Source organism: Oncorhynchus mykiss, chromosome 10 (genome assembly GCF_013265735.2).
Source record: "Oncorhynchus mykiss isolate Arlee chromosome 10, USDA_OmykA_1.1, whole genome shotgun sequence".
In the NCBI taxonomy this organism is placed as follows: Eukaryota; Metazoa; Chordata; class Actinopteri; order Salmoniformes; family Salmonidae; genus Oncorhynchus; species Oncorhynchus mykiss.
In genome coordinates this window covers 81,182,104-81,325,098 of record NC_048574.1, presented here as the reverse complement: position 1 = coordinate 81,325,098, position 142,995 = coordinate 81,182,104, and the positions used below count along the sequence as shown (strand labels likewise).

At 43.4% G+C, this 142,995-nt stretch overlaps 9 protein-coding genes across 17 annotated transcripts in view; 7 read left to right on the top strand and 2 right to left on the bottom strand.

The window, feature by feature from the left end:
• The window catches only part of LOC110510685, a 16,305-nt gene extending 4,022 nt beyond the window's left edge, over positions 1-12,283 (top strand). Inside the window, exons 3-17 of the mRNA XM_036934184.1 lie at positions 1-172; positions 256-429; positions 509-682; positions 946-1,119; positions 1,564-1,610; positions 1,747-2,296; positions 4,400-4,443; positions 4,927-4,964; positions 5,458-5,522; positions 5,655-5,869; positions 6,058-6,314; positions 6,472-6,600; positions 10,721-10,847; positions 10,923-10,952; positions 11,852-12,283. The exon at positions 1-172 is cut by the window's left edge and continues 1,752 nt beyond it. Of these exons, the coding sequence (XP_036790079.1) occupies positions 1-172; positions 256-429; positions 509-682; positions 946-1,119; positions 1,564-1,610; positions 1,747-2,296; positions 4,400-4,443; positions 4,927-4,964; positions 5,458-5,522; positions 5,655-5,869; positions 6,058-6,314; positions 6,472-6,600; positions 10,721-10,847; positions 10,923-10,952; positions 11,852-12,186 (2,531 nt within the window). The 3' untranslated portion in view covers positions 12,187-12,283. The remainder of the gene's footprint in view (positions 173-255; positions 430-508; positions 683-945; positions 1,120-1,563; positions 1,611-1,746; positions 2,297-4,399; positions 4,444-4,926; positions 4,965-5,457; positions 5,523-5,654; positions 5,870-6,057; positions 6,315-6,471; positions 6,601-10,720; positions 10,848-10,922; positions 10,953-11,851) is intronic.
• A 4,962-nt stretch (positions 12,284-17,245) lies between these two features.
• On the top strand, positions 17,246-28,413 carry LOC118936808 (NACHT, LRR and PYD domains-containing protein 3-like). The gene is made up of 9 exons (XM_036934171.1): positions 17,246-17,277; positions 21,856-22,042; positions 23,818-23,984; positions 24,082-25,882; positions 25,966-26,139; positions 26,219-26,392; positions 26,561-26,734; positions 27,300-27,346; positions 27,483-28,413. The coding sequence occupies exons 2-9, from the start codon at positions 21,972-21,974 to the stop codon at positions 28,034-28,036; spliced, it is 3,162 nt and encodes a 1,053-aa protein (XP_036790066.1). The 5' UTR covers positions 17,246-17,277; positions 21,856-21,971; the 3' UTR covers positions 28,037-28,413.
• A 1,990-nt stretch (positions 28,414-30,403) lies between these two features.
• Positions 30,404-39,229, top strand: LOC118936810 (NACHT, LRR and PYD domains-containing protein 1 homolog). 2 transcript variants are annotated; one of them, XM_036934176.1, is made up of 9 exons: positions 30,404-30,448; positions 30,933-30,970; positions 31,558-31,622; positions 31,755-31,969; positions 32,158-32,414; positions 32,572-32,700; positions 37,824-37,950; positions 38,026-38,055; positions 38,851-39,185. In XM_036934176.1, the coding sequence occupies exons 3-9, from the start codon at positions 31,615-31,617 to the stop codon at positions 39,183-39,185; spliced, it is 1,101 nt and encodes a 366-aa protein (XP_036790071.1). In that variant the 5' UTR covers positions 30,404-30,448; positions 30,933-30,970; positions 31,558-31,614. The 2 variants fall into 2 exon arrangements, with proteins under 2 accessions (XP_036790071.1, XP_036790070.1); XM_036934175.1 differs by lacking the exons at positions 30,404-30,448; positions 30,933-30,970 and having other exon boundaries at positions 31,436-31,622; positions 38,851-39,229.
• An 11,890-nt stretch (positions 39,230-51,119) lies between these two features.
• On the top strand, positions 51,120-130,498 carry LOC110530955 (protein NLRC3-like). The gene is made up of 7 exons (XM_036934172.1): positions 51,120-51,419; positions 51,517-53,335; positions 124,379-124,552; positions 126,705-126,878; positions 127,137-127,310; positions 129,645-129,691; positions 129,810-130,498. The coding sequence occupies exons 1-7, from the start codon at positions 51,299-51,301 to the stop codon at positions 130,370-130,372; spliced, it is 3,072 nt and encodes a 1,023-aa protein (XP_036790067.1). The 5' UTR covers positions 51,120-51,298; the 3' UTR covers positions 130,373-130,498.
• LOC110515418 (NACHT, LRR and PYD domains-containing protein 1 homolog) lies at positions 62,062-69,555 on the top strand. Of its 2 annotated transcripts, none has more exons than XM_036934181.1 (10): positions 62,062-62,341; positions 62,467-62,504; positions 64,661-64,725; positions 64,858-65,072; positions 65,256-65,512; positions 66,281-66,415; positions 66,550-66,679; positions 66,781-66,810; positions 68,837-69,119; positions 69,492-69,555. In XM_036934181.1, the coding sequence occupies exons 1-10, from the start codon at positions 62,329-62,331 to the stop codon at positions 69,496-69,498; spliced, it is 1,173 nt and encodes a 390-aa protein (XP_036790076.1). In that variant the 5' UTR covers positions 62,062-62,328; the 3' UTR covers positions 69,499-69,555. The 2 variants fall into 2 exon arrangements, with proteins under 2 accessions (XP_036790076.1, XP_036790075.1); XM_036934180.1 differs by having other exon boundaries at positions 62,069-62,341; positions 66,547-66,679.
• LOC118936811 (NACHT, LRR and PYD domains-containing protein 1 homolog) lies at positions 77,748-83,465 on the bottom strand. Of its 2 annotated transcripts, none has more exons than XM_036934178.1 (8): positions 83,210-83,465; positions 82,863-83,077; positions 82,414-82,670; positions 81,581-81,715; positions 81,317-81,446; positions 81,186-81,215; positions 79,230-79,512; positions 77,748-78,452 (listed from the first exon to the last, which is right to left on the bottom strand). In XM_036934178.1, the coding sequence occupies exons 1-8, from the start codon at positions 83,356-83,358 to the stop codon at positions 78,446-78,448; spliced, it is 1,206 nt and encodes a 401-aa protein (XP_036790073.1). In that variant the 5' UTR covers positions 83,359-83,465; the 3' UTR covers positions 77,748-78,445. The 2 variants fall into 2 exon arrangements, with proteins under 2 accessions (XP_036790073.1, XP_036790072.1); XM_036934177.1 differs by having other exon boundaries at positions 81,317-81,449; positions 83,210-83,460.
• LOC110530284 (protein NLRC3-like) lies at positions 104,702-107,124 on the bottom strand. Its single transcript, XM_036934174.1, has 3 exons — positions 106,996-107,124; positions 106,604-106,770; positions 104,702-106,506 (listed from the first exon to the last, which is right to left on the bottom strand). The coding sequence occupies exons 1-3, from the start codon at positions 107,103-107,105 to the stop codon at positions 104,702-104,704; spliced, it is 2,082 nt and encodes a 693-aa protein (XP_036790069.1). The 5' UTR covers positions 107,106-107,124.
• A 3,463-nt stretch (positions 130,499-133,961) lies between the features above and the next one.
• On the top strand, positions 133,962-139,816 carry LOC118936814 (NACHT, LRR and PYD domains-containing protein 1 homolog). The gene is made up of 9 exons (XM_036934183.1): positions 133,962-133,992; positions 134,526-134,563; positions 135,290-135,354; positions 135,487-135,701; positions 135,888-136,147; positions 136,305-136,433; positions 136,544-136,676; positions 136,766-136,795; positions 139,460-139,816. Exons 3-9 carry the CDS (start codon positions 135,347-135,349, stop codon positions 139,759-139,761), a joined length of 1,077 nt encoding a protein of 358 aa, XP_036790078.1. The 5' UTR covers positions 133,962-133,992; positions 134,526-134,563; positions 135,290-135,346; the 3' UTR covers positions 139,762-139,816.
• Positions 139,817-141,929: 2,113 nt separating this feature from the next.
• LOC118936807 (calcium/calmodulin-dependent protein kinase type II delta chain) overlaps positions 141,930-142,995 on the top strand; it is a 108,248-nt gene continuing 107,182 nt past the window's right edge. For 2 of the 6 annotated variants that reach the window (XM_036934166.1, XM_036934164.1), the window contains exon 1: positions 141,930-142,504. In XM_036934166.1, the coding sequence (XP_036790061.1) occupies positions 142,443-142,504 (62 nt within the window). In that variant the 5' untranslated portion in view covers positions 141,930-142,442. The remainder of the gene's footprint in view (positions 142,505-142,995) is intronic. The other 4 variants (XM_036934163.1, XM_036934165.1, XM_036934167.1 and 1 more) reach the window with 4 other exon arrangements.

Genomic DNA, 142,995 nt, shown 5'->3' with positions numbered 1-142,995 from the left:
ATTCAGGAACTCTTTCAAAAACAAGACTAAAACCTGACCAATGTTCAGCCCTGGCCTACCTGTTACTGATGTCAGAGGAGGTGCTGGAGGAGTTTGACCTGAAAACATACAACACATCAGAGAAAGGTTATCAGAGGTTGCTGTCGGTAGTGAGAACCTGCAAGAGAGCACTGTAAGTTCTGTTATTGAGTTGATGTATACAGTATCATTATAATGAAGGATTTGTATATCTAACAGATTATCTCCTCTCTCCAGACTGGAAAGCTGTAAACTCACATATAAATCCTGTGAGACTCTGACCTCAGCTCTGCAGACACCAAACTCCCCCCTGAGAGAACTGGACCTCAGCTACAATGCCCTGGGAGACAGAGGAGTGGAGCTGCTCTGTGTTGGACTAACCAGTCCACTCTGCAACATAAAGACACTAGTGTGAGTTTAATATCTTCAGTATGAGTTATTATGTGGATGTTTTAAAGATGTGTTAATCATGTGTTCTTCTGCCCTCTAGTCTAGGTCAGTGTGGTCTGACAGAGGGTTGCTGTTCAGATCTGGCCTCAGTCCTGAGTTCACCCAACTCACAACTGAAACAACTGGAGCTGAGAGACAATGACCTGCAGGACTCAGGAGTTACACTGCTGTCTGCTGGACTGGTGGATCCAGACTGTAAACTACACACACTGGGGTAAGTACAGCTGTTTCAGTCAGGTTGGTACTGAGCTGAGTTACACTGCTGTCTGCTGTACTGGAGGATCCAGACTGTAAACTACACACACTGGGGTGAGTACAGCTGTTTCAGTCAGGTGGGTAATGAGCTTATTAAAACAAATTATCAGAAAATCTTATTTTTTATCACATTGTTTGTGTCATGGACAAATGTATTGGTGTCCTACAAGATGATTGACACCAGTACATCAACCTAGACAGCTGTTGTGTGTCTCTCTGTAGGCTGTCTGGCTGTCTGGTCACAGAGGAGGGCTGTGCTGCTCTGTCTTCAGCTCTGAGGTCAAACCCCTCCCACCTGAAAGAGCTGGACCTGAGCTACAATCACCCAGGAGACTCTGCAGGGGGACTGCTTTCAACTGCTCTGGTGGATCCCACATATAAACTGATGAAGCTGAAGTAAGTCAGAATAGATGTCCTAATAGTGTGAGCAGTGGTTGTGTCATACTGTATGTAGTGTATTAGGGTCAGTAACATGAGGACATGATGGTAGAATTAAGGGGACGTTTACCCAGCAGGCTGACCAATCCAACACAGCATACATCATCACCACATGAATACTCTTCTTCTGCATCTCTGATATCCTGTTGGAATTTTACTCTGTTCTGTATGCAGTAGGTAGCATAGAATACCTGTATGTCTCTAGTACAAATTGTACTCTGTTCTGTACGCAGTAGGTAGGATAGAATACCTGTATGTCTCTAGTAATGAATTGTACTCTGTTCTGTATGCAGTAGGTAGGATAGTAATGAACTGGGATAGTGCACCAGAACACAACAATATGGTTTAAATGTTGACTGCTTTATTAGGTCTTTGTCAGTCAATAACCTGTTTCTCCTACAGTGTGGATCATGTTGGAGAGTGCAGGCTGAAATCAGGGCTGAGGAAATGTAAGTCTCTTCAATCCTAATTAACGGTATATTCAGAACTATAGTAACATAGTAACTAATCAATACTTGTTCTGTACCTACAAAACAACATTTTATGTGAAGATGTGGTTTGATTAAACTCTCCTTTCATCTACAGATGCCTGTCATCTCACCCTGGACCCAGATACAGCACACCCACACCTGAGACTGTCTGAGGGGAACAGGAAGGTGACACGGGTGTTGAAGGAGCAGCATTATGAAGACCATCCAGACAGATTTGATTGTCATTGCCAAGTTGTATGCAGTGAAGTCATTTCTGGATGTCGTTATTACTGGGAGGTGGACAGGGATGGTGACATGGCTGACATTGGTGTGGTGTACAAAGGAATGAAGAGGAAGGGACGGGAGGATGACAGTTGGATTGGACTCAATAGGAAGTCCTGGTGTTTATACTGCTATGATAGTGCTTATGAATTTATCCATGCTGGAGTCAGCAGATCCATCTCTGGTCGTTATTCTCACAGAGTTGGAGTATATCTGGACTGGCCAGCTGGTACTTTGTCCTTCTATAGTGTGTCCTCCTCTGGTACACTGACACACCTTCACACAGAACACACCACATTCACTGAACCCCTCTATCCTGGATTTGGGGTTTACTCCTCCTCCTCAGTGACCCTGTGTCAGATAGATGACCAACACATTCAGAGGTGAGTCATAGCAATGTTTCATCATTTGTTTTCCCCTGGAATCATTTCTACAGTTAGATTAGTAGTAGTGGTGTTTTTTACTGTGTTCTCTTGGACCAACAGACAGTTAGATGTGGCACAAGCTCAGTGTTTTATGAGGGGGACGTATGTGTGTGGAGGTTGATACCTGGTGACTTCACATCTCTAGGGTGGTATGTAACTCGTGATACCTGGTGACTTCACATCTCTAGGGGGGGTGTAACTCATGATACCTGGTGACTTCACATCTCTAGGGGGGAATGTAACTCATGATACCTGGTGACTTCACATCTCTAGGGGGAATGTAACTCATGATACCTGGTGACATAATCTCTAGGGGGGAATGTAACTCATGATACCTGGTGACTTCACATCTCTAGGGGGGATGTAACTCATGATACCTGGTGACGTCATCTCTAGGGGGGTATGTAACTCATGATACCTGGTGACTTCATTTCTAGGTGGGAATGTAACTCATGATACCTGGTGACTTCACATCTATAAGCAATGTCCACCTGAGGGATCCTGAGTGTCGCAGACCAGGGTTTGATCCCGGGCTGTATCGCAACCGGCCGTGAGGGCGGCGCACAATTGGCCTAGCGTTGTCTGGGTTAGGGGAGGGTCTGGGGTAGGGGAGGGTTTGGCTGGGGTAGGGGAGGGTCTGAGGTATGGGAGGGTTTGGCTGGTGTAGGGGAGGTTCTGGGGTAGGGGAGGATCTGGCTGGGGTAGGGGAGGTTCTGGGGTAGGGGAGGGTGTGGCTGGGGTGGGGGAGGCTCTGGGGTAGGGGAGGGTCTGGGGTAGGGGAGGGTCTGGCTGGTGTAGGGGAGGCTCTGGCTGGGGTAGGGTAGGTTCTGGGGTAGGGGAGGGTCTGGGGTAGGGGATGCTCTGGCTGGGGTAGGGGAGGGTCTGGGATAGGGGAGGTTCTGGGGTAGGGGAGGGTCTGGGGTAGGGGAGGTTCTGGGGTAGGGGAGGGTCTGGCTGGGATAGGTGAGGTTCTGGGGTAGGGGAGGGTCTGGGGTAGGGTAGGTTCTGAGGTAGGGGAGGGTCTGGGGTAGGGGATGCTCTGGCTGGGGTAGGGGAGGGTCTGGGATAGGGGAGGTTCTGGGGTAGGGGAGGGTCTGGGGTAGGGGAGGTTCTGGGGTAGGGTAGGGTCTGGCTGGGATAGGTGAGGCTCTGGGGTAGGTGAGGCTCTGGGGTAGGGGATGTTCCGGGGTAGGGGAAGGTCTGGGGTAGGGGAGGTTCTGGGGTAGGGGAGGTTCTGGGGTAGGGGAGGGTCTGGGGTAGGGGAGGTTCTGGGGTAGGGGAGGGTCTGGGGTACGGGAGGTTCTGGGGTAGGGGAGGGTCTGGGGTAGGGGAGGTTCTGGCTGTTGTAGGCCGCCATTTTCAATAAGATATTTTTGTTATTGTTCTTATCTTATTGACTTGCCTAGTTAAATAATAAAATAATAATATAACTAAATATAATATATTTAGTTGAATCAGTCTATCCTTCTGCTTTACCAACACCAGAGACCATGGTGGAGAGAGTTGGACCAAGCCTGGACCTGAGAAAACCAGAGACCATGGTGGAGAGAGTTGGACCAAGCCTGGACCTGAGGACACCAGAGACCATGGTGGAGAGAGTTGGACCAAGCCTGGACCTGAGAACACCAGAGACCATGGTGGAGAGAGTTGTATCAAGTCTGGACCTGAGAACACCAGATACCATGGTGGAGAGAGTTGGACCAAGCCTGGACCTGAGGACACCAGAGACCATGGTGGAGAGAGTTGGACCAAGCCTGGACCTGAGAACACCAGAGACCATGGTGGAGAGAGTTGTATCAAGTCTGGACCTGAGAACACCAGATACCATGGTGGAGAGAGTTGGAACAAGCCTGGACCTGAGGACACCAGAGACCATGGTGGAGAGAGTTGGAACAAGCCTGGACCTGAGGACACCAGAGACCATGGTGGAGAGAGTTGGACCAAGCCTGGACCTGAGGACACCAGAGACCATGGTGGAGAGAGTTGGATCAAGCCTGAACCTGAGGACACCAGAGACCATGGTGGAGAGTGTTGTATCAAGCCTGGACCTGAGAACACCAGAGACCATGGTGGAGAGTGTTGTATCAAGTCTGGACCTGAGAAATGTGAGTAAACTAATTTAATTGTTTTAAAATCCAAATACGATGAAAACAATCATTACACTTGATTCCCAGGCAAGGAACACAATCATGATATATTTGGTCAAAACAAACTTAAAGGTATTGTCAGCGATATGACGTAGATGCACAAAGTAAATGGCATTGTGGGCCGATTTCCGCAACAACTAAGAGCTTTGTAACACGATGCTAAACTTCTTGGCTGACACTCTGTTAGAGAGTGAAGAGATCATCCTAGGATCTAGCAGAAATCAGACCCCAACATCTACAAAACACGGACCAGAACGATGTTGTTTCCTGCTTCCACAAACATTAATTAATATAACACTTATGTCAGATTATGGTATACTAATGAGTGTACATTCTGAGACTGTTGCTTAGTTTTATTCATTTTATTACAAGTCTATTTAATAATTATTAATTCATTATTACATGAGATTGTCCATTTTAAATAACTACTTTTGACTTCAGGGATTCCTCAGAGCTGTAAGACTTGTGACCATGTTGAGGTAAGTCATAATGTCAATTCTTACTTTTACATACCTGCAGTCTCAAAACCAGGTGTGTACTGACCAACCATTCATACTGGGATATAGACAGTCCTGTGTTCTGCTTTAGTAATATAAACACAGTCTCACAGCCAGGTGTGTACTGATCAACCATTCATGCTGGGATATAGACAGTCCTGTGTTGTGCTTGGAGGCATGCAGGATTTTAGCTGTTGTCATATTTTGTCATTAGACAGTTCAATTGATAAATCACCAGCATTTCATGTAACATTGATTAAATACATTAGTTATAGTGTCACGTTTTTATCAAGGTGGGTGGAATCAGGCGCAGAGAGCAGGTTTCAGTGATTCGACAGTTCATTCTCCGGAGCACAAAAAACACGGTCAACCCAACACACAGGGTGAATAATCCAAACACAGGATCAAAAGAGACAGGAGAATAAAACACAAGTACTAATACATATGTATTACTGACATGCTTGTCCTTGTTCAGGACTCCACACACTGGCATCAGATTGAACCCTTGACTTCCACTGTCCAGGGAGTGACAATGTTCAGGTAAAATAACTACTTTTAACATTTCATTCCACTTGCTATTGTATTTCCCCATTACCTTTGGGAATAGTCTTCTAATCCAACCTCTCCATTTGACCATTGACCCTCTCTACCACATCTTGTTGTTGCTCTCAGACACAGGACACCCAAAGGGAGTTATGAGTGCACAGTGTCTGGGCTCCGCTGGCTGTGTGAGAGAGATGTAATTCTGAAGTATCACTTCAGGAACTGGGAACCCTACAGTCAACTTCTGAAAGACATGCAGTACACACAAGGTGGTCCATTGCTGGACATCACTATGGAGTTAGGTGAACTGGAGGAAGTTCATCTGCCACACTTTGTCTGTTTAGGTAAAACCATGTAGAAATATTATTCAGAAAGACATTTCCATGTAACTGAGTTTCACTTCCTAAATTAATGAATGAACTATTCTGGGAGTTTGAGTTTACTGTGATCTGGTACTGCATATTCTTTGTATTTTAGTTGGATGAATAATACAATATTTGTCGTTCTGTCTCCTTTTTATGGTGTTGTTCAGGGACCAACCCTTCCCTGAGGAATGAGATGAAGATTCTTCATGTAGAGGAACATGGAGTGTCTTTAGAGGAAGTGCATGATGTCACCAGATTCCATGCTAAGATTCTCCATCCCAAGTTCTCAGCTATCTCTGTTATACTGAGATTACTGTCTTGGAACATAGATGTCCACTGTGAGCTGATGCTCTATCTGACAGTGATAAAGGAAAAACTAATTCAACGCCTATACCTGTTTCCCAGTGACCCCGGCCAGATACAGGTGAGGTACCATTATTATAGAGATGACCTTAAACTGTACCACTGGATAGTTATGTTGACACTCATTAAATGAAGATAAGTGTGTTGCTAGTTTTCTGAATAATGTTTGAATTAGACTATACATTGACTGGCTGGGCATTCCGTGCCTCGTTTCGCAGGCTGTGGAACAACAGGAAATAAAGTTTCAAGGGTCTAAAAGGATTCCCATCACAAGACCAGAGCGGTCCTTCAAACTGAATAGTTCCTTCAGACTGAACATTCCCTGTTCAACCTCCATCACTCCACCGGTACAGTTTTAGTAGACTAAGAACATGAATCTGACATTTAAGTCACATATCTCTCTCTCTCTCTGTCTCTGTTCATGCTGGCAGTGTTTGGTGCATGCTGGGTATTGTATGAGCGAGTGTGAGTGTTGTCTGGAGTTAGATCGCCTGTGGTTACTTTTCTGGGTGGTTTCCTTTTTGCCGCTGATTCAGGTTTTTTTCAGTGGTAGAATTAGATATATTTTATTTCTTGTTGAATTGTTTTGGTTGGCATGGCGACCCACATGGGGATGTCACTGGAGATGGGGATGGCAGTGGAGGAGATGCCCGGTACTAGTGATGTGGCACAGGAGGGGGTTCAGGTGGGGCTAGTCTCCCAGGCAGTGGAGGAGATGCCCGGTACTAGTGATGTGGCACAGGAGGGGGTTCAGGTGGAGCTAGTCTCCCAGGCAGTGGAGGAGATGCCCGGTACTAGTGATGTGGCACAGGAGGGGGTTCAGGTGGGGCTAGTCTCCCAGGCAGTGGAGGAGATGCCCGGTACTAGTGATGTGATACAGGAGGGGGTTCAGGTGGGGCTAGTCTCCCAGGTAGTGGAGGAGTTGCCCGGTACTAGTGATGTGGTACAGGAGGGGGTTCAGGTGGGGCTAGTCTCCCAGGTAGTGGAGGAGATGCCCGGTACTAGTGATGTGGTACAGGAGGGGGTTCAGGTGGAGCTAGTCTCCCAGGTAGTGGAGGAGATGCCCGGTACTAGTGTTGTGGTACAGGAGGGGGTTCAGGTGGGGCTAGTCTCCCAGGTAGTGGAGGAGATGCCCGGTACTAGTGATGTGGTACAGGATGGGGTTCAGGTGGGGCTAGTCTCCCAGGTAGTGGAGGAGATGCCCGGTACTAGTGATGTGGTACAGGAGGGGGTTCAGGTGGGGCTAGTCTCCCAGGCAGTGGAGGAGATGCCCGGTACTAGTGATGTGATACAGGAGGGGGTTCAGGTGGGGCTAGTCTCCCAGGTAGTGGAGGAGATGCCCGGTACTAGTGATGTGGTACAGGAGGGGGTTCAGGTGGGGCTAGTCTCCCAGGTAGTGGAGGAGATGCCCGGTACTAGTGATGTGGTACAGGAGGGGGTTCAGGTGGAGCTAGTCTCCCAGGTAGTGGAGGAGATGCCCGGTACTAGTGATGTGGTACAGGAGGGGGTTCAGGTGGAGCTAGTCTCCCAGGTAGTGGAGGAGATGCCCGGTACTAGTGTTGTGGTACAGGAGGGGGTTCAGGTGGGGCTAGTCTCCCAGGTAGTGGAGGAGATGCCCGGTACTAGTGATGTGGTACAAGTGGGGAGTGTTGAGAGGGATGTGGCAGAGGGGAGTCACGTGTCTGTGGCCTCAGTTGAGGAGGATATGGACATTTCTGATATGATAGCAGCTGGCGATGACTCAGTGGACAATCTAGGTAAATGGGTTTCTGGACCAGACTTTGGGGAAATCTGTTAAATTGGCTTGGGTATTAGAGGTAATAAAACAGAAACGGCTTCATGTAGTTTTTCAACAGGAGATACATGATGAGGCCAATGAGGTGGACTTGGGAATATGTTGGGAGGGGCAGCTTTTACACATGTTCTGCTGTTTGGGGTTTTAGGCTGGGTTTCCGTTCAGCACTTTGGGATATCAGCTGATGTACGAAGGGCTTTATAAATACATTTGATTTGATATACTCAGTCATGGTACTACTTTCAGTGCTGGGACGGCAATTTTGTTTTCCTCAGGCTTAAGGGTGACTGGTATCTAGAGATTGTCAAGGGTTGGGTTTTAGTGGTCAATGTTTTTTTTGTAATGTTTCTGCTCCTGATGAGGGTACAGAGCCTATTGCTGTATTTGATCAAGTAATGGAAACCTTAAGACAGCGTGGCTTCTTGTCTGTCTGGTCTACTAACTGAGTTTGAGCTTTCTGATGTGTGGAGTGTAAAGAATGCAAAAGTTAGTCAGTAAACATGGTTAAAAATTCATGAAGGTGGTGTCGGTGCAGCAAGGTTAGACAGGTTGTATGTATCTGATCACTTCTGTAGTAGTTAATGAAGGTGGTGTCGCTGCAGCAAGGTTAGACAGGTTGTATGTATCTGAGCTCTACTGTAGTATTTAATGAAGGTGGTGTCGGTGCAGCAAGGTTAGACAGGTTGTATTATCTGAGCTCTACTGTAGTAGTTAATGAAGGTGGTGTCGGTGCAGCAAGGTTAAACAGGTTGTATGTATCTGATCACTACTGCAGTAGGGTTGTAAGGTGACATTACTCCTGAGGGTTTTTCTGATCACCATATTGTTACTGTTGATATTCACTTGTCATGGTATTTCAACATGAAGATATTACATGACGCAATGTTTTGGGAAAGGTTTTTGGTGTTTTGGGAAAAATTGAGGGTTATTAATTTGAATTTTGAATCCTTGAGACAATGGTGGGTGGTTGGGAAGGCCCAAATACGTGTGTCTTGTCAACAGTATACTGCTCCGTCTAGTATTGAGTTAAAGAGACTATCAGGGCCCTTAAACAGGACATCACATCTATTGAATTGAAGTTGCTCACTCAGATGGACCCCGGAGCCCCTGGCATCAATGTTTTACAATCTGAGTTCTATAAGCACTGGGGTGCTACCCCAGCTGTCTATTGGGGGGGATTTTTATGAAGTGGTGTGTGAATCTTGTCATGAGTATTCTCTTCCTGTATCCTGTCAACGTGTTGTGCTTTCATTGTTGCAAAAGGGGGGGGATTTGGCCCTTTTAAAAAAAACTGCCAACTTGTTGCATTGCTGTGTGCAGAATTTTAAATGATATCTACGTGTCTCTCAAACAGGTATATAGAATGAAGAAGGCTTTTGATCGTGTGGACCACCATGTTTAAAACAATGAAAGCCTTTGGGTTTGGGGATGTTTTTTTTGTCTTGGATGAGTTTACTGTCTGCTGGGGCCTCGTGTATGGGGAGGGTGGGTTGAGCTGCCCCATCCCCATCCAAAGGGGCATCAGGCAGGGATGCCCAATTTCAGGACTGATATATTGTCTAAAGTTAAACTGTTACATTGGTGCCGTGACCCGGATCACTGGTTGCTGCGGAAAAGGAGGAGGTCAAAAGGGAGGTGAGTGTAACCGGTGTGAAATGGCTAGCTAGTTAGCGGTGGTGCGCGCTAATAGCATTTCAATCAGTGACGTCACTTGCTCTAAGACCTTGAAGTAGTGGTTCCCCTTGCTCTGCAAGGGCCACGGCTTTTGTGGGGCGATGGGTAACGATGCCAAGAGGGTGACTGTTGACGTGTGCAGAGCGTCCCTGGTTCGCGCCCAGGTTGGGGCGAGGGGATGGGTGTAAAGTCTAAACTGTTACACAAGGCCTGGTGGACATCTCTTCTTGGATCATGGCTTTCTGGCTTCATGCAGCCCAGAGACTGTTGTACTGTGACGGTTCTAGCTGGGTGGATACAGCCGACACATTGATGAGGAGAGCAGGCTGTTTGGCTTAGACAAGCAACTTTTCCTCTTAAAGCTGGAGGGGGGTGATTTGTCTGGCCTGACTCCATTCTATGAGTCTGTTATGCAGGCTTGGAGAGTTTCCTCTTGAAGCTGGAGGGGGGGTGATTTGTCTGGTCTGACTCCATTCTATAAGTCTGTTATACAGGCTTGGAGAGTTTTCACCATGTTGGGGATGGGTGTCCATTCTGTGCTGAGTCTAAAACTCTGACACATCTGTTCTTACAGTGTCCCAGGTTGGTCGAGATGATTGACCTGATCACTGGTTGGTTCTCAGCTCTGGGAGAGGTTTTTTCTTCCCAAATGTTTATATTTGGGACAAAGTACAGGTTTAGTAGAAGGGGTGTTGTTCTCTTACTTAACTTTGTGTCAGGGGCAGCTAAATTATCAATTTGATAGACATGAAAGAACAGTATTCGGGAACAGGGGACTGTGGACGTGGTGGGAATGCTGGAGGGGATGTTGGCAGCCAGACTGAGGGTTGAGTTTGCCTGTTACAAAATGGTTAACATTGATCTGTTTGAGTATATGGGGTATTTAGAGGCTGTTGTTTTTAGTTACTGTGGCGGAAGATTTGGTGTTGTGTTTTTAATTAATGTTTAACCATGTTTTTGTTTAACCTCTCTCGCTCTCTCTCCCTCCCTCCCCCCAGAGGATTCATCTCATACATAGAGACACCACACCAAGCTTTTTCAAGGTGGATATGGAAATTACAGGGATTGAGATGGAGTTAATCGGTGATGATGAGAGGATAGTATGGAAAGAAACTCTACAAAAATGTAGGAGAACATGTCAATCACAACTTTTTCTGACAGATACTATTTAGTGATATAACCAATGTATGTTTCTTTCAGATGAATTCATCACTGAAACCCATTCAACTAGTAAGTAAACATGAGAGATACAAACCAATGACTTGAGGGTCAGTCAACATGGTTTACTGTAGGACCCGGACTAGTCCTGATTATAAAAGACTGTCTTCAAGAACAATGACATCTCCTCCAGGACTTGATGTAGATTAGCCTGGTTCTGAATGACCCAATAACATCTCCTCCAGGACTTGATGTAGATTAGCCTGGTTCTGAATGTCCCAATGACATCTCCTCCAGGACGTGATGTAGATTAGCCTGGTTCTGAATGCCCCAATGACATCTCCTCCAGGACTTGATGGAGATTAGCCTGGTTCTGAATGCCCCAATAACATCTCCTCCAGGACTTGATGTAGATTATCCTGGTTCTGAATGCCCCAATGACATCTCCTCCAGGACTTGATGTAGATCAGCCTGGTTCTGAATGCCCCAATGACATCTCCTCCAGGAGTTGATGTAGATTAGCCTGGTTCTGAAAGCCCCAATGACATCTCCTCCAGGACTTGATGTAGATTAGCCTGGTTCTGAATGCCCCAATGACATCTCCTCCAGGACGTGATGTAGATTAGCCTGGTTCTGAATGCCCCAATGACATCTCCTCCAGGACGTGATGTAGATTAGCCTGGTTCTGAATGCCCCAATGACATCTCCTCCAGGACGTGATGTAGATTAGCCTGGTTCTGAATGCCCCAATGACATCTCCTTCAGGACGTGATGTAGATTAGCCTGGTTCTGAATGCCCCAGTCTGTTTTTCTATGTCTGTGAAACCGTCCCTAAATGTGAATATGTGATATGTTCAGGTCGTTATTGTAAAACAGAATGTTTTCTCAATACTTTTATTTTAGGAGTCTGCTTCTAAATGACTGAAATGTAAATGTACAAATGTAATTATTTTGTAACCTGACTCTCTCAGGTGCTGTGTTGGGGGCAGGAGGTCCGGCTGAAAGTAGTCTGACTGGTTCTGCAGAGCAGCAGCTGCGTTCTGTACGGACAGAGTTTGTGAAACGAGTATCAGGACCTGTCCTGGATGGTCTGCTGGACAGACTCCTGCAACACACAGTCATCAACCAGGAGGAAATGGAGTCAGTGAAGGTGATAGCTGAGAGGGCAGAGAAGGCACGTGACATCATCGACATGGTGTTGAGAAAAGGAACTGAGTCAAGTTACAGGATGATCAACTTATTTGGGGAACTGGACGCCTATCTTTGTTCACAGCTTCAGATCAACAGTGTTGGGGTACCAACATAATGGTAGAATGGGGACAGTATCAGTGTTGGGGTACCAACCCAATGGATAGTAACAGTGTTGGGGTACCAACCTAATGGTAGAATGGATAGTAACAGTGTTGGGGTACCAACCTAATGGTTGCATGGATAGTAACAGTGTTGGGGTACCAACCTAATGGTAGAATGGATAGTAACAGTGTTGGGGTACCAACCTAATGGTAGAATGGATAGTAACAGTGTTGGGGTACCAACCTAATGGTTGCATGGATACTAACAGTGTTGGGGTACCAACCTAATGGTAGAATGGATAGTAACAATGCTGGGGTATCAACCTAATGGTATAATGGATAGTAACAGTGTTGGGGTACCAACCTAATGGACAGTAACAGTGTTGGGGTATCAACCTAATGGTAGAATGGACAGTAACAGTGTTGGGGTACCAACCTAATGGTACCCCAACTATGCCACTTTACTCATCTCATATGTATATACTGTACTCGATCCATCTACTGCATCTTGCCTATGCCGTTCTGTAACCATCACTCATTCATATATCTTTATGTACATATTCTTTATCCCTTTACACTTGTGTGTATAAGGAAATAGTTGTGGAATTGTTAGGTTAGGTTATTACTTGTTGGTTATTACTGCATTGTCGGAACTAGAAGCACAATCATTTCGCTACACTCGCATTAACATCTGCTAACCATGTGTATGTGACAAATACATTTGATTTGATTTGGAATGGACAGTAACAGTGTTAGGGTATCAACCTAATGGTAGAATGGATAGTAACAGTGTTGGGGTGCCAACCTAATGGTAGAATGGACAGTAACAGTGTTGGGGTATCAACCTAATGGTAGAATGGATAGTAACAGTGTTGGGGTATCAACCTACTGGTAGAATGGGTAGTAACAGTGTTGGGGTATCAACCTAATGGTAGAATGGATAGTAACAGTGTTGGGGTATCAACCTAATGGTAGAATGGATAGTAACAGTGTTGGGGTATCAACCTAATGGTAGAATGGATAGTAACAGTGTTGGGGTATCAACCTAATGGTAGAATGGATAGTAACAGTGTTGGGGTACCAACCTAATGGTAGAATGGGTAGTAACAGTGTTGGGGTACCATCCTAATGGTAGAATGGATAGTAACAGTGTTGGGGTACCAACCTAATGGTAGAATGGATGGTAACAGTGTTGGGGTACCATCCTAATGGTAGAATGGATAGTAACAGTGTTGGGGTACCAACCTAATGGTAGAATGGATGGTAACAGTGTTGGGGTACCATCCTAATGGTAGAATGGATGGTAACAGTGTTGGGGTACCAACCTAATGGATAGTAACAGTGTTGGGGTACCATCCTAATGGTAGAATGGATGGTAACAGTGTTGGGGTACCATCCTAATGGTAGAATGGGTAGTAACAGTGTTGATCCTGATCCTAGACCATTTAAATATAATTTTTGGTTCCTAAAATGGTTCCATAGTGCTCTATTCTCTATGTAGTGCACTAGTATCGACCAGGGCCCTATTCCCTATGTAGTGCACTACTTTAGACCAGGACCCATAGGGCTCTATATAGGGAATAGTGCCCTGGTCTAAAGTAGTGCACTACATAGGGAATAGGACTCTGGTCTAAAGTAGTGCACTATATAGGGAATATGGCCCTGGTCTAAAGTAGTGCACTATATAGGGAATAGGGCTCTGGTCTAAAGTAGTGAGCTACATAGGGAATAGGGCCCTGGTCGATACTAGTGCACTACATAGGGAATAGGGCCCTGGTCTAAAGCAGTACCACTATATAGGGAATAGGGCCCTGGTCTAAAGTAGTACCACTATATAGGGAATAGGGCCCTGGTCTAAAGTAGTGCACTATATAGGGAATAGGGCTCTGGTCTAAAGTAGTGCACTACATAGGGAATAGGGTACCATTTAGGACTCATTCTTTAACTTGGTGAGTATTCCACCACACTTCTGTCTGTTCACCATTGGTTGGCTGGGAAGCCTGTAAACATTCATCTAATACACACACATTAAGAATGAGACACACACACACACACACACACACAGTAACGCAAAAACATCTACTGCCCCGTGTCCCTGAACAGGTAAATAATGTGCCAAACAAAAACCAGAACAGGTAACCATAACAACAGGGTGAAAAAAAACAAACTGTTCCGGTCGTTCTGCTTAGCTGATCAGTCCTTCATCTATCGCTAAGCAACGGTCACTAGGCTGACACTACAACCCAGAGCCATGGATACAGGAAACTGGCCCATGTCCAGCTGTAGCATACGGGTCCATACAAATAGGCTCTAATCTCAACTGGCACCCTCTTCCCTATGAAGTGCACTACTTTAGACCAGAGCTGTGAGGGAAGTAGTACATTATATAAGGAGGAGGGTGCCATTTGAGGGTATGATCATAGACTACAAAGTTTGTGTGATTGTCTCTGGTTTAGACGTGACAGTCTAGTGTGCAGAGATGAGTGGGAGAGGGGAGTCTAGAGCTGTTTTCGAATACCCATACTAACATACTGTATACTACATACTTAATGAGAAAATACTACATACTATTAGTTCATTTTAGTATACAGTATACTACATACTATTAGTTCATTTTAGTATACTGTATACTACATACTTAATGAGGATATACTACATACTATTAGTTCATTTTAGTATACTGTATACTACATACTTAATGATTATATACTACATACTATTAGTTAATTTTAGTATACTGTAACCGACCAGCTCGTTGCTTTCTCTACCGGAAGTTGATGCTGTTGCTATGCAACCTCTTGCTAGCTAGTTAGCGTAACAAATTACTAGTTAGACATTGTTCGACTTTGGGTGTGTTATTAAATTCAATCTGGAGTGCTGGACGCTCAGACAGAGGAGTAGGGTTGATTTGAGCTTTCTGGTGCTGCTGGAAACAATTTAATTACGTTTTTTTCCCCCGATGTTTACTGACACTGGTCATATTCAACGGGTGTTGAGCGCCTCGTAAATTCATTATTCTGCGCTCTGGTCTCTCAGGCGAGATGCTCTGAAATCGGAGTAGAGACAGAGAGAATTTACGAAAGCACAACGACTATACCATTTAGCTAAGCGAAGAATGACGGGAATAATCAAGTCAATAAACGTTGAGTAGTTAGTTGGCCTGTAGTTAATATACTGACACGTTTGATGTATAAGTAGCCAACTACTGTAGCGTTAGGTAGGTAGCTAACATACCGGTACATACAGCTGTAATGATATGATGTGTGGTTCGTAAGGACAGCGCAGCTAGCAAATTGTCAGCCAACATAACGTGTAAGGTAATTTATTTGAAAAGTAATTACTTTATTACATTGCTCAAAATGTTCTTAACATTTGTCATAATTAGTTAAAGCAATTAATTTGTATCCGCTGTCGTTGGACTTCAGCAACATACTTTCCACTATTTTCTTCAAATCTGAAAACGACGTGAAGCCCCGCCCATTTCATGAAGAATTGCATTATGGGCCCTAAAGTGCGGAAGTAGTGTCCTCTGCGTATAAACTTCATATTTTGGCAAATTTTGTACGATATCCGGAAACTTTTGGCATACTAAACTATATCATACTATGACCATTAAGCGTACTATATACTCAATTCACGTCACAAATAGTGTGGTTAGTATGGTTAGTATGAGTATTAGAAAACGAACTTCCATCTGAAATGACACCCTATTGGAGGAGATGAGGGGAGACTAAGATTACCATCTGAAATGACACCCTATTGGAGGAGATGAGGAGAGTCTAGGACTACCATCTGAAATGACACCCTATTGGAGGAGATGAGGAGAGTCTAGGATTACCATCTGAAATGCCACCCTATTGGAGGAGATGAGGGGGTCGAGGACTACCATCTGAAATGACACCCTATTGGAGGAGATGAGGGGAGTCGAAGATTACCATCTGAAATGACACCCTATTGGAGGAGATGAGGGGAGTCTAGGATTACCATCTGAAATGACACCCTATGGGAGGAGATTGTAAACATGTATTGTGATGTTATTGGAATGTACTTACTGTATTTGCATACTCACTGTGAATGTGTCTGGGAAACTGGCTCTGAGAATTTGGCATTCAACTTAAAACCACAGACATTTATTTGATGAATATACTATACAGTGTTGGCCTGTTAGAGATTCATGAGAGAGACTGATTATCAACACCACCACCTCAGTATATCAGTAGTTTTGTCAGTGAGAGCCTCACGTCTGGAACACATTGACCATTGACAGACATAAGGAGCTGTGTAACCTGTCACCCCTTTACCAATGACTTGAGAGTGTCTGAAGGACATATAAGGAGATGTGTAACCTGTCACTCCTTTACCAATGACTTGAGAGTGTCTGAAGGACATATAAGGAGCTGTGTGACCTGTCACTCCTTTATCAATGACTTGAGAGTGTCTGAAGGACATATAAGGAGCTGTTCGACCTACGTTGATCTACCTGCCCAGAAACTACAGTTAAATTAGCTAGCTGGCTAAATCTGTCACATTTACAGAAATTATGATTGATGTGAAGTATCTCTGTCAAATACATTTTCAATAAATGACAGGAAAAGGAATGGAATGTATTTGTCTGCGCATGTCTATCTCTGAATGTGTGTTGGTCTCTGTGTCTTTGATTAGTGTGATTAGTTCAATGTAACTTCACATTATAAATAGTCTATTTTTAACTTCATATGCTATACATTATAATCAATATTTTGGGGGGTTTATAGAATCATTGTCATTGTCTATCATTGTTACCATAAAAACACAGATATGAACGTCTTGCGTCCCTCTGCCGAACCTGGTTGTTGTCACACTGCCCTCTGCTGGTAGTACTGTAAAACATCACTCAAACAAATCCTAATATAAAATAATACAAAATGCACGTCTACCAGATAGAATATGAATTTATGGGCTGAATACTTGCATTAAGTGTATGAAAACGTTACATGACATAAATATGAATCTATAATATAATCGTATACATGTTGAACCAGCCCACTGTGTTGAAATAGGAAGTACATTTACAAGGAAGTAAATGAAGAAATGGACAATATCGGTAGAAGAAAAATGTTTCTAAGGTTTGTACTGTACCGTTCTTTTACAATTTTATGGAGAAAAGTGGTTCGGAGGAGTTAGGCCATCGCACAGAGGGGTAAGACATCCACAGAATTGTTAAATTATTACAATACTGATTTAAACTTTCAATAATAATTATTTTAGGCTTCCTTACATTGATGCTGATTCATATTGATCAGCCTAGTCAATATGAATCAATGTTATATTATAGTCTACAGGGCTATGAGGTAGGTAGGGTATGGGAGATTGACTGCACATGATCGTGATTATTATCTTTGCGCTCTTTCACTTCCCGGGGGAAGACGTGTATCACGTAAACTAGTTTCTTTGAAAAATAAAAGTAATTCTCGTCAATTCGTGCAAGTAAAAGTGACGTGCGGCAATGGGTATTGAAACCAAATGAAGGGCTCATGTGAAAAGTTTTTGCCGCGATCACAACAACTCGGAGCTCTGAAAAATACGATGTCAGCTCTCGAGAAAGAGGACGGTTCAAATCGATTTTTCCCAGTCAGATTTGGTTTTTTACCGAGAACCCTGTGGTTTTGAATGCGACATTAAGTTGATAAACTCAGAAAGGTGGTGATCTGCTTTGCTCACTAGTTACCACATCCACAAAGTAAGAAGGTCCGCCTAACCGACCAATCAGATGAGGGAGGGTGATGACGCATTAGCTTACCCGACCAATCATATGGTTGCGGGAAACGCTGCAATCTCCAAATGGGTAAATCTCGAGTTCAAGTTTTGAGGACCAAATAACGAAACACATTCAGGAACAAGAACTGGCAACGTCACTAAAATTCATACATCAGGAAAATACAAAAGTTTTGGCGAAAGAATTAAGTGGGCGTTTTTCTTTTTTTCAATAACTAGTATTTAAATGATTAGATCAACTGTTTGTTTTTTACGCACTACAAAGCCTTGACAAGAATGACGCGCTCGGCCCACTATTTATTGTTTCTGCAGTAAGGATTCACCCTCTTCAGAGAATTATTGTGTAACTTATCTGCAGGTAATCGTTGTTTTGAGCTCAAAAAGCACCTCGTAGCTGTATGTAAACCAGGGAGCGAAATGAACGGCTCTTTCACCGATGCAATTCGGTTACCGACGTTCACCAAAAAGATCCGTTCAAAAACAACCTGTCGTTATCGAACGACCCATCACTAGTTGAAACGGGAAATATTTGTATAAGGAAGTAGAGGAAGTAACGGACGTTATCGTCGAAGAAAAATGTTTCAGAGGTTTGTAGCTTTCTTTTACAATGTAATGTAGAAAAGTATTTTTGAGAAGTTAGTTCATCATAAAGAGAGAGATGATTTAGGGTTTAAGACATCCGCCAAGTTAATACAATATTGATTTAAACGTTCAAGAATGATTATTTTAGGCTTATTTACGTTGGTATTGATTCATAGTGATTAGCCTAATCAATAAGATCCAATGTGATGTGAGAAAGGCTACAGGGCTATGAGGTATGGTATTATTGTTATCGGTGATTGACAGCACATTAAGGTGATTATTATCTGAGGAAACTGGCTCACTTTCACTTCCCGAAAGAAGACATCGGAATTATGTATAGCTGTCAATAAGTAAAATAGTCTGTCTCGTCAAGTAAATGTGACGTTTAACAATGTGCATATAAACTATTTAAATGTAGGGCTAAATCACATGTCAACTTTAAAGCTTTCTGGTGACAGATGAGGAAGGCAGTGGTCTGTTTGACGAACTGCAGATGCGCTCGATATAACGTCACCGGCTCATCTATGCGCGTTGTGAACCACGGGTTGAATCGTCAGCACGCCTTTTCTCAGAATGAAATTCCCGGTGCGCCGGGCGAGATAAACTGATCGCACCTCAAGTGAACTCAAGCAGAACATGAGTCTCTTCACTAAACCAGGGATGTGCAACTGGCGGCCCGCAACCAATAATAATAAAAACATTGTTTTGGAACTCAGTCTGGATCTCAACTTCCTGTTGACCGTTAGAATAATAGAAAACACAGTGCAGTTAGTAAATGTGGTTGAGCATCAGCAGTCAGTCTATTAGCCCATGTTAGCTACATGTTTTTAGATTGGTAAATTAGTCTAGCGGCTAAACTTGTGGTAAGCATGGTTGAATTACCAACCGCGGTGGGTCCCATTGATCATCAGTTATCATATTAAAAACTGTTAACATTTGCCTCCACCTCATGGCAACATGTCCCCATGGCAACATGAGTAGAATTATCTGTAAAACTGAAAATGTTTTCTCCTGCCCCATGGGGGTGTATGGATGTGGGTATGCAGACCCACGAGACACTGAGGCCCCTCATGATGACTGACATTTTTTTGTGGCCCCCACCTTATCAATGTTCTCCATCCCTGCACTAAATGATAAGGAGAGGGAACTACCTGAATTTGTCCAATAGAAACTCTCGTTGTTGAAACATTTTGCTCTCCTACCACATTAATTATCCTAACCTGCCACGTTAATTATCCTAACCTACCACGTTAATAATCCTAACCTGCCACATTAGTCATCCTAACCTGCCACGTTAATTATCCTTAATCTGAGGTAATGGTTAGGCACAAGGTTAGCAGTGTGGTTAAGGTTAGGTTTAAAACCTGTTTGGGATAGGGGGCAGCATTTTCATGTTTGGATGAAAAGCGTGCACAGAGTAAACATCCTGCTACTCAGGCCCAGAAGCTAATATATGCATATTATTAGTTGTATTGGATAGAAAACACTCTGAAGTTTCTAAAACTGTTTGAATGATGTCTGTGAGTATAACAGAACTCATATGGCAGGCGAAAACCTGAGAAAAATCCAACCAGGAAGTTGGAAATCTGAGGTTGGTAGTTTTTCAACTCATTGCCTATCGAAAATACATGTTATATGTTATTGTTAGTATAAATACAATATAATATGGTCATAATAGTTTGTAGGCCATAATAGTTTTTAGGACAAACCGTTCAGACGCTACATAAGATTTTGTGAGAAAAACGATTTTCGGGATGTCTCGTGGTCTGACAAACACCGTTGAAGCTCTGCCATCTTCAACCGCAGATGCGGAAGGGCGATATCGACGGATTCATCGACGAAGCTATGGATGCAAGGACTGACCAGACATTATATCAACATTAAATTACAGTTTTAACCATGTTTTAAGGCTACGGTGATTGTTTACAAACATTGGGGTAAAACAAGCTTATATTTTGGGTTCTGATGCAGTACGACAGTTGAACTGAACTCATGAGGCATTTATAAGTTCTATTCTTCAAGAATGGATCAGTATTGTCACGAACCGGCTCAAAGCCCGTAACAAAAGGGAGACAACGTGGAGATAAGGAGTAACAAAACATATATTTATTAAATAAAGTAAACGAAGTTCAAGATACAATGGTAATGGTGTAATCAGTCATGTAAGTCAGTGTTTTGCATGAATGTGATAATGCAGGGTGTTGAAAGGTGCCAAAGCAAACAACCAAAAACCACCAAGATACACAACAAAATCCAAAAGGTGTCTGCATGGAGTCTCCTCCAAGAATGGGGAAGTGGTGTATTTGTCCTTGGACACACCGGGCCCAGGTGTTCCCCATGTAGCTGACGACCCTCCAAACTCCGCCCACCGGCATCCTAATAAGGAAACGAGAACAAAGAGAGAATACGGCAGACAGAGTGGGAGGGTCGTCACAGTATACAGTATATCATTAATTCATAAGTCCAAAAATGGATGTAGCAACTAAGGATTCTAGCTTTAAAGACCCAAAGCAGGCATGTTTATATCAATATCAAATCATTTCTGGTAAACAATTAATGAAGTACTTTGCTGTAATGGATTTCCCCCAAAAAATGGTCTGTTATGGAATCAGGGGATCCAACCAGGTAGACTAGCTGTTGTTATGTAGTCAGGGGATCCAACCAGGTAGACTAGCTGTTGTTATGGAATCAGGGGATCCAACCAGGTCGACTAGCTGTTGTTATGGAGTCAGCTAATGGGGATCCAACCAGGTAGACTAGCTGTTGTTATGGAATCAGGGGATCCAACCAGGTAGACTAGCTGTTGTTATGAAGTCAGGGAATCCAACCAGGTAGACTAGCTGTTGTTATGGAGTCAGGGGATCCAACCAGGTAGTCTAGCTGTTGTTATGAAGTCAGGAAATCCAACCAGGTAGACTAGCTGTTGTTATGGAATCAGGGGATCCAACCAGGTAGACTAGCTGTTGTTATGGAGTCAGGGGATCCAACCAGGTAGACTAGCTGTTGTTGTGGAATCAGCAAATGGGGATCCAAGTCAAATCAAATGAATAACATATTGGACTGTGTATCTTTAATAACATAGTGGACTGTGAATCTTTAATAACATAGTGGACTGTGTATCTTTAATAACATAGTGGACTGTGTATCTTTAATAACATAGTGGACTGTGTATCTTTAATAACATATTGGACTGTGTATCTTTAATAACATAGTGGACTGTGTATGTTGGATACAATATGAAGTCGCTGATTGAACTCTTTGACCACAGATAGTAAATGTGTTGTCATTGTTTATGGTTCTTCAACAATGTTCAGAAATATTGACTGTTCTGTTATTTCTTATTGTAGCTGAGTGAGTTTTGACTTACATCAAAATTAGTCTCTCTGGGGAGAGAGAGGAGGAGACCACTGCCTCTAAAATTAGTCTCTCTGGGGAGAGAGAGGAGGGGACCACTGCCTCTAAAATGAGTATCTTTGGGGAGAGAGAGGACGGGACCACTGCCTCTAAAATGACTCAAGACACCAGTTCAAAGTGGTAAGAGATTAAATGTAAAATATACATTTCTCTTAAAGATATAAAACTAAAGGGAAAAGTGTTCCCAACATTTTTGAGAATGACACAAATATTCGTTTTCACAAAGTCTGCTGCCTCAGTGTCTTTAGATATTTTTGTCAGATGTTACTATGGAATACTGAAGTATAATTACAAGCATTTCATAAGTGTCAAAGGCTTTTATTGACAATTACATGAAGTTGATGCAAAGAGTCAATATTTGCAGTGTTGACCCTTCTTTTTCAAGACCTCTGCATTCCGCCCTGGCATGCTGTCAATTAACTTCTGGGCCACATCCTGACTGATGGCAGCCCATTCTTGCATAATCAATGCTTCTAGTTTGTCAGAATTTATGGGGTTTTGTTTGTCCACCCACCTGTTGAGGATTGACCAAAAGTTCTCAATGGGATTAAGGTCTGGGGAGTTTCCTGGCCATGGACCCAAAATATTGATATTTTTTTCTTCCCCGAGCCACTTAGTTATCACTTTTGCCTTATGATAAGGCGCTCCATCATGCTGGAAAAGGCATGGTTCGTCACCAAACTGTTTCTGGATGGTTGGGAGAAGTTGTTCTCAGAGAATGTGTTGGTACCATTCTTTATTCATGGCTGTGTTCTTAGGCAAAATTGTGAATGAGCCCACTCCCTTAGCTGAGAAGCAACCCCACACATGAATGGTCTCAGGATGCTTTACTGTTTGCATGACACAGGACTGATGGTAGCGCTCACCTTGTCTTCTCCGGACAAGCTTTTTTCTGGATGCCCCAAACAATCGGAAAGGGGATTCATCAGAGAAAATGACTTTACCCCAGTCCTCAGCAGTCCAATCCCTGTACCTTTTGCAGAATATCAGTCTGGCCCTGACTTTTTTCCTGGAGAGAAGTGGCTTCTTTGCTGCCCTTCTTGACACCAGGCCATCCTCCAAAAGTCTTCACCTCACTGTGCGTGCAGATGCACTCACACCTGCCTACTGCCATTCCTGAGCAAACTCTGTACTGGTGGTGCCCCGATTCTACAGCTGAATCAACTTTAGGAGACGGTGCTTTCGCTTTCTGGAATTTGGGAGCCCTGAAGCCTTCATTCACAACAATTGAACCGCTCTCCTTGAAGCTCTTGATGATCCGATAAATGGTTGATTTAGTTGCGATCTTACTGGCAGCATTATCCTTGCCCGTGAATCCCTTTTATTGTGCTAAGCAATGATGACGGCACGTGTTTCCTTGCAGGTAACCGTGGTTGACAGAGGAAGAACAATGATTCCAAACACAACCCTCCTTTTGAAGCTTCCAGTCTGTTATTCGAACTCAATCAGCATGACAGAGTGATCTACAGCCTTATCCTCATCAACACTCGCACCTGTGTTAAGGAGAGAATCACTGACATGATGTCGGCTGGTCCTTTTGCGGCAGGGCTGAAATGCAGTGGAAATGTTTTTGGGGGATTCAGTTCATTTGCATGGCAAAGAGGGGCTTTGAAAATCATCTGATCACTCTTCATAACATTCTGGAGTATATGCAAATTTCTATCATACAAACTGAGGCAGCAGACTTTGTGAAAATTTATATTCATTCTCAAAACTTTTGGCCATGACTGTACATCATTCATTTAAAAGGCCAAAAATTTATTTAACAATTGCAGACTGTAGCTTTAAAAGAAACATCAGGACTTCTAGAAGTTCCACTATACAGTTGTTAAAATGAAGTAGATGAGGATTTGATGTGATATTGATGAGGTGTTCTGTCTCCCTGTTTTGTTCAGTGTCCAGAAGCCCAGAGCAGAGTCACCTACAACCAGCCTGCTATCAATGAAGAGTGATCAGCCACCTGCTTTCAGCCAGGAACCATTACCAGATGACAATAATGAAGTGGAGAGTTTGGACAGTGAGGATGCATTAAAGATCACACACAACCTTCTGGACAGAAGAAGTAAGACTGTGTTTCATACAATATCACAAAGAACGGTACAAAGGCCATTATAAAACACACCAACTTATGAGTCCCAACTCTCATTGTTTTCCCACAGGTCAAACTCTGCTGACAGTCCAACAAGACGTTAAGGCTAAACTGAAACACAAGTATCAACACATATCTGAAGGAATTGGACACCATGGAAATCAAAGTTTGTTCAAGGACATCTACACAGACCTCTACATCACAGAGGGTGGAAGTGGAGGGCTCAATAATGAACATGAGATTAGACAGATCGAGATGGCATCCAAGAAACTAACCACACAAGAGACACCAATCAAATGCAACGACATCTTCAAGCCTTTACCTGGACAAGACAAACCTATCAAAACTGTGCTGACCAAAGGAATCGCTGGCATTGGAAAAACAGTCTCTGTGCAGAAGGTCATCCTTGACTGGGCAGAAGGAAAAGCAAATCAGGACGTTCATTTCATGTTTCCTCTTCCTTTCCGTGATCTGAACCTGAAAAAGGACCAATACAGTCTGATGCAACTTCTTGCCCACTACTTCTCAGAGCTGAAAGAGATTGACAGCATTGAAGATGGTGAAACCAAAACTGTTTTCATTTTTGATGGTCTGGATGAGTGTCGACTTCCTCTAGACTTCAAAAACAATGAGAAATGCTGTGATGTCACGAAACCAACCTCAGTGGACGTGCTGCTGACAAACCTCATTAAGGGGAATCTGCTTCCTTCTGCTCTCCTCTGGATTACCTCAAGGCCTGCAGCAGCCAATCAGATCCCTCCTGAGTGTGTTGACCAGGTGACAGAGGTACGAGGGTTCAATGATCCACAGAAGGAGGAGTATTTCAGGAAGAAAATCACAGATCAGAACCTGGCCAATGAAATCATCAAGCACATGAAGACATCAAGGAGCCTCCACATCATGTGCCACATGCCAGTGTTCTGTTGGTTATCAGCCACTGTCCTTGAGATGATGCTGAAAGAGGCAGAGAAGGATGACATCCCCAAAACTCTGACCCAGATGTACTCACACTTCATTCTCATCCAAATCATTGTGAAGAACAAGAAGTACAACAAAGCCACAGAGACAAACCCCGAGGAACTGTCTCAGTCAGACAAAGAGATGATCCTGAAACTGGCAAAGCTGGCTTTCCAACAGCTGCAGAAGGGCAACCTGATCTTCTATGAGGAGGACCTGAGAGAGTGTGGCCTTGATGTCACAGAGGCATCAGAGTACTCAGCATTGTGTACAGAGATCTTTAAAGAAGAATCTGGGGTGTACCAAGACAAGGTCTACAGCTTTGTGCATCTGAGCATTCAGGAGTTTCTAGCAGCAGTGCATGCTTTAGAATCATGTCTGGACAAGAAGGAAAATGTTTTCTCCCCCACTAGTGATGATGAAGAGAAGGAGTCAATCCAGTTGTCGGACTTACACAGGAGAGCAGTGGACCAGGCCTTGAAGAGTAAGAATGGACACCTGGACCTGTTCCTCCGCTTCCTTCTGGGTCTTTCACTGGAGTCCAATCAGAATCTGTTACGAGGCCTTCTGACACAGACAGGAAGTACAACACAGACCAATGAGGAAACAGTTAACAGAACAGTCAGGTACCTTTCAGACAAGATCAACCAGGAATCCTCACCAGAAAGGATCATCAACTTGTTCCACTGTCTGAATGAACTTGGTGCCAATTCTCTTGTTGAAGACATGCAGACCTCCCTGCGTTCAGGAACTCTTTCTGAAACAGAGCTTGAACCTGACCAATGTTCAGCCCTGGCTTACCTGTTACTGATGTCAGAGGAGGTGCTGGAGGAGTTTGACATGAAGACATACAACACGTCAAAGGAAGGTTATCAGAGGTTGCTGCCGGTAGTGAGAACCTGCAAGAGAGCACTGTAAGTTCTGTTATTGAGTTGATGTTTACAGTATCATTATAATGAAGGACTTGTATATCTAACAGATGATCTCCTCTCTCCAGACTGCATGGCTGTAAACTCGCATATGAATCTTGTGAGACTCTGGCCTCAGCTCTGCAGACACCAACCTCCCCCCTGAGAGAACTGGACCTCAGCTACAATGACCTGGGAGACAGAGGAGTGAAGCTGCTCTGTATTGGACTAACCAGTCCACTCTGCAACATACAGACACTAGTGTGAATTAATTATCTTCAGTATGAGTTATTATGTGGATGTTTTAAACATGTGTTAATCTTGTGTTCTTCTGCCCTCTAGTCTAGGTCAGTGTGGTCTGACAGAGGGTTGCTGTTCAGATCTGGCCTCAGTCCTGAGTTCACCCAACTCACAACTGAACCAACTGGAGCTGAGAGACAATGACCTGCAGGACTCAGGAGTTACATTGCTGTCTGCTGGACTGGAGGATCCAGACTGTAAACTACACACACTTGGGTAAGTACAGCTGTTACATTCAGATCGGTACTGAGCTTAGTAAAACAAAAACTCTCAAAATCTGATGTTTCATCACAATATTTGTGTCATGTACAAATGAATTGGTGTCCTACAAGATGATTGACACCCGTACACCAACCTAGACAGCTGTTGTGTGTCTCTTTGTAGGCTGTCTGGCTGTCTGGTCTCAGAGGAGGGCTGTACTGCTCTGTCTTCAGCTCTGAGGTCAAACCCCTCCCACCTGAAAAAGCTGGACCTGAGCTACAATCACCCAGGAGACTCTGCAGGGGGACTGCTTTCAGCTGCTCTGGTGGATCCCACATTTAAACTGATGAAGCTGAAGTAAGTCAGAATAGATGTCCTAATAGTGTGAGCAGTGGTTGTGTCATACTGTATGTAGTGTAGTAGGGTCAGTAACATGAGGACATGATGGTAGAATTAAGGGGAAGTTTACTCAGCAGGCTGAGCACTCCAACACAGCATACATCATCACCACATGAATACTCTTCTTCTGCATCTCTGATATCCTGTTGGAATTGTACTCTGTTCTGTATGCAGTAGGTAGGATAGAATACCTGTATGTCTCTAGTAATGAATTGTACTCTGTTCTGTATGCAGTAGGTAGGTTATAATACCTGTATGTCTCTAGTAATGAATTGTACTCTGTTCTGTATGCAGTAGGTAGGTTATAATACCTGTATGTCTCTAGTAATGAATTGTACTCCGTTCTGTATGCAGTAGGTAGGATAGAATGCCTGTATGTCTCTAGTAATGAATTTTACTCTGTTCTGTATGCAGTAGGTAGGATAGTAATGAACTGGGATAGTGCACCAGAACACAACAATATGGTTTAAATGTTGACTGCTTTATTAGGTCTTTGTCAGTCAATAACCTGTTTCTCCTACAGTGTGGATCATGGTGGAGAGTGCTGGCTGAAATCAGGACTGAGGAAATGTAAGTCTCTTCAATCCTAATTAACTGCATATTCAGAACTATAGTAACATAGTAACCAATCAATACTTGTTCTGTACCTACAAAACAACATTTTATATGAAGATGTGGTTTGATTAAACTCTCATTTTGTCTACAGATGCCTGTCATCTCACTATGGACCCAAATACAGAAAACCCAAACCTGATACTGTCTGAGGGGAACAGAAAGGTGACACGGGTGGTGGAGAAGCAGCCTTATGAAGACCATCCAGACAGATTTGACTCTCTGTACCAAGTTCTCTGCAGAGAAGGCTTATCTGGAGGTCGTTATTACTGGGAGGTGGAGAGGGATGGTACCGGGGCTGACATTGGTGTGGTGTACAAAGGAATGAAGAGGAAGGGAAGGGAGGATGACAGTTGGATTGGATCCAATAGGGAATCCTGGTGTTTATACTGCTCTCATAGTGGTTATGAATTTAACCATACTGCATTCTGCAGATCCATCTCTGGTCCTGATTCTGACAGAGTTGGAGTGTATCTGGACTGGTCAGCTGGTACTTTGTCCTTCTATAGTGTGTCCTCCTCTGGTACACTGACACACCTTCACACAGAACACACCACATTCACTGAACCCCTCTATCCTGGGTTTGGGGTTTACTCCTCCTCCTCAGTGACCCTGTGTCAGATAGATGACCAACACATTCAGAGGTGAGTCATAGCAATGTTTCATCATTTGTTTCCTCTGGAATCATTCCTACAATTAGATTAGTAGTAGTGGTGTGTTTTAATGGGTTCTGTTGGACCTACAGACAGTTAGATTAGTGGTAGTGGTGTGTTTTAATGGGTTCTGTTGGACCTACAGACAGTTAGATTAGTAGTAGTGGTGTGTTTTAATGCGTTCTGTTGGACCCACAGACAGTTAGATTAGTGGTGTGTTTTAATGGGTTCTGTTGGACCTACAGACAGTTAGATTAGTGGTAGTGGTGTGTTTTAATGGGTTCTGTTGGACCCACAGACAGTTAGATTAGTGATGTGTTTACAGGTGAGGACTGAGGAGCAACATGATGATTTTGAAGCATTTATTTTATCTAGTCTCACATAGCACGTGACGTCACATCTCTAGGGGGGTATGTAACTCATGATATCTGGTGACTTCACATCTCTAGGGGGTATGTAACTCATGATATCTGGTGACGTCACATCTCTAGGGGGGTATGTAACTCATGATATCTGGTGACTTCACATCTCTAGGGGGGAATGTAACTCATGATACCTGGTGACTTCACATCTCTAGGGGGGAATGTAACTCATGATATCTGGTGACTTCACATCTCTAGGGGGGAATGTAACTCATGATATCTGGTGACTTCACATCTCTAGGGGGGAATGTAACTCATGATACCTGGTGACTTCATCTCTAGGGGGGAATGTAACTCATGATACCTGGTGACTTCATCTCTAGGGGGGAATGTAACTCATGATATCTGGTGACTTCACATCTCTAGGGGGGAATGTAACTCATGATACCTGGTGACGTCATCTCTAGGGGGGTATGTAACTCATGATACCTGGTGACTTCATCTCTAGGCGGGAATGTAACTCATGATACCTGGTGACTTCACATCTATAAGCAATGTCCACCTGAGGGATCCTGAGTGTCGCAGACCAGGGTTCGATCCCGGGCTGTATCGCAACCGGCCGTGAGGGCGGCGCACAATTGGCCTAGCGCTGTCCGGATTAGGGGAGGGTCTGGGGTAGGGGAGGGTTTGGCTGGTGTAGCGGAGGGTCTGAGGTATGGGAGGGTTTGGCTGGTGTAGGAGAGGTTCTGGGGTAGGGGAGGGTCTGGCTGGGGTAGGGGAGGTTCTGGAGGGGATGTTCCGGGGTAGGGGATGTTCCGGGGTAGGGGATGTTCCGGGGTAGGGGATGTTCCGGGGTAGGGGAGGTTCTGGGTTAGTGGAGGTTCTGGCTGGTGTATGCCGCCATTTTAAACAATATATTTTTCTTATTGTTCTCATCTTATTGACTTGCCTAGTTAAATAAAGGTTGAATAATACATTTAAAGAACTGTAACATCAGTATTGACTTTATGGAAGTTGACATGGTGGGTTATGTCACATTTAGGTAATGCATCCTACATAGGGAGCTGTCCAATCACCCTTTATACTCTTGTTGTATTGCTTATGAAGACTGTATGCGTAGTGGTGAGAGCGTTGGACTAGTAACCAGAAGGTTGCAAGTTCAAACCCCCTAGCTGACAAGGTACAAATCTGTGGTTCTGCCCCTGAACAGGCAGTTAACCCACTGTTCCTAGGCCGTCATTGAAAATAAGGATTTGTTCTTAACTGACTTGCCTGGTTAAATAAAGGTTTAATAAAAAAATGTAATGTATGCTTTATAAAGCCTTAATAAGTTGTATTTAGTTGAATCAGTCTATCCTTCTGCTTTACCAACACCAGAGACCATGGTGGAGAGAGTTGGACCAAGCCTGGACCTGAGAAAACCAGAGACCATGGTGGAGAGAGTTGGACCAAGCCTGGACGTGAGAACACCAGAGACCATGGTGGAGAGAGTTGGACCAAGCCTGGACCTGAGGACACCAGAGACCATGGTGGAGAGAGTTGGACCAAGCCTGGACCTGAGGACACCAGAGACCATGGTGGAGAGAGTTGGACCAAGCCTGGACCTGAGGACACCAGAGACCATGGTGGAAAGAGTTGGACCAAGCCTGGACCTGAGGACACCAGAGACCATGGTGGAGAGAGTTGGACCAAGCCTGGACCTGAGAACACCAGAGACCATGGTGGAGAGAGTTGGACCAAGCCTGGACCTGAGGACACCAGAGACCATGGTGGAGAGAGTTGGACCAAGCCTGGACCTGAGGACACCAGAGACCATGGTGGAGAGAGTTGGACCAAGCCTGGACCTGAGGACACCAGAGACCATGGTGGAGAGAGTTGGACCAAGCCTGGACCTGAGAACACCAGAGACCATGGTGGAGAGAGTTGGACCAAGCCTGGACCTGAGAACACCAGAGACCATCGTGGAGAGAGTTGGACCAAGCCTGGACCTGAGAACACCAGAGACCATGGTGGAGAGTGTTGTATCAAGTCTGGACCTGAGAAATGTGAGTAAACTAATTTAATTGTTTTAAAATCCAAATACGATGAAAGCAATCATTGCACTTGATTCCAAGGCAAGGAACACAATCATGGTTTATTTGGTCAAAACAAACTTAAAGGTATTGTCAGCGACATGACGTAGATGCACAAAGTAAACGGTATTGTGGGCCGATTTCCGCAAAACAACTAAGAGCGTTGTAACACGATGCTAAACTTCTTGGCTGACACTGTTAGAGAGTGAAGAGAACATCCTAGGATCTACCAGAAATCAGACCTCAACATCTACAAAACACGGACCAGAACGATGTTGTTTCCTGCTTACACAAACATTAATTAATATAACTCTAATGTCAGATTATGGTAGGCTAATGAGTGTACATTCTGATACTGTTGCTCACTTATATTCATTTTAGTTACAAGTCTATTTAATAATTATTAATTCATTATTACTTGAGATTGTCCATTTTAAATAACTACTTTTGACTTCAGGGATTCCTCAGAGCTGTAAGACTTGTGACCATGTTGAGGTAAGTCATAATGTCAATTCTTACTTTTACATACCTGCAGGAGTCAGGCACAGTCTCAAAGCCAGGTGTGTAGTGACCAACCATTCATACTGGGATATAGACAGTCCTGTGTTCTGCTTTAGTAATATAAACACAGTCTCACAGCCAGGTGTGTACTGACCAACAATTCATACTGGTATATAGACAGTCCTGTGTTCTGCTTTAGTAATATTAAAACAGTCTCACAGCCAGGTGTGTACTGACCAAGAATTCATACTGGTATATAGACAGTCCTGTGTTCTGCTTTAGTAATATAAACACATGCTTGGAGGCATGCAGGATTTTAGCTGTTGTCATATTTTGTCATTAGACAGTTTAATTGATAAATCACCATCATTCCATGTAACATTGAGTAAATACATTAGTTATAGATTAGTTACTTTGGTTAATGGGCCAGTTTCCCAGACACAGATTAAGTCTAGTCCTGGACCTTTAAGAACTTTCTATTGAAACTTCCATTGAGCATGCTTTTTAGTTCAGCACTAGACTCAATCTGTGTCCAAGAAACAGGCCCCATATGTATTACTGACATGCTTGTCCTTGTTCAGGACTCCACACACTGGCTTGAGATTGAACCCTTGACTTCCACTGTCCAGGGAGTGACAATGTTCAGGTAAAATAACTACTTTTAACATTTCATTCCACTTGCTATTGTATTTCCCCATTACCTTTGGGAATAGTCTTCTAATCCAACTTCTCCATTTGACCATTGACCCTCTCTACCATATCTTGTGGTTGGCCTCAGACACAGGACACCCAAAGGGAGTTATGAGTGCACAGTGTCTGGGCTCCGCTGGCTGTGTGAGAGAGATGTCATTCTGAAGTATCACTTCAGGAACTGGGAACCCTACAGTCAACTTCTGAAAGACATGCAGTACACACAAGGTGGTCCATTGCTGGACATCACTATGGAGTTAGGTGAACTGGAGGAAGTTCATCTGCCACACTGTGTCTGTTTAGGTAAAACCATATAGAAATAGTTTTCAGAAAGACATTTCCATGTAACTGAGTTTCACTTCTTAAATTAATTAATGAACTATTCTTGGAGTTTGCGTTTACTGTGATCTGGTACTACATATTCTTTGTGTTTTAGTTGGATGAATAACACAATATTTGTCGTTCTGTCTCCTTTTTATGGTGTTGTTCAGGGACCAACCCTTCCCTGAGGAATGAGATGAAGATTCTTCATGTAGAGGAACATGGAGTGTCTTTAGAGGAAGTGCATGAGGTCACCAGATTCCATGTTAAGATTCTCCATCCCAAGTTCTCACCTATTGCTCTGATACTGAGATTACTGTCTTGGAACATAGATGTCCACTGTGAGCTGATGCTCTATCTGACAGTGATAAAGGAAAAACTAATTCAACGCCTATACCTGTTTCCCAGTAACCCCGGCCAGATACAGGTGAGGTACCATTATTATAGAGATTACCTTAAACTGTACCACTGGTTAGTTATGTTGACACTCATTAAATGAAGATAAGTGTGTTGCTAGTTTTCTGAATAATGTTTGAGTAAGACTATACATTGACTGGCTGGGTATTCCATGCCTCGTTTCGCAGGCTGTGGAACAACAGGAAATAAAGTTTCAAGGGTCTAAAAGGATTCCCATCACAAGACCAGAGCGGTCCTTCAAACTGAATAGTTACTTCAGACTGAACATTCCCTGTTCAACCTCCATCACTCCACCGGTACAGTTTTAGTAGACTAAGAACATGAATCTGACATTTAAGTCACATATCTCTCTCTCTCTGTCTCTGTTCATGCTGGCAGTGTTTGGTGCATGCTGGGTATTGTATGAGCGAGTGTGAGTGTTGCCTGGAGTTAGATCGCCTGTGGTTACTTTTCTGGGTGGTTTCCTTTTTGCCACTGATTCAGGTTTTTTTCAGTGGTAGAATTAGATATATTGTATTTCTTGTTGAATTGTTTTGGTTGGGATGGCGACCCACATGGGGATGTCACTGGAAATGGGGATGGCAGTGGAGGAGATGCCCGGTACTAGTGATGTGGTACAGGAGGGGGTTCAGGTGGGGCTAGTCTCCCAGGTAGTGGAGGAGATGCCCGGTACTAGTGATGTGGTACAGGAGGGGGTTCAGGTGGGGCTAGTCTCCCAGGTAGTGGAGGAGATGCCCGGTACTAGTGATGTGATACAGGAGGGGGTTCAGGTGGGGCTAGTCTCCCAGGTAGTGGAGGAGATGCCCGGTACTAGTGATGTGGTACAGGAGGGGGTTCAGGTGGGGCTAGTCTCCCAGGTAGTGGAGAAGATGGTACTAGTGATGTGGTACAGGAGGGGGTTCAGGTGGAGCTAGTCTCCCAGGTAGTGGAGGAGATGCCCGGTACTAGTGATGTGGTACAGGAGGGGGTTCAGGTGGAGCTAGTCTCCCAGGTAGTGGAGGAGATGCCCGGTACTAGTGATGTGGTACAGGAGGGGGTTCAGGTGGAGCTAGTCTCCCAGGTAGTGGAGGAGATGCCCGGTACTAGTGATGTGGTACAGGAGGGGGTTCAGGTGGAGCTAGTCTCCCAGGTAGTGGAGATGCCCAGTACGGGTGATGTGGTACAGGAGGGGAGTGTTGAGAGGGATGTGGCAGAGGGGAGTCACGTGTCTGTGACCTCAGTTGAGGAGGATCAGGATAAGGATATGAACATTTCTGATATGATAGCAGCTGGCGATGACTCAATGGACAATCTAGGTAAATGCGTTTCTGGACCAGACTTTGGGGAAATCTGTTAAATTGGCTTGGGTATTAGAGGTAATAAAACAGAAATGGCTTCATTTAGTTTTTCAACAGGAGTTACATGATGAGGCCAATGAGGTGGACTTGGGAATATGGTGGGAGGGGCAGCTTTTACACATGTTTTGCTGTTTGGGGTTTTAGGCTGGGTTTCTGTTCAGCACTTTGGGATACCAGCTGATGTACGAAGGGCTTTATAAATACATTTGATTTGATATACTCAGTCATGGTACTACTTTCAGTGCTGGGACGGCAATTTTGTTTTCCTCAGGCTTAAGGGTGACTGGTATCTAGAGATTGTCAAGGGTTAGGTTTTAGTGGTCAATGTTTTTTTTGTAATGTTTCTGCTCCTGATGAGGGTACAGAGTCCATTGCTGTATTTCATCAAGTAATGGAAACCTTAAGACAGCGTGGCTTCTTGTCTGTCTGGTCTACTAACTGAGTTTGAGCCTTCTGATGTGTGGAGTGTAAAGAATGCAAAAGTTAGTCAGTAAACATGGTTAAAAATTAATGAAGGTGGTGTCGGTGCAGCAAGGTTAGACAGGTTGTATGTATCTGATCACTTCTGTAGTAGTTAATGAAGGTGGTCTCAGTGCAGCAAGGTTAGACAGGTTGTATGTATCTGAGCTCTACTGTAGTAGTTAATGAAGGTGGTGTCGGTGCAGCAAGGTTAGACAGGTTGTATGTATCTGATCACTACTGTAGTAGTTAATGAAGGTGGTCTCAGTGCAGCAAGGTTAGACAGGTTGTATGTATCTGATCACTACTGTAGTAGTTAATGAAGGTGGTCTCAGTGCAGCAAGGTTAGACAGGTTGTATGTATCTGAGCTCTACTGTAGTAGTTAATGAAGGTGGTGTCGGTGCAGCAAGGTTAGACAGGTTGTATGTATCTGAGCTCTACTGTAGTAGTTAATGAAGGTGGTGTCGGTGCAGCAAGGTTAGACAGGTTGTATGTATCTGAGCTCTACTGTAGTAGTTAATGAAGGTGGTGTCGGTGCAGCAAGGTTAGACAGGTTGTATGTATCTGATCACTACTGTAGTATTTAATGAAGGTGGTGTCGGTGCAGCAAGGTTAGACAGGTTGTATGTATCTGAGCTCTACTGTAGTAGTTAATGAAGGTGGTGTCGGTGCAGCAAGGTTAGACAGGTTGTATGTATCTGAGCTCTACTGTAGTATTTAATGAAGGTGGTGTTGGTGCAGCAAGGTTAGACAGGTTGTATGTATCTGAGCTCTACTGTAGTATTTAATGAAGGTGGTGTCGGTGCAGAAAGGTTAGACAGGTTGTATGTATCTGAGCTCTACTGTAGTAGTTAATGAAGGTGGTGTCGCTGCAGCAAGGTTAGACAGGTTGTATGTATCTGAGCTCTACTGTAGTAGTTAATGAAGGTGGTGTCAGGTTGTATGTATCTGAGCTCTACTGTAGTATTTAATGAAGGTGGTGTTGGTGCAGCAAGGTTAGACAGGTTGTATGTATCTGAGCTCTACTGTAGTATTTGAGGAAGGTGGTGTCGGTGCAGCAAGGTTAGACAGGTTGTATTATCTGAGCTCTACTGTAGTAGTTAATGAAGGTGGTCTCAGTGCAGCAAGGTTAGACAGGTTGTATGTATCTGAGCTCTACTGTAGTAGTTAATGAAGGTGGTGTCGGTGCAGCAAGGTTAGACAGGTTGTATGTATCTGAGCTCTACTGTAGTAGTTAATGAAGGTGGTGTTGGTGCAGCAAGGTTAGACAGGTTGTATGTATCTGAGCTCTACTGTAGTAGTTAATGAAGGTGGTGTCGGTGCAGCAAGGTTAGACAGGTTGTATGTATCTGATCACTACTGTAGTAGTTAATGAAGGTGGTGTCGGTGCAGCAAGGTTAGACAGGTTGTATGTATCTGAGTTCTACTGTAGTAGTTAATGAAGGTGGTGTCGGTGCAGCAAGGTTAAACAGGTTGTATTATCTGAGCTCTACTGTAGTATTTAATGAAGGTGGTGTCGGTGCAGCAAGGTTAGACAGGTTGTATTATCTGAGCTCTACTGTAGTAGTTAATGAAGGTGGTGTCGGTGCAGCAAGGTTAGACAGGTTGTATGTATCTGAGCTCTACTGTAGTAGTTAATGAAGGTGGTGTCGGTGCTGCAAGGTCAAACAGGTTGTATGTATCTGATCACTACTGCAGTACGGTTGTAAGGTGACATTACTCCTGAGGGTTTTTCTGATCACCATATTGTTACTGTTGATATTCACTTGTCATGTCCATGAAGGTTCACCTTATTGGTATTTCAACATGAAGATATTACATGACGCAATGTTTTGGGAAAGGTTTTTGGTGTTTTGGGAAAAATTGAGGGTTATTAATTTGAATTTAGAATCTTTGAGACAATGGTGGGTGGTTGGGAAGGCCCAAATACGTGTGTCTTGTCAACAGTATACTGCTCCGTCTAGTATTGAGTTAAAGAGACTATCAGGGCCCTTAAACAGGACATCACATCTATTGAATTGAAGTTGCTCACTCAGATGGACCCCGGAGCCCCTGGCATCAATGTTTTACAATCTGAGTTCTATAAGCACTGGGGTGCTACCCCAGCTGTCTATTGGGGGGGATTTTTATGAAGTGGTGTGTGAATCTTGTCATGAGTATTCTCTTCCTGTATCCTGTCAACGTGTTGTGCTTTCATTGTTGCAAAAGGGGGGGATTTGGCCCTTTTAAAAAAAACTGCCAACTTGTTGCATTGCTGTGTGCAGAATTTTAAATGATATCTACGTGTCTCTCAAACAGGTATATAGAATGAAGAAGGCTTTTGATCGTGTGGACCACCATGTTTAAAACAATGAAAGCCTTTGGGTTTGGGGATGTTTTTTTTGTCTTGGATGAGTTTACTGTCTGCTGGGGCCTCGTGTATGGGGAGGGTGGGTTGAGCTGCCCCATCCCCATCCAAAGGGGCATCAGGCAGGGATGCCCAATTTCAGGACTGATATATTGTCTAAAGTTAAACTGTTACATTGGTGCCGTGACCCGGATCACTGGTTGCTGCGGAAAAGGAGGAGGTCAAAAGGGAGGTGAGTGTAACCGGTGTGAAATGGCTAGCTAGTTAGCGGTGGTGCGCGCTAATAGCATTTCAATCAGTGACGTCACTTGCTCTGAGACCTTGAAGTAGTGGTTCCCCTTGCTCTGCAAGGGCCACGGCTTATGTGGGGCGATGGGTAACGATGCCAAGAGGGTGACTGTTGACGTGTGCAGAGCGTCCCTGGTTCGCGCCCAGGTTGGGGCGAGGGGATGGGTGTAAAGTCTAAACTGTTACACAAGGCCTGGTGGACATCTCTTCTTGGATCATGGCTTTCTGGCTTCATGCAGCCCAGAGACTGTTGTACTGTGACGGTTCTAGCTGGGTGGATACAGCCGACACATTGATGAGGAGAGCAGGCTGTTTTGCTTAGACAAGCAACTTTTCCTCTTAAAGATGGAGGGGGGTGATTTGTCTGGCCTGACTCCATTCTATGAGTCTGTTATGCAGGCTTGGAGAGTTTCCTCTTAAAGCTGGAGGGGGGGGGGGGGTGATTTGTCTGGTCTGACTCCATTCTATAAGTCTATTATACAGGCTTGGAGAGTTTTCACCATGTTGGGGAGGGGTGTCCATTCTGTGCTGAGTCTGAAACTCTGACACATCTGTTCTTACAGTGTCCCAGGTTGGTCGAGATGATTGACCTGATCACTGGTTGGTTCTCAGCTCTGGGAGAGGTTTTTTCTTCCCAAATGTTTATATTTGGGACAAAGTACAGGTTTAGTAGAAGGGGTGTTGTTCTCTTACTTAACTTTGTGTCAGGGGCAGCTAAATTATCAATTTGATAGACATGAAAGAACAGTATTCGGGAACAGGGGACTGTGGACGTGGTGGGAATGCTGGAGGGGATGTTGGCAGCCAGACTGAGGGTTGAGTTTGCCTGTTACAAAATGGTTAACATTGATCTGTTTGAGTATATGGGGTATTTAGAGGCTGTTGTTTTTAGTTACTGTGGCGGAAGATTTGGTGTTGTGTTTTTAATTAATGTTTAACCATGTTTTTGTTTAACCTCTCTCGCTCTCTCTCCCTCCCTCCCCCCAGAGGATTCATCTCATACATAGAGACACCACACCAAGCTTTTTCAAGGTGGATATGGAAATTACAGGGATTGAGATGGAGTTAATCGGTGATGATGAGAGGATAGTATGGAAAGAAACTGTACAAAAATGTAGGAGAACATGTCAATCACAACTTTTTCTGACAGATACTATTTAGTGATATAACCAATGTATGTTTATTTCAGATGAATTCATCACTGAAACCCATTCAACTAGTAAGTAAACATGAGAGATACAAACCAATGACTTGAGGGTCAGTCAACATGGTTTACTGTAGGACCTGGACTAGTCCTGATTATAAAAGACTGTCTTCAAGAACAATGACATCTCCTCCAGGACTTGATGTAGATTAGCCTGGTTCTGAATGCCCCAATAACATCTCCTCCAGGACTTGATGTAGATTAGCCTGGTTCTGAATGTCCCAATGACATCTCCTCCAGGACGTGATGTAGATTAGCCTGGTTCTGAATGCCCCAATGACATCTCCTCCAGGACTTGATGTAGATCAGCCTGGTTCTGAATGCCCCAATGACATCTCCTCCAGGAGTTGATGTAGATTAGCCTGGTTCTGAATGCCCCAATGACATCTCCTCCAGGACTTGATGTAGATTAGCCTGGTTCTGAATGCCCCAATGACATCTCCTCCAGGACGTGATGTAGATTAGCCTGGTTCTGAATGCCCCAATGACATCTCCTCCAGGACGTGATGTAGATTAGCCTGGTTCTGAATGCCCCAATGACATCTCCTCCAGGACTTGATGTAGATTAGCCTGGTTCTGAATGCCCCAATGACATCTCCTCCAGGACGTGATGTAGATTAGCCTGGTTCTGAATGCCCCAGTCTGTTTTTCTATGTCTGTGAAACCGTCCCTAAATGTGAATATGTGATATGTTCAGGTCGTTATTGTAAAACAGAATGTTTTCTCAATACTTTTATTTTAGGAGTCTGCTTCTAAATGACTGAAATGTAAATGTACAAATGTAATTATTTTGTAACCTGACTCTCTCAGGTGCTGTGTTGGGGTCAGGAGGTCCGGCTGAGAGCAGTCTGACTGGTTCTTCAGAGCAGCAGCTGCGTTCTGTACGGACAGAGTTTGTGAAACGAGTATCAGGACCTGTCCTGGATGGTCTGCTGGACAGACTCCTGCAACACACAGTCATCAACCAGGAGGAAATGGAGTCAGTGAAGGTGATAGCTGAGAGGGCAGAGAAGGCACGTGACATCATCGACATGGTGTTGAGAAAAGGAACTGAGTCGTGTTCCAGGATGATCAACCTTCTTGGGAAGCTGGACGCCTATCTTTGTTCACAGCTTCAGATCAACAGTGTTGGGGTACCAACATAATGGTAGAATGGGGACAGTAACAGTGTTGGGGTACCAACCCAATGGATAGTAACAGTGTTGGGGTACCAACCTAATGGTAGAATGGATAGTAACAGTGTTGGGGTACCAACCTAATGGTAGAATGGATAGTAACAGTGTTGGGGTACCAACCTAATGGTTGCATGGATAGTAACAGTTTTGGGGTACCAACCTAATGGTAGAATGGATAGTAACAATGCTGGGGTATCAACCTAATGGTATAATGGATAGTAACAGTGTTGGGGTACCAACCTAATGGACAGTAACAGTGTTGGGGTATCAACCTAATGGTAGAATGGACAGTAACAGTGTTGGGGTACCAACCTAATGGTACCCCAACTATGCCACTTTACTCATCTCATATGTATATACTGTACTCGATACCATCTACTGCATCTTGCCTATGCCGTTCTGTAACCATCACTCATTCATATATCTTTATGTACATATTCTTTATCCCTTTACACTTGTGTGTATAAGGAAATAGTTGTGGAATTGTTAGGTTAGGTTATTACTTGTTGGTTATTACTGCATTGTCGGAACTAGAAGCACAATCATTTCGCTACACTCGCATTAACAACATCTGCTAACCATGTGTATGTGACAAATACATTTGATTTGATTTGGAATGGACAGTAACAGTGTTAGGGTATCAACCTAATGGTAGAATGGATAGTAACAGTGTTGGGGTGCCAACCTAATGGTAGAATGGACAGTAACAGTGTTGGGGTATCAACCTAATGGTAGAATGGATAGTAACAGTGTTGGGGTATCAACCTACTGGTAGAATGGGTAGTAACAGTGTTGGGGTATCAACCTAATGGTAGAATGGATAGTAACAGTGTTGGGGTATCAACCTAATGGTAGAATGGATAGTAACAGTGTTGGGGTATCAACCTAATGGTAGAATGGATAGTAACACTGTTGGGGTATCAACCTAATGGTAGAATGGATAGTAACAGTGTTGGGGTACCAACCTAATGGTAGAATGGGTAGTAACAGTGTTGGGGTACCATCCTAATGGTAGAATGGATAGTAACAGTGTTGGGGTACCAACCTAATGGTAGAATGGATGGTAACAGTGTTGGGGTACCATCCTAATGGTAGAATGGGTAGTAACAGTGTTGATCCTGATCCTAGACCAATTAAATATAGTTTTTGGTTCCTAAAATGGTTCCATAGTGCTCTATTCTCTATGTAGTGCACTAGTATCGACCAGGGCCCTATTCCCTATGTAGTGCACTACTTTAGACCAGGGCCCATAGGGCTCTATATAGGGAATAGGGCCCTGGTCTAAAGTAGTGCACTATATAGGGAATAGGGCCCTGGTCTAAAGTAGTGCACTATATAGGGAATAGGGCCCTGGTCTAAAGTAGTGCACTACATAGGGAATAGGGCCCTGGTCTAAAGTAGTGCACTATATAGGGAATAGGGCCCTGGTCTAAAGCAGTACCACTATATAGGGAATAGGGCCCTGGTCTAAAGTAGTACCACTATATAGGGAATAGGGCCCTGGTCTAAAGTAGTACCACTATATATGGGGAATAGGGCCCTGGTCTAAAGTAGTGCACTATATAGGGAATAGGGCTCTGGTCTAAAGTAGTGCACTACATAGGGAATAGGGTACCATTTAGGACTCATTCTTTAACTTGGTGAGTATTCCACCACACTTCTGTCTATTCATTATTGGTTGGCTGGGAAGCCTGTAAACATTCATCTAATACACACACATTAAGAATGAGACACACACACACACACACACACACACACACACAGTAACGCAAAAACATCTACTGCCCCGTGTCCCTGAACAGGTAAATAATGTGCCAAACAAAAACCAGAACAGGTAACCATAACAACAGGGTGAAGAAAAACAAACTGTTCCGGTCGTTCTGCTTCGCTGATCAGTCCTCCGTCTATCGCTAAGCAACGGTCACTAGGCTGACACTACAACCCAGAGCCATGGATACAGGAAACTGGCCCATGTCCAGCTTTAGCATACGGGTCCATACAAATAGGCTCTAATCTCAACTGGCACCCTGTTCCCTATGAAGTGCACTACTTTAGACCAGAGCTGTGAGGGAAGTAGTACATTATATAAGGAGGAGGGTGCCATTTGAGGGTATGATCATAGACTACAAAGTTTGTGTGACTGTCTCTGGTTTAGACGTGACAGTCTAGTGTGCAGAGATGAGTGGGAGAGGGGAGTCTAGAGCTGTTTTCGAATACCCATACTAACATACTGTATACTACATACTTAATGAGAAAACTACATACTATTAGTTCATTTTAGTATACAGTATACTACATACTATTAGTTCATTTTAGTATACTGTATACTACATGTAACAGTATAATTTTAGACCGTCCCGCCGCCCATACCCGGGCGCGAACCAGGGACCTTCTGCACACATCAACAGTCACCCTCGAAGCGTCGTTACCCATCGCTCCACAAAAGCCGCGGCCCTTGCAGAACTACTACTTCAAGGTCTCAGAGCAAGTGACGTCACTGATTGAAACGCTACTTAGCGCCCACGCTAACTAAGCTAGCCGTTTCACATCCGTTACATACACACTAATGAGTATATACTACATACTATTAGTTCATTTTAGTATACTGTATACTACATACTTAATGAGGATATACTACATACTATTAGTTCATTTTAGTATACTGTATACTACATACTTAATGATTATATACTACATACTATTAGTTAATTTTAGTATACTGTAACCGACCAGCTCGTTGCTTTCTCTACCGGAAGTTGATGCTGTTGCTATGCAACCTCTTGCTAGCTAGTTAGCGTAACAAATTACTAGTTAGACATTGTTCGACTTTGGGTGTGTTATTAAATTAAATCTGGAGTGCTGGACGCTCAGACAGAGGAGTAGGGTTGATTTGAGCTTTCTGGTGCTGCTGGAAACAATTTAATTACGTTTTTTCCCCCCGATGTTTACTGACACTGGTCATATTCAACGGGTGTTGAGCGGCTCGTAAATTCATTATTCTGCGCTCTGGTCTCTCAGGCGAGATGCTCTGAAATCGGAGTAGAGACAGAGAGAATTTACGAAAACACAACGACTATACCATTTAGCTAAGCTAAGAATGACGGGAATAATCCAGTCAATAAACGTTGAGTAGTTAGTTAGCCTGTAGTTAATATACTGGCACGTTTGATGTATAAGTAGCCAACTACTGGAGCGTTAGGTAGGTAGCTAACATACCGGTACATACAGCTGTAATGATATGATGTGTGGTTCGTAAGGACAGCGTAGCTAGCAAATTATCAGCCAACATAACGTGTAAGGTAACTTATTTGAAAAGTAATTACTTTATTACATTGCTCAAAATGTTCTTAACATTTGTCAAAATTTGTTAAAGCAATTAATTTGTATCCGCTCTCGTTGGACTTCAGCAACATATTTTCCACTATTTTATTCAAATCTGAAAACGATGTGAAGCCCCGCCCACTTCATGAAGAATTGCATTATGGGCCCAAAGTATGGAATTAGTGTGTTCTGCTTGTAAATTTAATATTTTGGCGAATACGTACGAGATCCGGGAACTTTTGGCAAACTAAACTATATCATACTATGACCAATAAGCATACTATATACTCAAATCACGTCACAAATAGTACGGTTAGTGTGGTTAGTATGAGTATTAGAAAACGGACTTCCATCTGAAATGACACCCTATTGGAGGAGATGAGGGGAGTCTAAGATTACCATCTGTAATGACACCCTATTGGAGGAGATGAGGGGAGGCTAGGATTACCATCTGAAATGACACCCTATTGGAGGAGATGAGGAGAGTCTAGGACTACCATCTGAAATGACACCCTATTGGAGGAGATTGTATTGTATATATATTGTAAACATGTATTGTGATGTTATTGGAATGTACTTACTGTATTTGCATACTCACTGTGAATGTGTCTGGGAAACTGGCTCTAAGTATTTGGCATTCAACTTAAAACCACATAAATGTATTTGATGAATATATTGTACAGTGTTGGCCTGTTAGAGGTTCATGAGAGAGGCTGAATATCAACACAACCATCTCAGTCTATCAGCAGTTTTCTCAGTGAGAGCCTCATGTCTGGAACACATTGACCATTGAAGGACATATAAGGAGCTGTGTAACCTGTCACCCCTTTACCAATGACTTGAGTGGTTGAAGGACATATAAGGAGATGTGTGACCTGTCACTCCTTTACCAATGACTTGAGAGTGTCTGAAGGACATATAAGGAGCTGTGTGACCTGTCACTCCTTTACCAATGACTTGAGAGTGTCTGAAGGACATATAAGGAGCTGTGTGACCTGTCACTCCTTTACCAATTACTTGAGAGTGTCTGAAGGACATATAAGGAGCTGTTCGACCTACGTTGATCTACCTGCCCAGGAACTAGAGTTAAACTAGCTAGCTGGCTAAATCTGTCACATTTACAGAAATTATGACTGATGCGAAGTACCTCTGTCAAATACATTTTCAATAAATGACAGGAAAAGGAATGGAATGTATTTGTCTGTGCATGTCGATCTCTGAATGTGTGTTGGTCTCTGTGTGTGAATGTGTCTTTGATTAGTGTGATTAGTTCAATGTAACTTCACATTATAAATAGTCTATTTTTAACTTCAAATGCTATACATTATAAGCAATATTTTTGGGGGGTTTGCAGAATCATTGTCTGTCATTGGTTACCCATTCTATCATGTTACCATAACAACATAGATATGACCGTCTTGCGTCCCTCTGCCGAACCTGGTTGTTGTCACACTGCCCTCTGCTGGTAGCACTGTAAAACATCACTCAAACAAATCCTGATATAAAATAATACAAAATGCACTTTTACCAGATAGAATATGAATTCATGGGCTGAATTCTGGCATTAAGTGTATGAAAACGTTACATGACATAAATGTGAATATATAATATAATCGTATACATGTTGAACCAGCCCACTGTGTTGAAATAGGAAGTACATTTATAAGGAAGTGAAGGAAGAAATGGACAATATCAGTAGAAGAAAAATGTTTCTAAGGTTTGTACTGTACCGTTCTTTTACAATTTTATGGAGAAAAGTGGTTCGGAGGAGTTAGGCCATCGCACAGAGGGGTAAGACATCCACAGAATTGTTAAATTATTACAATACTGATTTAAACTTTCAATAATAATTATTTTAGGCTTCCTTACATTGATGCTGATTCATATTGATCAGCCTAGTCAATATGAATCAATGTTATATTATAGTCTACAGGGCTATGAGGTAGGTAGGGTATGGGAGATTGACTGCACATGATCGTGATTATTATCTTTGCGCTCTTTCACTTCCCGGGGGAAGACGTGTATCACGTAAACTAGTTTCTTTGAAAAATAAAAGTAATTCTCGTCAATTCGTGCAAGTAAAAGTGACGTGCGGCAATGGGTATTGAAACCAAATGAAGGGCTCATGTGAAAAGTTTTTGCCGCGATCACAACAACTCGGAGCTCTGAAAAATACGATGTCAGCTCTCGAGAAAGAGGACGGTTCAAATCGATTTTTCCCAGTCAGATTTGGTTTTTTACCGAGAACCCTGTGGTTTTGAATGCGACATTAAGTTGATAAACTCAGAAAGGTGGTGATCTGCTTTGCTCACTAGTTACCACATCCACAAAGTAAGAAGGTCCGCCTACCCGACCAATCAGATGAGGGAGGGTGATGACGCATTAGCTTACCCGACCAATCATATGGTTGCGGGAAACGCTGCAATCTCCAAATGGGTAAATCTCGAGTTCAAGTTTTGAGGACCAAATAACGAAACACATTCAGGAACAAGAACTGGCAACGTCACTAAAATTCATACATCAGGAAAATACAAAAGTTTTGGCGAAAGAATTAAGTGGGCGTTTTTCTTTTTTTCAATAACTAGTATTAAAATGATTAGATCAACTGTTTGTTTTTTACGCACTACAAAGCCTTGACAAGAATGACGCGCTCGGCCCACTATTTATTGTTTCTGCAGTAAGGATTCACCCTCTTCAGAGAATTATTGTGTAACTTATCTGCAGGTAATCGTTGTTTTGAGCTCAAAAAGCACCTCGTAGCTGTATGTAAACCAGGGAGCGAAATGAACGGCTCTTTCACCGATGCAATTCGGTTACCGACGTTCACCAAAAAGATCCGTTCAAAAACAACCTGTCGTTATCGAACGACCCATCACTAGTTGAAACGGGAAATATTTGTATAAGGAAGTAGAGGAAGTAACGGACGTTATCGTCGAAGAAAAATGTTTGAGAGGTTTGTAGCTTTCTTTTACAATGTAATGTAGAAAAGTATTTTTGAGAAGTTAGTTCATCATAAAGAGAGAGATGATTTAGGGTTTAGGACATCCGCCAAGTTAATACAATATTGATTTAAACGTTCAAGAATGATTATTTTAGGCTTATTTACGTTGGTATTGATTCATAGTGATTAGCCTAATCAGTAAGATCCAATGTGATGTGAGAAAGGCTACAGGGCTATGAGGTATGGTATTATTGTTATCGGTGATTGACAGCACATTAAGGTGATTATTATCTGAGGAAACTGGCTCACTTTCACTTCCCGAAAGAAGACATCGGAATTATGTATAGCTGTCAATAAGTAAAATAGTCTGCCTCGTCAAGTAAATGTGACGTTCAACAATGTGCGTAGGAACTATTTAAATGTAGGGCTAAATCACATGTCAACTTTAAAGCTTTCTGGTGACAGATGAGGAAGGCAGTGGTCTGTTTGACGAACTGCAGATGCGCTCGATATTACGTCACCCGCTCATCTATGCGCGTTTTGAATCATCAGCACGCCTTTTCTCAGAATGTAAACCCCGGTGCCGGGCGAGATAAACTGATCGCACCTCAAGTGAACTCAAGCAGAACATGAGTCTCTTCACTAAACCAGGGATGTGCAACTGGCGGCCCGCAACCAATAATAATAAAAACATTGTTTTGGAACTCAGTCTGGGTCTCAACTTCCTGTTGACCGTTAGAATAATAGAAAACACACAGTGCAGTTTGTAAATGTGGTTGAGCATCAGCAGTCAGTCTATTAGCCCATGTTAGCTACATGTTTTTAGATTGGTAAATTAGTCTAGCGGCTAAACTTGTAAGCATGGTTGAATTACCAACTGGGGTGGGTCCCATTGATCATCAGTTATCATATTAAAAACTGTTAACATTTGCCTCCACCTCATGGCAACATGTCCCCATGGCAACATGAGTAGAATTCTCTGTAAAACTGAAAATGTTTTCTCCTGACCCATGGGGGTGTATGGATGTGGGTATGCAGACCCACGAGACACTGAGGCCCCTCATGATGACTGACATTTTTTTGTGGCCCCCACCTTATCAATGTTCTCCATCCCTGCACTAAATGATAAGGAGAGGGAACTACCTGAATTTGTCCAATAGAAACTCTCGTTGTTGAAACATTTTGCTCTCCTACCACGTTAATTATCCTAACCTGCCACGTTAATTATCCTAACCTACCACGTTAATTATCCTAACCTACCACATTAATTATCCTAACCTGCCACATTAGTCATCCTAACCTGCCACGTTAATTATCCTTAATCTGAGGTAATGGTTAGGCACAAGGTTAGCAGTGTGGTTAAGGTCAGGTTTAAAACCTGTTTGGGATAGGGGGCAGCATTTTCATGTTTGGATGAAAAGCGTGCCCAGAGTAAACATCCTGCTACTCAGGCCCAGAAGCTAATATATGCAAATTATTAGTTGTATTGGATAGAAAACACTCTGAAGTTTCTAAAACTGTTTGAATGATGTCTGTGAGTATAACAGAACTCATATGGCAGGCGAAAACCTGAGAAAAATCCAACCAGGAAGTTGGAAATCTGAGGTTTGTAGTTTTTCAACTCATTGCCTATCGAATATACATGTTATATGTTATTGTTATTATAAATACAATATAATATGGTCATAATAGTTTGTAGGCCATAATAGTTTGTAGGTCATAATAGTTTATAGGTCATAATAGTTTGTAGGCCATAATAGTTTGTAGGACAAACCGTTCAGACGCTACATAAGATTTTGTGAGAAAAACGATTTTCGGGATGTCTCGTGGTCTGACAAACACCGTTGAAGCTCTGCCATCTTCAACCGCAGATGCGGAAGGGCGATATCGACGGATTCATAGACGAAGCTATGGATGCAAGGACTGACCAGACATTATATCAACATTAAATTACCGTTTTAACCATGTTTTAAGGCTACGGTGATTGTTTACAAACATTGGAGTAAAACACGCTTATATTTTGGGTTCTGATGCAGTACGACAGTTGAACTGAACTCATGAGGCATTTGTAAGTTCTATTCTTCAACAATGGATAAGTATTGTCACGAATTGGCTCAAAGCCCGTAACAAAAGGGAGACAACGTGGAGATAAGGAGTAAGAAAACATATACTTATTAAATAAAGTAAACGAAGTTCAAGATACAATGGTAATGGTGTAATCAGTCATGTAAGTCAGTGTTTTGCATGAATGTGATAATGCAGGGTGTTGAAAGGTGCCAAAGCAAACAACCAAAAACCACCAAGATACACAACAAAATCCAAAAGGTGTCTGCATGGAGTCTCCTCCAAGAATGGGGAAGTGGTGTATTTGTCCTTGGAGACAGTGGACCCAGGTGTGTCTGCATGGAGTCTCCTCCAAGAATGGGGAAGTGGTGTATTTGTCCTTGGACACACTGGACCCAGGTGTTTCCCATGTAGCTGATGACCCTCCAAACTCCGCCCACCGGCATCCTAATAAGGAAACGAGAACAAAGAGAGAATACGGCAGACAGAGTGGGAGGGTCGTCACAGTATACAGTATATCATTAATTCATAAGTCCAAAAATGGATGTAGCAACTAAAGATTCTAGCTTTAAAGACCCAAAGCAGGCATGTTTATATCAATATCAAATCATTTCTGGTAAACAATTAATGAAGTACTTTGCTGTAATGGATTTCCCCCCAAAAATGGTCTGTTATGGAATCAGGGGATCCAACCAGGTAGACTAGCTGTTGTTATGTAGTCAGGGGATCCAACCAGGTAGACTAGCTGTTGTTATGGAATCAGGGGATCCAACCAGGTCGACTAGCTGTTGTTATGGAGTCAGCTAATGGGGATCCAACCAGGTAGACTAGCTGTTGTTATGGAATCAGGGGATCCAATCAGGTAGACTAGCTGTTGTTATGGAGTCAGCTAATGGGGATCCAATCAGGTAGACTAGCTGTTGTTCTGGAATCAGCAAATGGGGATCCAAGTCAAATCAAATGAATAACATATTGGACTGTGTATGTTTAATAACATAGTGGACTGTGTATCTTTAATAACATAGTGGACTGTGTATCTTTAATAACATAGTGGACTGTGTATCTTTAATAACATAGTGGACTGTGTATCTTTAATAACATATTGGACTGTGTATCTTTAATAACATAGTGGACTGTGTATCTTTAATAACATAGTGGACTGTGTATCTTTAATAACATATTGGACTGTGTATCTTTAATAACATAGTGGACTGTGTATCTTTAATAACATATTGGACTGTGTATCTTTAATAACATATTGGACTGTGTATCTTTAATAACATAGTGGACTGTGTATCTTTAATAACATATTGGACTGTGTATCTTTAATAACATAGTGGACTGTGTATCTTTAATAACATAGTGGACTGTGTATCTTTAATAACATAGTGGACTGTGTATGTTGGATACAACATGAAGTCGCTGATTGAACTCTTTGACCACAGATAGTAAATGTGTTGTCATTGTTTATGGTTCTTCAACAATGTTCAGAAATATTGACTGTTCTGTTACTTCTTATTGTAGCTGAGTGAGTTTTGACTTACATCAAAATTAGTCTCTCTGGGGAGAGAGAGGAGGGGACCACTTCCTCTAAAATAAGTCTCACTGGTGAGAGAGAGGAGGAGACCACTGCCTCTAAAATAAGTCTCACTGGTGAGAGAGAGGAGGAGACCACTGCCTCTAAAATTAGTCTCTCTGGGGAGAGAGAGGAGGGGACTACTGCCTTTAAAATGAGTCTCTCTGGGGAGAGAGAGGAGGAGACCACTGCCTCTAAAATAAGTCTCACTGGTGAGAGAGAGGAGGAGACCACTGCCTCTAAAATTAGTCTCTCTGGGGAGAGAGAGGAGGGGACTACTGCCTTTAAAATGAGTCTCTCTGGGGAGAGAGAGGAGGAGACCACTGCCTCTAAAATGACTCAAGACACCAGTTCAAAGTGGTAAGAGATTAAATGTAAAATATACATTTCTCTTAAAGATATAAAACTAAAGGGAAAAGTGTTCCCAACATTTTTGAGAATGACACAAATATTCGTTTTCACAAAGTCTGCTGCCTCAGTGTCTTTAGATATTTTTGTCAGATGTTACTATGGAATACTGAAGTTTAATTACAAGCATTTCATAAGTGTCAAAGGCTTTTATTGACAATTACATGAAGTTGATGCAAAGAGTCAATATTTGCAGTGTTGACCCTTCTTTTTCAAGACCTCTGCATTCCGCCCTGGCATGCTGTCAATTAACTTCTGGGCCACATCCTGACTGATGGCAGCCCATTCTTGCATAATCAATGCTTGGAGTTTGTCAGAATTTGTGGGGTTTTGTTTGTCCACCCACCTGTTGAGGATTGACCAAAAGTTCTCAATGGGATTAAGGTCTGGGGAGTTTCCTGGCCATGGACCCAAAATATTGATATTTTTTTCTTCCCCGAGCCACTTAGTTATCACTTTTGCCTTATGATAAGGTGCTCCATCATGCTGGAAAAGGCATGGTTTGTCACCAAACTGTTTCTGGATGGTTGGGAGAAGTTGTTCTCAGAGAATGTGTTGGTACCATTCTTTATTCATGGCTGTGTTCTTAGGCAAAATTGTGAATGAGCCCACTCCCTTAGCTGAGAAGCAACCCCACACATGAATGGTCTCAGGATGCTTTACTGTTGGCATGACACAGGACTGATGGTAGCGCTCACCTTGTCTTCTCCGGACAAGCTTTTTTCTGGATGCCCCAAACAATCGGAAAGGGGATTCATCAGAGAAAATGACTTTACCCCAGTCCTCAGCAGTCCAATCCCTGTACCTTTTGCAGAATATCAGTCTGGCCCTGACTTTTTTCCTGGAGAGAAGTGGCTTCTTTGCTGCCCTTCTTGACACCAGGCCATCCTCCAAAAGTCTTCACCTCACTGTGCGTGCAGATGCACTCACACCTGCCTACTGCCATTCCTGAGCAAACTCTGTACTGGTGGTGCCCCGATTCTACAGCTGAATCAACTTTAGGAGACGGTGCTTTCGCTTTCTGGAATTTGGGAGCCCTGAAGCCTTCATTCACAACAATTGAACCGCTCTCCTTGAAGCTCTTGATGATCCGATAAATGGTTGATTTAGTTGCGATCTTACTGGCAGCATTATCCTTGCCCGTGAATCCCTTTTATTGTGCTAAGCAATGATGACGGCACGTGTTTCCTTGCAGGTAACCGTGGTTGACAGAGGAAGAACAATGATTCCAAACACAACCCTCCTTTTGAAGCTTCCAGTCTGTTATTCGAACTCAATCAGCATGACAGAGTGATCTACAGCCTTATCCTCATCAACACTCGCACCTGTGTTAAGGAGAGAATCACTGACATGATGTCGGCTGGTCCTTTTGCGGCAGGGCTGAAATGCAGTGGAAATGTTTTTGGGGGATTCAGTTCATTTGCATGGCAAAGAGGGGCTTTGAAAATCATCTGATCACTCTTCATAACATTCTGGAGTATATGCAAATTTCTATCATACAAACTGAGGCAGCAGACTTTGTGAAAATTTATATTCATTCTCAAAACTTTTGGCCATGACTGTACATCATTCATTTAAAAGGCCAAAAATGGATTTAACAATTGCAGACTGTAGCTTTAAAAGAAACATCAGGACTTCTAGAAGTTCCACTATACAGTTGTTAAAATGAAGTAGATGAGGATTTGATGTGATATTGATGAGGTGTTCTGTCTCCCTGTTTTGTTCAGTGTCCAGAAGCCCAGAGCAGAGTCCCCTACAACCAGCCTGCTATCAATGAAGAGTGATCAGCCACCTGCTTTCAGCCAGGAACCATTACCAGATGACAATAATGAAGTGGAGAGTTTGGACAGTGAGGATGTATTAAAGATCACACACAACCTTCTGGACAGAAGAAGTAAGACTGTGTTTTATACAATATCACAAAGAACGGTACAAAGGCCCTTATAAAACACACAAACTTATGAGTCCCAACTCTCATTGTTTTCCTACAGGTCAAACTCTGCTGATAGTCCAACAAGACATTAAGGCTAAACTGAAACACAAGTATCAACACATATCTGAAGGAATTGGACACCATGGAAATCAATGTTTGTTCAAAGACATCTACACAGACCTCTACATCACAGAGGGTGGAAGTGGAGGGCTCAATAATGAACATGAGGTTAGACAGATAGAGATGGCATCCAATAAACAAACCACACAAGAGACACCAATCAAATGCAATGACATCTTCAAGCCTTTACCTGGACAAGACAAACCTATCAGAACTGTGCTGACCAAAGGAATCGCTGGCATTGGAAAAACAGTCTCTGTGCAGAAGGTCATCCTTGACTGGGCAGAGGGAAAAGCAAATCAGGACGTTCATTTCATGCTTCCTCTTCCTTTCCGTGATCTGAACCTGAAAAAGGACCAATACAGTCTGATGCAACTTCTTGCCCACTACTTCTCAGAGCTGAAAGAGATTGACAGCATTGAAGATGGTGAAACCAAAACTGTTTTCATTTTTGATGGTCTGGTTGAGTGTCGACTTCCTCTAGACTTCAAAAACAATGAGAAGTGCTGTGATGTCACGAAGCCAACCTCAGTGGACGTGCTGCTGACAAACCTCATCAAGGGGAATTTGCTTCCCTCTGCTCTACTCTGGATAACTTCACGACCTGCAGCAGCCAATCAGATCCCTCCTGAGTGTGTTGACCAGATGACAGAGGTACGAGGGTTCAATGATCCACAGAAGAAGGAGTACTTCAGGAAGAAAATCACAGATCAGAAACTGGCCAATGAAATCATCAAACACATGAAGACATCAAGGAGCCTCCACATCATGTGCCACATGCCAGTCTTCTGTTGGATATCAGCCACTGTCCTTGAGATGATGCTGAAAGAGGCAGAGAAGGATGAAGTCCCCAAAACTCTGACCCAGATGTACTCACACTTCATTCTCATCCAAATCATTGCGAAGAACAAGAAGTACCACAAAGCCACAGAGACGAACCCAAAGGAAATGTCTCAGTCAGACAAAGCGATGATCCTGAAACTGGCAAAGCTGGCTTTCCAACAGCTGCTGAAGGGCAACCTGATCTTCTATGAGGAGGACCTGAGAGAGTGTGGCCTTGATGTCACAGAGGCATCAGAGTACTCAGCATTGTGTGCAGAGATCTTTAAAGAGGAATCTGGGCTGTACCAAGACAAGGTCTACAGCTTTGTGCATCTGAGCATTCAGGAGTTTCTAGCAGCAGTGCATGCTTTAGAATCATGTCTAGACAAGAAGGAAAATGTTTTCTCCCCCAAAGCAGTCCCTACTGATGATGAAGAAGAGGAGGAGGAGGAGTCAATCCAGTTGTCTGACTTACACAGGAGAGCAGTGGACCAGGCCTTGAAGAGTGAGAATGGACACCTGGACTTGTTCCTCCGCTTCCTTCTGGGTCTCTCACTGGAGTCCAATCAGAATCTGTTACGAGGCCTTCTGACACAGACAGGAAGTACAACACAGACCAATGAGGAAACAGTTAAAAGAACAGTCAGGTACCTTTCAGACAAGATCAACCAGGAATCCTCACCAGAAAGGATCATCAACTTGTTCCACTGTCTGAATGAACTTGGTGCCAACTCTCTAGTTGAAGACATGCAGACCTCCCTGCATTCAGGAACTCTTTCAGAAACAAGACTAAAACCTGACCAATGTTCAGCCCTGGCCTACCTGTTACTGATGTCAGAGGAGGTGCTGGAGGAGTTTGACCTGAAGACATACAACACATCAGAGAAAGGTTATCAGAGGTTGCTGCCGGTAGTGAGAACCTGCAAGAGAGCACTGTAAGTTATGTTATTGAGTTGATGTATACAGTATCATTATAATGAAGGATTTGTTTATCTAACAGATTATCTCCTCTCTCCAGACTAGCTGGCTGTGAACTCACATATGAATCCTGTGAGACTCTGACCTCAGCGCTGCAGACACCAAACTCTCCCGTAAGAGAACTGGACCTTAGCTACAATGACCTGGGAGACAGAGGAGTGGAGCTGCTCTGTGATGGACTAACCAGTCCACTCTGCAACATACAGACACTAGTGTGAGTTAAATATCTTCAGTATCCACTGTCTTTATAGAGTTTATATATTTGTAGTTATTATGTGTTAGGTTTTTTACATTAGTTATCATAACATTATGATAAATATGCAGAAACATACATACAATGTGATAAATATATCAAACTAAGGTTGAGAATATCTTGAGTGAGATAGTATGTTTTTAGCATTGGTGAATCATGTGCGCTTTTGTTATTGTCTTAATGTATCTCATTATTCTTAAAGCGTTGCATATTTAACAGTGTATCGACATTAGTGGTCAAACTATTATGATTTTTACGCCGATACCGAATATTGGAGGACCAAAAAAAGCAGAAACCGATTAATTGGACGATTTTGTATTTTTTATCACAAATTAGACACCTTGCTTTCCCTGGTGCCAATTCAATGTCATTGTCCCACACTGGTGCTCTGCTTTTCTCTGCTATCTGTAAAATTAATATAATCGTACACACACACACACACACACACACAGCTCTCTGAAGTGACAGGGATACTGAAGAGTCTGCTTAGGAGACACAAATACTCTCAACTGTTTGAATAATTAAACTAGAGTTGAAGTTACCTGTGATGAATGTTGAAAACAACTGTAATTTGTATATGCAGGAAATCCTATTTTAATAATGGACATGGTATGTATTGACTACCAAAGTGTGAGTCATAAATCCCATGACACCTTCCAGCAAAATCTGAAAAGCGGTTCTTTCATTTATATATTCCATAGGATATGTTTAGATTCACTTCAAATCAGGTCTGTGTTTCGTGTAGGTTTACACCACCTTGCCAATTTAATAACTGTGTAGATATCCATAGGACAAGGTAACTCTGATCAATATTGGCTAAATATTAACAAAGATTTTTTTTTAAATTGTAGAGTGGATTTCTGAAAATATGTTGACAAACGTTACCTTATCCTAGCGAGATTTACACGACTATCAAAACTCCGAGGCGTTTCAAGCCTTCACAAAACACAGACCGTATTTGAAGTAGATCAAGACATTCTCTATGGAACACACGAACGGTAAAATAATGAAGGAACCCCTTTCGAGTTCAGCCGCAAAGGAATTATGACGCCGCGACTATTTCTCTCTATACCATTTGTATTTCAAATACCTCTGACTATTGGATGTTCTGATAGGCACTTTAGTATCGCCAGCCTGATCTCAGGAGTTGATAGGCGTGAAGTCATAAACGGCGTCAAGCATTGCGAAGAGCTGCCGGGAAACGGAGTAAAGGGCTGTTTGAATGAATGCTTACGAGTCTGCTGCTGCCTACCACCGCTCAGTCAGACTGCTCTATCAAATGACTCAATTTCCCTAGTTAATATGTCCCACTAACATGAATTTCTTTCAACTAAATATGCAGGTTTAAAAAATATATATACTTCTGTGTATTGATTAAGAATGGCATTGATGTTTATGGTACATTTGTGCAACGATTGTGCTTTTTTCGGCAATGCGCTTTTGTTAAATCATCAGCCGTTTGGCGAAGTAGGCTGTGATTCGATGATAAATTATAAGGCACCGCATTGATTATATGCAACGCCTAACCTAGTAATATCATCAACCATGTGTAGTTAACTAGTGATCATGTGAAGATTGTTTTTTATGAGGTAAGTTTAATGCTAGCTAGCAACTTACCTTGGCTCCTTGCAGCAACAAGGTCCTTTTGATGCTGCACTTGTGTAACAGGTGGTCAGCCTGCCACGCAGTCTCCTCATGGATTGCAATTTAATCGGCCATAATCGGCATCCGAAAATGCTGATTACCGATTATGAAAACTTGATTAATCGGCCCTAATTAATCGGCCGACCTCTAATCGACATATCTCCTCTCTCCAGACTGGTTGACTGTAAAATCACACATGAATCCTGTGAGACTCTGACCTCAGCTCTGCAGACACCAAACTCCCCCTTGAGAGAACTGGACCTCAGCTACAATGACCTGGGAGACAGAGGAGTGGAGCTGCTCTGTGTTGGACTAACCAGTCCACTCTGCAACATACAGACACTAGTGTGAGTTAAATATCTCAAATCAAATCAAATGCATTTGTCACAAACACATGGTTAGCAGATGTTAATGCGAGTGTAGCGAAATGCTTGTGCTTCTAGTTCCGACAATGCAGTAATAACCAATGAATAATCTAACCTAACAATTCCAAAACTACTACCTTATACACACAAGTGTAAAGGGATAAAGAATATGTACATGAAGATATATGAATGAGTGATGGTACAGAACGGCATAGGCAAGATGCAGTAGATGGTATCGAGTACAGTATATACATATGAGATGAGTAATGTAGGGTATGTAAACATTATATTAAGTAGCATTGTTTAAAGTGGCTAGTGATATATTTTACATCAATTCCCATCAATTCCCATTATTAAAGTGGCTGGAGTTGAGTCAGTGTGTTGGCAGCAGCCACTCAATGTTAGTGGTGGCTGTTTAACAGTCTGATGGTCTTGAGATAGAAGCTGTTTTTCAGTCTCTCGGTCCCTGCTTTGATGCACCTGTACTGACCTCGCCTTCTGGATGATAGCGGGGTGAACAGGCAGTGGCTCGGGTGGTTGTTGTCCTTGATGATCTTAATGGCCTTCCTGTGACATCGGGTTGTGTAGGTGTCCTGGAGGGCAGGTAGTTTTCCCCCGGTGATGCGTTGTGCAGACCTCACTACCCTCTGGAGAGCCTTACGGTTGTGGGCGGAGCAGTTGCCGTACCAGGCGGTGATACAGCCCGCCAGGATGCTCTCGATTGTGCATCTGTAGAAGTTTGTGAGTGCTTTTGGTGACAAGCCGAATTTCTTCAGCTCCTGAGGTTGAAGAGGCGCTGCTACGCCTTCTTCACGACGCTGTCTGTGTGGGTGGACCAATTCAGTTTGTCCATGATGTGTACGCAGAGGAACTTAACTTACTACCCTCTCCAATACTGTCCCATTGATGTGGATAGGGGGGTGCTGCCTCTGCTGTTTCCTGAAGTCCACAATCATCTGCTTTGTTTTGTTGAGTGTGAGGTTATTGGGGAGATGTTGTTGCCTACCCTCACCACCTGGGATCGGCCCGTCAGGAAGTCCAGTACCGAGTTGCACAGGGCGGGGTCGAGACCCAGGGTCTCGAGCTTGATGACGAGTTTGGAGGGTACTATGGTGTTAAATGCTGAGCTGTAGTCGATGAACAGCATTCTCACATAGGTATTCCTCTTGTCCAGATGGGTTAGGGCAGTGTGCAGTGTGGTTGCGATTGCGTCGTCTGTGGACCTATTTGGGCGGTAAGCAAATTGAAGTGGGTCAACGGTGTCAGGTAGGGTGGAGGTGATATGGTCCTTGACTAGTCTCTCAAAGCACTTCATGATGACGGAAGTGAGTGCTACAGGGCGGTAGTCGTTTAGCTCAGTTACCTTAGCTTTCTTGGGAACAGGGAGAATGGTGGCCCTCTTGAAGCATGTGGGAACAGCAGACTGGGATAAGGATTGATTGAATATGTCCGTAATCTTCAGTATCCACTGTGTGTTTATATATTTTGTATATAGTAAGTATGTGTATGTTTTTAACATTGTTTAATAATTTCCTTCTGTTATTGTCTTAATGAATAACATTATTCTTAAATATTTGCATATTTAACAGTGTATCAACATATCTCCTCTCTCCAGACTGGTTGACTGTAAAATCACACATGAATCCTGTGAGACTCTGACCTCTGCTCTGCAGACACCAAACTCCCCCCTGAGAGAACTGGACCTCAGCTACAATGACCTGGGAGACAGAGGAGTGGAGATGCTCTGTGTTGGACTAACCAGTCCACTCTGCAACATACAGACACTAGTGTGAGTTAAATATCTTCAGTATGAGTTATTATGAGTGTTTGAACATTTGTTAATCCTGTGCTCTTCTGCCCCCTAGTCTAGGTCAGTGTGGTCTGACAGAGGGTTGCTGTTCAGATCTGGCCTCAGTCCTGAGTTCACCTATCTCACAACTGAAACAACTGGAGCTGAGAGACAATGACCTGCAGGACTCAGGAGTTACACTGCTGTCTGCTGGACTGGAGGATCCAGACTGTAAACTACACACATTGGGGTAAGTATAGCAGTTTCAATCAGGTCGGTACTGAGCTGAGTTACACTGCTGTCTGCTGGACTGGAGGATCCAGACTGTAAACTACACACACTGGGGTAAGTACAGCTGTTTCAGTCAGGTCGGTACTGGTCTGAGTTACATTGCTGTCTGCTGGACTGGAGGATCCAGACTGTAAACTACACACACTGGGGTAAGTACAGCTGTTTCAGTAAGGTCTGTACTGAGCTGAGTTACACTGCTGTCTGCTGGACTGGAGGATCCAGACTGTAAACTACACACACTGGGGTAAGTACAGCTGTTTCAGTCAGGTCGGTACTGGTCTGAGTTACACTGCTGTCTGCTGGACTGGAGGATCCAGACTGTAAACTACACACACTGGGGTAAGTACAGCCGTTTCAGTCAGGTTGGTACTGAGCTGAGTTAAACAAATAATCTAATATTTCATCACAATGTTTGTGTCATGGACAAATGTATGGGTGTCCTACAAGATGATTGACACCAGTACATCAACCTAGACCGCTGTTGTGTCTCTCTGTAGGCTGTCTGGCTGTCTGGTCACAGAGGAGGGCTGTGCTGCTCTGTCTTCAGCTCTGAGGTCAAACCCCTCCCACCTGAAAGAGCTGGACCTGAGCTACAATCACCCAGGAGACTCTGCAGAGGGCCTGCTTTCAACTGCTCTGGTGGATGCCACATATAAGCTGATGAAGCTGAAGTAAGTCAGAAAAAATGTCCCAATAATGTGAGCAGTGGTTGTGTCATATGTAGTGTAGTAGGGTCAGTAACATGAGGACATGATGGTAGAATTAAGGGGAAGTTTACCCAGCAGGCTGAGCACTCCAACACAGCATACATCATCACCACATGAATACTCTTCTTCTGCATCTCTGATATCCTGTTGGAATTGTACTCTGTTCTGTATGCAGTAGGTAGGATAGAATACCTGTATGTCTCTAGTAATGAACTGTACTCTGTTCTGTATGCAGTAGGTAGGATAGAATACCTGTATGTCTCTAGTAATGAATTGTACTCTGTTCTGTATGCAGTAGGTAGGATAGTAATGAACTGGGATAGTGCACCAGAACACAACAATATGTTTTAAATGTTGACTGCTTTATTAGGTCTTTGTCAGTCAATAACCTGTTTCTCCTACAGTGTGGATCATGGAGGAGAGTGCAGGTTGAAATCAGGGCTGAGGAAATGTAAGTCTCTTAAATCCTAATTAACTGTATATTCAGAACTATAGTAACTAATCAATACTGGTTCTGTTCCTACAATACAACATTTTATATGAAGATGTGGTTTGATTAAACTCTCCGTTTGTCTACAGATGCCTGTTATCTCACCCTGGACCCAAATACAGCACACCCAAACCTGATACTGTCTGAGGGGAACAGGAAGGTGACACAGGTGGTGGAGGACCAGCATTATGAAGACCATCCAGACAGATTGGATCATCCCCAAGTTCTCTGCAGAGAAGGCTTATCTGGAGGTCGTTATTACTGGGAGGTGGAGAGGGATGGTGACGGGGCTTTCATTGGTGTGGCGTACAAAGGAATGAAGAGGAAGGGAGGGAAGATTGACCGTAGGATTGGACTCAATAGGAAGTCCTGGTGTTTAGTCTGCTATGATAGTGCTTATAACTTTTACCATAATGGAGTCATCAGATACAGTCGACCAGATACTTGTCCTGATTCTGACCGAGTTGGAGTGTATCTGGACTGGCCAGCTGGTACTTTGTCCTTCTATAGTGTGTCCTCCTCTGGTACACTGACACACCTTCACACAGAACACACCACATTCACTGAACCCCTCTATCCTGGGTTTATAATGTACTCCTCCGACTACACCTCATTGACCCTGTGTCCGATAGATGACCAACACATTCAGAGGTGAGTCATAGCGATGATTTATCATTTGTTTTCCTCTGGAATCATTCCTACAATTAGATTAGTAGTAGTGGTGTGTATTAATGTGTTCTGTTGGACCTACAGACAGTTAGATTAGTAGTAGTGGTGTGTTTTAATGTGTTCTGTTGGACCTACATACAGTTAGATTAGTAGTATTGGTGTGTTGTGTTCTGTTGGACCTACAGACAGTTAGATTAGTAGTAGTGGTGTGTTTTAATGTGTTCTGTTGGACCTACAGACAGTTAGCTTAGTAGTAGTGGTGTGTTTTAATGTGTTCTGTTGGACCTACAGACAGTCAGATTAGTAGTAGTGGTGTGTATTAATGTGTTAGTAGATTCATGTCCTCTATTTAATTTCAGTCTGTTAAACATCCCCTCTGTACAGTCATTCTCTCTCTAACCACTACCTGGTACCTGGTGACATCACATCTCTAGGGGGAATGTAACTCATGATACCTGGTGACGTCACATCTCTAGGGGGGAATGTAACTCATGATACCTGGTGACATCACATCTCTAGGGGGAATGTAACTCATGATACCTGGTGACGTCACATCTCTAGGGGGGAATGTAACTCATGATACCTGGTGACATCATCTCTAGGGGGGAATGTAACTCATGATACCTGGTGACGTCACATCTCTAGGGGGGAATGTATCTCATGATACCTGGTGACATCACATCTCTAGGGGGTATGTAACTCATGATACCTGGTGACTTCACATCTCTAGGGGGGAATGTAACTCATGATACCTGTTGACATCATCTCTAGGGGGGGAATGTAACTCATGATACCTGGTGACGTCACATCTCTAGGGGGGTATGTAACTCATGATACCTGGTGACTTCACATCTCTAGGGGGGAATGTAACTCATGATACCTGTTGACATCATCTCTAGGGGGGAATGTAACTCATGATACCTGGTGACATCACATCTCTAGGGGGGAATGTAACTCATGATACCTGGTGACTTCATCTCTAGGGGGGTATGCAACTCATGATACCTGGTGACTTCACATCTCTAGGGGGGAATGTAACTCATGATACCTAGTGACTTCACATCTCTAGGGGGGAATGTAACTCATGATACCTGGTGACATCACATCTCTAGGGGGGTATGTAACTCATGATACCTGGTGACTTCACATCTCTAGGGGGGAGTGTATCTCATGATACCTGGTGACGTCACATCTCTAGGGGGGAATGTAACTCATGATACCTGGTGACTTCACATCTCTAGGGGGGTATGTAACTCATGATACCTGGTGACATCACATCTCTAGGGGGGTATGTAACTCATGATACCTGGTGACTTCATCTCTAGGGGGGGGTATGTAACTCATAATACCTGGTGACTTCATCTCTAGGGGGGTATGTAACTCATGATACCTGGTGACATCACATCTCTAGGGGGGTATGTAACTCATGATACCTGGTGACTTCATCTCTAGGGGGGGGTATGTAACTCATAATACCTGGTGACTTCATCTCTAGGGGGGTATGTTACTCATGATACCTGGTGACGTCACATCTCTAGGGGGTATGTAACTCATGATACCTAATGACTTCACATCTCTAAGGGGGTATGTAACTCATGATACCTGGTGACTTCACATCTCTAGGGGGGAATGTAACTCATGATACCTAGTGACTTCACATCTCTAGGGGGGTATGTAACTCATGATACCTGGTGACTTCATCTCTAGGGGGGAATGTAACTCATGATACCTGGTGACTTCACCTCACTAAGGGCTATGCAATGTCACCTGTAATGTCACCATTAGTATTGACTTCATGGAAGTTGACATAGTGGGTTATGTCACATTTAGGCAATGCACCCTACATAGGGAGCTAGTCTGTCAACATTTATACACCCTTTGTACTGCTTATGAAGACTGTATGTATGCTATATAAAGCCTGTGTAAGTTGTATTTAGTTTAATCACAGTCTATCCTTCTGCTTTACCAAATCCAGAGACCATGGTGGAGAGTATTGGATCAAGCCTGGACCTGAGGACACCAGAGACCATGGTGGAGAGAGTTGGATCAAGCCTAAACCTGAGGACACCAGAGACCATGGTGGAGAGAGTTGGATCAAGCCTAAACCTGAAGACACCAGAGACCATGGTGGAGAGAGTTGTATCAAGTCTGGACCTGGGGACACCAGAGACCATGGTGAAGAGTGTTGGACCAAGCCTGGACCTGAGAACACCAGAGACCATGGTGGAGAGTGTTGGATCAAGCCTGGACCTGAGAAATGTGAGTGTTATCTGATAATTGTTTATGACTCAAAATATTTTTAAAGCGTTCATTGCAGTTGATTCCCAGGCAAGGAACACAGTCATGATCTATTTGGTCCCCAAAAAATTAAAGGTAGAGTCAGCGATATGACGTAGATGCACAAAGTAAATCGCATAGTGGGTCAATTTTCTACAACAACTAAGAGCGTTGTAATACGATGCTAAACTTCTCTGCTGTTTTGGTCCCGTGGCTACCACACCGTAAGAGAGTGAAGAGAACCCACGCACATGGGCAGATACTGTGTGTGACTGTGTGAGAGAGAAGTCAGGCATCTTGCTCATCACAATATCTGTGGTGCTGCTCGTACATCATCATTTAGCTGACTCTACCTTTAAGCTCTCATCCTAGAATCTACCAGAAATCAGACCCCCAACATCTACAAAACATGGACCAGAACGATGTTGTTTCCTGCTTCTACAAACATTAATTAATATAACACTAATGTCAGATTATGGTATACTAAAGAGTGTACATTCTGTGACTGTTGCTCACTTATATTCATTTTTATTACAAGTCTAATTATAAATTCATTATTCCATGATATTGTCCATTTTAAATAACAACTACTTTTGACTTCAGGGATTCCTCAGAGCTGTAAGACTTGTGACCATGTTGAGGTAAGTCATAATGTCAATTCTTACTTTTACATACCTGCAGGAGTCAGGTACAGTCTCAAAGCCAGGTGTGTACTGACCAACCATTCATACTGGGATATAGACAGTCCTGTGTTCTGCTTTAGTAATATAAACACAGTCTCAAAGCCAGGTGTGTACTGACCAACCATTCATACTGGTACAGTGCCTTGCGAAAGTTTTCGGCCCCCTTGAACTTTGCGACCTTTTGCCACATTTCAGGCTTCAAACATAAAGATATAAAACTGTATTTTTTTGTGAAGAATCAACAACAAGTGGGACACAATCATGAAGTGGAACGACATTTATTGGATATTTCAAACTTTTTTAACAAATCAAAAACTGAAAAATTGGGCATGCAAAATTATTCAGCCCCCTTAAGTTAATACTTTGTAGCGCCACCTTTTGCTGCGATTACAGCTGTAAGTCGCTTGGGGTATGTCTCTATCAGTTTTGCACATCGAGAGACTGACATTTTTTCCCATTCCTCCTTGCAAAACAGCTCGAGCTCAGTGAGGTTGGATGGAGAGTATTTGTGAACAGCAGTTTTCAGTTCTTTCCACAGATTCTAGATAGGATTCAGGTCTGGACTTTGACTTGGCCATTCTAACACCTGGATATGTTTATTTTTGAACCATTCCATTGTAGATTTTGCTTTATGTTTTGGATCATTGTCTTGTTGGAAGACAAATCTCCGTCCCAGTCTCAGGTCTTTTGCAGACTCCATCAGGTCATTCTTCCAGAATGGTCCTGTATTTGGCTCCATCCATCTTCCCATCAATTTTAACCATCTTCCCTGTCCCTGCTGAAGAAAAGCAGGCTCAAACAATGATGCTGCCACCACCATGTTTGACAGTGGGGATGGTGTGTTCAGCTGTGTTGCTTTTACGCCAAACATAACGTTTTGCATTGTTGCCAAAAAGTTCAATTTTGGTTTCATCTGACCAGAGCACCTTCTTCCACATGTTTGGTGTGTCTCCCAGGTGGCTTGTGGCAAACTTTAAACGACACTTTTTATGGATATCTTTAAGAAATGGCTTTCTTCTTGCCACTCTTCCATAAAGGCCAGATTTGTGCAATATACGACTGATTGTTGTCCTATGGACAGAGTCTCCCACCTCAGCTGTAGATCTCTGCAGTTCATCCAGAGTGATCATGGGCCTCTTGGCTGCATCTCTGATCAGTCTTCTCCTTGTATGAGCTGAAAGTTTAGAGGGACGGCCAGGTCTTGGTAGATTTGCAGTGGTCTGATACTCCTTCCATTTCAATATTATTGCTTGCACAGTGCTCCTTGGGATGTTTAAAGCTTGGGAAATCTTTTTGTATCCAAATCCGGCTTTAAACTTCTTCACAGCAGTATCTCGGACCTGCCTGGTGTGTTCCTTGTTCTTCATGATGCTCTCTGCGCTTTTAACGGACCTCTGAGACTATCACAGTGCAGGTGCATTTCTACGGAGACTTGATTACACACAGGTGGATTGTATTTATCATCATTAGTCATTTAGGTCAACATTGGATCATTCAGAGATCCTCACTGATCTTCTGGAGAGAGTTTGCTGCACTGAAAGTAAAGGGGCTGAATAATTTTGCACGCCCAATTTTTCAGTTTTTGATTTGTTAAAAAAGTTTGAAATATCCAATAAATGTCGTTCCACTTCATGATTGTGTCCCACTTGTTGTTGATTCTTCACAAAAAAATACAGTTTTATATCTTTATGTTTGAAGCCTGAAATGTGGCAAAAGGTTGCAAAGTTCAAGGGGGCCGAATACTTTCGCAAGGGACTGTATATAGACAGTCCTGTGTTCTGCTTTAGTAATATAAACACAGTCTCAAAGCCAGGTGTGTACTGACCAACCATTCATCCTGGGATATAGACAGTCCTGTGTTCTGCTTGTAGTCATGCAGGATTTGTACCTGTTGTCATATTTAATCATTCAACAGTTTAATTGAATAAATACATTAGATTCGTTACTTTGGTTAATGGGCCAGTTTCCCGGACACAGATTAAGTCTAGTCCTGGACCTTAAAGAACTTTCTATTGAAACTTCCATTGAGCATGCTTTTTAGTCCAGCACTAGACTCAATCTGTGTCCAGGAAACAGGCCCCATATGTATTATTGACATGCTTGTCCTTGTTCAGGACTCCACACACTGGCTTCAGATTGAACCCTTGACTTCCACTGTCCAGGGAGTGACAATGTTCAGGTAAAATAACTACTTTTAACATTTCATTCCACTTGCTAGTGTATTTCACCATTATCTTTGGGAATAGTCTTCTAATCCAACCTCTCCATTTGACCATTGACCCTCTCTACCATATCTTGTTGTTGCCATAAGGCACAGGACACCCAAAGGGAGTTATGAGTGCACAGTGTCTGGGCTCCGCTGGCTGTGTGAGAGAGATGTCATACTGAAGTATCACTTCAGGAACTGGGAACCCTACAGTCAACTTCTGAAAGACATGCAGTACACACAAGGTGGTCCATTGCTGGACATCACTATGGAGTTAGGTGAACTGGAGGAAGTTAATCTGCCACACTTTGTCTGTTTAGGTAAAACCATATAGAAATAGTATTCAGAAAGACATTTCCATGTAACTGAGTTTCACTTCCTGAGTTAATTAACTATTCTGGGAGATTGAGTTTACTGTGATCTGGTACTGCATATTCTTTGTATTTTAGTTGGATGAATAATACAATATTTGTCTTTCTGTCTCCTGTGTTTGTGTTGTTCAGGGACCAACCCTTCCCTGAGGAATGAGATGAAGATTCTTCATGTAGAGGAACATGGAGTGTCTTTAGAGGAAGTGCATGAGGTCACCAGATTCCATGTTAAGATTCTCCATCCCAAGTTCTCAGCTATCTCTGTTATATGGAAATCACTGTCTCGTAAGAAAGATGTCCACTGTGACGTGGTCCTCTACATGGCAGTAAAAAAGTCAACAGTAATTTCAAGGCTGTACCTGCTCCTCAGGAACTCCAGTCAGAAAGAGGTGAGGCACTATCACTGAAGTGACAACAGTATGTTGAAACTTACTGAAGGAAAGCTGATAGTTTGTTGAAAATCTCTAGATTACAACGACAACATGCAGCTCTGTGAGAAATCTATTTCTGTCTCGTTCATTTGAAGAGCCAGTAGACGGCACTCTTCCCTCTGGTCGAAGGAGAACCCAATGCCCCTGGGCAGTGAAGGGGACATTGCCCTGCGTAGGGCGCTGTCTTTCAAATGGGACGTTAAACGGGTGTCCTCTCCATGGTCACTGAAGATCCCATGGCACTTATCGTAAGAGTGGGGATGTTAACCCCAGTGTCCTGACTCTCCATGGTCACTGAAGATCCCATGGCACTTATCGTAAGAGTGGGGATGTTAACCCCAGTGTCCTGACTCTCCATGGTCACTAAAGATCCCATGGCACTTATCGTAAGAGTGGGGATGTTAACCCCGGTGTCCTGGCTAAACTCCCAATCTGACCCTCATACCATCATGGCTACCTAATCATCCCCAGCTTCCAATTGGCTCATTTTCCCCCTCTCCTCTCCCCTGTAACTCTTCTCCAGGTCGTTGCTGTAAAAGAGAATCTCTTCTCAGTCAACTTACCTGGTACACCTTTAAAATAATATCCTGGTAAAATAGGGATAGTAAAACAAAAGCATACACATTTGTTGTTGTTGACAAAAAATGGAATGCTCAGTGAGCTGCATGTTGTGTGAATTACGAGACTACATTGTTCTGACTGACTACTACATTGCTCATTTTGTAGGCTGTTCAGGAACGGGAGAAAAATCAGGTGTCCAAAGGATTTTCAGAATTCGTCCTGTCAAGTCCAAACGGGTCCTTAAAGCTGAACAGTTGGTTTGCGTTCAAGAATCCCCGCTCCACTTCCATCAATCCAGAGGTGTAGTTTTATCAGGCTGAGGACATGAATCTGTCATATTGTATATGAATTACTAGAATATCATTCTATTTCACTATTTCTCTCTCTCTCTGTCTGTTGTCTCAATCGTTGCACCATATGGCCTCCTACAGAAGATTCAGCTGTTACCTGCAGACACCACACCAAGCTGTTGTCAGATGATAATGGGAAACACAGGGGTGGACATTGAGATGGAGTTAATCGGGGATGATCAGAGGACAGTATGGAAATCAGTGTTATCAAAAGGTAAGAAATACTATAGATGAACAGTATGTCAATCATCAATGTCCTTTTCTAACAGATGCTATTAAAATGCTTTATGATATTTTCTATTGTTTGTTTTTCAGATGTGTACAGCAACGACTCTCATCCAACATGTAGGTTTGTTTTTGTGGACGAGGTTTATAAAATGGCTTATAGAGCTAACATCTCTTCAAGTTGGGATGAAGGACACTGATGAAGGTCTTCATGAGTCGTGTTCAGTGGGGTGATGAAGGTCTTCATGAGTCGTGTTCAGTGGGGTGATGAAGGTCTTCATGAGTCGTGTTCAGTGGGGTGATGAAGGTCTTCATGAGTCGTGTTCAGTGGGGTGATGAAGGTCTTCATGAGTCGTGTTCAGTGGGGTGATGAAGGTCTTCATGAGTCGTGTTCAGTGGGGTGATGAAGGTCTTCATGAGTCGTGTTCAGTGGGGTGATGAAGGTCTTCATGAGTCGTGTTCAGTGGGGTGATGAAGGTCTTCATGAGTCGTGTTCAGTGAGGTGATGAAGGTCTTCATGAGTCGTGTTCAGTGGGGTGATGAAGGTCTTCATGAGTCGTGTTTAGTGGGGTGATGAAGGTCTTCATGAGTCGTGTTCAGTGGGGTGATGAAGGTCTTCATGAGTCGTGTTCAGTGGGGTGATGAAGGTCTTCATGAGTCGTGTTCAGTGGGGTGATGAAGGTCTTCATGAGTCGTGTTCAGTGGGGTGATGAAGGTCTTCATGAGTCGGGTGCAGTGGGGTGATGAAGGTCTTCATGAGTCGTGTTCAGTGGGGTGATGAAGGTCTTCATGAATCATGTTCAGTGGGGTGATGAAGGTCTTCATGAGTCGTGTTCAGTGGGGTGATGAAGGTCTTCATGAGTCGTGTTCAGTGGGGTGATGAAGGTCTTCATGAGTCGTGTTCAGTGGGGTGATGAAGGTCTTCATGAATCATGTTCAGTGGGGTGATGAAGGTCTTCATGAGTCGTGTTCAGTGGGGTGATGGAGGTCTTCATGAGTCGTGTTTAGTGGGGTGATGAAGGTCTTCATGAGTAATGTTCAGTGGGGTGATGGTCTTCATGAGTCATGTTCAGTGGGGTGATGAAGGTCTTCATGAGTCGTGTTCAGTGGGGTGATGAAGGTCTTCATGAGTCGTGTTCAGTCGGGTGATGAAGGTCTTCATGAATCATGTTCAATGGGGTGATGAGGGTCTTCATGAGTCGTGTTCAGTGGGTTGATGAAAGTCTTCATGAGTCGTGTTCAGTGGGGTGATGAAGGTCTTCATGAGTCGTGTTCAGTGGGGTGATGAAGGTCTTCATGAGTCGTGTTCAGTGGGGTGATGAAGGTCTTCATGAGTCGTGTTCAGTGGGGTGATGAAGGTCTTCATGAGTCGTGTTCAGTGGGGTGATGAAAGTCTTCATGAGTCGTGTTCAGTGGGTTAATGAAGGTCTTCATGAGTCGTGTTTAGTGGGGTGATGAAGGTCTTCATGAGTCGTGTTCAGTGGGGTGATGAAGGTCTTCATGAGTCATGTTCAGTAGGGTGATGAAGGTCTTCCTTCATGAGTCGTGTTCAGTGGGGTGATGAAGGTGTAATGATATAAATACTTACAAAGGCACTGTATATGAGGCCTTGTCTTTGTAGAAAGTTGAATCTGTGCTTGAAATGCGATACTTGACTGAGGGACCTTCCAGATGTTGTATGTATGGGGGACAGGTCCAATTTGACATTACAGAGTATTTTCAGTAGACTGTTGACAAAACATTACAATTAAATCCATTTTAATCCCACTATGTAACACAATAGAGATATCCAAGGGGTATGAACACTTTTGCCAGGCTCTGTATGTTATGTAGAATAGACAATCGTGTCAGCCAGGGTAGGCGTCAATTCCAAATAAATCAGTCAATTCAGGAAGTGAACTGAAATTCCAATTCAATAACTGGAAAAGGGCATCTACTTTTTACTGTCAGTGACTTCTCAATAAACCCAATAGGAATTTCATTTTTATTTTTTGACTGACTTCAATTGGAATTGCCTACAACCCTGGAGTCAGCTCTGTTCAAGAAATTACTATCAGAGGAATGGTAACCGGAGAGACTGCAAGATGTAGAAACAGCTGCTGTTAACCCTAAAACCATATTAATTTAATTGACCCCCCCCCTTCAGCATTAACACTCCTTGGGATTCCTGCAGAGGAGTTTCTTCAGAAACACAGGGCTGAACTCATTCAGGGAGTCAAAAACCCAAAGCCAATAGCAGATGTTCTGCGGTCAAAGAGCATGATTGGTGATGAAGAGTACTCCAGAATAACATCTGAAACAACTGAACAGGAGCGAATGAGAGAACTACTGAACGCAGTTCTCCCTAAAGGACCAGAAGTGATGGGAGCTTGTCTCAAAGCTCTCAGTGAACATGAACGCCATCTTGTTAAGTACTTGAGTGAATCTAGGTAAGACCGGTTTCTTTTTCTCCCTCCCTTGAATATGTGGAATGATTAAATATAGGTCAAATAACAACATAGCTACCCAGATCAAAGATAAAGTACTTTTCAGAATGGAAGCATGTTTTTGTGTTGCTGCCTGTAATAAATGTGTCTTATTATAGTTCTATCATAGGACCATCATCACATCATTATCTCAGGTGTATCATAGGACCATCATCAAATCATTATCTCAGGTGTATCATAGGACCATCATCACATCATTATCTCAGGTGTATCATAGGACCATCTCATCATTATCTCAGGTGTATCTCACTCCTCCTTCTTCTCCATACGTTTCTGATCTCCCTCTTCCCTTCTCCTCCATCCTCTGTCTTGTAGCACCTAATCTGAAGATGCTGAGGCCTGTCTCCTAGTCTGTGGACAAAGACACTTCTCCACCTAATCTGAAGATGCTGAGGCCTGTCTCCTAGTCTGTGGACAAAGACACTTCTCCACCTAATCTGAAGATACTGAGGCCTGTCTCCTAGTCTGTGGACAAAGACACTTCTCCACCTAATCTGAAGATACTGAGGCCTGTCTCCTAGTCTGTGGACAAAGACACTTAAATGATTTTAAGGGAAATGTTTGTTTGTGCTATTAATTTAACAAATGTCTGTGTTTTATTCATGTGCTGTTCTGTAAACTAATTTCTGTGTTCATGCAAGTGGCTGACTGTACAAATCCTCACTATCAGTCGCTGTAATTTGGCAGTAAGGCCAGACGTTGGTTTGAGAACGAGATATCTCAGTTTCAAGATCTCATCTTAGAGAGAAGAAGTCTCGTGAGGTGTTGGTCTGTCAAATGCTATGAACCAGTATTGGTCGGTCACATGAATGAAGCAAACAGTAATGATTCATTAATTATGCTAAATCATGCAAATGTAACTTGTCTGTGTATAGCTATATATAAGAAAACTGCTGGGGCTGCCCCAGGCATAGCCCCTGATTGACATGTGTACTATGGTGCATTGAGTTGGTTGGAACCTCTCCAGCTCACTGACAATAAATAATGATTCATTTAAGATTGACTTTGAGTGTCACTGTGTGAGGCTAGTCAAAGATACACACCACCACGTTGTCATCTTGACCTTCCTTAGATTCTTTATGGGATGAGGAAATGGACTCACTAAGGGGGATAGCTGAGAGGGCAGAGAAGGCACGTACGAAAGGTCCAACCACACAGCCTCCTGGACGTGTGGATCTTCTAGCAGGAGGGTCAGTTAGGTCCAACCACACAGCCTCTCTCCTTCTGCAGCCTCCTGGACGTGTGGATCTTCTAGCAGGAGGGTCAGTTAGGTCCAACCACACAGCCTCTCTCCTTCTGCAGCCTCCTGGACGTGTGGATCTTCTAACAGGAGGGTCAGTCAGTCCTCCACTAGGTACCTAGCTGGACCCCTATCTAGCAGGAGGGTCAGTTAGTCCTCCACTAGGTACCTAGCTGGACCCCTATCTAGCAGGAGGGTCAGTTAGTCCTCCACTAGGTACCTAGCTGGACCCGCTGTTAACCTGTCACTCCTTTACCAATGACTTGAGAGTGGCTGAAGGACATACAGTGCCTTGCGAAAGTATTCGGCCCCCTTGAACTTTGCGACCTTTTGCCACATTTCAGGCTTCAAACATAAATATATAAAACTGGGACACAATCATGAAGTGGAACGACATTTATTGGATATATCAAACTTTTTTAACAAATCAAAAACTGAAAAATTGGGCGTGCAAAATTATTCAGCCCCTTTAAGTTAATACTTTGTAGCGCCACCTTTTGCTGCGATTACAGCTGTAAGTCACTTGGGGTATGTCTCTACCAGTTTTGCACATCGAGAGACTGAATTTTTTTCCCATTCCTCCTTGCAAAACAGCTCGAGCTCAGTGAGGTTGGATGGAGAGCATTTGTGAACAGCAGTTTTCAGTTCTTTCCACAGATTCTCGATTGGATTCAGGTCTGGACTTTGACTTGGCCATTCTAACACCTGGATATGTTTATTTTTGAACCATTCCATTGTAGATTTTGCTTTATGTTTTGGATCATTGTCTTGTTGGAAGACAAATCTCCGTCCCAGTCTCAGGTCTTTTGCAGACTCCATCAGGTTTTCTTCCAGAATGGTCCTGTATTTGGCTCCATCCATCTTCCCATCAATTTTAACCATCTTCCCTGTCCCTGCTGAAGAAAAGCAGGCCCAAACCATGATGCTGCCACCACCATGTTTGACAGTGGGGATGGTGTGTTCAGGGTGATGAGCTGTGTTGCTTTTACGCCAAACATAACGTTTTGCATTGTTGCCAAAAAGTTCAATTTTGGTTTCATCTGAGCAGAGCACCTTCTTCCACATGTTTGGTGTGTCTCCCAGGTGGCTTGTGGCAAACTTTAAACGACACTTTTTATGGATATCTTTAAGAAATGGCTTTCTTCTTGCCACTCTTCCATAAAGGCCAGATTTGTGCAATATACGACTGATTGTTGTCCTATGGACAGAGTCTCCCACCTCAGCTGTAGATCTCTGCAGTTCATCCAGAGTGATCATGGGCCTCTTGGCTGCATCTCTGATCAGTCTTCTCCTTGTATGAGCTGAAAGTTTAGAGGGACGGCCAGGTCTTGGTAGATTTGCAGTGGTCTGATACTCCTTCCATTTCAATATTATCGCTTGCACAGTGCTCCTTGGGATGTTTAAAGCTTGGGAAATCTTTTTGTATCCAAATCCGGGTTTAAACTTCTTCACAACAGTATCTCGGACCTGCCTGGTGTGTTCCTTGTTCTTCATGATGCTCTCTGCGCTTTTAACGGACCTCTGAGACTATCACAGTGCAGGTGCATTTATACGGAGACTCGATTACACACAGGTGGATTGTATTTATCATCAATAGTCATTTAGGTCAACATTGGATCATTCAGAGATCCTCACTGAACTTCTGGAGAGAGTTTGCTGCACTGAAAGTAAAGGGGCTGAATAATTTTGCACGCCCAATTTTTCAGTTTTTGATTTGTTAAAAAGTTTGAAATATCCAATAAATGTCGTTCCACTTCATGATTGTGTCCCACTTGTTGTTGATTCTTCACAAAAAAATACAGTTTTATATCTTTATGTTTGAAGCCTGAAATGTGGCAAAAGGTCGCAAAGTTCAAGGGGGCCGAATACTTTCGCAAGGCACTGTATAAGGAGCTGTTAACCTGTCACTCCTTTACATATTCCTCTATCTCCATGGTAACCCCCTGAGCATGACCCTCGATCTTTACTGATCAGCCAAAGATGTCACAAATGGCATCATATTCCTGATGTGCAGAATCTCTGTCAAATACATGCAGTATATGTAAATTAAAATGAATGTATTTTGTGTGTCTTTGTACATACTGTGTGTTTGAGTTGATCTCTGATTACTGTGATTAGTTCAATGTAAAGTCATATACCAAACATTCTAATCAGTCTGTTTTGGGTTTGCAAAATAATTTTATATCATTGGTTACCCTTCCTATCATGTTAACAAACAGATGTGACTGACTAGCTCGGTGGTTCCCAACATTTTCCATTCTGGAGACCAGAATCCACATCAAATATGTTGCGGGTTAAATTCTGTCAATAGGTGTTAATGTAACAAGGCCTGTAAAGGTCTATTGTTACCATTTACTATTTGCATTGTGAAAAGGAATGTAAAATTGTAAGAGTAAGCGTCTGTTGGATGGTGGGGGGCAGGGTAAGAGTCTGTTAGGTGGTGGGGGGGAGGGTAAGAGTCTGTTGGGTGGTGGGGACAGGGTAAGAGTCTGTTGGATGGTGGGGGGGAAGGGTAAGAGTCTGTTAGGTGGTGGGGGCAGGGTAAGAGTCCGTTGGATGGTGGGGGGCAGGGTAAGAGTCTGTTAGGTGGTGGGGGGGAAGAGTCTGTTAGATGGTGGGGGGCAGGGTAAGAGTCTGTTAGGTGGTGGGGGGGAAGGGTAAGAGTCTGTTAGGTGGTGGGGGGAATCGTAAGAGTCTGTTAGGTGGTGGGGGGCAGGGTAGGAGTCTGTTAGGTGTTGGGGGGAAGGGTAAGAGTTTGTTAGGTTTTGGGGGGAAGGGTAAGAGTCTGTTAGGTGTTGGGGGAAGGGTAAGAGTCTGTTAGGTGGTGGGGGGAAGGGTAAGAGTCTGTTAGGTGTTGGGGGGGCAGGGTAGGAGTCTGTTAGGTAGTGGGGGGGCAGGGTAAGAGTCTGTTAGGTGTTGGGGGGGCAGGGTAAGAGTCTGTTAGGTGTTGGGGGGGCAGGGTAAGAGTCTGTTAGGTGTTGGGGGAAGGGTAAGAGTCTGTTAGGTGTTGGGGGGCAGGGTAAGAGTATGTTAGGTGTTGGGGGAAGGGTAAGAGTCTGTTAGGTGGTGGGGGGGAAGGGTAAGAGTCTGTTAGGTGTTGGGGGGCAGGGTAAGAGTCCGTTGGATGGTGGGGGGCAGGGTAAGAGTCTGTTAGGTGGTGGGGGGGAAGAGTCTGTTAGATGGTGGGGGGCAGGGTAAGAGTCTGTTAGGTGGTGGGGGGGAAGGGTAAGAGTCTGTTAGGTGGTGGGGGGGAATCGTAAGAGTCTGTTAGGTGGTGGGGACAGGGTAAGAGTCTGTTGGATGGTGGGGGGGAAGGGTAAGAGTCTGTTAGGTGGTGGGGGCAGGGTAAGAGTCCGTTGGATGGTGGGGGGCAGGGTAAGAGTCTGTTAGGTGGTGGGGGGGAAGAGTCTGTTAGATGGTGGGGGGCAGGGTAAGAGTCTGTTAGGTGGTGGGGGGGAAGGGTAAGAGTCTGTTAGGTGGTGGGGGGGAATCGTAAGAGTCTGTTAGGTGGTGGGGGGCAGGGTAGGAGTCTGTTAGGTGTTGGGGGGAAGGGTAAGAGTTTGTTAGGTTTTGGGGGGAAGGGTAAGAGTCTGTTAGGTGTTGGGGGAAGGGTAAGAGTCTGTTAGGTGGTGGGGGGGAAGGGTAAGAGTCTGTTAGGTGTTGGGGGGGCAGGGTAGGAGTCTGTTAGGTAGTGGGGGGGCAGGGTAAGAGTCTGTTAGGTGTTGGGGGGGCAGGGTAAGAGTCTGTTAGGTGTTGGGGGGGCAGGGTAAGAGTCTGTTAGGTGTTGGGGGAAGGGTAAGAGTCTGTTAGGTGTTGGGGGGCAGGGTAAGAGTATGTTAGGTGTTGGGGGAAGGGTAAGAGTCTGTTAGGTGGTGGGGGGGAAGGGTAAGAGTCTGTTAGGTGTTGGGGGGCAGGGTAAGAGTCTGTTAGGTGGTGGGGGGAAGGGTACGAGTCTGTTTGGGTGGTGGGGGGGAAGGGTAAGAGTCTGTTAGGTGTTGGTGGGGCAGGGTAAGAGTCTGTTAGGTGGTGGGGGGGAAGGGTAAGAGTCTGTTAGGTGTGGGGGGGAAGAGTACGAGTCTGTTAGGTGTTGGGGGGCAGGGTAAGAGTCTGTTGGGTGGTGGGGGGGAAGGGTACGAGTCTGTTTGGGTAATGTATAACTGAGGAAGTGATCCATGGAGGTCATTAGTAACAACAAACCAGCTTTGGTTTAATTTCCTTTGAATTTGTCTCCCGTCTTCTCATAGTTTTGTTTCTGTCCTGTTTTGTTCTAAAATACAATTCTGTTTCAAACCCCCCAAACACACTAATGTGTTGTTTGTTAACCTTTATTTTCTCCTTTATTTGATGCACTTTAAGATTTTTCTTGTTTTCAAAATAATGAATATTTTTTACTGTTGTTATTATTATTATTCATTACCTGAGGCCTCATTTAATTAATCAGACGTAGGAGATAATCTGTGTGTGAACCATGCTAGGGATCATTACCGCGAAAAGTGTGAGATTCATGAATATAAACGTTATCTTGACAGTGTGCAGCCCCGTGACCATGGTACGTACAGAACAGTGCCGCGTGGTGGAATGAGGGAACGGCTTGTCAAGTGTAGAATGGGGAAAATATTCTGTATGTTGAAAATGTGTGAAATTGTGAGAGTAATAATGACAGTATTGTTTTATTTATTTGTATTTCCAGTGTGAATTCAACATGTCTTGACAGGCTGTATATAATCTGACCACATCAGGTCATTTGATGCGATAATCATCCATATAAAGGCCAGTAATGTGTTAAGTTAGAGGAACGTGTGAAAGGTCAACTACTGTGTAAATACTATAACAGACTGAGATAATGGAAACACAATGAGAGATGTCTGTTCTGATCTGTTGGAAGATTTGGCACCGCTGCATCCAAATCCATCCTCGGGTTTTTGGCAAGGGGAACTTTTCAGCCAGAGGCATCTCACACACTGGGCGGCAGGGTAGCCTAGTGGTTAGAGTGTAGAGGTGGCAGGGTAGCCTAGTGGTTAGAGTGTAGAGGCGGCAGGTAGCCTAGTGGTTAGAGTGTAGAGGCGGCAGGGTAGCCTAGTGGTTAGAGTGTAGAGGCGGCAAGGGGAACTTTTCAGCCAGAGGCATCTCACACACTGGGCGGCAGGGTAGCCTAGTGGTTAGAGTGTAGAGGTGGCAGGGTAGCCTAGTGGTTAGAGTGTAGAGGCGGCAGGGTAGCCTAGTGGTTAGAGTGTAGAGGCGGCAAGGGGAACTTTTCAGCCAGAGGCATCTCACACACGCAACAGGTTAAGAGGGGTTTCTTTGCCATCAATGGGTTCCCAAATACGAATGGAGAAATAGACGGTAGCCACATCGCCATAAGAGCACCATCCAAAAACGAGTTCTACTAGGCTATATGAACAAAGAAGGTTTCTACTCTTAATGTGAAGGTGATAGACTATGTGAACAGAGAAGGTTTCTACTCTTAATGTGACGGTGATAGACTATGTGAACAGAGAAGTCTTCTACTCTTAATGTGAAGGTGATAGACTATGTGAACAGAGAAGACATCTACTCTTAATGTGAAGGTGATAGACTATGTGAACAGAGAAGGTTTCTACTCTTAATGTGAAGGTGATAGACTATGTGAACAGAGAAGGTTTCTACTCTTAATGTGAAGGTGATGATAGGTCATGTTATGTGTAAAAGACTGAATGTGGTGGCCAGGTAGAAAGTACGACTTGTTCGTTCTTCAGAACAGTGTTGGCCTTTCCGCCTACAGGAGGGAGCTGTTGAGGACGGATGGCTTATTGGTGAGTATTGACTACTAATATGAAGTATATTTGTCATTGATGAATCAACTTGAATTGTCCTAATGGTCCTCTATTTGTAGATATGTTTACATTTTTACACATCAAACCACAACTGAGTGAGACAAATACAACCTTTTGGTTGTATTCAATATCTGACACTATCACCTCTATTCAATATCTGACACCAGCACCTCTATTCAATATCTGACACTATCACCTCTATTCAATATCTGACACTATCACCTCTATTCAATATCTGACACCATCACCTCTATTCAATATCTGACACCAGCACCTCTATTCAATATCTGACACTAGCACCTCTATTCAATATCTGACACCAGCACCTCTATTCAATATCTGACACTATCACCTCTATTCAATATCTGACACCATCACCTCTATTCAATATCTGACACCAGCACCTCTATTCAATATCTGACACTAGCACCTCTATTCAATATCTGACACTATCACCTCTATTCAATATCTGACACTATCACCTCTTTTTCAATATCTGACACCAGCACCTCTATTCAATATCTGACACCATCCACTGTAACAGTCCTCTTCTTGCGTTGTGTACAATCAATCATCGACACGAACTCCAACTTGTAGCACCAGTCATGGAGATGTATTCTGATAGCACGTCAATGCAGGGCTCACCATCCAACTCTGCACTCACACACTGTACAACATATACGAACCCCCCCCACCAGACACAGTAAGTTGCTAGCCAGTATTAGCAGGAATTCTCTACAACAAAATGCACAACAAATGTTCACCAAATAATGCTGCATCTTATATGTGATGTTCGAATAACATTTACAATCTGACTATTCCTGGTCAGACCCAACTCAATGTACCACAGTACACATGTCAATCAGGATCTCTCCCTGGTCAGACCCAACTCAATGTACCACAGTACACATGTCAATCAGGATCTCTCCCTGGTCAGACCCAACTCAATGTACCACAGTACACATGTCAATCAGGATCTCTCCCTGGTCAGACCCAACTCAATGTACCACAGTACACATGTCAATCAGGATCTCTCCCTGGTCAGACCCAACTCAATGTACCACAGTACACATGTCAATCAGGATCTCTCCCTGGTCAGACCCAACTCAATGTACCACAGTACACATGTCAATCAGGATCTCTCCCTGGTCAGACCCAACTCAATGTACCACAGTACACATGTCAATCAGGATCTCTACCTGGTCAGACCCAACTCAATGTACCATAGTACACATGTCAATCAGGATCTCTCCCTGGTCAGACCCAACTCAATGTACCACAGTACACATGTCAATCAGGATCTCTACCTGGTCAGACCCAACTCAATGTACCATAGTGCCCATGTCAATCAGGATCTCTACCTGGTCAGACCCAACTCAATGAACCATAGTACACATGTCAATCAGGATCTCTCCCAGGTCAGACCCAACTCAATGAACCATAGTACACATGTCAATCATGAGCTCTCCCTGGTCAGACCCAGCAGTTGTCTTATATATGCTATACACAGATATATTATTATATTATATTTATCATTTATTCATGATTCATTACCATTTTGTTCCATTCATGTGACCGACCAATACTGGTTCATAGCATTTGACAGACCAACACGTCACCAGTCTTCTTCTCTCTAAACTGAAACTGAGATCTCTCCTTCTCAAACCAACGTCTGGCCTTACTGCCAAATTACAGCTACTGATAGTGAGGATTTGTACAGTCGGCCACTTAATGAACACACATTGGTTTATAGAACAGCACATGAATAAAACACAGACATTTGTTAAAATAATAGCACAAACATAAACATTTCCATTACAATCATTTAAGTGTCTTTGTCCACAGACTAGGAGACAGGCCTCAGTATCTTCAGATTAGGTGAAGAGGTGTCTTTGTCCACAGACTAGGAGACAGGCCTCAGCATCTTCAGATTAGGTGGAGAAGTGTCTTTGTCCACAGACTAGGAGACAGGCCTCAGCATCTTCAGATTAGGTGGAGAAGTGTCTTTGTCCACAGACTAGGAGACAGGCCTCAGCATCTTCAGATTAGGTGAAGAAGTGTCTTTGTCCACAGACTAGGAGACAGGCCTCAGCATCTTCAGATTAGGTGGAGAAGTGTCTTTGTCCACAGACTAAAAGACAGGCCTCAGCATCTTCAGATTAGGTGAAGAAGTGTCTTTGTCCACAGACTAGGAGACAGGCCTCAGAATCTTCAGATTAGGTGCTACAAAACGGGAAGGAAGAGAGAGATCAGAAAATATGGAGAAGAATGAGGAGTGAGATACACCTGAGATAATGATGTGATGATGGTCCTATGATACACCTGAGATAATGATGTGATGATGGTCCTGTGATACACCTGAGATAATGATGTGATGATGGTCCTGATACACCTGAGGTGATGATGGTCCTATGATACACCTGAGATAATGATGTGATGATGGTCCTACGATACACCTGAGATAATGATGTGATGATGGTCCTGATACACCTGAGATAATGATGAGATGATGGTCCTATGGTACACCTGAGATAATGATGTGATGATGGTCCTATGATACACCTGAGATCATGATGTGATGATGGTCCTACGATACACCTGAGATAATGATGTGATGATGGTCCTGATACACCTGAGATAATGATGTGATGATGGTCCTATGAGATAATGATGTGATGTGATGATGGTCCTGATATACACCTGAGATAATGATGAGATGATGGTCCTATGATACACCGGAGATAATGATTTGCGTATTTGGTCCTATGATACACCTGAGATAATGATTTGATGATGGTCCTTGATACACCTGAGATAATGATGTAATGGTGGTCCTATGATAGAACTATAAAAATATACATCTATTACAGGCAGCAACACAAAAACATGCTTCCATTCTGAAAAATACTTTCTCTTTGATCTGGGTAGCTATGTTTTTATTTTACCTATATTTAATCATTCCACATATTCAAGGGAGGGAGAAAAAGAAACCGGTCTTACCTAGATTCACTCAAGTACTTAACAAGATGGTGTTCATGTTCACTGAGAGCTTTGAGACAAGCTCCCATCACTTCTGGTCCTTTAGGGAGGACTGCGTTCAGTAGTTCTCTCATTCGCTCCTGTTCAGTTGTTTCAGCTTTTATTCTGGAGTACTCTTCATCACCAATCATGTACTTTGACGACAGATTATCTGCTATTGGCATTGTGTTTTTGACTCCCTGAATGAGTATAGCCCTGTGTTTCTTCAGAAACTCCTCAGCAGGAATCCCAGAGAGTGTTAATGCTGAAGGGGGGGTCAATTAAATTAATATGGTTTTAGGGTTAACAGCAGCTGTTTCTACATCTTGCAGTCTCTCCGGTTACCATTCCTATGATAGTCATTTCTTGAATAGAGCTGACTCCAGGGTTGTAGGCAATTACAATTGAAGTCAGTCAAAAAATAAAAATGAAATTCCTATTGGGTTTATTGAGAAGTCACTGAAAGTTAAAAGTAGATGCCCTTTTCCAGTTATTGAATTGGAATTTCAGTTTACTTCCTGAATTGACTGATTTATTTGGAATTGACACCTACCCTGGCTGACACGATTGTCTATTCTACATAACATACAGAGCCTGGCAAAAGTGTTCATACCCCTTGGATATCTCTATTGTGTTACATAGTGGGATTAAAATGGATTTAATTGTAATGTTAAGTCGACTGAAAATACTCTGTAATGTCAAATTGGACCTGTCCCCCATACATACAACATCTGGAAGGTCCCTCAGTCAAGTATCACATTTCAAGCACAGATTCAACTTTCTACAAAGACAAGGCCTCATATACAGTGCCTTTGTAAGTATTTATATCATTACACCTTCATCACCTTCAACAAGACTCATGAAGACCTTCATCACCCCACTGAACACGACTCATGAAGACCTTCATGACCCCACTGAACACGACTCATGAAGACCTTCATCACCTCACTGAACATGACTCATGAAGACCTTCATCACCCCACTGAACATGACTCATGAAGACCTTCATCACCCCATTGAACATGATTCATGAAGACCTTCATCACCCGACTGAACACGACTCACGAAGACCTTCATCACCCCACTGAACACGACTCACGAAGACCTTCATCACCCCACTGAACACGACTCACGAAGACCTTCATCACCCCACTGAACATGACTCATGAAGACCTTCATCACCCCACTGAACACGACTCATGAAGACCTTCATCACCCCACTGAGCACGACTCATGAAGACCTTCATCAACCCACTGAACATGACTCATGAAGACCTTCATCACCCCACTGAACATGACTCATGAAGACCTTCATCACCCCATTGAACATGATTCATGAAGACCTTCATCACCCCACTGAATGTGACTCATGAAGACCTTCATCACCCCACTGAACACGACTCATGAAGACCTTCATCAACCCACTGAACATGACTCATGAAGACCTTCATCACCCCACTGAACACGACTCATGAAGACCTTCATCACCCCACTGAACATGACTCATGAAGACCTTCATCACCCTAATGAACACGACTCATGAAGACCTTCATCACCCCACTGCACCCGACTCATGAAGACCTTCATCACCCCACTGAACACGACTCATGAAGACCTTCATCACCCCACTGAACACGACTCATGAAGACCTTCATCACCCCACTGAACACGACTCATGAAGACCTTCATCACCCCACTGAACACGACTCATGAGGACCTTCATCACCCCACTGAACACGACTCATGAGGACCTTCATCACCCCACTGAACACGACACATGAAGACCTTCATCACCCCACTGAACAAGACCCATGAAGGCCTTCATCACCCCACTGAACATGACTCATGAAGACCTTCATCAGTGTCCTTCATCCCAACTTGAAGAGATGTTAGCTCTATAAGCCATTTTATAAACCTCGTCCACAAAAACAAACCTACATGTTGGATGAGAGTCGTTGCTGTACACATCTGAAAAACAAACAATAGAAAATATCATAAAGCATTTTAATAGCATCTTTTAGAAAAGGACATTGATGATTGACATACTGTTCATGTCTAGTATTTCTTACCTTTTGATAACACTGATTTCCATACTGTCCTCTCATCATCCCCGATTAACTCCATCTCAATGTCCACCCCTGTGTTTCCCATTATCATCTGACAACAGCTTGGTGTGGTGTCTGCAGGTAACAGCTGAATCTTCTGTAGGAGGCCATATGGTGCAACGATTGAGACAACAGACAGAGAGAGAAAGAGAGAGTGAAATAGAATGACATTCCAGTTATTCATATACAATATGACAGATTCATGTCCTCAGCCTGATAAAACTACACCTCTGGATTGATGGAAGTGGAGCGGGGATTCTTGAACGCAAACCAACTGTTCAGCTTTAAGGACCCGTTTGGACTTGACAGGACGAATTCTGAAAATCCTTTGGACACCTGATTTTTCTCCCGTTCCTGAACAGCCTACAAAATGAGCAATGTAGTAGTCAGTCAGAACAATGTAGTCTCGCAATTCACACAACATGCAGCTCACTGAGCAATCCATTTTTTGTCAACAACAACAAATGTGTTTGCTTTTGTTTTACTATCCCTATTTTACCAGGATATTATTTTAAAGGTGTACCAGGTAAGTTGACTGAGAGGAGATTCTCTTTTACAGCAACGACCTGGAGAAGAGTTACAGGGGAGAGGAGAGGGGGAAAATGAGCCAATTGGAAGCTGGGGATGATTAGGTAGCCATGATGGTATGAGGGCCAGATTGGGAATTTAGTCAGGACACCGGGGTTAACATCCTCACTCTTACGATAAGTGCCATTGGATCTTTAGTGACCATTGAGAGTCAGGACACCGGGGTTAACATCCTCACTCTTACGATAAGTGCCATGGGATCTTCAGTGACCATGGAGAGGCCACCCGTTTAACATGCCATCTGAAAGACAGCGCCCTACGCAGGGCAATGTCCCCTTCACTGCCCCGGGCATTGGGTTCTCCTTCGACCAGAGGGAAGAGTGCCGTCTACTGGCTCTTCAAATGAACGAGACAGAAATAGATTTCTCACAGAGCTGCACGTTGTCTTTGTAATCTAGAGATTTTCAACAAACTATCATCTTTCCTTCAGTAGGTTTCAACATCCTGTTGTCACTTCAGTGATAGTGGCTCACCTCTTTCTGACTGGAGTTTCTGAGGAGCAGGTACAGCCTTGAAATGACTGTTGACTTTTTTACTGCCATATAGAGGACCACGTCACAGTGGACATCTAAGTTCCAAGACAGTAATCTCAGTATCAGAGCGATAGGTGAGAACTTGGGATGGAGAATCTTAACATGGAATCTGGTGACCTCATGCACTTCCTCTAAAGACACTCCATGTTCCTCTACATGAAGAATCTTCATCTCATTCCTCAGGGAAGGGTTGGTCCCTGAACAACACAGTACAAAGGAGACAGAAAGACAAATATTGAATTATTCATTATTCTAAAAAAACACAAAGAATATGCAGTACCAGATCACAGTAAACTCAAACTCCCAGAATAATGAATTCATTATTTCAGGAAGTGAAACTCAGTTACATGGAAATGTCTTTCCTGAATACTGTTTCCATATGGTTTTACCTAAACAGACAAAGTGTGGCAGATGAACTTCCTCCAGTTCACCTAACTCCATAGTGATGTCCAGCAATGGACCACCTTGTGTGTACTGCATGTCTTTCAGAAGTTGACTGTAGGGTTCCCAGTTCCTGAAGTGATACTTCAGAATGACATCTCTCTCACACAGCCAGCGGAGCCCAGACACTGTGCACTCATAACTCCCTTTGGGTGTCCTGTGTCTGAGGACAACAACAAGATATGGTAGAGAGGGTCAATGGTCAAATGGAGAGGTTGGATTAGAAGACTATTCCCAAAGATAATGGGGAAATACACTAGCAAGTGGAATGAAATGTTAAAAGTAGTTATTTTACCTGAACATTGTCACTCCCTGGACAGTGGAAGTCAAGGGTTCAATCTGAAGCCAGTGTGTGGAGTCCTGAACAAGGACAAGCATGTCAGTAATACATATGGGGCCTGTTTCCTGGACACAGATAGAGTCTAGTGCTGGACTAAAAAGCATGCTCAATGGAAGTTTCAATAGAAAGTTCTATAAGGTCCAGGACTAGACTTAATCTGTGTCTGGGAAACTGGCCCATTAACCAAAGTAACTCATCTAATGTATTTATTCAATGTTACATGGAATGCTGGTGAATTATCAATTAAACTGTCTAATGACAAAATATGACAACAGGTAAAATCCTGCATGCCTACAAGCAGAACACAGGACTGTCTATATCCCAGTATGAATGGTTGGTCAGTACACACCTGGCTTTGAGACTGTACCTGACTCCTGCAGGTATGTAAAAGTAAGAATTGACATTATGACTTACCTCAACATGGTCACAAGTCTTACAGCTCTGAGGAATCACTGAAGTCAAAAGTAGTTGTTATTTAAAACTGACAATATCCTGGAATAATGAATTTATAATTAGACTTGTAATAAAAATGAATATAAGTGAGCAACAGTTTCAGAATGTACACTCATTAGCAGACCATAATCTGACATTAGTGTTATATTAATGAATGTTTGTAGAAGCAGGAAACAACATCGTTCTGGTCCATGTTTTGTAGATGTTGGGGGCCTGATTTCTGGTAGATCCTAGGATGAGAGCTTAAAGGTAGAGTCAGATAAATCATGATGTACGAGCAGCACCACAGATATTGTGATGAGCAAGATGCCTGACTTCTCTCTCACACAGTCACACACAGTATCTACCCATGTGCGTGGGTTCTCTTCACTCTCTTACAGTGTGGTAGTCATGGGACCAAAACAGCAGAGAAGTTTAGCCTTGCTCTCCAACACTCTTAGTTGTTGTAGAAATTGACCCACTATGCTGTTTACGTTGTGCATCTACAGTGCCTTGCGAAAGTATTCGGCCCCCTTGAACTTTGCGACCTTTTGCCACATTTCAGGCTTCAAACATAAAGATATAAAACTGTATTTTTTTGTGAAGAATCAACAACAATCATGAAGTGGAACGACATTTATTGGATATTTCAAACTTTTTTAACAAATCAAAAACTGAAAAATTGGGCGTGCAAAATTATTCAGCCCCTTTACTTTCAGTGCAGCAAACTCTCTCCAGAAGTTCAGTGAGGATCTCTGAATGATCCAATGTTGACCTAAATGACTAATGATGATAAATACAATCCACCTGTGTGTAATCAAGTCTCCGTATAAATGCACCTGCACTGTGATAGTCTCAGAGGTCCGTCAAAAGCGCAGAGAGCATCATGAAGAACAAGGAACACACCAGGCAGGTCCGAGATACTGTTGTGAAGAAGTTTAAAGCCGGATTTGGATACAAAAAGATTTCCCAAGCTTTAAACATCCCAAGGAGCACTGTGCAAGCGATAATATTGAAATGGAAGGAGTATCAGACCACTGCAAATCTACCAAGACCTGGCCGTCCCTCTAAACTTTCAGCTCATACAAGGAGAAGACTGATCAGAGATGCAGCCAAGAGGCCCATGATCACTCTGGATGAACTGCAGAGATCTACAGCTGAGGTGGGAGACTCTGTCCATAGGACAACAATCAGTCGTATATTGCACAAATCTGGCCTTTATGGAAGAGTGGCAAGAAGAAAGCCATTTCTTAAAGATATCCATAAAAAGTGTCGTTTAAAGTTTGCCACAAGCCACCTGGGAGACACACCAAACATGTGGAAGAAGGTGCTCTGGTCAGATGAAACCAAAATTGAACTTTTTGGCAACAATGCAAAACGTTATGTTTGGCGTAAAAGCAACACAGCTCATCACCCTGAACACACCATTCCCACTGTCAAACATGGTGGTGGCAGCATCATGGTTTGGGCCTGCTTTTCTTCAGCAGGGACAGGGAAGATGGTTAAAATTGATGGGAAGATGGATGGAGCCAAATACAGGACCAAACCTGATGGAGTCTGCAAAAGACCTGAGACTGGGACGGAGATTTGTCTTCCAACAAGACAATGATCCAAAACATAAAGCAAAATCTACAATGGAATGGTTCAAAAATAAACATATCCAGGTGTTAGAATGGCCAAGTCAAAGTCCAGACCTGAATCCAATCGAGAATCTGTGGAAAGAACTGAAAACTGCTGTTCACAAATGCTCTCCATCCAACCTCACTGAGCTCGAGCTGTTTTGCAAGGAGGAATGGGAAAAAATGTCAGTCTCTCGATGTGCAAAACTGATAGAGACATACCCCAAGCGACTTACAGCTGTAATCGCAGCAAAAGGTGGCGCTACAAAGTATTAACTTAAGGGGGCTGAATAATTTTGCACGCCCAATTTTTCAGTTTTTGATTTGTTAAAAAAGTTTGAAATATCCAATAAATGTCGTTCCACTTCATGATTGTGTCCCACTTGTTGTTGATTCTTCACAAAAAAATACAGTTTTATATCTTTATGTTTGAAGCCTGAAATGTGGCAAAAGGTCACAAAGTTCAAGGGGGCCGAATACTTTCGCAAGGCACTGTACGTCATATCGCTGACTCTACCTTTAAGTTTGTTTTGACCAAATAGATCATAATTGTGTTCCTTGCCTGGGAATCAACTGTAATGAACGCTTTAAAAATATTTTGAGTCATAAACAATTATCAGTTAAAACTCACATTTCTCAGGTCCAGACTTGATACAACACTCTCCACCATGGTCTCTGGTGTCCTCAGGTCCAGGCTTAATCCAACACTCTCCACCATGGTCTCTGGTGTCCTCAGGTCCAGGCTTGATCCAACTCTCTCCACCATGGTCTCTGGTGTCCTCAGGTCCAGGCTTGATCCAACACTCTCCACCATGGTCTCTGGTGTCCTCAGGTCCAGGCTTGATCCAACTCTCTCCACCATGGTCTCTGGTGTTCTTAGGTCCAGGCTTGATCCAACTCTCTCCACCATGGTCTCTGGTGTCCTCAGGTCCAGGCTTGATCCAACACTCTCCACCATGGTCTCTGGTGTCCTCAGGTCCAGGCTTGATCCAACTCTCTCCACCATGGTCTCTGGTATCCTCAGGTCCAGGCTTGATCCAACTCTCTCCACCATGGTCTTTGGTGTCCTCAGGTCCAGGCTTGATACAACACTCTCCACCATGGTCTCTGGTATCCTCAGGTCCAGGCTTGATCCAACTCTCTCCACCATGGTCTCTGGTATCCTCAAGTCCAGGCTTGATCCAACTCTCTCCACCATGGTCTCTGGTGTCCTCAGGTCCAGGCTTGATCCAACTCTCTCCACCATGGTCTCTGGTGTTGGGAAAGCAGACAGATTGACCGTGATTAAACAAACTACAACTTTATATTGTATAGCATACATGGATATTTCTATAAATTATGGTACCAGTGAGGGTTTCCTGCAGTGGACAACTTTTTACAGCTGTTGATAATAATCAGGGGTGGTTCAGCTTTAATGTTGCAGATTGTTGCTTCCATCAATGCAATTGTTTTGGCAAGTCGGTTAGGACATCTACTTTGTGCATGACAAGTAATTTTTCCAACAACTGTTAACAGACAGATTATTTCACTTATAATTTACTGTATCACAATTCCAGTGGGTCAGAAGTTTACATTCACTAAGTTGACTGTGCCTTTAAAAAGCTTGGAAAATTCCAGGAAAGGATGTCATGGCATTAGAAGCTTCTGGTAGACTAATTGACGTAATTTTAGTCAATTGCAGGTTTTCCTGTGGATGTATTTCAAGGCCTCTTTGCTTGACATCATGAGAAAATCTAAAGAAATCAGCCAAGACCTCAGAAAAATAATTGTAGACCTCCACAAGTCTAGTTCATCCTTGGGATCAATTTCCAAACACCTGAAGGTACCACGTTCAGCTGTACAAACAATAGTACGCAAGTATAAACACCATGGGACCACGCAGGCATCATACCGCTCAGGAAGGAGACGTGCTCTGTCACCTAGAGATGAACGTACTTTGGTGTGAAAAGTGAAGATCAATCCCAGAATAACAGCAAAGAATCTTGTGAAGATGCTGAAGGAAACAGGTACAAAAGTATCTATATCCACAGTAAAACGAGTCCTATATTGACATAACCTGAAAGGCCGCTCAGCAAGGAAGAAGCCACTGATCCAAAACCGCCGTAAAAAAAGCCAGACTACGGTTTCCAACTGCACATGGGGACAAAGATCATACTTTTTAGAGAAATGTCCTCTGGTCTGATGAAACAAAAATAGAACTGTTTGGCCATAATGATCATCGTTATGTTTGGAGGAAAAAGGGGGAGGCTTGCAAGCCGAAGAACACCATCCCAACCGTGAAGCACAGGGGTGGCAGCATCATGTTGTGGGGGATCTTTGCTGCAGGAAGGACTGGTGCACTTCACAAAATAGATGGCATCATGAGGCAGGAAAATTACGTGGATATATTGAAACAACATCTCAAGACATCAGTCAGGAAGTTAAAGCTTGGTCGCAAATGGGTCTTCCAAAGTCATGGTATTGGAGTGGCCATCACAAAGCCCTGACCTCAATCCCATAGAAAATTTGTGGGCAGAACTGAAAAAGCAAGGAGGCCTACAAACTTGACTCAGTTACACAATCTTTGTCAGAAGGAATGGGCCAAAATTCACGGGCGGCAGGGTAGCCTAGTGGTTAGAGCATTGGACTAGTAACCGAAAGGTTGCAAGTTCAAATACCCAAGCTGTTGTTCTGCCCCTGAACAGGCAGTTAACCCACTGTTCCTAGGCCGTCATTGAAAATAAGAATTTGTTCTTAACTGACTTGCCTAGTTAAATAAAGGTAAAACAAATAATAAATAAAATAAAAAACTTATTGTGGGAAGCTTGTGGAAGGCTACCCAAAACGATTGACAATTTAAAGGCAATACCACCAAATACTAATTGAGTGTATGTAAACTTCAGACCCACTGGGTAAACTTCACCCACTGGGTGATGAAAGAAATAAAAGCTGAAATAAAATATTCTTTCTACTATTATTCTGACATTTCACATTCTTAAAATAAAGTGGTGATCCTAATTGACCTAAGACAGGGAATTTTTTACTAAGATTAAATGTCAGGAATTGTGAAAAACAGAGTTTAAATGTATTTGGCTAAGGTGTATGTAAACTTCTGACTTCCACTGTATGTGAAGTAACCAAACAGAAAGCTAATTGATGGCCGGTAAACCAATCATTAAGCTAGTTGACTTCCGACTTCAAGGATTTGCCCTTTGTCAACTGTGACCTCACCTTTGAATGTCGTTGATCTGATACAGGGTCACTGAGGAGGTTTTCAACAAAAGAAACCCAAATCCAGGATAGAGGGGTTCAGTGAACGTGGTGTAGAATGTGTGAAGGTGTGTCAGTGCACCAGAGGAGGACACACTATAGAAGGACAAAGTACCAGCTGGCCAGTCCAGATACACTCCAACTCTGCTAGATACAGGGCTAAGAATGGATCTACTATGGACTCCAGCATTGTAAAAGTCAGTAACGCTGTCAGAGCAGTACATACACCAGGAATTGCTTGTGAGTCCAATACAAATGCCAGCCCTTCCCAACATTCCTTTGTACACCAAACCAATAGCAGGCCCACCACCATCCCAGTCCACCTCCCAGTAATAACGAGAATCAGATAAGCCTTCTCTGCAGAGAACTTGGCGATAACGGTCAAATCTGTCTGGATGGTCTTCATAATGCTGGTCCTCCACCACCGGTGTCACCTTCCTGTTCCCCTCAGACAGTATCAGGTCTGGGTTTGCTGTACTTGGGTCCAAGGTGAGATGACAGGCATCTGTAGACAAAAGGAGAGTTTAATCAATCCACATCTTCATATCAAATGTTGTATTGTAGGAACAGAACCAGTATTGATTAGTTACTATGTTACTATAGTTCTGAATATACAGTTAATTAGGATTGAAGAGACTTACATTTCCTCGGCCCTGATTTCAGCCTGCACTCTCCACCATGATCCACACTGTAGGAGAAACAGGTTATTGACTGACAAAGACCTAATAAAGCAGTCAACATTTAAACCATATTGTTGTGTTCTGGTGCACTATCCAAGGGACAATTAGTTGTACAACTAAATGCATTCAACTGAAATCTGTCTTCCGCATTTAACCCAACCCCTCTGAATCAGAGAGGTGCAGAGGGCTGCCTTAATGACATCCACGTCTTCGGCGCCCGGGAACAGTGAGTTAACTGCCTTATTCAGGGGCAGAACAACATATTTTTACCTTGTCAGCTCGGGGATTCAATCAAGCAACCTACTCTAAACACTAGGCTACTGGCCACACCCATTACTAGACACATGCAGGTATTCTATCCTACCTACTGCATACAGAACAGAGTACAATTCATTACTAGAGACATACAGGTATTCTATCCTACCTACTGCATACAGAACAGAGTACAATTCATTACTAGAGACATGCAGGTATTCGATCCTACCTACTGCATACAGAACAGAGTACAATTCATTACTAGAGACATACAGGTATTCTATCCTACCTACTGCATACAGAACAGAGTACAATTCATTACTAGAGACATACAGGTATTCTATCCTACCTACTGCATACAGAACAGAGTACAATTCATTACTAGAGACATACAGGTATTCTATCCTACCTACTGCATACAGAACAGAGTACAATTCATTACTAGAGACATACAGGTATTCTATCCTACCTACTGCATACAGAACAGAGTACAATTCATTACTAGAGACATACAGGTATTCTATCCTACCTACTGCATACAGAACGGCAGTGGTGTAAAGTACTTAGCTAAAAATACCCAAAGGTACTTCTTAAGTCGTTGTTTTTGGTATCAGTACTTTACTATTTATATACTTTTACTTCACAACATTCCTAAAGAAAGCAATGTTATTTTTACTCCCTACATTTTCCCAGGTACTCGTTACATTTGTGAATTGTTTCAGGAAACTTTTTATCAAAATGCATTTCTTGGAACATGTGAACTTTCATATGCCTTAACAACAGACTTCTATGCCATCTGTAAATACGAATATAATTCTTAAATTATGAGCCTAGTTGGTTTAGCCACGGAAAAATGAAGGATCCTTCCTGCTAGCCATGATTGGCTGAGATAATGACTGGGCTGGACATGCAGGGAGATGAGTTCTGATTGGTCTACCATGTAGCATGCGTCTGTCTATAACGTGAGCTGTTCAGTATGTGTTGACAGTCCTTTCTACCGTTTTTGAAAGATATTATTTATAGACATTAACCATCTTGAACTACAAACTTTTTGCTACTTTTCTCAATAAAATTGATGCTCTGAATTTAACAGGAATTCCACAGATCTGTTGGAAAAAGCTACTTTCTGCAGATGACAAAACAAGATGTAGCTACAAACAAAACGGAGTTAAATGGTTCCAGTCTGCTCTGAAGCATTCATTCATATGGATAATGGGGGCGGCAGGGTAGCCTAGTGGTTAGAGCATTGGACTAGTAACCGAAAGGATGCAAGATAGAATCCTCGAGCTGACGAGGTACAAATATGTTGTTCTGCCCCTGAACAAGGCAGTTAACCCACTGTTCCTAGGCCGTCATTGAAAATAAGAATTTGTTCTAAACTGACTTGCCTAGTTTAATAGAAGTAATATCAATAAAGTTAAAATAAAATAAAATAAATAAGAGTTTAGCTACTTTTTCAGATATTACACATTTCAAATTTTGTCAGAAAGTCATTTTCATAAAGAATAACGTCAGCTTGCTGGCTCGTAAGCCTCCAGTGTGCCTCTATAGCTCGGAACCTCCAGTGACGGTCAACGGCCCAGAGCTTCCAGTGACGGTCAACTGCTCAGAGCTTCCAGTGACGGTCAACGGCCCAGAGCTTCCTGCGCTGGTGCCCAGTCCAGGCACGGCGTCCAGTCCCGCTCCAGGTCCGGAGCCTTCCTCTGCGTCGGTGCCCAGTCCAGGCACGGCGTCCAACCCAGCTTCATGGCCAGAGCCCTCCTCTGCGCAGGTGCCCAGTCCAGGCACGGCGTCCAACCCAGCTTCATGGCCAGAGCCCTCCTCTGCGCCGGTGCCCAGTCCAGGCACGGCGTTCAGCACGGCGCCATGGCCGCATCCGGGGTCTGGGCGTGGGCTACGACCCGCACCGGAGCCGCCACCGACACTAGTCACCCCTCGTTTCAGGTTTTGCAGCCTGAGTCCGCACCTTTGCAGGGGGGGGGGGGGGGGTACTGTCATGCTTGACCATAGAGCCCTTGGTTCTCTATGGTGTTTGGGTCAGAGCATGACTAGGGGGGGGGGGGGGGGGGGGGGGTCAGTGTATTTCTATGTTGGTGATTTGTATGATTCCCATTTATAGGCAGCTGGAAATCATTGCCTCTATTTGGGGATAATATTTAGGTAGCCTTTTTCCCACCTGTGTTTTGTGGGATATTGTTTTGAGTGAGTGCATTCAGCACCACGTAGTTCACGTTCGTTGTATGTTTGTTGTTGTCTTAGTTTCACTGTATATTACAGATGTGGAACTCAACTCACGCTGCGCCTTGGGTCCGTCCTCTCTGACGATTGTGACAATTTCATAAGTGTCAAAGGCTTTTATTGACAATGACATGAAGTTGATGCAAGTCAACATTTGCAGTGTTGACCCTTCTTTTTCAAGACCTCTGCAATCCTCCCTGGCATGCTGTCAATTAACTTCTGTGCCACATCCTGACTAATGGCAGCCCATTCTTGCATAATCAATGAATGGAGTTTGTCAGAATTTGTGGGTTTTTATTTGTCCACCCGCCTCTTGAGGATTGACCACAAGTTCTCAATGGGATTAAGGTCTGCGGAGTTTCCTGGCCATGGACCCAAAATATCGATGTTTTGTTCCCCGAGCCACTTAGTTATCACTTTTGCCTTATGGCAAGGTGCTCTATCATGCTGGAAAAGGCATTGTTCATCACCAAACTGTTCCTGGATGGTTGGGAGACGTTGCTCTCAGAGGATGTGTTGGTACCATTCTTTATTCGTGGCTGTGTTCTTTGGCAAAATTGTGAGCGAGCCCACTCCCTTGGCTGAGAAGCAACCCCACACATGAATGGTCTCAGGATGCTTTACTGTTGGCATGACACAGGACTGATGGTAGCGCTCACCTGGTCTTCTCCGGACAAGCTTTTTTTCCGGATGCCCCAAACAATCCGAAAGGGGATTCATCAGAGAAAATGACTTCACCCCAGTCCTCAGCAGTCCAATCCCTGTACATTTAGCAGAATATCAGTCTGTCCCTGACTTTTTTCCCAGAGAGAAGTGGCTTCTTTGTTGCCCTTCTTAACACCAGGCCATCCTCCAAAAGTCTTCGCCTCACTGTGCGTGCAGATAGACTCACACCTGCCTGCTGCCATTCCTGTGCAAGCTCTGTACTGGTGGTGCCCCGATACCACAGCAGAATCAACTATAGGAGACGGTCCTGGCGCTTGCTGGACTTTCTTGGGCGCCCTGAAGCCTTCACAACAATTGAACCGCTCTCCTTGAAGTTCTTGATGGTCCGATAAATGGAAGATTTAGGTGCAATCTGACTGGCAGCAATATCCTTGCCTGTGAAGCCCTTTTTTGTGCAAAGCAATGATGACTGCACGTGTTTCCTTGCAAGTAACCATGATTGACAGAGGAAGAACAATGAGCAAGCACCACCCCCTCCAAGCACCACCCTCCTTTTGAAGCTTTCAGTCTATTATTAAAACTCAATCAGCATGACAGAGTGATTTCCAGCCTTGTCCTCGTCAACACTCACACCTGTGTTAACTAGTGAATCACTGACATGATGTCAGCTGGTCCTTTTGTGGCAGGGCTGAAATGCAGTGGAAATGTTTTTGGGGGATTCAGTTCATTTGCATGGAAAAGAGGGACTTTGCAATTCATCTGATCACTCTTCAGAACATTCTGGAGTAAATGCAAATTGCCATAATACAAACTGAGGCAGCAGACTTTGTGAAAATTCATATTTGTGTAATTCTCAACTTTTGGCCACGACTGTATATCCCCTCACCAAGACGACCCTCAAGGAACTTCACTTGACTTCATGCAAACTGGAAACCATTTATCCTTATTGTAGGGATTTTAACAAAGCTAATTAGAAAACAAGGCTACCTAAATTCTATCAGCATATCGAATGCAGCACCTGAGCCGGTAACACTCTGGACCATTGCTACTTTAACTACCACAACGCATACAAAGCCCTCCCTCACCCTCCTTTCGGAAAATCTGACCAAGACTCCATTTTGTTGCTCCCTTTCTATAGGCAGAAACTAAAACAGGAAGCACCCGGGGTTAGGTCTATTCAACGCTGGTCTGACCAATCGGATTCCACGCTTCAAGATTGTTTTGATCACGTGGACTGGGATATGTTCCGGGTAGCCTCAGAGAATAACATTAATGTATAACCTGAGTCGGTGAGTGATTTTAGAAGGATGTTGTATCCACTTAAAACGTACCCTAACCAGAAACCGTGGATGGATGGTAGCATTTGCGCAAAATTGAAAGCATGTACCACAACATTTCGTCATGGCAAGGCGACTGGGAATATGGTCGAATACAAATTGTATAGTTATTCCCTCCTTAAGGCAATCAAACAGGCAAAACTTCAGTACAGAGACAAAGTGGAGTCGCAGTTCAACAGCTCAAACACGAGACGTATGTGGAAGGGTCGACAGACAATCACGGATTACAAAAAGAAAACCAGCCCCGGTGCGGACATCGACATCTTGCTTCCAGACAAACTAAACACCTTTTTTGCCCGTTTTGAAAATAATACAGTGGCACCGACACGGCCCAAAGACTGTGGGCTCTCCTTCTCCGTGACCGACATGAGAGAAGGTATTATTGTAGGCTACTACTTTCACCACTTATAGTCTTGCTTTGGTTGCAATCTTTGGTTGGGAAACACTCTGAAGTTTCTAAAACTGTTTGAATCATGTCTGAGTATAACAGAACTTATGTAGCAGGCAAAACCCAGAGGACTAACCGTTCAGATTTTTTTGTTAGTTTTAGGTCTCTGACTGTTCAGTGAGTTCTCATTGGGAAACAATATTTCTTAGGAACTTGTTTTCAGTTCCTACCACATCCACTGGATATCACCAGTCTTTGGAATTTGGTTGAGGTTATTCCTTTGTGCAATGAAGAAGTACGGCCATCTAGGAACTGGGTAACACTGTTGAGAGTTGCGCAAGACTTGAAAAGTAGCGTTGATTTGTTGTCTTCCTGTATGGAACACAGATAGACCCGTCTTCAATTTGATTGATTATTAACGTTTAAAAATACATAAAGTTGTATTACAAAAGTAGTTTGAAATGTTTTGGCAAAGTTTACACGCAACTTTTGAGATATTTTGTAGTGACGTTGCACAATTTGGAAGCTGTTTTTTTCTGGATAAAACGCGCCAAATAAATGGCCATTTTGGATATATATGGACGGAATTAATCGAACAAAAAGGACCAATTGTGATGTTTATGGGACATATTGGAGTGCCAACAAAAGAAGCTCGTCAAAGGTAAGGCGTGTTTTATATTTTATTTCTGAGTTTTGTGTAGCGCCTGCAGGGTTGAAATATGCTAATCTCTTTGTTTACTGTTGTGCTATCATCAGATAATAGCTTCTTATGCTTTCGCCGAAAAGCCTTCTTAAAATCTAACATGTTGGCTGGATTCACAACGAGTGTAGCTTTAATTGAATATCTTACATGTGTGATTTAATGAAAGTTAGATTTTTATATAATTTTATTTGAATTTGCCTGCATTTTCCCTGGCTTTTGGCCAAGTGGGACGCAAGCGTCCCCTATACCATAAGAAGTTAACAGATGGGTAGGGCTAAGGCTTTACAGGGTGTGAACAATGCTGAATGGGTGGAGACAAAGAAGAGCTCTCCTTTAGGTGCACCAAAACATTCAGGGGCCATTTTCTCAAAAGGGGGGTTACAAATTGATCAGATTTCAAAGCAGAATTACTTTCCCATGTTCAACTGCAGTGTATGATACACCATTTTGTATCTCTGTCTCTGCTTTTATCCAATGAAAAACAACAATTTCAAATGTTGCTACATAAGACCGAATTGAGGCGGTCGGTAACATTTTGAACAAAAATTGGACAATGGTCCAATTCTCTCACGTATCAAGAGAACATCCCTGTTCATCCCTACTGCCTCTGATCTGGAGGACTCACTAAACAGAGAACATCCCTGGTCATCCCTACTGCCTCTGATCTGGAGGACTCACTAAACAGAGAACATCCCTGGTCATCCCTACTGCCCCTGATCTGGAGGACTCGCTAAACAGAGAACATCCCTGGTAATCCCTACTGCCTCTGATCTGGAGGACTCACTAAACAGAGAACATCCCTGGTCATCCCTACTGCCTCTGATCTGGAGGACTCACTAAACAGAGAACATCCCTGGTCATCCCTACTGCCCCTGATCTGGAGGACTCGCTAAACAGAGAACATCCCTGGTCATCCCTACTGCCTCTGATCTAGAGCTCTCACTAAACAGAGAACATCCCTGGTCATCCCTACTGCCTCTCATCAAGAGGGCTCACTAAACACAAATGCTTAATTTGTAATGATGTCTGATTGTTGGAGTGTACTCCTTGCTAACCGTTATTAAAAAATAAAAATAAACTATAAATAACGTAATTTGAAATTATTTATACTTTTACTTTTGATAACCTAGTATATTTCTGCAATCACATTTTATTTTGATACTTAAGTATATTTAAAACCAAACACTACTTTTTTCAAGTAACTGGGTTTCACTTTTACTTGAGTCATTTTATACTAAGGTATCTTTACTTTTACTCAAGTATGACAGTTGATAGTGCATAGAGAACGGAGGACAATTCATAATAGAGACATACGGGTATTCTATCCTACCTACTGCATACGAAACTGAGTACAATTCATTACTAGAGACATACGGGTATTCTATCCTACCTACTGCATACGAAACTGAGTACAATTCATTACTAGAGACATACTGGTATTCTATCCTACCTACTGCATACGAAACTGAGTACAATTCATTACTAGAGACATACGGGTATTCTATCCTACCTACTGCATACGAAACTGAGTACAATTCATTACTAGAGACATACTGGTATTCTATCCTACCTACTGCATACTGAACAGAGTACAATTCATTACTAGAGACATACAGGTATTTTATCCTACCTACTGCATACTGAACAGAGTACAATTCATTACTAGAGACATACAGGTATTCTATCCTACCTACTGCATACAGAACGGAGTACAATTCATGACTAGAGACATACAGGTATTCTATCCTACATACTGCATACGAAACTGAGTACAATTCATTACTAGAGACATACTGGTATTCTATCCTACCTACTGCATACTGAACAGAGTACAATTCATTACTAGAGACATACAGGTATTTTATCCTACCTACTGCATACTGAACAGAGTACAATTCATTACTAGAGACATACAGGTATTCTATCCTACATACTGCATACAGAACGGAGTACAATTCCAACAGGATATCAGAGATGCAGAAGAAGAGTATTCATGTGGTGATGATGTATGCTGTGTTGGAGTGCTCAGCCTGCTGAGTAAACTTCCCCTTAATTATACTATCATGTCCTCATGTTACTGACCCTACTACACTACATATGACACAACCGCTGCTCACACTATCAGGACATCTATTCTGACTTACTTCAGCTTCATCAGTTTACATGTGGGATCCACCAGAGCAGCTGAAAGCAGGCCCCCTGCAGAGTCTCCTGGGTGATTGTAGCTCAGGTCCAGCTCTTTCAGGTGGGAGGGGTTTGACCTCAGAGCTGAAGACAGAGCAGCACAGCCCTCCTCTGTGACCAGACAGCCAGACAGCCTACAGAGAGACACAACAGCTGTCTAGGTTGATGTGCTGGTGTCAATCATCTTGTAGGACACCCATCCATTTGTCCATGACACAAACATTGTGATGAAATATTAGATTTTCAGAGTTTGTGTTTTACTAAGCTCAGTACCAACCTGTCTGAAACAGCTGTACTTACCCCAGTGTGTGTAGTTTACAGTCTGGATCCTCCAGTCCAGCAGACAGCAGTGTAACTCCTGAGTCCTGCAGGTCATTGTCTCTCAGCTCCAGGTGTTTCAGTTGTGAGTTGGGTGAACTCAGGACTGAGTTCAGATCAGAACAGCAACCCTCTGTCAGACCACACTGACCTAGACTAGAGGAGAGTAGAGGACAACCTTCATTAGTTACACAAACATGCGCACACACACACACACCTTATCGTACACGTATGTTAAAAACATTTTGTAAATACAAAAATGACATTAACAAATATTAATATTTGTCGGCCTCTCTACAGGCCTCTAGAGCTTCTCTGATGGGGAAAATAACTTAATCTGGTAGAGAGATATTGTTACACTGCTGAGAAATAATCAAATTATAAAAACATCATCAGCTCCATTCAGCATCTGATCTCTTTTGACGTACATATCAAGACTGTTTCAAGGACAGCTTTTTTCCATCTATGTAACATTGCAAAAATCAGAAACTTTCTGTCCAAAAATGATGCAGAAAAATTAATCCATGCTTTTGTCACTTCTAGGTTAGACTACTGCAATGCTCTACTTTCCGGCTACCCGGATAAAGCACTAAATAAACTTCAATAAGTGCTAAATACGGCTGCTAGAATCCTGACTAGAACCAACAAATTTGATCATATTACTCCAGTGCTAGCCTCCCTACACTGGCTTCCTGTTAAGGCAAGGGCTGATTTCAAGGTTTTACCTGCCGTACATACCTACACGTATGCTACAGTCACAAGACGCAGGCCTCCTAATTGTCCCTAGAATTTCTAAGCAAACAGCTGGAGGCAGGGCTTTCTCCTATAGAGCTCCATTTTTATGGAATGGTCTGCCTACCCATGTGAGAGACGCAGACTCTGTCTCAACTTTTAAGTCTTTACTGAAGACTCATCTCTTCAGCGGGTCATATGATTGAGTGTAGTCTGGCCCAGGAGTGTGAATGTGAACGGAAAGGCTCTGGAACAAAGAACCACCCTTGCTTTCTCTGCCTGCCCGGTTCCCCTCTCTCCACTGGGATTCTCTGCCTCTAACCCTATAACAGGGGATGAGTCACTGGCTTATTGGTGCTCTTTCATGCTGTCCCTAGGAGGGGTGCGTCACTTGAGTGGGTTGAGTCACTGATGTGATCTTCCTGTCTGGGTTGGCTCCCCCCCTTGGGTTGTGCTGTGGCGGAGATCTTGGTGGGCTATACTCGGCCTTGTCTCAGGATGGTAAGCTGGTGGTTGAAGATATCCCTCTAGTGGTGTGGGGGCTGTGCTTTGGCACAGGGGTTATATCCTTCCTGTTTGACCCTGTCTGGGGGGTATCATCGGATGGGGCCACAGTGTCTCCTGACCCCTCCTGTCTCAGCCTCCAGTATTTATGCTGCAGTAGTTTGTTTGTCGGGGGGCTATGGTCAGTTTGTTATATCTGGAGTACTTCGCTCTTATCCGGTGGCTAAAATGCTTGCTCGCTAACCTAACTTCCATTCATGGTCAACGTAAGCTGGTTAACATTAGATCTCTACATCTAGCTACATATTGAACTTCCATCCTCTCAGGCCAGAACACAACAATGTATGAATTAATGGTTGGATCAGAATCGCCGATCGGATGCTTTCTCCTGTGAGATAAATTCACAAGTATCTTACGAATGTAAGGAAAATTTGGAAACACAGAGAGGTGAAAGATTCATTATTTTATTTTGTAAAGAAATGTTTCCTTGGCAACCATGAATACACGCCACTGCTCGGCACCCAGAGTCAAATCAAAAATGAGATGTATAAATATTTGTTTTACTCAGTACCGACCTGACTGAAACAGCTGTACTTACCCCAGTGTGTGTAGTTTACAGTCTGGATCCTCCAGTCCAGCAGACAGCAGTGTAACTCAGCTCAGTACCGACCTGAATGAAACTGCTGTACTTACCCCAGTGTGTGTAGTTTACAGTCTGGATCCTCCAGTCCAGCAGACAGCAGTGTAACTCAGCTCAGTACAGACCTGACTGAAACAGCTGTACTTACCCCAGTGTGTGTAGTTTACAGTCTGGATCCTCCAGTCCAGCAGACAGCAGTGTAACTCAGCTCAGTACCGACCTGACTGAAACAGCTGTACTTACCCCGGTGTGTGTAGTTTACAGTCTGGATCCTCCAGTCCAGCAGACAGCAGTGTAACTCAGCTCAGTACCGACCTGAATGAAACTGCTGTACTTACCCCAGTGTGTGTAGTTTACAGTCTGGATCCTCCAGTCCAGCAGACAGCAGTGTAACTCCTGAGTCCTGCAGGTCATTGCTTTTCAGCTCCAGTTGTTTCAGTTGTGAGTTGGGTGAACTCAGGACTGAGGCCAGATCTGAACAGCAACCCGCTGTCAGACAGCACTGACCTAGACTAGAGGGCAGAAGGGAAAACTTAGCACACACATCTCTGGTGACAGAATGGTAACTTCTGTCTGCCTCTGTGTTGAGTCTAAGATGGGGAAACATTGTCTTTCATTGGTATCTATAGAAGATAAATTGCAATATTTGGTTGGATGCCACATCAAATTTAGGAGCACCAGAATAATCTATTTTTAAATTGATTGAGATTTAGCCTGTTGGGCCTACAGTGTAAATTATTCCTACTAACTTTTAAAACTTTTCACCTTTCTTTCTGTGCCACAAAATGTTTGCATATAAAGTTACCAGGTTGATAGTAGGGCTCCACAACATGGGCAGAAAATCTAACTCTCAACCAAATATTGCAATTTTTTTGATAGATGTTTTATTTTTTATAGATCAAAAGACTTGAACTGTTGGAAACATAAATAGAATGATTATTCTAATTTTATGGTTGGTGTTTAGCATGACAAAAAAAAAGCCAGGTAGGAGTTATGACAGGGTAGGAACCAAAGTGTTGGTGAGTGTTTCCCAGCGGACACTAATCACATTTAAATAGATAGATGCGACATTTAGACAAAGATTTTAGCTAACTCAGAACATGCTGTTGCACAAGCATGCTGATCTACACCACCACTGGTAGCAACTTGTATTAGAGCTAACGTGTGCATTTAGCTAGCCAGCTACCTAGGTAGCAATTACCATTATTTTAGGCACATGCCAGCTTAAGGCATCCAATAAACAGTTCGGAACAGTTCTTGCATTTATTATGAAGACATTTTGGGACATTTTTGTTAATTTTGGTCTTCGGGTTTTTCGGCTGTTCGTGCACACATTTTTTCCTCGAGGCAAGCCGAAGTCGATAGCCGAAGTCGATGCCCCTTTGTCTGATTGGTCAACAGTAGAGATTATTCAATAAAGTATGTGTTGTCATTCAATGAGATATGACTTGTTTATCTGCACATTTTTTCCACTTAAGACACACTACAGCAAACATCTTACTTGGTAAAATTGTACAACTGTGTGCTGTCTGCTTGAGTGACCCGGCGGCTGCGGTAAAGCGAGACCTAATCAAGGCCAGACTGGCCTTTCCTATAAGCTGTTGAGAGTCGAGACCCACAACTGAGCCAAATGCAATCTATAGAATTAAATATTCTCAAAGGGCCATTATTTGGATGAAATTTTCACTGCAGTTTACAGCCTAGAGTGGAATTTTGTAAGACAATTATTCATTGCAATGTGGTGTTGTAGGCTAGATAATTGTATTGTCACTAAACAAGATCAATATGGGAGTTATTTTTTAGCTGCGTGTCTCATGTCTTCACTGTTCTTTCAGTGACGCACCATGGTCTTATATTAAAAATTCAAATGACTGTATGTGTGGTTTGATATTAGCTAGTTATCCTATTGCAGATCTGGACAACCGATCCACTATTGTCACTATTTATGGTCGATAGAGGACAGGATAAACAGGTAGACTGGTAGTATCATGACAGAAGGCGAGACCCAGATGCACATGGTTGGAGTCTAATAATGTTTAATAATCCAAAAGGAGAAGGCAAGAGAATGGTCGTGGACAGGCAAAAGGTCAAAACCAGATCAGAGTTCAGGAGGTGCAGAGTGGCAGACAGGCTCGTGGTCAGCAGGCGGGTACAGAGTCTAGAACAGGCAAAGGGTCAAAACCAGATCAGAGTTCAGGAGGTGCAGAGTGGCAGACAGGCTCGTGGTCAGCAGGCGGGTACAGAGTCTAGAACAGGCAAAGGGTCAAAACCCGGGAGGGCTAGAAAAAAAAGAAAAGCAAAGGCAGGAGAACGAGAAACACGCTGGTTGATTTGGAACATAGACGACACAGAGAGACAGGAGACAGGAAACGCAGGGATAAATTCACTGGGGAAAACAAGCAACACCTGGCGGGGGTGGAGACAATAACAAGGACAGGTGCAACTGATCAGGGTGTGATAGGTAGACTATACAGTGACTATTATTTATGGTGGATAGAGGACAGGATAGACAGTTAGACTGGTAGACTATACAGTGCCTTCAGAAAGTATTCATCCTCCTTGACTTATACCATATTTTTGGTGTGTCACAGCCCGATTTAAATTGATTAAATGTATGATTTTTGTCACCCATCTACTCAACATAGAGTACCACAGTATGAGCCATAATACCCATAAAACCTAGCAGTCAAACAGGAAAATGGTTCCAATCGTTTTTCAAAAAAGTACCAAAACACCTTGATATAGGGATGGCAGATGCAAGCAGATGAGGAAATTAGGTAGGAAAACCCTTCAAGTGTGAATTTAACACCCCCCCCCCCCCCAAAATTAAAAATATGTCCTAAAAAAAAAAGGGACCGGGCTTTGAGAGGGTAGGTATCTGCTACTTGAGTTCATATTTCAAAACCAGAGTAAAATTAACTAGACCTCAGCCACAACAGTGATTCTGGATTCTGGATTCTCACCCCAGTGTGTGTAGTTTACAGTCTGGATCCTCCAGTCCAGCAGACAGCAGTGTAACTCCTGAGTCCTGCAGGTCATTGTCTCTCAGCTCCAGTTGTTTCAGTTGTGAGTTGCGTGAACTCAGGACTGAGGCCAGATCTGAACAACAACCCTCTGTCAGACCACAGTGACCTAGACTAGAGGGCAGAAGAGCACAGGATTAACACATGTTTAAAACATCCACATAATAACTGATACTGAAGATATGTAACTCACACTAGTGTCTGTATGTTGCAGAGTGGACTGGTTAGTCCAACACAGAGCATCTCCACTCCTCTGTCTCCCAGGTCATTGTTGTGGCTGAGTTCCAGTTCTCTCAGGGGGGAGTTTGGTGTCTGCAGAGCTGAGGCCAGAGTCTCACAGGATTCATATGTGAGGTCACAGTGATCCAGTCTGGAGAGAGGAGATGTGTCGACACTGTTAAATATGCAAAGCTTTAAGAATAATGAGATGCATTGAGACAATAACAGAAGGACATGATTTAACAATGTTAAAAAAATAAACATATTAACTACATACAAAATATTCTGTATCAATACTCAGTGGATACTGAAGATATTTAACTCACACTAGTATCTGTATGTTGCAGAGTGGACTGGTTAGTCCAACACAGAGCAGCTCCACTCCTCTGTCTCCCAGGTCATTGTAGCTGAGGTCCAGTTCTCTCAGGGGGAAGTTTGTCTGCAGAGCTGAGGCCAGAGTCTCACAGGATTCATATGTGATTTTACAGCCAGCTAGTCTGGAGAGAGGAGATGTGTCGATACACAATTAAATACTCAAAGCTTTAATGATACAGTATATCACAAGTGATTATACCTCACATTTTTTGTAAATATTTGAGTATATTTTTTTCATATGACAACCTCTTCCACTCCTCCATGACGACATCACGGAGCTGGTGGATGTTAGAGACGTTGCACTCCTCCACCTTCCATTTGAGGATGCCCCACAGATACTCAATAGGGTTTAGGTCTGGAGACATGCTTGGCCAGTCCATCACCTTTACCCTCAGCTTCTTTAGCAAGGCAGTGGTCATCTTGGAGGTGTGTTTGGGGTCGTTATCATGTTGGAATAAAGCCCTGCGGCCCAGTCTCCAAAGGGAGGGGATCATACTCTGTTTCAGTACATGTTGGCATTCATGGTTCCCTCAATGAACTGTAGCTCCCCAGTGCCGGCAGCACTCATGCAGCCCCAGACCATGACACTCCCACCACCATGCTTGACTGTAGGCAAGACACACTTGTCTTTGTACTCCTCACCTGGTTGTCACCACACACACACTTGACACCATCTGAACCAAATAAACTTATCTTGGTTTCATCAGACCACAGGACATGGTTCCAGTAATCCATGTCCTTAGTCTGCTTGTTAAACTGTTTACAGGCTTTCTTGTGCATCATCTTTAGAAGAGGCTTCCTTCTGGCACGATCGCCATGCAGACGGCGTATGGTCTGAGCACTGACAGGCTGACCCCCCACCCGTTCAACCTCTGCAGCAATGCTGGCAGCACACATACGTCTATTTCCCAAAGACAACCTCTGGATATGACGCTGAGCACGTGCACTCTACTTCTTTGGTCGACCATGGTGAGGCCTGTTCTGAGTGGAACCTGTCCAGTTAAAACCCTGTATGGTCTTGGCCACCGTGCTGCAGCTCAGTTTCAGGGTCTTGGCAATCTTCTTATAGCCCAGGCCATCTTTATGTAGAGAAACAATTATTTTTTTCAGATCCTCAGAGAGTTCATTGCCATGAGGTGCCGTATTGAACTTCCAGTCAATATGAGGGAGTGTGAGCGCGATGACACCACGTTTAACACACCTGCTCCCCATTCACACCTGAGACCTTGTAACACTAACGAGTCACATGACACCGGGGAGGGAAAATGGCTAATTGGGCCCATTTTGGACATTTTCACTTAGGGGTGTACTCACTTTAGTTGCCAGCGGTTTAGACATTAATGTCTGTGTGTTGAGTTATTTTGAGGGGACAGCAGATTTAAACTGTTATACAAACTGTACACTCACTACTTTACATTGTAGCAAAGTGTCATTTCTTCAGTGTTGTCACATGAAAAGATATACTCAAATATTGACAAAAATGTGAGGGGTGTACTCACTTATGTGATATACTGTATGCATTAAGACAAAAACAGAAGGGCACATGATTTAACAATGTTAAAAACACACACATACTAACCATATACAAAATATATAAACACCCACAGTGGCTACTGAAGGAAGTTAACTCACACTAGTGTCTGTATGTTGCAGAGTGGACTGGTTAGTCCAACACAGAGCAGCTCCACTCCTCTGTCTTCCAGGTCATTGTAGCTGAGGTCCAGTTCTCTCAGGGGGGAGTTTGGTGTCTGCAGAGCTGAGGCCAGAGTCTCACAGGATTTATACGTGAGTTTACAGCGATCCAGTCTGGAGAGAGGAGATAATATGTTAGCTATTCAAATCCTTCATTATAATGATACTGTAAACATCAACTCAATAACAGAACTTACAGTGCTCTCTTGCAGGTTTTCACTACCGGCAGCAACCTCTGATAACCTTCCTTTGTTGTGTTGTATGTCTTCAGGTCAAGCTCCTCCAGCACCTCCTCTGACATCAGTAACAGGTAGGCCAGGGCTGAACATTGGTCAGGTTTTAGTCTTGTTTCTGAAAGAGTTCCTGAACGCAGGGAGGTCTGCATGTCTTCAACTAGAGAGTTGGCACCAAGTTCATTCAAACAGTGGAACAAGTTGATGATCCTTTCTGGTGAGGATTCCTCCTTGATGTTGTCTGAAAGGTACCTGACTGTTCTCTTAACTGTTTCCTCATTGGTCTGTGTTGTACTTCCTGTCTGTGTCAGAAGGCCTCGTAACAGATTCTGATTGGACTCCAGTGAGAGACCCAGAAGGAAGCGGAGGAACAGGTCCAGGTGTCCATTCTCACTCTTCAAGGCCTGGTCCACTGCTCTCCTGTGTAAGTCAGACAACTGGATTGACTCATTCTTTTCATCATCACTCGTGGGGGAGAAAACACTTTCCTTCTTGTCTAGACATGATTCTAAAGCATGCACTGCTGCTAGAAACTCCTGAATGCTCAGATGCACAAAGCTGTAGACCTTGTCTTGGTACAGCCCAGATTCTTCTTTAAAGATCTCTGTACACATTGCTGAGTACTCTGACGCCTCTGTGACATCAAGGCCACACTCTCTCAGGTCCTCCTCATAGAAGATCAGGTTGCCCTTCTGCAGCTGTTGGAAAGACAGTTTTGCCAGTTTCAGGATCATCTCTTTGTCTGACTGAGACAGTTCCTTTGGGTTTGTCTCTGTGGCTTTGTTGTACTTCCTGTTCTTCACAATGATTTGGATGAGAATGAAGTGTGAGTACATCTGGGTCAGAGTTTTGGGGACTTCATCCTTCTCTGCCTCGTTCAGTATCATCTCAAGGACAGTGGCTGATATCCAACAGAAGACTGGCATGTGGCACATGATGTAGAGGCTCCTTGATGTCTTCATGTGCTTGATGATTTCATTGGCCAGATTCTGATCTGTGATTTTCTTCCTGAAATACTCCTCCTTCTGTGGATCATTGAACCCTCGTACCTCTGTCACCTGGTCAACACACTCAGTAGGGATCTGATTGGCTGCTGCCGGCCGTGAGGTTATCCAGAGGAGAGCACAGGGAAGCAGATTCCTCTCGATGAGGTTTGTCAGCAACACGTCCACTGAGGTTGGCTTCGTGACATCACAGCACTTCTCATTGTTTTTGAAGTCTAGAGGAAGTCGACACTCATCCAGACCATCAAAAATGAAAACAGTTTTAGTTTCACCATCTTCAATGCTGTCAATCTCTTTCAGCTCTGGGAAGTAGTGGGAAAGAAGTTGCATCAGACTGTATTGGTCCTTTTTCAGGTTCAGATCACGGAAAGGAAGAGGAAACATGAAATGAACGTCCTGATTTGCTTTTCCCTCTGCCCAGTCAAGGATGACCTTCTGCACAGAGACTGTTTTTCCAATGCCAGCGATTCCTTTGGTCAGCACAGTTCTGATTGGTTTGTCTTGTCCAGGTAAAGGCTTGAAGATGTCGTTGCATTTGATTGGTGTCTCTTGTGTGGTTTGTTTCTTGGATGCCATCTCTATCTGTCTAACCTCATGTTCATTATTGAGCCCTCCACTTCCACCCTCTGTGATATAGAGCTCTGTGTAGATGTCTTTGAACAGACTTTGGTTTCCATGGTGTCCAATTCCTTCAGATATGTGTTGATACTTGTATTTCAGTTTAGCCTTAATGTCTTGTTGGACTGTCAGCAGAGTTTGACCTGTAGGAAAACAATGAGAGTTGGGACTCATAAGTTGGTGTGTTTTATAATGGCCTTTGTACCATTCTTTGTGATATTGTATTAAACACAGTCTTACTTCTTCTGTCCAGGAGGTTGTGTGTGATCTTTAATACATCCTCACTGTCCAAACTCTCCACTTCCTTATTGTCATCTGGCAATGGTTCCTGGCTGAAAGCAGGTGGCTGATCACTCTTCATTGATAGCAGGCTGGTTGTAGGGGACTCTGCTCTGGGCTTCTGGACACTGAACAAAACAGGGAGGCAGATCACCTCATCAATATCACATCAATACCTAATCTACTTCTTTTTAACAACTGTATAATGGAACTTCAAGAAGTTATGATGTTTCTTTTAAAGCTACAGTCTGCAATTGGTAAATCCATTTTTGGCCATTTAAATCAATGATATAGACCTCCATTTTATGTCATTTGTGAACACTTTTCTGTATATTTTACATGTAATCTCTTACCTCTTAGAACTGGTGTCTTGAGTCATTTTAGAGGCAGTGTTCTCCTCTCTCTCCCCAGAGAGACTCATTTTAGAGGCAGTGGTCTCTTCTCTCTCCCCAGAGAGACTCATTTTAGAGGCGGTGGTCCCCTCCTCTCTCCCCCCAGAGAGACTCATTTTAGAGGTGGTGGTCCCCTCCTCTCTCTCCCCAGAGAGACTCATTTTAGAGGCAGTGGTCCCCTCCTCTCTCCCCAGAGAGACTCATTTTAGAGGCAGTGGTCCCCTCCTCTCTCTCCCCAGAGAGACTGGTTTTAGATGTAAGTCACAGCTCACTCAGCTGCAATAAGAAATAGCAGAACAGTTAATATTTCTGAACATTGTTGAAGAACCATTAGCTTCTTATGGCTGAGATCCCGTTAACGGGATCGATATGACAATAGCCAGTGAAAGTGCAAGGCACCAAAAACAGAAATCTCATAATTCAAATTCCTCAGACATACAAGTATTTTACACCATGTTAAAGATCAACTTGTGAATCCCACCACGGTGTCCGATTTCAAAAAGGCTTTACGACGAAAGGTCTGCACCTAGTCACAGAAAAACACAGCCATTTCCTAACCAAGCAGAGGAGTCACAAAAAGCAGAAATAGAGATAGAATTAATCACTAACCTTTGATGATCTTCATCTGATGACACTCATAGGACTTCATGTTACACAATGCATGTATGTTTTGTTCAACAAAGTTCATATTTATATCCAAAAATCTCAGTTTACATTGGCGCTATATGTTCAGTAATGAGCCACATCAATTTACAGAAATACTCAAAATAAAACATTGATAAAATATACAACTATTATACATGGAACTTTGGACAAACCTATGCTTAATGCAACCGCGGTGTCAGATTTAAAAAAAAATCTTTACGGAACAAGCACACCATGCAATAATCTGAGTACAGCGCTTAGAGACCAAAACAACCATACAGATATCCGCCATGTTGTGGAGTCAGCAGAAGTCAGAATAGTATTATAAATGTTCACTTACATTTGATGATCTTCATCAGAATGCACTCCCAGGAATCCCAGTTCTATAATAAATGTTTGATTTGTTAGCTAAAGTCCATTTATGTCCAAATACCTCCTTTTTTGCACGTTTAGTACACAATCCAAACTCACGATGCGCAGGCAAGTCCAGGCAAAAGTTCAGACGAGAAGTCATATTACAGTTTGTAGAAACATGTCAAACGAAGTATAGAATCCATGTTTAGGATGTTTTTATCATAAATCTTCAATAATGGTCCAACCGGAGAATTCCTTTGTCTGTAGAAATGCAATGGAACAGAGCTAACTCTCACGGGAGCGCGCGAGACTGAGCTCGTGGCACTCTGCCAGACCCCTTACTCAATCAGCTCCCACCCCCCCCCACCCCTTCACAGTAGAAGCATCAAACAAGGTTCTAAAGACTGTTGACATCTAGTGGAAGCCTTAGGAAGTGCAATATGACCAAAATTCCACTAATATACATTATATATATATATATACACACACACACACACGATAGGCAAAGAGTTGAAAAACTACAAACCTCAGATTTCCCACGTCCTGGTTGGATTTTTTCTCTGGTTTTTGCCTGCCATATGAGTTCTGTTATACTCACAGACATGATTCAAACCGTTTTAGAAACTTCAGTGTTTTCTATCCAAATCTACAAATCATATGCATATATTAGCAACTGTGCCTGAGTAGCGGGCAGTTTACTCTGGGCACCTTATTAATCCAAGCTACTCAAAACTGCTCCCAGCCATAATAAATGTAACAACGCATTTACTGTCTGAGGTCAAAGAGTAAAATCACACTTTTTGTATTCAAACATACACAGTCCAATATGTTATTCATTTGATTTGACTTTGATCCCCATTAGCTGACTCCATAACAACAGCTAGTCTACCTGGTTGGATCCCCTGACTCCATAACAACAGCTAGTCCACCTGGTTGGATCCCCTGACTCCATAACAACAGCTAGTCCACCTGGTTGGATCCCCTGACTCCATAACAACAGCTAGTCCACCTGGTTGGATCCCCTGACTCCATAACAACAGCTAGTCTACCATGTTGGATCCCCTGACTCCATAACAACAGCTAGTCTACCTGGTTGGATCCCCTGACTCCATAACAACAGCTAGTCTACCTGGTTGGATCCCCTGACTCCATAACAGCCCCGTTTTGGGGGGGGAAATCCATTACAGCAAAGTACTTCATTAATTGTTAACCAGAAATTATTTGTTATTGATATAAACATGCCTGCATTGGGTCTTTAAAGCTAGAATCCTTAGTTGCTACATCCATTTTTGGACTCATAAATGAATGATAGATTCTTCAAGAATGAATGAGTATAACTTATAAATTTCTCATGAGCTCGGTTCCACTGTTGTCCTCCATCAGAACCCAAAATATAAGCTTGTTTAACTCCAATGCTAGTAAAAACACCATTTAATGTTGATATCATGTATGGTCAGTCCTAGCATCCTAGCTCCATCTATGAATTTAAAAACCCTTAGCCTACAATGGTCGCGCTCCCGCGGAAATCAAATTATCATAAAACAATCCCCATCGAAAAACGATTTTTTGCATGGGCTGCGTCTCAATCAACACCATCCGCCGATATCGCCCTTCAGCATCTGCGGTGGAAGGTGGCAGAGCTAGAGCAACAGCTAGTCTACCTGGTTGGATCCCCTGACTCCATAATAACAGCTAGTCTAGAGCGGTGTTTCTCAGACCATGAGACATCCCAAAAATAGTTTCTCACACATAATGCTACGTAGCATCAGAACGGGTTGGCCTACAAACTAAACTCAGCAAAAAAAGAAATGTCCTCTCACTGTCAACTGCGTTTATTTTCAGCAAACTTAACATGTGTAAATATTTGCATGAACATAAGATTCAACAACTGAGACATAAACTGAACAAGTTCCACGGACATGTGACTAACAGAAATGGAATAATGTGTCCCTGAACAAAGGGGGGGGGGGGGGGGGTCAAAATCAAAAGTAACAGTCAGTATCTGGTGTGGTCACAAGCTGCATTAAGTACTGCAGTGCATCTCCTACTCATGGACTGCACCAGATTTGCCAGTTATTGCTGTGTGATGTTAACCCACTCTTCCACCAAGGCACCTGCAAGTTCCCGGACATTTCTGGGGGGGAATGGCCCTAGCTCTCACCCTCCGAACCAACAGGTCCCAGACGTGCTCAATGGGATTGAGATCCGGGCTCTTCTCTGGCCTTGGCAGAACACTGGCATTCCTGTCTTGCAGGAAATCACGCACAGAACGAGCAGTATGGCTGGTGGCATTGTCATGCTGGAGGATCTTGTCAGGATGACCCTGGAGGGTCAAGTCAGGATGAGCCTGCAGGAAGGGTACCACATGAGGGAGGAGGATGTCTTCCCTGTAAAGCACAGTGTTGAGACTGCCTGCAATGACAACAAGCTCAGTCCGATGATGCTGTGACACACTGCCCCAAACCACCGGACCCTCCACCTCCAAATCGATCCCGCTCCAGAGTACAGGCCTCGGTGTAACGCTCATTCCTTCAACGATAGACGCAAATCCGACCATCACCCCTGGTGAGACAAAACCACGACTCGTCAGTGAAGAGAACTTTTTGCCAGTCCTGTCTCGTCCAGCGACGTTGGGTTTGTGCCCATAGGCGACGTTGTTGCCAGTGATGTCTGATGAGAACCTGCCTTACAACAGCCCTACAAGCTCTCAGTGCAGCCTCTCTCAGCCTATTTTGCGGACAATCTGAGCACTGCTGGAGGGATTGTGCGTTCCTGGTGTAACTCGGGCAGTTGTTGATGCCATCCTGTACCTGTCCCTCAGGTGATGTTTGAATGTACCGATCCTGTGCAGGTGTTGTTATACGTGGACTGCCACACTCATGCCTCCTTTCAGCATGCCTAAGGCACGTTCACGCAGATGAGCAGGGACCCTGGGTATCTTTATTTTGGAGTTTTTCCAGGGTCAATAGAAAGGCCTCTTTAGTGTCCTAAGTTTTCATAACTGGGACCATAATTGCCTACCGTCTGTAAGCTGTTAGTGTCTTAACGACCGTTCCACAGGTGCATGTTCATTCATTGTTTATGGTTCATTGAACAAGCATGGGGGAACAGTGTTTAAACCCTTTACAATGAAGATCTGTGAAGTTATTTGGATGTTTATGAATTATCTTTGAAAGACAGGGTCCTGAAAAAGGGACGTTTCTTTTTTTTTGCCGAGTTTATTATGACCGCATTGAAAGATGAGAGTCTCTGGGAGAACATGATGGTGTTCTCTGTTTTCCTCTCGGACGCCCTCAAGCCTCAGAACCAGTTTTAAAAATGAATGGAAGTATAAATGGAGATATTTTAGTGCCTAAACTAAGGCGATAAATACATGTAAAAAGATACATGTTTCCTGATCGTTCTTATCTCTCTCAGATAGAGGACAGACACTCCAGAACGGACTTCCTTTAGATGTTTCCTTTTGACGTTAACACTCCAGAACGGACTTCCTTTAGATGTTTCCTTTTGATGTTAACACTCCAGAACGGACTTCCTTTAGATGTTTCCTTTTGACGTTAACACTCCAGAACGGACTTCCTTTAGATGTTTCCTTTTGACGTTGTGATACGAAACCAACGTTTTACAAGGCAAAACGTTTGCGGTGGTTCAAGGTAGATGATGGAAACTGGCCGCTTGAGTTATATTTCAGGAGTTAATTTCTCCTGTGTTTTCCATCTTACTGGCTAGCTGCTACTTTGTGTCCGGCAGAGATGTTTACAATAAGCAGAGAAGAAGAGATGAATTGACAGGGGTAATTTGGTAAAATCCCTTCCACCAATCGAGGATTTTTTGTATGGAGGTCAATGAAAGAGTGGTGAATTTGGTCAGCAAAAACCCCTATGGCTGATTTGCTGCATGTGGTTTATTTGATCAAATAGAAGTTTTGTAGTGATCAGGTTGTTACACGTGTACTGATATGAATTGGACACATGACAGCCCGGCAACTTTGATAAAAAAACACTTCATATCGGAATATATCTTTTTTTAAATAGGATTTTAAATCTAACCTTAACCAGTCTGCTAACCTTGTGGCTAAGCATGACCTTAAATGAAGACAAAAAAAATGTGTTTTTAGTAATTTTAGGAAAAGCAAATTTGGACTTTGTGGCTGTGGTAACTAGCCGAAACCGTTGTGCCCGTTTTTCACACGCGTGTATCTGCCCTGTCATTGGCTAGAATGCTCCCACCTGATCTGCCCTCCCATTGGCTAGAATGCTTCCACCTGATCTTGCCTCCTCTCAACTGCCTTCCATTTTTTGAAGACATTTTAATTGTTAGAGCGGCCACTAAAGTACCTGGTCAATAACATGGATAATCTGATACAGCAGCCACTATAGTACCTGGTCAATATAATGGGTAATCTGATAGAGCAGCCACTATAGTACCTGGTCAATATCATGGGTAATCTGATAGAGCAGCCACTATAGTACCTGGTCAATATAATGGGTAATCTGATAGAGCAGCCACTATAGTACCTGGTCAATATAATGGATAATCTGATAGAGCCTATACTATAGTACCTGGTCAATATAATGGATACTCTGATACAGCAGCCACTATAGTACCTGGTCAATATAATGGATACTCTGATAGAGCAGCCACTATAGTACCTGGTCAATATAATGGATACTCTGATAGAGCAGCCACTATAGTACCTGGTCAATATAATGGATACTCTGATAGAGCAGCCACTATAGTACCTGGTCAATATAATGGATACTCTGATACAGCAGCCACTATAGTACCTGGTCAATAACATGGGTAATCTGATAGAGCAGCCACTATAGTACCTGGTCAATATAATGGATAATCTGATAGAGCAGCCACTATAGTACCTGGTCAATATAATGGATAATCTGATACAGCAGCCACTATAGTACCTGGTCAATATAATGGATACTCTGATACAGCAGCCACTATAGTACCTGGTCAATATAATGGATAATCTGATACAGCAGCCACTATAGTACCTGGTCAATATAATGGATACTCTGATATAGCAGCCACTATAGTACCTGGTCAATATAATGGATACTCTGACACAGCAGCCACTATAGTACCTGGTCAATATAATGGATACTCTGATAGAGCAGCCACTATAGTACCTGGTCACTATAATGGATACTCTGATAGAGCAGCCACTACAGTACCTGGTCAATATAATGGATACTCTGATAGAGCAGCCACTATAGTACCTGGTCAATATAATGGATACTCTGATAGAGCAGCCACTATAGTACCTGGTCAATATAATGGATACTCTGATAGAGCAGCCACTATAGTACCTGGTCAATATAATGGATAATCTGATAGAGCAGCCTATACTATAGTACCTGGTCAATATAATGGATAATCTGATATAGCAGCCACTATAGTACCTGGTCATTATAATGGATAATCTGATAGAGCAGCCACTATAGTACCTGGTCAATATCATGGATAATCTGATATAGCAGCCACTATAGTACCTGGTCATTATAATGGATAATCTGATAGAGCAGCCACTATAGTACCTGGTCAATATAATGGATACTCTGATAGAGCAGCCACTATAGTACCTGGTCAATATAATGGATAATCTGATAGAGCAGCCTATACTATAGTACCTGGTCAATATAATGGATACTCTGATAGAGCCTATACTATAGTACCTGGTCAATATAATGGGTAATCTGATAGAGCCTATACTATAGTACCTGGTCAATATAATGGGTAATCTGATAGAGCCTATGCTATAGTACCTGGTCAATATAATGGATAATCTGATAGAGCCTATGCTATAGTACCTGGTCAATATAATGGATAATCTGATACAGCAGCCACTATAGTACCTGGTCAATATAATGGGTAATCTGATAGAGCCTATACTATAGTACCTGGTCAATATAATGGATAATCTGATACAGCCTATCTATAGTACCTGGTCAATATAATGGGTAATCTGATAGAGCCTATGCTATAGTACCTGGTCAATATAATGGATAATCTGATACAGCAGCCACTATAGTACCTGGTCAATATAATGGATAATCTGATAGAGCGGACACTATAGTACCTGGTCAATATCATGGATAATCTGATACAGCAGCCACTATAGTACCTGGTCAATATAATGGATAATCTGATAGAGCGGCCACTATAGTACCTGGTCAATATAATGGATAATCTGATACAGCAGCCACTATAGTACCTGGTCAATATAATGGATAATCTGATACAGCAGCCACTATAGTACCTGGTCAATATAATGGATAATCTGATACAGCAGCCACTATAGTACCTGGTCAATATAATGGATAATCTGATACAGCAGCCACTATAGTACCTGGTCAATATAATGGATAATCTGATACAGCAGCCACTATAGTACCTGGTCAATATAATGGATAATCTGATAGAGCCTATACTATAGTACCTGGTCAATATAATATAATATAATATAGGAGGAGAACTAACACGGCAGGATAGGAGGAGAACTAACACAGCAGGATAGGAGAACTAACACGGCAGGATAGGAGGAGAACTAACACAGCAGGTTAAGAGGAGAACTAACACGGCAAGTTAGGAGGAGAACTAACGCGGCAGGTTAAGAGGAGAACTAACACTAACACAGGAGACTGAGGTTAAACTTAGGAAAGGGTTAGGTTTAGCTAAAGTGCTCAATTTGTTAACATATGTTGTCCCCAACTCAACCACTAGATGGAGCTGTAGGCCTACAGCTCCACTCCATCAAGCCACAACCGTAGGAACATAAACAAACCATATATGGAGACAAATCATCAGTATCACAACACCGGAATGCAACATCCATCCACTTTATATCAGTACATCTGTAACAGCCTAAACATTACAAACCTTCTATTAGATCTAATAAGCCTCACGGAACTCCACACTCTCATAGAACTTGTTCTCACCTGGCCTACCTGGTTAAATAAAGGTGTTCTCACCTGGCCTACCTGGTTAAATAAAGGTGTTCTCACCTGGCCTACCTGGTTAAATAAAGGTGTTCTCACCTGGCCTACCTGGTTAAATAAAGGTGTTCTCACCTGGCCTACCTGGTTAAATAAAGGTGTTCTCACCTGGCCTACCTGGTTAAATAAAGGTGTTCTCACCTGGCCTACCTGGTTAAATAAAGGTGTTCTCACCTGGCCTACCTGGTTAAATAAAGGTGTTCTCACCTGGCCTACCTGGTTAAATAAAGGTGTTCTCACCTGGCCTACCTGGTTAAATAAAGGTGTTCTCACCTGGCCTACCTGGTTAAATAAAGGTGTTCTCACCTGGCCTACCTGGTTAAATAAAGGTGTTCTCACCTGGCCTACCTGGTTAAATAAAGGTGTTCTCACCTGGCCTACCTGGTTAAATAAAGGTGTTCTCACCTGGCCTACCTGGTTAAATAAAGGTGTTCTCACCTGGCCTACCTGGTTAAATAAAGGTGTTCTCACCTGGCCTACCTGGTTAAATAAAGGTGTTCTCACCTGGCCTACCTGGTTAAATAAAGGTGTTCTCAACTAGTCTACCTGGTTAAATAAAGGTGTTCTCACCTGGCCTACCTGGTTAAATAAAGGTGTTCTCACCTGGCCTACCTGGTTAAATAAAGGTGTTCTCACCTGGCCTACCTGGTTAAATAAAGGTGTTCTCACCTGGCCTACCTGGTTAAATAAAGGTGTTCTCACCTGGCCTACCTGGTTAAATAAAAGGGGAAATTTATACAAAGAAAAGACCTCCATACAAAAAAAGGGGCTCATCTCACAAGGACAGATTTAGGGCGGAGTAGATCCTCTCACTTCGCCTGTTCCTCTCTGTCTCTTTCCCAACTGACTTCTCCAGACATGTATCAGAGAAGAAGATGCGATGCGAGAGATGTTACTCAGCGCAAACTCTGTCCACGAAAATAATTTAAAAAAAAAAAGGGCTTATCTCACAAGGACAGATTTAGGGCGGAGTAGATCCTCTATCCTGTTGTCATAGAGATGGAGGAGTCATGGATATAATCTGTTTCAGCATGGACATTGCTCTTGAGGCCTCCCACCATTTTAAAGTAGTCAACTGGGTAGGGATTCCTATGAGTTGGGAGCAATCAGCCAATGAAGAAGAAAATTTACTTATTTAAAAATGGAGATATCCTCAATGGCACTGCCCATGCTGTCACAGAGGCTATAATGGCTAGATGGTCCCACCGGATCTCATCTCCTCCCGCCTGCCTTCCATCTTTGAGGCCATGCATTTCCATTGTTGGAGTGGTCACTTGAGTATCTTCTCAATATAATAGACAATCTTTGCTTGCATGCAGGAACATTGGTACATGATGGGAGGGAACCTGTCTGTCTAGGGAGACTAGTGATGAACAAGTTGGGCCTATTTGAAACGTCACCAACTCCTGGCAACATTTACCAGACAATATATAGAAGGAAAAACTAACTGAACATAATTTATGATGGTTTATATTTTATTTTTGTTTTGGAATCAATGATTATAGCTTGAATTTTTCAAATTAGTTTCTTAATTATTTTAGTTTCAGATTTGGTAACATAATTACGACTTTTAATCCTTTAATAATGAATAAATACAAATGTATATCAGTAACCCACAACCACACCCCTTTCTCCTGCACATGTTGCCTAAGGGCAACATGAAAATGAAATAGCAATTTTCTAACTCTAACTTCCTGCAATTCAAAGAAAACATTTTCAGTTTTACAGATAATTCTACTCGCGTTGCCATGGGGACATGTTGCCATGGGGTGGAGGCAAATTTGACCAGCTTTTAATATGTTAACTGATGATCAACGGGCCCCACCCCGGTTGGTAATTCAACCACGCTTACTACAACTTTAGCCGCTAGACTAATTTACCAATCTAAAAACATGCAGCTAAAATGGGCTAATAGACTGACTGCTGATGCACAACCACATTTACACACTGCACTGTGTGTTTTCTATTATTATACCGGTCAACAGGAAAACAATGTTTTTTATTCTTGGTTGCGGGCCGCCAGCTGCCCATCCCTGGTTGAGTGAATAGACCCATGCACTGCTTGAGTTCATTTGAGTTGCGATCCGTTTATCTCGTCCGGCGCACCGGGGTTTTCATTCTGAGAAAAGGCGTGCTGATGATTCAACCCGGGGTTCACAACGCGCATAGATGAGCCGGTGACGTTATATCGAGCGCATCTGCAGTTCGCCAAACGGACCACCGCCTTCCTGATCTGTCGTCAGAAAGCTTTAAACTTAATATGTGATTTAGCACAACATGTAAATAGTTTATATGCACATTGTTGAACTTCACAATTACTTGACGAGACAGACTATTTGATTTAATGACAGCTATACATAATTCCGATGCACGTCTTCTTTCAGGAAGTGAAAGTAAGCCAGTTTCCAGTTCTTTTGTGCGTATAATAATCACCTTAATAATGTACTGTCAATCGCCGATAACAATAATACCATACCTCATAGCCCTGTAGCCTATATCACATCACATCGGATCTTATTGAATAAGCTTATCACTATTAATCAACACCAATGTAAATAAGCCTAAAATAATCATTCTTGAAAGTTTAAATCAATATCGTAATAACATGGCGGATGTCTTACCCCCTAAATCATCACTCTCTCGAGTTCTACATAAAATTGTAAAAGAACGCTACAAACCTTTTAAACATTCCTCTTGGTCGACAACGTTCTTCCTCCTCTTCTTCTTCTGTGGGGTTTATGGAGGTCTGCACCCCAAAAGGTGTATTGCCGCCACCAACTGGACGGTTTGAAACAAAAAATAAAAAATAAAATCAATGCGTAACAGTGAAACTAACTTCATCCACCCTAATAAAAATAGTATATTGCCAAAACAAACACAACTCCCACTTCATTCTTGTAGTTCTCCATATAACCCTTCCCGGGCTCTAGGACCTGAGAGGGTGGTACGGCTCTAGGACCTGAGAGGGTGGTACGGCTCTATAATCTGAGAGGGTGGTACGGATCTAGGATCTGAGAGGGTGGTACGGCTCTAGGGTGGTACGGCTCTAGGACCTGAGAGGGTGGTACGAATCGAGGGTGGTACGGCTCTAGGACCTGAGAGGGTGGTGCGGCTCTAGGATCTGAGAGGGTGGTACAGCTCGAGGACCTGAGAAGGTGGTAGGGCTCTAGGACCTGAGAGGGTGGTACGGTTCTAGGACCTGAGAGGGTGGTACGGCTTGTGCCAATATTCCATGTAACTCTTATGCTGTGAAATCTTATTGCCCACAATCACTATAATTTCTATCTATCTGGACATTCTCTCCACCTTGGCAGTGCCATTAATTACCACAGCTATAAAGGCCACAAAGTCCACCTTCTCTCCACCTTGGCAGTGCATTAATTACCACAGCTATAAAGGCCACAAAGTCCACCTTCTCTCCAACTTGGCAGTGCGTTAATTACCACAGCTATAAAGGACACAAAGTCCACCTTCTCTCCACCTTGGCAGTACCCTTAATTATCACAGCTATAAAGGCCACAAAGTCGTGCCATTAATTACCACAGCTATAAAGGCCACAAAGTCGTGGCATTAATTACCACAGCTACAAAGGCCACAAAGTCGTGCAAATAATTACCACAGCTATAAAGGCCACAAAGTCCACCTTCTCTCCACCTTGGCAGTGCATTAATTACCACAGCTATTGGACATTTCCACCTGACCTAATTAAAGCGTCCCTGAGCATGAATTAAAGGACAATTCAACCAACTCCTTGGGCCTTTTCTATCATTTTTATTTTCCATGACAGAAGCAAAAATCAGGTTTTTAGACATTTTAACATATTATGTTAACTACCCGGAAATATTCCATTTACATAAGTATTCAGACTTTGTTGAAGCACCTTTGGCAGCGATTACAGCCTTGGGTGTGATGCTACAAGCTTGGCACACCTGTATTTGGGGAGTTTCCTCCATTCTTCTCTGCAGATCCTCTCAAGGTCTCTCCCTTACCACCTGTTTCCTCCCGCTCTCACACTCCACCTCTCCCCACCTCTCCGTCTCCTCCCTCTCTCTCCTCCCTCCACCTCTCCCTCTCTCTACGTCTCCTCCCTTCCCACTCTCCACCTCTCACCTCCTTCTCTCCATCTCTCCCTCTCCATCCTCCCCTCCCTCTCTCCACCTCTCCCTCTCTCCACCTCCATCCTCCCTACACCTCATGTCCCAACACAGGTAGTCCATGTTTAAGGACCTAGAGGAAGAAATGGACTTTACGGGTAGAAGACAAAAACATCTGAGGTTTGTTACGTTCTTTTATAATTTAATGTAGAAAAGTGTTGTGGAGAAGCTAGGCTTTCATAAAGAGACAGATGATTTAAGGGAAAGACGTCTGAAGAATTGTAAAGTTAATACAATACATAGATTTCAGCTTTCAAGAATGGCAAGTTTAGTCTTATTTACATTGGTGTTGATTCATATTAATTAGCCTAATCAATATGATCCAATGTGGTGTTGTAGGCTACAGGGCTATGAGGTAGGGTATTATTGGTAAAGGCGACGGACAGCGCATTATCGTGATTATTATCCGCATGATGAAACTACGTTAGAAGACGTGCATCGGAATTATGTGAAGCTGTCACTAAAGAAAACACTCTCTTTCGTCAAGTCAGTCAAGAGAAAGTGACGAGCAACGATGGGCATAGAAACTATTTGAATGTAGGGCTAAATCAAAGTTGAAAATGCTTTCTGGCGACACCGATCAGGAAAGTGGTTGTCCGTTTTGCGCACTGCTGTGCGCTCGATAAATTGGCCGGTGCACCGTTGCGTAATGTTACCCACTGGTTCAATCGTTGTCGGCACACCTTTCTTCTTCTGAATACAAGACCCAGTACAACGGGCGAGATAAACTGATCGCACCTCATGTGAACTCAAGCAGTGCATGTGTGTATTCACTAAGGGCACTATTCCAATTGTATGAAATGACGCCCTGATTATTCACGCCTTTCCTACGCACTTGTCATCAGTTTATACAGTTTACCTTATTAAGTTGCATAACGGGCTTTGCAGGCGTGGTTCCTTCACGTGCGCTAAATACATGTAATTTAATCACTGAAAACACCCACTTGCAGTTATCATTCAACAGCATTTTCACACGAAATATATTGATAAATAATAAATACAGCGGTTTGATTCATCCTGAAAGTTGTCATATTCAAGTTGAATACATGAAACATTGGAAGGTGTACAATAGAGGTTGAATAGGGAGGGTCCTGTACATCTACCCCTAATTCTCACTAATAAAGGAACCGTATGACAACGGTCCAGTCGTCGCGAACCGAGCACCAGGCGACAGGTTTAACCTGCTCCGTGGGGTCTGAGTTCCATAATGATTCAAAACAGGCGATATGTTCCACATTGTTGCACAACTTTAGCCTGATGCTAACGACCCTCAGTAACAACTTACACTGACGTGACAGAGGACAGAAAGGTGAACAGAATGGAATGATGCAACAATGGAAGATACAATTAGAAGGAAACGAACACTCAAGTGACAGTTATAAATGTACGTGGGTATTACTGACCCTGGTTCTCGATAGTGGCTGATAATTAATGACATGATACAAATTAAAAAATATAAAAACGGAGAACGCCCGGACATAGCCTATAATTAAAACATTCCGTAGCTCTTACATCAACTTGGCCGGTTCAGTCCTACAGAAGCCTAAAGCGGGGGTGTCCACATTACATCCACGCCAATTATGAGGTCACACCAGTATCGGTGCGTGGGTAAAATCACTGTTATTAATATATAATTACTATGTCCCGGGACAATAAGAATTCAACCACACCTTTGTTTTATCACAGAACCAGAGCGCAACATCTGTCCGGTTAAGTCCACAAAGCATATTGTATTTAACAGACAGTTACATGACCTACAGCAGGGTCAAGCAAGTTCATGTTTCCGACATTTCTGGACCACTAAACTATTAATTTAGTTACTGCACGTTGAAAAGAACGGTTCATGGAACTAATGTCTGTGTGCACGTTCATACAAGTAGAAAAAAACATGTTGACTCACCCTAATCGTAGAGAAACACCAATGACATCCTCCTCTCTGTCATGTTGACGAAACGGTTTATCACTCTGTCATACAGTACACACTTTTCCTGTTTATTGTCATAGGCTACATGGCTAAAATGCTTGCTCGCCGGCCTAACTTCCATTCATGGGTAACTTTAGCTAGTTAACATGAGCCTTCTACATCTTGCTTCATATTTAACGTCTATCCTCTCAGGCCAGAACACTGTATGAATAAATGGTTGGATCAGAATCACCATTATAATCATTGGCCAGTATGAAGAATTAAGTTAAACCACAAGTTAGAATCCCTCTCTCCATCCATGGCTAATTTAGGAAAGGGACAATTTTAACTAGCCCCCCCCCCCCCCTCTTGGTCGGGGTCCCAGGCCCGGTCTTAAGGCCCATAACCTTCCCAGTCCACTAGGTAGTGGATGAGACCTCTCAGGCGTTTGGAATCAAGGATGGCCTGTATGGCGTAACGGTGGGGGGCACTGGGGGTTGAGACTGGAGGATGGAGGCCTGTAGGTGACCGGTTTAACAGAGACACATGGGGGCGCACTGCGGGTTGAGACTGGAGGATGGAGGACTGTAGGTGACCGGTTTTAACAGAGACACATGGGGGCGCACTGCGGTTTGAGACTGGAGGATGGAGGACTGTAGGTGACCAGTTTAACAGAGACACATGGGGGCGCACTGCGGGTTGAGACTGGAGGATGGAGGACACCTTACACTTGGTATAGAACAAATACCTGCCAGCTATTTTAACTGTTTGTAATGTATCCTTGGAAATATTGACTGTTCTGTTATCTCTTATTGTAGCTGAGTGAGCTGTGACTTACACCTAAAATGAGTCTCTCTGAGGAGAGAGAGGAGGAGACCACTACCTCTAAAAGGAGTCGATATGGGGAGAGAGAGGAGGAGACCACTGCCTCTAAAATGAGTCTAATTGGGGAGAGAGAGGAGGGGAACACTGCCTCCAGAATTACCCAAGACACCAGTTCGAAGAGGTAAGAGATTAAATGTAAAATATACAGTTCTCTTAAAGATATGTGTTGTTGAAAGGAAGTAGATGAGGTATTGATTTGATTTTGATGAGGTGATCTGCCTCCCTGTTTTGTTCAGTGTCCAGAAGCCCAGAGCAGAGTCACCTACAACCAGCCTGCTATCAATGAGGAGTGATCAGCCACCTGCTTTCAGCCAGGAACCATTACCAGATGAAAATAATGAAGTGGGGAGTTTGGACAGTGAGGATGCATTAAAGACCACACACAACCTTCTGGACAGAAGAAGTAAGACTGTGTTTCATACAATATCACAAAGAATGGTACAAAGGCCCTTATAAAACACACACATTAACTTATGAGTCCCAACTCTCATTGTTTTCCCACAGGTCAAACTCTGCTGACAGTCCAACAAGAGATTAAGGCTAAACTGAAACACAAGTATCAACACATATCTGAAGGAATTGGACACCATGGAAACCAAAGTCTGTTCAAAGACATCTACACAGAGCTCTACATCACAGAGGGTGGAAGTGGAGGGCTCAATAATGAACATGAGGTTAGACAGATAGAGATGGCATCCAAGAAACAAACCACACAAGAGACACCAATCAAATGCAACGACATCTTCAAGCCTTTACCTGGACAAGACAAACCAATCAGAACTGTGCTGACAAAAGGAATCGCTGGTGTTGGAAAAACAGTCTCTGTGCAGAAGGTCATCCTTGACTGGGCAGAGGGAAAAGCAAATCAAGACATTCATTTCATGTTTCCTCTTCCTTTCCGTGATCTGAACCTGAAAAAGGACCAATACAGTCTGATGCAACATATTTCCCACTACTTGTCAGAGCTGAAAGAGATTGACAGCATTGAAGATGGTGAAACCAAAACTGTTTTCATTTTTGATGGTCTGGATGAGTGTCGACTTCCTCTAGACTTCAAAAACAATGAGAAATGCTGTGATGTCACGAAGCCAACCTCAGTGGATGTGCTGCTGACAAATCTTATCAAGGGGAATCTGCTTCCCTCTGCTCTCCTCTGGATAACCTCACGGCCTGCAGCTGCCAATCAGATCCCTCCTGAGTGTGTTGACCAAGTGACAGAGGTACGAGGGTTCAATGATCCACAGAAGGAGGAATACTTAAGGAAGAAAATCAAAGATCCGAATCTGGCCAGTGAAATCATCAAACACATGAAGACGTCAAGGAGCCTCCACATCATGTGCCACATACCAGTCTTCTGTTGGATATCAGCCACTGTCCTTGAGATGATGCTGAAAGAGGCAGAGAAGGATGAAGTCCCCAAAACTCTGACCCAGATGTACTCACATTTCATTCTCATCCAAATCATTGCGAAGAACAAGAAGTACAACAAAGCCACAGAGACAAACCCCAAGGAACTGTCTCAGTCAGACAAAGAGATGATCCTGAAACTGGCAAAGCTGGCTTTCCAACAGCTGCAGAAGGGCAACCTGATCTTCTATGAGGAGGACCTGAGAGAGTGTGGCCTTGATGTCACAGAGGCGTCAGAGTACTCAGCATTGTGTACAGAGATCTTTAAAGAAGAATCTGGGCTGTACCAAGACAAGGTCTACAGCTTTCTGCATCTGAGCATTCAGGAGTTTCTAGCAGCAGTGCATGCTTTAGAATCTTGTTTGGACAAGAAGGAAAATGTTTTCTCCCCAACTAGTGATGATGAAGAGAAGGAGTCAATCCAGTTGTCTGACTTACACACGAGAGCAGTGGACCAGGCCTTGAAGAGTGAGAATGGACACCTGGACCTGTTTCTCCGCTTCCTTCTGGGTCTCTCACTGGATTCCAATCAGAATCTGTTACGAGGCCTTCTGACACAGACAGGAAGTACAACACAGACCAATGAGGAAACAGTTGAGAGAACAGTCAGGTACCTTTCAGACAAGATCAAGGAGGAATCCTCACCAGAAAGAATCATCAACTTGTTCCACTGTCTGAATGAACTTGGTGCCAACTCTCTAGTTGAAGACATGCAGAACTCCCTGCATTCAGGAACTCTTTCAGAAACAAGACTAAAACCTGACCAATGTTCAGCCCTGGCCTACCTGTTACTGATGTCAGAGGAGGTGCTGGAGAAGTTTAAACTGAAGAGATACAACACATCAGAGAAAGGTTATCAGAGGTTAATGCCGGTAGTGAAAACCTGCAAGAGAGCACTGTGAGTTATGTTATTGAGTTGATGTGTATACAGTATCATTATAATGAAGGATTTGTATATCTAACAGATTATCTCATCTCTCCAGACTGGATGGCTGTAAACTCACATATAAATCCTGTGAGACTCTGGTCTCAATTCACCAGACACCAAACTGCCCTCTGAGAGAACTGGACCTCAGCTACAATGACCTGGAAGACAGAGGAGTGAAGCTGCTCTGTGTTGGACTAACCAATCCACTCTGCAACATACAGACACTAGTGTGAGTTAAATATCTTCAGTATCCCCTGTTTCTTTATTGTTTATTTATTCGTAGTTATTACATATACATAAAATGTGATAAATATATAAAATAAATGTTACGACTCTCTTGGTGTGGCTGGCAGGATGGAACCATATCAGTCTAACACATAGGAGTGTAAACATGCTAGTCTGGCACATTTATTCAAAATAATAGAATCACTAAGGTTATCAAACTGTAACTGAAAACAAAAGGCTCTAATGATCTGAACCTAGAGTTAGACTTAACTTGAATGAAAACTAGCTAGGCTACTACCCAGCTTCACTTGCAGTCCGGCTAGTTTTCCTGTGGAGACCACAATGTGCAGCCAGGAGCTCTCCCTTGCTGAACTAAAGCAACACCTTAAATGTCCCAGGAGCGTTGCTGCATAACGAGGCTAAGTGGACTCAGGAGTGGATATAGCCCTGCCTAGCTTGCTTGCGGCAGCCTAGCTTGCGGCAGCCTAGCTTGCGGCAGCCTAGCTTGCGGCAGCCTAGCTTGCTGCAACCTACAATGCTGGTTGTGGGGTGTTACTGACACTCAAAACAGTGACTATCCCCCGGCCACATTCCTGGAGGCACCACACAAAGGTTAAATATCTTGAGTGAGTTGGTATGTTTTTAACGTGAGTTATTCCTCAGCATTGTTGAAGGCTCATTTCTGATTGGCTAGAAGGGCATTCTAGAATGCACATTCAAATCAGATTACGGGACAGCTGGAAAAGATATGATGACGCGATAAGCGCCTATACATGCAGAGAGGACAAGCAACAAAGTTACAGAAAGCAAAACCGAAATTGGATACATTGTGAACACAGGACTAGCGAAGTCAATTGGATACATTGTGAACACAGGACTAGCGAAGTCAATTGGATACATTGTGAACACAGGACTAGCGAAGTCAATTGGATACATTGTGAACACAGGTCCAGCGAAGATAGACGTAGCTAGCTAGCTAGCAATTGATTCGTTTTTTGCAGATAATTTTTCTTTTTTCAGAGCATTTGATGATTTGAACATGAATTTCTCATGTCCCTACTGTTGCAGACATGACACTTTTGAGGGAGCATGCAATTGGCATGGTGACCACAAGAACGTCCACCAGAGCTGTTTCCAGAGAACTCAATGTTTATTTCTCTACCATAAGCCGCATCCAACTTAATTTTAGGTTTGCTGATGTCAACTTTGCGAACCGAGTGCCCCATGGCGGCGGGAGGGTTATGGTATGGACAGGAATAAGCTACGGACAATGAACACAATTGAATTTTATCAATGGCAATTTGAAAAAAGCACAGAGATACAGTGACGAGATCCTGAGGCCCATTGTCGTGCCATTCATCTGCCGCCATCACCTCATGTTTCAGCATGATAATGCACAGCCCCATATTGGATCTGTGCACAATTCCTGGAAGCTAAAACATTTCCCAGTTCTCTCATGTCCTGCATACTCACCAGACATGTCACCCATTGAGCATGTTTGGGATGCTCTGGATCGAAAGTGTACGACAGCGTGTTCCAGATCCAGCCGATATCCAGCAACTTCGCACAGCCATTGAAGAGGAGTGGGAGAACATTCCACAGGCCACAATAAACAGCCTGATCAACTCTATACGAAAAGAGATGAGGCAAATGGTGGTCACACCAGATACTGACTGGTTTTCTGAATTATATCTGTATTCCCAGTCATGTGAAATTCATAGATTAGGGCCTAATGAATTAATTTAAATTAGTTGATTTCCTAATGAACTGTACCTCAGTTCAATCTTTGAAGTGGTTGCATGTTGAGTTTATATTTTTTGGGTCAGTGTATTTTGCTCTCATTCTGCCTGCAGAGGTCCAGCCTGTGTTAGAAAAAGTGTATCACTATATCTCCTCTCTCCAGACTAGCCGGCTGTAAACTCATATATGAATCCTGTGAGACTCTGGCCTCAGCTCTGCAGACACCAAACTCCCCCGTAAGAGAACTGGACCTCAGCTACAATGACCTGGGAGACAGAGGAGTGGAGCTGCTCTGTGTTGGACTAACCAGTCCACTCTGCAACATACAGACACTGGTGTGAGTTAAATATCTTCAGTATGAGTTATTATGTGGATGTTTTAAACATGTGTTAATCATGTGCTCTTCTGCCCTCTAGTCTAGGTCAGTGTGGTCTGACAGAGGGTTGCTGTTCAGATCTGGCCTCAGTCCTGAGTTCACCCAACTCACAACTGAAACAACTGGAGCTGAGAGACAATGACCTGCAGGACTCAGGAGTTACACTGCTGTCTGCTGGACTGAAGGATCCAGACTATAAACTACACACACTGGGGTAAGTACAGCTGTTTCAGTCAGGTTGGTACTGGGCTGAGTTACACTGCTGTCTGCTTGACTGGAGGATCCAGACTGTAAACACACACTGGGGTAAGTACAGCTGTTTCAGTCAGGTCGGTACTGAGCTTAGTGAAATAAATACTCTGAAAATCTAATATTTCATCAAAATGTTTGTGTCATGGACAAATGTATTGGTGTCCTACAAGATGATTGACACCAGTACACCAACCGAGACATCTGTTGTGTCTCTCTGTAGGCTGTCTGGCTGTCTGGTCACAGAGGAGGGCTGTGCTGCTCTGTCTTCAGCTCTGAGGTCAAACCCCTCCCACCTGAAAGAGCTGGACCTGAGCTACAATCACCCAGGAGACTCTGCAGGGGAACTGCTTTCAGCTGCTCTGGTGGATCCCACATATAAACTGATGAAGCTGAAGTAAGTCAGAATAGATTTCCTAATAGTGTGAGCAGCGGTCGTGTCATACAGGTGCAATACCAATGATGTGAACCCTTTGGAATTACCTGGATTTCTGCATCAGTTGGTCATGAAAGTCACAACAATAGACAAACACAGTGTGCTTAAACTAATAACACACAAACTATTGTATTTTTATTGTCTATATTGAATACAGAATTTAACCATTCACAGTGTAGATTGGAAAATGTATGTGAACCCCTAGGCTAATGACTTCTACAAAAGCTAATTGGAGTCAGGAGTCAGCTAACCTGGAGTCCAATCAATGAGACGAGATTGGAGATGTTGGTTAGAGCTACGTTGCCATATAAAAAAAACTCACAAAATTTGAGTTTTCTATTCACAAGAAACATTGCCTGATGTGAACCATGCCACAAACAAAATAGATCTCAGAAGACCTAAGATTAAGAAAGGGTTAGAAAAGTATCTCTGAAAGCCTTGATTTTCATCAGTCCACGGCAAGACAAATTGTCTATAAATGGAGAAAGTTCAGCACTGTTACTACTCTCCCTAGGAGTGGCCGTCCTGCAAAGATGACTGCAAGATCACAGCACAGAATGCTCAATGAGGTTAATTAAGAAGAATCCTAGAGTGTCAGCTAAAGACTTACAGAAATCTCTGGAACATGTTAACATCTCTGTTGACGAGTCTACGATATGTAAAACACTAAACAAGAATGGTGTTCAAGGGAGGACGCCACGGAAGATGCCACTGCTGTCCAGAAAAAAACATTGCTGCACATCTGAAGAAAAATAGCTACTGGCAAAATATTCTGTGGATGAAACTAAAGTTTAGTTTTTTGGAAGGAAGGAACACACAACACTATGTGGAGAAAAAAAGGCACAGCACACCAACATCAAAACCTCATCCCAACTGTAAAGTATGGTGGAGGGAGTATCATTGTTCTGGGCTGCTTTGCTGCCTCGGGGACTGGACACCTTGCTATTATAAATTTGGGAATTCATTTTTTCCGTTGATCAAGACATTTTGCAGGAAGGCTATCTTCTCCGCCAATTTAAGCTCAACAGAAGATTGGTGATGCAACCGGGCAATGACCCAAAACACAGAAGTCCTGATCTCAACCCGATTGGGATGCTGTGGCATGACCTCAAGAGACCGGTTCACACCTGACATCCCAAGAATATTGCTGAACTGAAACAGTTTCGTAAAGATGAATGGTCCAGAATTTCTCCCGACCATTGTGCAGGTCTGATCCGCAACAACAGAAAACATTTGGTTTGAGGTTATTGAAGGAGCTTCAACCAGTTATTAAATCCAATCGATAGTCTCAGAGTTGATAGTCTCAGAGTTGAACTCTTTTCCAACCGTTCAGCCAAAACTACAGCCAAAACTACAGCTGAATGGTCTCCGTAGAGTTGTAGTTCTTAACCATTTTAACATGTAACAGTTGTAGTTCTTAACCATTTTAACATGTAAGAGTTGTATGTAAGAGTTCCATGTTTTCTAGTCTTATCCTCTGGTAGACTTGTAATGTTTAACCAGCGTACCCCGCCATGTTTTGGTCTTAGAAAATTTGACCATTATGCAACCTTAGCACATCGTGGTTTACATCGTGACAATGGTGTGTTCAATAAATACATGAAAACGTAGAATTGTTTGTGTGTTATTAGCATAAGCAGACTGTGTTTGTCTATTGTTGTTTACATTTGATGACCAATTTATGCAGAATTCCAGGTAATTCCAAAGGGTTCACATACTTTTTCTTGCCACTGTATGTAGTGGAGTAGGTTCAGTAACATGAGGACTTGATGGTAGAATTAAGGGGGAAGTTTACCCAGCAGGCTGAGCACTCCAACACAGCATACATCATCACCACATGAATACTCTTCTTCTGCATCTCTGATATCCTGTTGGAATTGTACTCCATTCTGTATGCAGTATGTAGGATAGAATACCTGTATGTCTCTGTTCTGTATGCAGTAGGTAGGATAGAATACCTGTATGTCTCTAGTAATGAATTGTACTCTGTTCTGTATGCAGTAGGTAGGATATAATACCTGTATGTCTCTAGTAATGAATGAATTGTACTCTGTTCTGTATGCAGTAGGTAGGATATAATACCTGTATGTCTCTAGTAATGAATTGTACTCTGTTCAGTATGCAGTAGGTAGGATAGAATACCTGTATGTTTCCATTCTGTATGCAGTAGCTAGGATAGAATACCTGTATGTCTCTAGTAATGAACTTGGATAGTGCACCAGAACACAACAATATGGTTTAAATGTTGACTGCTTTATTAGGTCTTCGTCAGTCAATAACCTGTTTCTCCTACAGTGTGGATCATGGTGGAGAGTGCAGGCTGAAATCAGGGCTGAGGAAATGTAAGTCTCTTCAATCCTAATTAACTGTATATTCAGAACTATGGTAACTAATCAATACTTGCACTGTAACATTTTATATGAAGATGTGGTTTGATCAAACTCTCCTTTTTGTCTACAGATGCTTGTCATCTCACCCTGGACCCAAATACAGTAAACCCACACCTGATACTCTCTGAGGGGAACAGGAAGGTGACATGGGTGTTGGAGAAGCAACATTATGAAGACCATCCAGACAGATTTGATTGTCTTTTCCAAGTTCTCTGCAGAGAAGGCTTATCTGGAGGTCGTTATTACTGGGAGGTGGAGATGGACGGTGACCAGATTTACATTGGTGTGGTGTACAAAGGAATGAAGAGGAGGGGAGATGAGGATGACAGTTGGATTGGACTCAATAGGAAGTCCTGGTGTTTATTCTGCTCTGATAGCGGTTATGACTTTTACCATCCCGGAGTCAGTGTCAGAAGATCCATCTCTGATCCAGTTCCTAACAGAGTTGGAGTGTATCTGGACTGGTCAGCTGGTACTTTGTCCTTCTATAGTGTGTCCTCCTCTGGTACACTGACACACCTTTACACAGAACACACCAGATTCACTGAACCCCTCTATCCTGGGTTTGGGTTTGAGGTTTCCTCCTCCTCAGTCACTCTGTGTCAGATAGACGATCGACACAATCAAAGGTGAGTCATCAATCTAGGTAACAATCATTCTAGGTAACATAATAACAAAATCCTCTTCAATCATCCTACCAGGAATCAAGGTAAGACCCAGATTCAGACACATTGATTTGACAATGGTTTAATATTCCAACAGGGGCAGGCAATAGACAGGTCGAGGCAGGCAGGGGTCAGTAAACCAGAGGTGGGGCAAAGGTACAGGTCGGCAGGCGGGCTCAGGGTCAAGGGTCAGGGGCAGCCAGAGTGGTCAGGCATGCTGGCTAAGAGTCAGGACAGGCAAGGGATAAAACCAGAAGGGCGAGAAAAGAGAGACTGGGGAAAAGCAGGAGCTGAGATCAAAACCGCGGGTTGACTTGACAAACAAGACGAACTGGCAACGTACAAACAGAGAACACAGGTATAAATACACAGGGGGTAATAGGGAAGATGGGCGACACCTGGAGGGGGGTGGAGCCAATCACAAGGACAGGTGAAACAGATCATGGAGTGACAGTACCTCCCCCCTCTAGGGGCGCCACCTGGGGGCATACCTGGTTGACCGTGGTGTCAGCGTTGAAAATCTGCGATGAAGCCTAGGTCCGGGATGTCCCTGGCAGGGACCCATCACCTCTCCTCTGGGCCATAACCCTCCCAGTCAACCTGGTACTGGAACCACCTAACCCAAGGTCGAATCTTCAGGAGATGCCTCACTGTGTAAGCCGGTAGAGGGGTGGGCCTGGAAACACCAGAGACGAAGGGCTGTGAGACATTGGTTTGAGTCTGGACACATGAAAGGTGGAACGTATACAAAGGGTACAGGGCAACAGAAGAAGAACAGCAGAGGGGCTTATAATCTTGGAGATTGGGAATGGGCCGATAAACTTGCGGGAGAGTTTGTGGGATTCCACCCGAAGCGGCAGATCCTGGGTGGATAGCCATACCTTCTGCCCAAGACGATACCGGGGGAGCCGGGGTCCGATGGTGACCCGCTTGTCGTCGATTCCTGGAGGTGGTCTTGAGGAGGGCCGACCGGGCTCTCCTCCAGGTACGGCGACAGCGGCGGACAAACATCTGGGCAGAAGGTGCGCTGATCTCTTCCTCCTGCTAGAGGAGACCAGGCAGCGCAGAGTAGTCTCAAGATCCTGTTTGGCTCGCTCCGACTGGCCATTGGACTGGAGGTGGAACCCAGAGGACAAGCTGGCCGACGACCCAATGAGGGTGCAGAACGCCTTCCAGAACTGGGATGAGAACTGAGGACCCCGGTCGGAAACCATGTCCACGGGAGGTCCATGGATCCGGAAGACGTGCTGGTCCATGAGCTGGGCCGTCTCCTTGGACCAGGGTAGTTTTGGGAGTGGAATGAAGTAAGCGGCCTTGAAAAACCAGTCAACCATGGTCATGATGGCAGTGTTTCCCTCAAACGGAGGGAGACCCGTTACAAAATCCAGGGATATGTGGGACCAGGGACGGTGAGGGACAGGCAGTGGTTGCAGAAGACCAGCCGGAGCTTGCCGAGGAGTCTTATTCTGAGCACAGACCGTGCAGGTGGAGACAAACGCGGCGACATCCGGAACCATCGTAGTCCAATTTCCTCTCCCTCCGTTGTTCCATAATCGCCCATTGATTTAGATGGTCAAAGTGATGAGGGAATTGAGCTCCGTAGGTAACTCCCGGGCTGCAAGCTCGTCCTTGACCTCCTTCGAGACATTGTGCAGAAACATATCGAACAGTGCCTCAGTGCCTCAGTGCCTCCAATGTGCGGGAGTCCTGCCAAAGCTGAATTAGTTTCCGGGGGGCCTCTCGCCCGGAGAATGGGGCATCAAAAACCTTCCCCACATCTTCCACGAACCCCTCCAGACTAGCGCATTTGGCGCCCCTCCACAAGGCGATGAAGCAATTCCTCGTGCCTATCGATGGTGGCTCACTGGGTGGAGATGGCGTTGTGCAGCTGGCTGGGTCAGTCATGGCCAGTTCGTATTATCAGGAATCGGATGCAGACACATTGAATTGACAATAGTTTAATATTCCAACAGGGGCAGGCGATAAACAGCTCAAAGAAGGCAGGGGTCAGTAAACCAGAGGTGGGGCAACAGTACCAAACGGCAGGCTGGCTCAGGGTAGGGCAAAGGTACAGGCAGGCTCAGGGGCAGGAGCTGAGAACAACAAAACGCTGGTTAACCTGACAAACAAGACGAACTGGCAACAGACAAAACAGAGAACACAGGTATAAATACACTGGGGATAATGGGGAAGATGGGCTACACCTGGAGGGGGGTGGAGACAATCACAAGGACAGGAGAAACAGACCAGGGTGTGACACATCCGCCAGTTTACGATAGATATATCTGTGTTTCAATCCACCTCATCCACGGTGAAAGGTGGCAGAGCGTTTTGTCAGAACTGTCAACGTGCGTGCGTCAACTTGTGTTTGTAGCGTCACAACCGGTTTGGCTACAAACTCATCTGACCCCACAATGAAAAGGGCCGATTTTCACAAACACGTTGGTGTTCTCCATTTGAAGGTAGTGTTGTCACTACCCCCCCAAAAACATATTGCCAAAGCTTTCTTATATCTCCTACGTGTAGGAAAAGACACTTCAAAACCTTGTCTTATGATTTATTTTTTGACTGTCTTCTATGTATGTGTTCTTCAATGTGTTTCTATGGGCTTAGATTAGTAGTAGTTATATTAGTAGTAGTGGTGTGTTTTAATGTGTTCTGTTGGACCTACAGACAGTTAGATTAGTAGTAGTGGTGTGTTGTGTTCTGTTGGACCTACAGTCAGTTATATTAGTAGTAGTGGTGTGTTGGGTTCTGTTGGACCTACAGACAGTTAGATTAGTAGTAGTGGTGTGTTGGGTTCTGTTGGACCTACAGACAGTTAGATTAGTAGTAGTGGTGTGTTTTATTGTGTTCTGTTGGACCTACAGACAGTTAGATTAGTAGTAGTGGTGTGTTTTAATGTGTTCTGTTGGACCCACAGACAGTTAGATTAGTAGTAGTGGTGTGTTGGGTTCTGTTGGACCTACACACAGTTAGATTAGTAGTAGTGGTGTGTTGTGTTCTGTTGGACCTACAGTCAGTTATATTAGTAGTAGTGGTGTGTTGGGTTCTGTTGGACCTACAGACAGTTAGATTAGTAGTAGTGGTGTGTTGGGTTCTGTTGGACCTACAGACAGTTAGATTAGTAGTAGTGGTGTGTTTTATTGTGTTCTGTTGGACCTATAGACAGTTAGACCGTATGTATGTATGCTATATCAAGCCTTTATAAGTTATATTTAGTTTAATCACTGTCCTCCTGCTTGTCCATCACCAGCGACCATGGTGGAGAGAGTTGTATCAAGCCTGGACCTGAGGACACCAGAGACCATGGTGGAGAGAGTTGTATCAAGCCTGGACCTGAGGACACCAGAGACCATGGTGGAGAGTGTTGTATCAAGCCTGGACCTGAGGACACCAGAGACCATGGTGGAGAGAGTTGTATCAAGCCTGGACCTGAGGACACCAGAGACCATGGTGGAGAGTGTTGGATCAAGCCTGGACCTGAGGACACCAGAGACCATGGTGGAGAGAGTTGTATCAAGCCTGGACCTGAGGACACCAGAGACCATGGTGGAGAGTGTTGGATCAAGCCTGGACCTGAGACATGTGAGTTAACTGATAATTGTTTTAAAAATCAAAATACGATAAAAAGCATTCATTATACTTGAGTGCCAGACAAGGAACACAATCATGATCTATTTGGTCAAAACAAACTTCAAGGTAGAGTCAGCGATACGACGTAGACGCACAAAGTAAACAGCAGAGTGGGTGAATTTCTCCAACAACTAAGAGCGTTGTAACACGATGCTAAACTTCTCTGCTGTTTTGGTCCCGTGACTAACACTCTGTAAGAGAGTGAAGAGAACCCTTGCACCTGGGCAGATACTGTGTGTGACTGTGTGAGAGAGAAGTCGGGCATCTTGCTCATCACAATATCTGTGGTGCTGCTCGTACAACATCATTCAGCTGACTCTACCTTTAAGCTCTCATCCTAGAATCTACCAGAAATCAGACCCCAACATCTACAAAACATTATATATTATTTTATTATATAGGTTATATTCATTTTTATTACAAGTCTATATAATAATTATTAATTAATTATTATGTTGTCAATTTTAAACTATTTTTGACTTCAGGGATTCCTCAGAGCTGTAAGACTTGTGACCATGTTGAGGTAAGTCATAATGTCAATTCTTACTTTTACATACCTGCAGGAGTCAGGCACAGTCTCAAAGCCAGGTGTGTACTGACCAACCATTCATACTGGGATATAGACAGTCCTGTGTTCTGCTTTAGTAATATAAACACAGTCTCACAGCCAGGTGTGTACTGACCAACCATTCATACTGGGGTATAGACAGTCCTGTATTCTGCTTTAGTGATATAAACACAGTCTCAAAGCCAGGTGTGTACTGACCAACCATTCATACTGGGATATAGACAGTCCTGTGTTCTGCTTTAGTGATATAAACACAGTCTCAAAGCCAGGTGTGTTGTGACCAATCATTCATACTGGGATATAGACAGTGCTGTGTTCTGCTTTAGTAATATAAACACAGTCTCAAAGCCAGGTGTGTACTGACCAACCATTCATACTGGGATATAGACAGTCCTGTGTTCTGCTTGGAGGCATGCAGGATTTTACCTGTTGTCATATTTTATCATTAGACAGTTTAATTGATAAATCCCCAGCATTCCATGTAACATTGAATAAATACATTAGATGAGTTACTTTGGTTAATGGGCCAGTTTCCCGGACACAGATTAGGTCTAGTCCTGGACCTTAAAGAACTTTCTATTGAAACTTCCATTGAGCATGCTTTTTAGTCCAGCACTAGACTCAATCTGTGTCCAGGAAACAGGCCCCATATATATTATTGACATGCTTGTCCTTGTTCAGGACTCCACACACTGGCATCAGATTGAACCCTTGACTTCCACTGTCCAGGGAGTGACAATGTTCAGGTAAAATCACTACTTTTAACATTTCATTCCACCTGCTAGTGTATTTCCCCGTTACCTTTGGGAATAGTCTTCTTATCCAACCTCTCCGTTTGATGATTGACCCTCTCTACCACATCTTGTTGTTGCCATAAGGCACAGGACACCCAAAGGGAGTTATGAGTGCACAGTGTCTGGGCTCCGCTGGCTGTGTGAGAGAGATGTCATTCTGAAGTATCACTTCAGGAACTGGGAACCCTACAGTCAACTTCTGAAAGACATGCAGTACACACAAGGTGGTCCATTGCTGGACATCACTATGGAGTTGGGTGAACTGGAGGAAGTTCATCTGCCACACTGTTTCTGTTTGGGTAAAACCATATAGAAATAATATTCAGAAAGATGTTTCCATGTAACTGAGTTTCACTTCCTGAGTTAATGAATGAACTGTTCTGGGAGTTTGAGTTTACTGTGATCTGGTACTGCACATTCTTTGTGTTTTAGTTGGATGAATAATAAAATATGTCTTTCTGTCTCCTTTTTATTGTGTTGTTCAGGGACCAACCCTTCCCTGAGGAATGAGATGAAGATTCTTCATGTAGAGGAACATGGAGTGTCTTTAGAGGAAGTGCATGAGGTCACCAGATTCCATGCTAAGATTCTCCATCCCAAGTTCTCAGCTATCTCTGTTATACTGAGCTATATCCTTTCTTGGAACGTAGATGTCCACTGTGAGCTGATGCTCTATCTGACAGTGAAAAGGGAAACATTAATTCCACGCCTGTACCTGTTCCCCAGTAACCCCGGCCAAATACAGGTGAGAGACCATTATTATAGAGATGACCTTAACTAACCAATGGTGCAGTTTATGTTGACACTCATTACATGAAGATAAGTGTGTTGCTAGTTTTCTGAATAATCTTTGAGTAAGACTATACATTGACTGGCTGGGTATTCCATGCCTTGTTTCGCAGGCTGTGGAACAACAGGAAATAAAATTTCAAGGGTCTAAAAGGTTTCCCAACACAAGACCAGAGCGGTCCTTCAAGCTGAAGAGTTCCTTCAGACTGAACGTTCCCTGTTCAACCTCCATCAATCCACCGGTACAGTTTTAGTAGACTAAGAACATGAATCTGACATGTCAGTCACAGTTCTATGCATTGATCTCTCTCGCTCTCTCTCTCTCTCTCTCACCATCTCTCTCCCCCTCCAGAGGGTTCATCTCATACATAGAGACACCACACCAAGCTTTTTCAGGGCGGTTGTGAAAATGACAGGGATTGACATTGCGATGGAATTATTTGGTGATGATGAGACGACAGCGTGGAAAGAAATAGTACCAACAGGTAGGAAGGAGCCTATGTCATTCATAACTTTGTACTTTAGTACCAGATGCTGTTTAGAGTGATATAACCTCATGTTGTTTATCTTTCAGATGAATACATCGCTGACAGCAGTTCAACAAGTAAGTAACCATGAGAGTTACAGAGCATTCGGGAAGTATTGACTTGACTTTTCCCACTTTTTCTTACGTTACAGCCTTGTTCTAAAATGGATTCAATTGTTTTCTTTCCTCATCAATCTACATACAATACCCCATAATGACATCACAATACCCCATAATGACATCACAATACCCCATAATGACATCACAATACCCCATAATGACAAAGCAAAAACAGATATCACATTTACATAAGTATTCAGAACCTTTACTCAGCACAGAGTTTCTCCCATTCTTCTCTGCATATCCTTTCAAGCTCTGTCAGGTTGGATGGGGAGTGTTGCTGCACAGCTATTTTAAGGTCTCTCCAGAGATGTTAGATCAGGTTCAAGTCCGGACTCTGGATGGGCCTCTCATGGACATTCAGAGACTTGTCCCCAAGCAACTCCTGTATTTTCCTGACTGTTTGCTTAGGAATGTTGTCCTGTTGGAAGGGGAACCTTCGCCTCAGTCTGAGGTCCTGAGCGCTCTGGAGTAGGTTTTCATCAAGGATCTCTCTGTTCTTTACTCCATTAATCTTTCCCTTGATCCTAACTTGTCCCCCAGTCGCTGTCACTGAAAACATCCCCACAGTATGATGCTGCCACCTCTATGCTTCACTGTACAGATGCTGCCGACCTCAATGCTTCACTGTAGGGATGGTGACAGGTTTCTTCCAGATGTGAAGCTTGGCATTCAGGCCAAATAGTTCAATCTTGGTTTCATCATACCCAGAGAATCTTGTTTCTCATGATCTGAATCTTCGCCCCAGTCTGAGGTCCTGAGCACTCTGGAGCAGGTTTTCATCAAGGATCTCTTTGAACGTTCATCTTTCCCTCGATCCTGACTAGTCTCCCATTCCCTGCCGCTGAAAAACATCCCCACAGCATGATGCAAGGTTTCCTCCAGACGTGAAGCTTGGCATTCAGGCCAAATAGTTCAATATTGGTTTCATACCCAGAGAATCTTTTTCCTGCTCTGAGAGTCTTATCATGCATTTTGTCAATCTCCAAGCAGGCTGTCATGTGTCTTTTACTGAGGAGTGGCTTCCGTCTGGCCACTCTGACATAAAGGCCTGATTGGTGGAGTGCTGCAGAGATGGTTGTCCTTATGGAAGGCTCTCTCATCTCCACAGAGGAACTCTGGAGCTCTGTCAGAGTGACCATTGGGTTCTTGAGCACCTTCTTGACCAAGGCCCTTCTGACCTTACTGCTCAGTTTGGCCGGGCGGGCCAGCTCTAGGAAGAGTCTTGTTGGTTTCAAACTTCTTCCATTTAAGAATGATGGCTACCACTGTGTTCTTGGGGATCTTCAATGCTGCAGATTTTTTTTGGTACCCTTCTCCAGATCTGGGCCTCGAGATTTTCTTTTTTTCAGAGCTCTACGGACAAATTCCTTCGACCTCATGGCTTGGTTTTTACTCTGACATGCACTGTCAACTGTGGGACTTTATATAGAAAGGTGTGTGCATTCCAATCAATTGAATTTACCACAGGTTCATTCCAAGTAAGTTGTAGAAACATCTCAAGGATGATCAATGGAAACAAGATCCATCAGCTCGATTTCGAGTATCTTTTAATACATGTGTAAAAATTAGCAAAAGCCTGTTTTTGCTTTGGCATTATGGGATGTTGTGTATAGATTGATTTTAGAAAAAGGCTGTAACGTAACAAAATGTGGAGCAAGTCATACTTTCCGAATGCAATGTACAAACCAATGACTTGAGGGCCAGTCAACAGGGTTTACTGTAGGACCTGGACAAGTCCAGATTATAAAATACTGTCTTCAAGAACAATGACATCTCCTCCAGGACTTGAGGTAGATCAGCCTGGTTCTGAATGCCCCAATGACATCTCCTCCAGGACTTGATGTATATTAGCCTGGTTCTGAATGACCCAATGACATCTCCTCCGGGACTTGATGTGGATTAGCCTGATTCTGAATAACCCAATGACATCTCCTCCAGGACTTGATGTAGATTAGCCTGGTTCTGAATGCCCCAATGACATCTCCTCCAGGACTTGATGTAGATTAGCCTGGTTCTGAATGCCCCAATGACATCTCCTCCAGGACGTGATGTAGATTAGCCTGGTTCTGAATGCCCCAATGACATCTCCTCCAGGACGTGATGTAGATTAGCCTGGTTCTGAATGCCCCAATGACATCTCCTCCAGGACTTGATGTAGATTAGCCTGGTTCTGAATGCCCCAATGACATCTCCTCCAGGACTTGATGTAGATTAGCCTGGTTCTGAATGCCCCAATGGCATCTCCTCCAGGACTTGATGTGGATTAGCCTGATTCTGAATAACCCAATGACATCTCCTCCAGGACGTGATGTAGATTAGCCTGGTTCTGAATGCCCCAATGACATCTCCTCCAGGACTTGATGTAGATTCGCCTGGTTCTGAATGACCCAATGACATCTCCTCCAGGACTTGATGTAGATTAGCCTGGTTCTGAATGCCCCAGTCTGTTTTTCTATGTCTGTGAAACCGTCCCTAAATGTGAATATGTGATATGTTCAGGTCGTTATTGTAAAAGAGAATGTTTTCTCAAGACTTTTATTTTAGGAGTCTGCTTCTAAATGACTGAAATGTAAATGTACAAATGTAATCATTTTGTAACCTGACTCTTGTTGGGGGCAGGAGGTCCGGCTCGTTCTGCAAAACTGCAGCTGCGTTCTGTACGGACAGAGTTTGTGAAACGAGTGTCAAGACCTGTCCTGAATGAACTGCTGGACGGACTCCTGCAACACACAGTCATCAACCAGGAGGAAATGGAGTCAGTGAAGGTGATAGCTGAGAGGGCAGAGAAGGCACGTGACATCATCGACATGGTGTTGAGAAAAGGAACTGAGTCGTGTTCCAGGATGATCAACCTTCTTCGGGAGATTGACCCCTATCTTTGGTCAATGCTTCAGCTTAACAGTGTTGGGGTACCAACCTAATGGTAGAATGGGGACAGTAACAGTGTTGGGGTACCAACCTAATGGTAGAATGGATAGTAACAGTGTTGGGGTACCAACCTAATGGTAGAATGGATAGTAGCAGTGTTGGGGTACCAACCTAATGGTAGAATGGATAGTAACAGTGTTGGGGTACCAACCTAATGGTAGAATGGATAGTAACAGTGTTTGGGTACCAACCTAATGGTAGAATGGATAGTAACAGTGTTGGGGTACCAACCTAATGGTAGAATGGATAGTAACAGTGTTGGGGTACCAACCTAATGGTAGAATGGATAGTAACAGTGTTGGGGTACCAACCTAATGGTAGAATGGATAGTAACAGTGTTGGGGTACCAACCTAATGGTAGAATGGATAGTAACAGTGGTGGGGTACCAACCTAATGGTAGAATGGATAGTAACAGTGGTGGGGTACCAACCTAATGGTAGAATGGATAGTAACAGTCTAAGGCGCTTTTGGGAATGGTAAAAAAATATAATATGTTCAGATCGGGTTGAATAAATAAAACAATCCTGTTCCTTTAAAAAAAATGGATGCCTCTGTCTCTGCCCACAGTTCATGTTCTATTTTAGCTGGTGGGGGGGGGGGGCCTTTTCACTTCATCACATATAGTTGGGTGGTTGGGTTAATAGCAGTAGAGGACTACCATGGCCAACCAATAGAGGACCACCATGCCCAACCAATAGAGGACCACAATGGCCAACCAATAGTGGACCACAATGGCCAACCAATAGAGGACCACAATGGCCAACCAATAGAGGACTACCATGGCCAACCAATAGAGGACCACCGTGGCCAACCAATAGAGGACCACCATGGAAACAAGTCATTCACTTTGACTATTTATCCTCTGTCATTATGGGATACATCTGTTGCCTGGTGGAACATTTGGATGTATTTTAAATAGTCAAATAAAATAAAATCTAACTATAGTGATCAGACTGCATTGTAGTACCCAGTTACCACACACACACACACACACACACACACACACACACACACACACACACACACGTTTTGTTTCATCTAGCCTCGTGGTGACCGAACATTGATTTCCATTCAAAATCCTATCTTTTCTAACCCTTACCTTAACCTCAACCCATTTTAATTCACATGTTTAAATGAACCTTTATTTAACTGGGCAAGTCAGTTAAGAACACATTCTTATTTACAATGACGTGCCTAATAACAGTGGGATAACTGCTTTTTTCAGGGGCAGAACGACAGATTTGAACCATTTACCCATAACCCTAATTATAAACGTAACTCTAAACCTAACCTCTTACCCTAATTATAAACCTAACTCTAAACCTAACCTCTTACCCTAAACTTAACTCTAAACCTAACTTCTTACCCTAAACTTAACTCTAAACCTAACCTCTTACCCTAAACTTAACTCTAAAACTAACCTCTTACCCTAAACTTAACTCTAAAACTAACCTCTTACCCTAAACTTAACTCTAAACCTAACCCTTTTGTTTAAAACAGCATTTGTCCTCAAGGGGGATGTGGGAAATGTCCTCATGGGGGATGTGGGAAATGTCCTCATGGGGGATGTGGGAAATGTCCCCATGAAGGACACATTTCCTTGTTGGGACATTAAGATCCCCCACAAGAATAGAAGAACCATTAAACACACAAATAACAGTTTATTGATTATGTATTTTATTTATTTAAACTTTATTTAACTCGGCAAGCCAGTTAAGAACAAATTCTTATGTACAACGACGGCCTAACTGCCCTGTTTAGAACGACAGATTTTTTTTACCTTGTCTGTTCCGGGGATCCGCTCTAGCAACTGTTGAGTTACTAGTCAAACGTTCTAAACACTAGGCTACCTGCCGCACCAATCAGATATGATCATAGATGAATAATAACAGTTTATTCACACGATGTATTATGTCTTAATATAATAACGTGTTATCACTATCGTCACCATCGTCACTATTATTATTATTATTATTGAAGGCGATAGTATTTTAAGTATAAGGATGACGTGGGTAGAGGGGCTGATCGCAGAGCCTGTGGGAGGGGTTGTCAATGTACCACAGCCACAAAGTCAAGATTGGCAGTGTGGTTTTGGTTAGGGTTGAGGTTAGGTTATAAATCAAATTTTAAGAAGATAAATTGTAGATATATGCGGGTTTAGCCATAATTATACTTTGTGGCTGTGGTAACTAGTGACGATCACACACGCACACCTCAGTGGCAAAACGAGGGGACGCGCTATAGACGGACAGACAGCTAGAAATGCAGACAAAATGCAGCGTCTCCGCTCTGTGAGCTGCATACACCAGATCCACTGTCCTAAATCCTCCCAATAACGCTGTTGTCGTTGCAAAAAAAAAAGAAAGGAATTTAGGTTTAACAATCGTCCTTCGCGGCAGACAGCGTTTGGTGACTGGACTAGTGGTGCGTCTTCCGTTCTGTCGCTGCGGCAGAGCGTTCTTCTTCTCTTCAGTCGAGCCAGGGCTGTTGTACAGAAGCCATCGCTGTATGATTCGCCTTGTTCTGCGCTGTTTTTTTCCAGCTTTCTATCTATTCGTTCGTGCGGTAAAGAGCTGGTGGTGAAGTCAACGACAACGCTAGTGTGGATCTAGTGGGCGCATTACATCCATCTCTATCGCGTCTACGGTCTGCTACACTGCCGTCGCTTTCAGGATGGCGCTAACGATTTGCACGAGATTCACCGATGAATTCCAGCTTTTCGAGGAGCTGGGGAAGTAAGCGTGCATGTTTGGATTGTCTCGTGCATGTTTGGATTGTCTCGTGCATGTTTGGATTGTCATTGATGTTATTTGTTATCCGGTAGCAAGTGTCCTTCTTGTTATCATGTAATAGCCAGGTTATGCTGCTGCTCCTACCTTCGTTTAGGACGTGGATAGGGCACTGTGTGTGAGTGTGTGTGCGCGCGTGTGCACGCGACCTTCGGTTCATATGTGAATAGGCTACATAGACCGACAAAATTATTTTTTCATAGCTCTCTGGATGCCATACGGGATTGGATCAAAATGTCAAGCCTTCCTATAGCCTATCACAGTTGACTTGGCCTTGTCAAGCATTCCTATAGCCTATCATAGTTGACCTGGCCTTGTCTAGCCTTCCTATTGCCTATCATAGTTGACCTGGCCTTGTCAACCATTCCTATAGTCTATCATAGTTGACCTGGCCTTGTCTAGCCTTCCTATAGCCTATCATAGTTGACCTGGCCTTG

Bases quoted from the DNA above. Each gene is read 5' to 3' on its own strand.
- LOC118936808 (XM_036934171.1), top strand. From the start codon at position 21,972: ATGAGTATCTTTGGGGAGAGAGAGGACGGGACCACTGCCTCTAAAATG. The intron at 22,043-23,817 runs GTAAGAGATTAA...TGTTTTGTTCAG, and splicing joins CAAGACACCAGTTCAAAGTG to TGTCCAGAAGCCCAGAGCAG. The intron at 25,883-25,965 runs GTAAGTTCTGTT...TCCTCTCTCCAG, and splicing joins AGAACCTGCAAGAGAGCACT to ACTGCATGGCTGTAAACTCG.
- LOC118936810 (XM_036934175.1), top strand. From the start codon at position 31,474: ATGCTTTTTAGTTCAGCACTAGACTCAATCTGTGTCCAAGAAACAGGC. The intron at 32,701-37,823 runs GTACAGTTTTAG...CCCTCCCCCCAG, and splicing joins CAACCTCCATCACTCCACCG to AGGATTCATCTCATACATAG. The intron at 37,951-38,025 runs GTAGGAGAACAT...TGTTTATTTCAG, and splicing joins GAAAGAAACTGTACAAAAAT to ATGAATTCATCACTGAAACC.
- LOC110530955 (XM_036934172.1), top strand. From the start codon at position 51,299: ATGAAGAGTGATCAGCCACCTGCTTTCAGCCAGGAACCATTACCAGAT. The intron at 53,336-124,378 runs GTAAGTTATGTT...TCATCTCTCCAG, and splicing joins AGAACCTGCAAGAGAGCACT to ACTGGATGGCTGTAAACTCA. The intron at 129,692-129,809 runs GTAAGTCTCTTC...TTTTGTCTACAG, and splicing joins GAAATCAGGGCTGAGGAAAT to ATGCTTGTCATCTCACCCTG.
- LOC110515418 (XM_036934180.1), top strand. The intron at 65,073-65,255 runs GTAAAACCATAT...TGTGTTGTTCAG, and splicing joins GCCACACTTTGTCTGTTTAG to GGACCAACCCTTCCCTGAGG. The intron at 66,811-68,836 runs GTAGGTTTGTTT...CCCCCCCTTCAG, and splicing joins CAACGACTCTCATCCAACAT to CATTAACACTCCTTGGGATT.
- LOC118936811 (XM_036934177.1), bottom strand. From the start codon at position 83,358: ATGCTTTTTAGTCCAGCACTAGACTCTATCTGTGTCCAGGAAACAGGC. The intron at 81,716-82,413 runs GTGAGCCACTAT...CTCATTTTGTAG, and splicing joins GAAACTCCAGTCAGAAAGAG to GCTGTTCAGGAACGGGAGAA. The intron at 81,216-81,316 runs GTAAGAAATACT...TTTGTTTTTCAG, and splicing joins GAAATCAGTGTTATCAAAAG to ATGTGTACAGCAACGACTCT.
- LOC110530284 (XM_036934174.1), bottom strand. From the start codon at position 107,105: ATGAGTCTCTCTGGGGAGAGAGAAGAGACCACTGCCTCTAAAATGAGT. The intron at 106,771-106,995 runs GTAAGAGATTAC...TGTTTTGTTCAG, and splicing joins CAAGACACCAGTTCTAAGAG to TGTCCAGAAGCCCAGAGCAG. The intron at 106,507-106,603 runs GTAAGACTGTGT...GTTTTCCTACAG, and splicing joins CAACCTCCTGGACAGAAGAA to GTCAAACTCTGCTGACAGTC.
- LOC118936814 (XM_036934183.1), top strand. The intron at 136,148-136,304 runs GTGAGAGACCAT...CTTGTTTCGCAG, and splicing joins GTAACCCCGGCCAAATACAG to GCTGTGGAACAACAGGAAAT. The intron at 136,677-136,765 runs GTAGGAAGGAGC...TTTATCTTTCAG, and splicing joins GAAAGAAATAGTACCAACAG to ATGAATACATCGCTGACAGC.